We start from the raw sequence: 144,179 nt of genomic DNA on the forward strand, positions 1-144,179 counted from the left end.
ATATATTAGGGCGAACTGAAATGTTCCCTGGCTGTACTTTCTCAGGATTCAATCCAGCTGTTGGCATATAGGTGCCTGTGCTGTCAAGATGTGTTTGAGTATCCAAGACATCCATGTGGGCTGGTACACGTGGCATAGGCACCCATAGGAGATTAATGCCTTATGTAGCTGCAGCTGGGGGCCACAAGTGTCAGATGGCACTGAACACCTAATCTGAACTGAGCTCTGTATCTCCACTGACCACAGTGGGCCCTTGGTGCCTAATTCACAGATAGACTTCCCTAAGTAAATTCCTAAGAGTACAAGGACACTCTGCAGCTGCTGGCAGCTCTGGGCTAGCTACCCTTATCTCCTTCACTAGCCATACCCTGAGATAGGGATGTCATCTGATAAACCCAGAAGGCACTTTCACTATACACAGTTCTGTCTGTAGAGTACAAGATCTTTACCTTTGAACAAATGAGGCAAAAATAACTGAATATAGACCAGAACTTTTATTCTTTACTGGTTTTACATTGTTCAGGGTTGCTGGCAGTGGTGAAGAGCATTCATTCATATTGAATAATTATTTAATACTGTGTAATCATGCTAAGATATTGCAGTAATTTCCCAGGCAGTAATCTCTAACCACAGAGATTGATAAATTGACTAACATCCATTGATTTGTTTGTGACAGTATTTAAAAAGTAGAAGTTATCAAAGCACTGTCTTGAGCAACATGATTTCACTGACTATATATCTCATCTATCTTGCTAGGTTGATTACCCTCTATATTATTAAGTCTGAAACGTGGTTTCTTCCAACAAGGAGTTATTATAAACCCAGTTTTTCCATTACACTGTTATTTCTGTCTGGTTTTTTGCACATCTACTGCTAACAGCTGAAAAGTCAGTGTTTGCAACATGGTGTTATGTGAAGTGCCAAATACAGGAGATGAGGTACCCCAAAATGCTGACTGATTAGTGACAGACACCCTTCATATACTGCTAACATGCTTGAGAAATCAACCTCACAAGGACACCCATTGGAACATTTTCTTCATACTGCAAAGACCCTCTGTGTAGGGCCTGTACCAATGGGGCCCTGAAGCCATGGCAGACTAACTCCAATCACCCAAAAGTAAGGTCCAGGCTAAGCATTTGAATAGCCTTCATCTACTGCCAGAGAGGGAGAGGAAGACATTTCAAAGACATTCACTTCCTCCTTGGCTAGAGAGGGAACTTAACCTCTAACTAAGGCTGCCTACCTCACTTTTAGACAGCTGAAGTGAGTTCCTCCAAAGTCCAAAATCTGTAGGAGTATTACTCTGGAACCTTTTGCTCTGTACTTAGAAAATTGCTGTGTCTGCTATGATTTTAAGTAAAGGTCTTTTGTCAGTAAAATTGAGCCTTGAATAATAAGCTTGACATTTAAAATTGCCTTAATGAATGGAGAGACCTGGAAAGACCAATTCAAGTTCTATGTCTTTCTATCTGTGCACTGAGTAACTAATGCTGCTTTGGTTACTAATTTCTGCATGGTATAGCAGGTTACTCAGCCTATTATATTACTCATTTCATCTAGACCAGAATGTAAGATTGACAAGTACCACTGTGCATAATAATATCAATCACTGCCACTCATTTCTGCAGTTGCCTTAATTGTGCTTCATTACTTGTACCTGTCTCTTGCATTCCAGGACTTTAAATAAAATGATCTCAGTGTTAAAGGTGCTAGTGGAGAGGCTGGTTTGGACTTTGGCACCTCTGAGGACTGTTTGACAGTGAAAAGTTTGCCAAAAGGCAGAAAGCTTACAATTCTTTCTTCTACCTGATATTAACTTTTCTCTAATTGTGATTTAAACACTTATTTTCCATTTCAATGAATTATATGTAATGGACTGTATTTTGATCATCAGCTTTGATTTTAGAGTGAAGTTTGAAGCTCCTAAAAGGACCTTGATTTTCAATCATGTGAACCTTTGGCTTTTTTATGATAGCACCAAGAACCTTGATTTTCCATTTTGAGTTACCTTTTGCAAATTCAGGGTTACTGTTTTAAGTAGGAAAACATAACAGAAATACCAAAAAATGGGTGATTATTACCAACTGTGCAATAAGTTTCATTATGTTTACAAAGCATTTTAGGAGTCATCGAAACAATCAAATTTTGAAATGCAGATTTTGGCCAGTACCCTTCAGAGCTGACAAATCACTTGATATCTTATTTCCTAAGTAAACACCTTGACACCTTGACAAAAATTGCTGGATTTGACAAATGTGCCAGCTCTCAACCTCCGAAAAATCAATTCTTTTCATTCAGTCGAACTAAAACTCCAGAAACATTGGCTGCTAAATGTACTAATCTTAAGTTTAGGAGCAAAAGGCACACTTCTTGCTTCCCAAGCTATTTTTTCAGTCAATCAGATTAATGAGCTATTTTGGCTTAGAAAGTACTTTCTGTACAAGTTTTCCTTTGACCTTGAATATTGGTTGGCTCTGACAAGCAACACAAGTCAGAATTTAAATATATAGACTTGGAATTTCAAGGTTTGTTTTTATATTTGTCCCCTTTATCTTGTGCCAAAAAGTCTTTTATTATAGAATTATTTCTTTGCCCCTTTTCAATTAATATGTAAAATTCAACCTATGGCAGAAAATTGTCTCCCTTTTGATAGGTACGTTTGCAATATTTTTTGTGCACTTCCTCCTCTCATCCCAGTTCTACTGAATTTGAACTGCATAAATGTGCAGTTATGATCAACAACAAAAGTAATTCAGTTTTACAACTGCCTCGCTGAGAAATCTGATTATCTCAAAACAAAAGAAACAGGGGGCTTGTATTTACAAACTGTATCTTGTCAAGATCAGAGAATAGAGTTGCGATGTTAAGATGATAAAGGCAGCCTATGATACAATATCATATTCAAGGCTTAAGATTTGCTTTAATGAGATGAGGAAGTGTTATGGTGTAACCTCAGCCAGCAGCCAAGCCACATGCAGCCTCTTGCTCACACCCCTGCTGGTGAGACTGAGGAGAAAATTGGAATGGTAAAAGACAAAAAAACTTGTGTGTTGAGGTAAAGACAGTTTAAAAGAGAAAGCAAAAGCCCCCCACACAAGCAAAGCAAAACAAGGAATTAATTCACTGCTTCGCGTGGGTAGGCAGGTGCTCAGGTGTCCTCGGGAGAGCAGGGACCCATCACGTGTAGCAGTGACTTGGGAAGACAAAAGCCATCACTCCAAATGTCCCTTCCTCCTTCTTGCCCCCAGCTGATAGACACAGCATGATGTCAGATGGTCTGAAATGTTCTTTGGTCAGCTGGGGTCACCTGTCCTGTCTGTGTCTCCTCTCAACCTCACAAGGACCTCAGCTCCCTCCTCAGCATGGCAGTACCAAAGCAGAAAAGGCCTTGGCTCTCTGTAAGCCCTGCTCTGCAATAATAAAATTATCTTGACATTATCGGCACTCTGTTCAGTGCAAATCCAAAGCAGATCCACTGTCAAGGAAGTTAACTCTACCCCAGCACAGGAAGAAACTCACCACCTATGACTCCAAAAAGTATCTTACACAGAAAGACATATGGCCTATAATTGAGCTTTCTTATTTTGATGTGTAAGTCTGAGACCTCCATCAGACACTGATTCTTTTAAACACATCTTTTTCTCTCCTTGTTAGTGCTAATAGCTGATGGGAACGCCACCTTTTCAATGCCAGTGTCAGCTTTTGGTGGGAGAGCTTTATTCTCCTTTGATGATGGGTCATCCTCAGAGAGCTGCCTGTCTCAAAGCCTGTAGATAGGCACTGCTTCTGCAACTCTGAGAGCTGAGCACTCCATTAGATGACATTCCCTTGCGTACCTGAGGTCATGGCTGGTGGGTCTATTTGGCACAGAACAGCCTGGAGGAGAGGGCAGATGTGGCAGTGTCCTTGCCCTTAGGTATGAAGAGACTCTGCTGTCTCCTGAGTGAACAGAAATTGAAAGGGTTGATGTGATTTGGAAGATTTTGAGAGACTTTGAGAGGGCTGGGAGGTAAAAGCAGGCTGCTCTCTTCTCTTGAGATTTCCTTTTCCCACTGCCTGTAACCCATCCAGCAATAAAAGTGACAATGCAGAACAATCAATCAGAAGCAACTGCTCAAGGATTAGACTTGGATCAGAAAAGTCAAGAAGAATTTGTCAGATTTTTGGGGTCGGAGGCTCTGTGCCATGTGCAAATCAGATCCTCTATCTAGCTTCATGTCAAATTTCTCAAGCTGGTCCTCAGATACCAAGGTCACCAGAATCAGCATCTGCTTTTTAAAATGTGGACATTAATCCCAACTGTTTCACAATGAGATCACAGTATGCAATTGAGATGTGGTGGAAGAGACATTAATATTAAAAGATTCGGAGATGATTTAGTGATTTGTCTGCTGTTACTCAGAGTGCACTGCTTAAGTGAACCTAAAGTTTCAGCTGACTTGTGGAATTTTCATCGTGATGTGAATGAAGAGGTCACAGAAATGTTTTGCCAGACATTTCAATAAGCATATCCCTTGGAAACACATGGAAGCACAAGGAATTGATTCATTGACTCAGTGAATTAAATAATTTTTTAAGATTTAAACTGGCAGCTGCTAAGCAATTAAAGGATATGCCAATTTCCAAGTGCTGCTATAAAAAATATAGCCAACATCTTTAAAAACGTGTACCATTACAGCATACTTTATGACAGGTTTCAGTCTCTTACACTTCATGAATTATTTGCAAGTTTGACAGTGTAGGAGGGCTTTGATCAAACCAGTCCAGAGCTTCAACATTTCCCCAAAATTGCAGACATGAAGTCCTGAAGAAAAATACAATAACTTTCCTCCCTGCTTTGGGCTACACTGAGGGGAGTGTAATTGCTCTTCCCATATAATTTTGCATTTGTAATACTGGAGCTTTTTTTTTTTAATCACCAAGGAGCCAGTATCACAAAGGGAGACTAAGCTGTTTGTAGGCATCCCCTTTGTACAGGCTGATTAAGAGCCAGACACTGTTTGCCAAAGTCAGAGTGAACCCTCCCTCTGAGTCTCATGTCCCACCCTGGCACATGAGCACAAGCCCCAGCACGGCGTGGGGGTGGCAAGTGCCTCACCAGAGACACTCCTGCATTTTTTTTGTTATCAGAGACTTTGGTCATGGGGATGAACTTACCAAACTCAACACATCCTAATAATATCTTGACATGATCCTGCATCTGTCTGCCTGTTAGGTTCAAAATATGTTTTTGCTATTAATTTTCAAAATGTTGTTTCAGTAATTGTGTCTCTTGCCTTCTTTCCCTTGACATTTCTTTGGTGAAATAAAAGGGTCTGTGGCTGTCTGTTTGAAGAAAACCCCTCCCCTGCTTCTGAAGACAAGCAGACTGTACTTAAGGTATAACTTTCCTGTGTTAAACCCTACTTAGAGGAAGCTTATGATTCACAAGACACGTATAAATGCTACCTACCTACTGTTCACCACCTCTTGCTATTACACAATCTCTCAAATCTGATAAACACTTCTAGAGCTTTGTCATATTCTCTTTGTTCAGGTACGTGAACAGTCTTCTGTAGGATAACACATAATTGATATAGTTTGACTTTCGCTGTATTGCAGATTTATTTCCCCTGGAGCAAGTCTTCCATTTGGGAAAATGGGCTTAGGTCAGTACAAACTACTCTCTAGTGAGGCTAAGAGGGGAAAAAAAAAACTAACTTGGAAATAACATTCATCATCATCATCAAGATCTTGATGCAAATAATAAAAAAAAATTACCTAAAATGTTATCTCTAGGCCAGCTACAGGGACTGCTGCAGAGAAAACACTTTAATGGCAGAAAGGCAGCAAGCTGCCAGAGAAGGAAATGATTCCATTGGTAGACTGCTTCTGCCCTGTGAGGACTGCACCAGAGATATTCCGTTTGGGAGTGCCATGGGAAATTTCTCCTCATGGATGGGAAGAGGCAAGTTAAAACTGAAGATGCTTTAGTTGTCCAGCATGTAGATAACTGTGTTTTTGATGCCAGCTAGATGCAACAGTGGGAGATCTTGCAGATCTCCACCTAACTATTAAGGAGTAGCTGCACAGTGGTCTGCCTTTTCCCATGGCTGTCTTTGCTGAAATGCTCCCAGAAAGCCCAAAAAATCAGTGTCAGGTTGTGATTTAGGAAATGAGGAAAAGAAATCATGCAGAGTTGACACACAGAGGAAGCTTTTGAAAATGTAGGTTCTACATTAAGAAACGCTAGAAATGGAAGGTGGTATTCAAAGTGGAAAAAGTTTTATGGGAAGTAAATAAACAACTGTGAGACAGCAAAGAGCTGTAGCATCTGAAAAGCATGTCTGAAAAGCATGTCCTCTGGTAGAAAGGCATGAAAAGCAACATCTTCAGCTGAGTGGCTGATAGCTCAGGAGAGAAACAGTGAAGGTTTTTCTGAGGAAAATAATTCTTGTTAGAGCAAGGGGCATAGGCATGTGACTACACACACACACAGACACACACAGAGGTAACTGTATCAAGGGGTGCATGCTTCCCTGAAATACTAGAAGTGTAAAAGCTGAAATTATGGAACAGGTATGTTTGCTTTTACATTTGTAAGTCGACATAGTAGACACCTCAGAACCAGAAAGGAAAACAATATTTATTGGGATATTGTAACAATTAGAAAAAAAAATTATTATTAAAAAAAAAAAAAAAGAAAGGAAGGAGTGGCTGCCCAGCTCTAACAGTGTATCTGTATATTAAAGAAGACATGCAGTCTAATCAGGAAATTAGTTTAAATGATCGACTCCAAATGCAGTTGCCATGCATAAAAGCTCCAGATCTAAATACCAAAAATGTAGTTTTATGACTATACTTTAGCCTGGGATGGATAGATAGAATGAGTACAATGATGATAAATGCAGGAAACCCAATACGAATGAGATACATGAGCTTCTTTATATAAATGAAGTATGTGCAGTATGATTTTATATCGTATATATATCTCTCTCTATATAGCATATATACAATATATTGATATATATATATTTTTATATATAAATATATATATATATATGTGCACCAATAATAATATATTGGTATATATTAAAATATATTGGTATATCTTGTACATATATATACCACAGAGAAGACAGAGAAAAGGCAGGTGGAACAGATGCTCTAGACTGAAAATGGAGCTAGACACAGGCCTGGGGTTAAAATCCTACTGTCAAAGCCACAATGGTCAATTAAAAAAACCCTAAAGCAAAAATATAAATATAAATATTAGATTTGAAAGGAAACAAATGAAAGGGTGGAGTGTTTACAGGTGACATAAGAATTGTCTAACAATACCACAGATTTGAACAAATGCATGATCACTCAATAGCAGGAAGACCAACAAAAAAACCCACTGTCAAACTGCTGTGGTTCAAGACTGAGGTAAGGCCATCTTTAAAAAACTATCATGGTATCTAAGGCAATCTGGTTCACATACTTTGGTTTCCAGAAGGCTTTCAGGAACAACAAAGCAACACTAAAGACTCTTCAAAGATAATAAGTTGCCAAGGATCAAAGAACACATTTGCTCATGGATTAATAACTCATTTAAAACTAGGGAGAAATGAAGACATGGATACAGAGGCATTCAAAGACTTTTGAATCTTTGTGGGAGTTATTAAATCTCTTACTGGAGGTGGGATGGTATCAGACAAGTATTTTGAGGAAGTTCATAGCTGTACTTTTATGTAATAGCGTTTCCTTCTAGAGTGACATGCGATAAATGAAACAAATGACTCTTAGTTGCATAAAAGAAGCAGCATGTCAGGACCTCACAGGATTTCATTCAGTTTCTTCTTTTCCTGTCAAGTCTTTCAGCAAAAGTGATTCTGCACTGTGAAGACTGGTGTTTCTATTTTTTTCTTCTAATGTAATTGGCTAAAAAAAGAATATTTCCATAGAATCCACAGAATCATAGAATCATTTAGGTTGGAAAAGACCTTTAAGATCATCAAGTCCAACCATAAAACTAACACTGCCAAGTGTCCCTTGTCCAGCATGTCCCTAAGTGCCACATCTACACATTTTTTAAATACCTCCAGGGATGGTGATACCACTGCTTCCCTGGGCAGTCTATTCCAGAGCTCAACAACCCTTTTCATGAAGGAATTTTCCCTACTGTCCAATCAAAACCTCCCCTGGTACAACTTGAGGTCATTTCCTCTCATCCTGTCACTTGTTACCTGGGATAAGAGGCTGACCCCCACCTGGCTGCACCCTCCTGTCAGGCAGTTGCACAGAGTGATGAGGTCCCCCTGAGCCTCCTTTTCTCCAGGCTGAACACCCCCAGCTCCCTCAGCTGCCCCTCCCAGCCCTTGTGCTCCAGCCCCTTGCCCAGCTCCGTTGCTCTTCCCTGGACACGCTCCAGCCCCTCAATGTCTCTCTTGCAGTGAGGGGCCCAGAGCTGAGCACAGCATTGGAGCTGTGGCCTCAGCAGTGCTGGGCACAGGGGGACGGTCACTGCCCTGCTCCTGCTGGCCACACCCTGCCTGATCCAGGCCAGGATGCCACTGCCCTTCTGGGCCACCTGGCACACCCTGGATCATGTTCAGCTGCTGTTTGCCTGCACCCCCAGGTCCTTTTCCACCAGGCAGCTTCCAGCCACTGCCCCCAGCCTGCAGCACTGCCCAGGGCTGTTGTGACTTCACGCAGGACCTGGCACTTGGCCTTGGTGAACATCATTCCCTGTGCTGAGCCTTCCTGCCTTCCAGCAAATCAACACTCCTGCCAAATGTGATGACATCTGCAAACTGACAGAGGGGGCTCTTGATTCAGGTCATCAATGAAGAAGTTTAACAGAGCTGTCTGTGAAACTGACCCCTGGGGAATGCCACTAGTGATCAGCCCCCCAGCCCCCAGCTGGATGTAACTCCCTTCAGCACCACTCTCTGGATCTCCCTTCAGCACCACTCTCTGGATTTGGCCATCCAGGTAGTTTTTTACCCAGTGACTAAGTAGTAGAAGTCACTTTGCAGTAGAAGTTTGTAAAGGAGGGCTTTCCTTTCACAAACCCATGCTCTCTGGTGCTGATCCTCTTGTTGTCCTGAATGTGACATGTGATGGCACTCAGGACAATCTGTTCCATGACCTTCCACAGCACCAAGGCCAGGCTGATGGGCTTGTAGTTCCCTAGATCCTCCTTATGATCATCCACGTTGATGGGTGTCACATTCACCACCTGGGACCTCCCTGGTTAGCTGGGACTGCTGATAAATTATTTGGCTTCTATTTAGGCTCCTGAAGGTTAATACAGTAATTCTAAAAGTTGACCTGTCCAGATGTCTCAATAAGAAGTGTGCATTGATAAATCCCATATCTCATGATGGAGAAGAGCCCTGCAGGGGGGCCTCTGGAACTGTAGGACTCCATCACCTCTGCAGCTCCTTTCAAGATGGATCTTTGCGCTGCAAACTTCTCTGGTGACCTGTACCCCTCTGAATGAAGGGTTATGATGCCTCTCAAAACTCATGTTGAGCTCCCAGAATCTGTCCAGTGTGTTTGTGTACCTGGGATGTAGATGAGCATCCTGCTGTCAAGGCTCCTCTCAGGTGGGTGCTGTCCTGGGCAGGGCCAGCCATGCCCCAGGCACTATGGGGACATGGTGCAGAGGCCCCCAGTGCTGAGGGCTGACTGAACATTTCCTGATGCTGCAGGGCCCACAGGACAAGCTCTCATGCATGAGCCTAGGCTGTCCTTCAGCTGCAGGAGGGAAGCCACTGATTTGGATATTTGAGATCCATTGGGCTGAAAATGACCATTTGGTTCTCTTCCATGGTTTGCAACAGGGGTTTCAAACTCTGCTTTGGGTCCAGAAAGCCTGAGGGCAGGTGACCAGATTTATCTCCTCAGTGCTGAGAAGAATGCTACAGGAGGCAGAGAAGCTGAGGCTTCATTGACTTCCTCACTGTGAGCTACAATCAATGTAAACCAATCACCTGCCATTGCAAATTTTAAGAATTATTTTAAAAATCCCAGATACATGTTTTGTTATTGATATAAATCCCTGAAAAAATACAGTAGGTTGTGATGAAAACTTTCAAAATGTGTTCTCTTATTTTGTGCAGCCTACATCACGGAGCTAAAAATGATACTTACGTTTCAGTGTTGCTGTGGTTACTGATACTATTCTTCTGAGTCTTCAGAGGAAATGAATTGATTGTGTTAAGGAGGCTGTATACAGGAGCTAACCTTGGACCTTCACAATGGTTTTATTTATATTGGTTTAATTTCAAACTTCCATGGCCTAATCTACTCTTAGCCAAAGTAGCTGTTGTTAATTTTTCTGGTTTTGTACCAACAAGTTAAAACTCTTACAGACAAGGCTGAAAGTTTGGGCCTGAACTCCCAGACAACAGAATTTATTTTTCATTTACTACTGCTTCCCAAAGCACTTCGTGAGATAAATATTTTGTTGAATATTCAGGTAGACTTTCCCTTTTAATTTGACGAATTCCATATTCTTAGGAATGGAGAAAATACTTTTTTCTCTTGTAGTAGGGATGATGTGACAACCAAAAATAATTGTTCTTTGAAGCATTTTCCATACCGTTTCTCCCAAACTTACACTGATTCTATGTGCTATTTGCTGTGAATCACAGCACCACAGGATGCCTCACATTGGGAGGGAGCTCAGGGGGTCTCTGTTCCAATCTCCTTCTCACAGCAGGATGGCTCTAAGATCAGACTAGGCTGCTCAGGGCTTCATCCAGTTGAGTCTTGAAAACCGCTTAGGATGAAGTGTTGGTTCCTGCCCCAAAACATTTGTGATTTTCACATACAGGAGAGACAGAGGCAGAAGAGGAGCCAAGTCACAGAAAGGGTAAGGACCCTATGGAGGGCTGGTGACAGAGCCAGGAGCAAAGGCCTGATCTCTGGTACTCAAGTCAAGAGAAGCCAACAAACTGTTTCACCAACACTGCTTTGATGTAGCTCCCAATTTCTCCAGAAGCCACGCCGCCAAGCAGCCCTTCACTGTAGGCAGGTCTCTCTCTCCCTGAGAATTCAGTCATGTGATGGTTAAGAAGACAATCTCATAGCTCTGGTGCCAAAACCACTCAGGCACATTTAGCTTGTGGCTGTGCTGGGAGAAGATGAGAACATTAAAGCAGACAAGATTCTGCATTAATCTTGCTACCTGGTTGTGCTGGATGAAAAGTGGATTATGGCTATTAGCATGTGATGGTGGAGCAATGCCCCAGAGGAGGGAAGATAAGAGGTGCTGCTGCTTGATGATAATGCCTCTCAGCAACAAACTGCAAGTGCTTTGAGTATGAGGATGATTTAAAATCAGGAGCCATGCAGGACTGGCCGTGTTCTCAGTACATTTGTGCTGTGAGCACGCTGTGCTGATGACAGTCATCTTCAGCTAACACATCAGCTGCATCCAGAGCCTGCTCATGGCAGCTTACAGCATGTCTTGTCCTACAGTCTCACTTACTAATGAGAGCATTTGTTTCTCCTCTGGAGAAGGTGAAAGCATATGCAGTGGTTTACAGCTAACACAATATCGTAGGGACAGCTTAACTTTATCGAAACTCAGTTTGTCTTAAATCAATGGGGTATTTGTTTGAATTCACACACACAATGCTTGTATTGTTTTCACTGACTCTGTTTTGAAATCGCTCTGGCTAAATCAGGGCATCCCCTGGTGTGATATAATGAGGTCCCTCCACAGATGAGTTACACTGATATAAAGAAGCTATACAGGAATGGCCAATGCAGCACAAAACTGTTTGTAAATAAGCCTTAAGGCACAGCAGATTTAGATAGCCTGCTCAGGCATTTGCACTAGTTTAATTAATTTGCTTTGTTAATTGAATTCCATTAAATTACAGAAAGTTTTGGTTTTAGACAAAGCCTCAGGCCCCAATCTTCTGTTTGGACCTGTCAGTAGCACTGGGTGAACTGCTTTTGGTGAATGCTTCATTTGCAATGGCATAATGTTGGTTATCACCAGGCTATTAGTGAGTATGACCCAATTTGCAAAATGGTTTCCCCAAAAAGCAGTTTTGTGGCTGATGATGAGGTGGTTTCCTATTTACAGTCTCTGAGCTCCTCTGGGTAAGACTCAAGTTCACTTTGAATCATCTGTCCAAGGGAATGTGAACTGATAGCTCCTCAGCTGAGCAAAAAGGTTTTTTTTTTCCTCCGTCTTGAGAGCTGTGTGTCCTGCTAGGTCATTTCTTGTAGGGTTAGTTCACAGAGAAGCTTGGAGTATCTTGGTTGTGGCTGGTCCTACTCTAAGGAAAATTAGAAAGAAAGAATGGGAAAGCAAGAGGAACATTTTGGCTGACGTAAGGAAACACAGCCTTGTTGGTGCCCCATCTGGGAACTGTGTAAGGTGACTGTGCCTTGTCTGGAGGAAAAGCTGTGGGCTGCACTGGCTCCTCCTTAGACACGAGGTGACATTTTAATCTGGAGTGGAAGAGAATTAAAAGGGGTTTTTTCTTGAAACTACTGTGAAGATCTGATGCTGAGATTGAACCCTATATGTTCTAACTCATTGTGTTTCTATCTCTGCTTGTGCCGCGTTAAAAACAAACAAGCAAACCTTGGCATTTTGGACAAGAGAGTAAGTCATTCCAACTGGCATAGTGGTATAGAGCATAACACTTGTTTCTGTGAACTGCATGGTCCTAGAAATGCAAGACAGGACCTTCACATCACATAAAAGCATACAAATGTAATGTAACTTGATGAAGATTTCTGTGAATGGTAAGTATTTTATCAGAGTGATTAGTATGAGCAAAAAGAGATAACCCAATGAGTAAACAGCAGCATTTTCTTGGAAATGACTCCCTAATTCCTGCTTCAGATTTCACTGGCAGTGACGCTTGCATCTTTTCTGAGGGTCTAGAAATTATCTGTGCCTCATGGGAGTAGCAATTTGAGTGACTAACCCTTGTGTTTTCCTCCTCGGGTGTGCACCCTGCCTCAGGGACGCTTTCCTAGGGCAGCACATCTCTAGGGATGCCACGTGGCAGTGGCACGGCCACTTGCCATTGAAAAGGAGATGTGGTAAATCCCAGAAAACACAGCCCCTCCAAACAGTCAGGTTCGAGCAGAAGGGAGCTGAGGGCCTTAATTTGGGCAGGGCTGTGGTACCTCTCAGCTTGCTCATTTGGTGCAAAGTGGGAAATGCCTGGCAAGAATAACCACTTTGATAACCAAGTTTCATGTGCTTGCAGCTCTGAGATGCTGTCAGGATGATGTGGAACCCTTTCCTTACCCTGGAGCCTGGCACTCTGTGAGGAAGGAGAGGCCTTCATTTCACCAGCCGAGGGGAGATGGGATAAGACACCAGGAGGTGAGTACCAGGTGGAAATGTTGGGCATTTCCTGGGTCGAGGGCCGGACTGCACACAGGGCTGAGCTCTGCACCCTCCAAGGGGTTAGTGCTCTGCCAGCTTTGGGAGCGATTGTGCTCATGCAGGCGCATCTGGGCGAGGAAATACACCTGGAAATTTGGCTCATCTGGTGTGACTTGCCACTCTGGTGTGCCTTTTTTTGTTTCGTCGTGACTTGCCACTCTGCAAGCAAGAACGCGTGCCTGGCCGCATCCATTCGGGACTGAGCGGGGCAGCCCGGCATCGCCGGGCCTGCCGGGGCATTCCTGCCGTGCTGCCTGTGACCGACACGGGTGGGATTCGGGATTCGGGATTCGGGTATCTCAGGGATTCGGGCCCGCAGAGGGCTCCTCCTGCGGCCGCGGGCGCTGCCCCCGCAGCACAGCGCCGGTCCCCTGGGCACAGGCGGGGCATCTTCCAGGGAAGATGCTGAGCTGGGCTCCGGCAGTGAGGGATCTGCGCCTTTAGGACGGCACCGTCTAGCGGGCTGTGGGAGAACTGCTGAGAGCAGCTTGAGAGACTGCTTCGCTCGGGTTAGAGAGGGGGAACCTCTGAGACACTGAGCTCCTGTCCCTGAAGAGGTGTTAGGCAGGATGTGGAATAGCAGTTCCAGGGCCAGAGGATAGAAGAGACAAAAGTTACTCACTGAAAAAACCCCAAACTTGGAAAGCCTTGAACCACCTAATGTTATTTTGAAGTTGTCTCTGCTTTGAGTAGACACTGGACTACATGACCAGCAGAGGTGTAAATTATTTTGTGATTCTAATTTTGCTCTATGTCTGCATTTTAAAACTGAATTCTCCTTTGATGACGTATGGCCTTTTGGGAATCGTATTACTGGCATTAGCTTCGTAAAAGTGACCAGCTACTTCTCTAAAGTACTGACACATCTGTCTGCAGCACGGCACATTTCAAGTGTTACTGGGGTCATCTCCTTTCCTTGGAATTGCAGACATTTTCTGACAGCTTTGGAAAAGAAAGACGATACCGCAGGGTACAGCTGTCAAATTAGGGCTTTGAACATTGACTGCGTTCTTGAAACCACATTTTAAGAAGTAGAAAAACATATTTGCTGATCATGAAGCTAGCCCAACATGGAACAGAAATGAAACAGCTTTAATTTGAGGGAGAAGGACACAGTGGATATTTCCTGGCTCTGCAGAGTTCGTAGCAGTAGTATTACTCTATGCAGGCAAGAAGAGGTGCAGATTTCTGGAAAGCCAACAAGTGCATGTTCCAGGAACACTTACAGGGAGTAATAGTTGAATTTCTGAAAAAACAGGTGCAAGGTCAGTTAGTGCCTTCTGTTAGCCCAAGCAATAGGTAGAGGGAAGGCTTAGTTAATTTTTGAGATCAGTGAACTTGAAAGATGAAAGTGCAGGTGACATTGTTTGTTTCCCCTGCCTGCTGAAGAAGTGGTCCTGCCAGAGATTTTGTTCCCTGGGGTTTGGGGTTACCCATGACTATTTGAGGGTGCCGTGACTGAGCAGTGATCAGTGCAGGCACATGAGAGTGGATGGCAGCAGGGCTGGGCTGTGTTGCACAGGCCACTGTGCCTTGCTCAGTGCCACGCTCCTCCCCTGTGCACACAGTGGGAATGGGATTTACCACTTCCACACATTTCACAGCAGAATTTGGAATAGCTGCCTATACTTAAGTTCATAGAGGCATCAGGAAGAGAAACTGTTGTGATTATTCTGCATAACCAAGGCACGAGAGGCTGGGAGAGGGAAAGGACCCATGTCTGGAGCTGTTACACAGCCATGGCACGCCCACTCACTAAAAGCTCATTTGTCCTTCAGTAGGTTCCACATGATTAATGCTTAGAAAGAAAGGGGTGAGTTCCACAGAGATCTGTGTGATGTGGGGCATGTCAGATGCCCAGATTTGAAGCCACACCAAGTATCAAGGCAGAACCACTATGGACTTCTAGCCCTGCTGGCTCTGCCTGATCTCCAGTGGCTGGATTTTCTCTGAGGTGTCATATGCCCCTGTGTGCCCCCCAGGGCAGAGCAGCGCCTGCAAAGAGGGTCGGGGAAGGAGCTGGTGTGAGACTGGAGCCTGGTGCCCAGTGCCAATGGCAGAGCTGGACCTGTTGGACGCATGGGCCGTGGTCCTGTGTCCCTGGTGAGCTGCCTGACTGAAAACTGGAGAAGAAACAAAAGAACTGAATTTTAAAAAAGAAATTCCCTCAGAAGCAATATGAAGAAAAGGATTTGTGCTCGCTTGTGCCTTCTAATATAACCATAAAACTGAGCAATTTTGCGTATGTATACTTCTATTCTACAGACACCTGCTGAATATTTATTATAGTAATGTCTCTTGTGCCTTTCTGTCTCTTCATAAACATCTCAATACCAGTGTTTTGAGCATTCGTTGCTTGAAACTGAAACAAATAGTTTCTGAAACTGCTTATTGCACACAAATTCCCCACATCTTCAGCAGAAAAGGTGATTAAGGGACAACTTCAACTCTAGAATATGATAATGATTCCCTGCCTTTGGGAATGAGCCATAATTAATTACCTGCCTTAGAGTGATTTGATTCTTGCTGGTGGGTTTCAGACAAGCCAGCTCCCAGGTGCACTTCTCATTTTCCTCGTAGGAGGAATAGCATCTGTGTAGTTGAACTCAGTATTCCACAGCTGGAAGCCCTGGATCTCTAATGGTCTGTAAGTGCCTGTAAGCAAGTGCCTGCGAGTTAAGAGCAAGGACTTAGCATGTTGGCATGTAGGCAAGGGAAGAAACCAAGGAGTGATGGTGAGTCAGTAGTGATGTGGCACCCAGAACTGCCCCTAGCCCTGGAGGTGAGGCTGCCCCAGAGCAGAGCAGGACAATCCCCTCCCTTGCCCAGCTGGCCATGCTGTGCATGATGCCCCCAGGACAGGGCTGGCCCTCCTGGCTACCAGGGCAGTACTGGCTTGTGTTCAATTTGCCATCAACTGCGACCCCCAGGTGCCTTTCCACAGTGCTTCTCTGCAGCCTCTCATTCCCCAGTCTATACACACAACCAGAGTTGCCCCATCCCAGGTGAAGAGTTCAGCACCTGGCCTTGTTAAATGTCATATGGTTGGTGATTGCCCATCTGTCTTTTTTTTCTTTTTTGGAAGTAAGAACTTGGCAAAAAGGTCAATTTTTCCCCCTTAAAAGAAGCACTTGTCCTTGGTGGAAAAATAACTGCCTGCTCACTCCTTTGCTTGAGCTTCACAGTTTTGTGAACATGCCTCAGTAAGTCCTTCTCAGTCAGATCTGTGGGATGGGGGATGCTGGTGAAGACACCCAGGCCATGGAGCATGTGCTTAGAGCTGAAACTGAACTGGATACCTGCCCTGAGTTCCTGCTGATTCCCAGGGAGGCAGCACCTGAATTCTGGGGCTGATCTGGCCATGGGAGCACACTCTACTCTAGTACTCGCTGGCAGAACTCCTTCAGGGTGCTTGTCCTGATCACTCTGAGTGGTGACCTGCATTATCATGGGGTCTGTAGTTAGAAAAAATCACCATCTATCTTGGCCAAATTTCTGTCTTCTCAGAATGCAGTTCCTTTGGGCTTGTACTGCTTTTGCCCATCTTTTCTTTTTAACACGGGAACGTGAGAGGAGGATTGGTGTAGCAGATAAGGCCAGTGCATCCACACCAGGACTATGACTACTTTTGGCTGCCTCTTCAGACAAACTGTTTCTTGGCTGAATTTTCTCAGGATGTGAGGTTTATGGGATCAGGCCATGGTGCTCTCCCTCTGTGCTTCTCCCACTAGTAATTTTGGATTCAGTTGCAACACCACTGGACAGGAAAGTAGGTATATCAGATAACCAAATAATCCAAAATGTCAGCACATATTTAGTGAAATTAGTTGGAGAAGCTTGGCTTCTCATGCAGGCAAAAAAGGAGGTCCTGTCTTACAAGACACCAGAGAACCCAGCCCAGGGTGCTGGGATTGAGAGGGAAATGCTGGATGCTGGGACATCCTGGTTCTGCTGCTCACACAGCTGTGAGAGTCAGTGTGAGTCAGTTCAGCAGTGGGAAGACACAACCAGACCACCTCCAGTCCCCTGCCAGCAGGGCACTGCTTTGAGCAGCAAGTCCTGGTCTCTGCTGCCACTTGTGAATGGCTGCTTTGGGCAGTAGGGGTTTGGAGGAAGGTCTGGCCCCACTGCTTGAATAGGGGTGGTCAATGTGATGCCTTAGGTTTTAGCTTTTATATTTTTCAGATTCTGTACTGCTTTAGTGTGTATTTCTGAGCTTCATATTTAGGGATGGTGAGCTCTCTTCAAAGAGGAGCTTGACAAAACTATTTCTTCTCTAGCTGGGTACCAAGGACAGCTGATCCGAATCTCAGGTCCAAGAGCACAAACAATGGTGGAATGAAGGAAGAAAAACAAGAATGGGACTTCATAACCTAAAGCTATAATTGGATAATTAGCTCTTATAGGCTAATGGACCAGAACTTATAAAAGTGTGAGACCTCGTGACCGGTCGTCCATTTTTGTGACCATTTTGGGTTCATCTTGGGTGTAGCCCTGTATGGGCTCTTGTACTGCCCAAGGTGTATCCACTGAGGCCTTTTAATAAATACCTACTTGCCTTTAATAAACACCTACTTTATTCTTTAACCCTGTCTAGCCCCTGTTTTAGGTCAGCCTTCTCAAGGCACCAAATGACTGGGCCAGCAATGCCCTCAGCATGGAGTGGAAGAGATTGCTGGACCCTAACTGGGGGACTGGATGGTGCAGCCTTGGCCCAAACACTCCTCTGCTGGTGTGGTTTGTGGTAATACTTGGGCACATGTGTTGGCTGTACGCATTTTTTTCAGAAGAGGCAGGGAGGCAAGTGGGGACAGAGTGTCCTTCTGTGTGCCAGAGGGGATCATCATCCAGCGGGACTCGGCATGCGCCATTGCAGAAAGGGGAAGAGAGCACCAAGCTGTTAATCCTATCACTCTGCTCAGAAAAATGCAATAGTGTTTAAATATGGTGTTCACCTTCTTTTCCCCCAAGCCAGGTGCAGAACTGAGAGAGAAGGGTGCAGTCTGTACTGACAAGGGCAGTCCTCTCTAAGAAAGAGTTTTGTTCATCCATCCGTCTGCTTAGTATCCATGCAACAGTGAAATGGAGCAGCTCTTGCATATTTATACCCTTGTCCAGCCTGCAGCATTATGAGAGCCAAATGACATGATCACAGGGACATTTGCCCATTTAGAAACACTCCAGCAACCATAGCAGGATAAATGCGCGCTGAATGTTATAATTCAATTTTTGTTAATCAGCGGTGGAGCTGCCCTTCTGTACATGAAGTGGTTCACATGCCATATTGAAGCAGAAAGCACAAGGCCAGGCTTAAGACAGGATAGCCTTTGGCAGGGTGAGAGCGGCTGTGAACAGCTTATTGACAGCATGGAGATAGCCAGGGATAATCTCAGGGCTTCTGAACCCATCCCACGAAGAGACAGATTTAAATGACTTCTATGGATAGTTCCCAGACACAGGAAAGTGTGGACCTGCTGAAATATATGCCACTATAGCCACCACTGTGTAAAAGAACGCTGTGGCTCACTGGATTTTTCATGCTGCAGCAGGATGGGTGTAACACACTTTTCTATGTGTCCAAGATACACGCCCATATACATGTTCAAAAGAGATTATGGTGGATAGAGACAAAGCAAACACCACGTGCAGAGGCAGAAATGGCACATTTTTTGGAAATCACCTCTGGAATAATGTATTTAAGAAGGGGAAAAATGCTGCGCAACTGCAGCCAGAGAGAGGAGTGAGAAAATGTGAGAGGAGCAGCCCTGCTGACACCCAGGCCAGTTCAGAAGGAGAGACAGAACATGCCCCAGCTCCAGAGCAGAGATTCCCCTGCTCACTCCAGTCCCCATGAGCACATTTTCTCAAAGCTTGAACTAAGATTGAGGACATATCTTACTGGGGACTAAGTGCATTCAGTTTGTTGTGACTAGTGCTTCAGTTGCTGGTTGCCTGACATAAAGTATGGATGGGTCTGGGCAGGAGTAGCTGGAGGTTTTGAGCAGGTGGGCATCCTTACAGGCACCAGGTCTTTTTTTTGGATCAAGCTTTACATTTTGTTCCTTTTCCAGCTCTCGTTGTTTAGTTAATTTGGGTTATTGTTCTTAAAAGGCACTAAAATTCACCCCTCTGTCAGCATTTATGTTTTTACCCTAAGTCCTCAGCTCCATGATCTGCTGAAATTCCCTCTTCTGTTTCGGCCTCCAATGTTCTGCAAAATTTCTGCCCTTTGCCTCAACATTGAAATACTGGTTTTCTTCATTAACCTTCATTAACCTTTTGCTATGGAGCAAAAAATTAGTGACATTGTTGCTGCTTGGATTGTTTCACAGACCTTATTCTTTCTCTTTACATCTTCTAGCTATCTGTGCCGGGTAAAATTGTTCTGCCAGAATGATTTTTCTCTTAAGCTAGAGCTGAGTCAAATGCTGTTGATTTACGGGTTCAGTAATTGCCCTAGCAGTTGGTACCAATTCATCCATCACTGCAGGCTCAGGTTTGAACCTCAGCATTAGGTTGGTGTCTCGGTGCCTCCTGCATGAGAACTGCTCTTGTATTCAGTACCTGCTTTCTTGATTAAAACCCCCCCCTCTGGTCCTTGCTCAGCTTTTTCTTCTTCCAAACTGAACACCTGCACTGTGTTAGGGGGAGCAACAGTGCCTCTGCAGTCCTCTGCAGTGGGAGCTGCTGTTCTCCCACAGCTTCTTCCTCCAGGGCTGCTGACACCGGGACAAGGTTTGACAGCGCTGCAGTGGGGTTGGGATCACTCCCAGCCATTCCCAGGTCCCACCACTCCTGTGCAGCAATATCCACACACGGTCCCAGCAGCCACCATGCAGCTCTGGCTTGTGCCAGGCTCTGACTGCAGTCAAACCTGCTACTGCATCTCCTCAGCAGCAGCTCTGTGCCAGCGGTGACGGGGACACGAGGAGGGTCAGGGGTCCAGAGCTTTGCTGAGGAGAGGTCAGAGGGGAGAGAAGAACCTGGTGGCTGCACGTGAGCCAGCCTGGGATCAGACCACCTCCCTCCCTCCCTTGCCCAGGCGTTAATATCCACCTTGGAATCTTGGAGGGCTGCAAACCACTGCCTGGACAGCTGTTCCAAAGACTCAGTCATCCTCTGGCAAACCAAAGCTTCAGATCCATGCCACTTAGTCTCTCTTGCCACTCACAGGCACTTGTTGCCAAGCTGGATCCTGGTCTCAAGTGTCTGCTTTATTAGTTCTTGCAAGCCATCTCTCACATCCTGCCTGGGCTTGCTGGTTGGGGATGAGGACCTCTGCTGCAGAGGCACGTATGTTTCTGCCTCAATTCTTTAGTAATTCCATCTCTTATTTAAAATCCATCTTTCCTTTCTCTAGACCTGCAATTTTCTCTCCAAGCCTTCCCTTCATCTTTTTTAGTAGTCAATGTAGCTTCAACTTTCCACAAAGCCCATTGCCAACGACCTCAATAAGTCCTGACTTTAGCGCTCTCCTGGCACTGTAAATGTTTCTTCTGCTTCCTCTGGAGCACTTTTCACCCAAGCAGTTCACCAGCTGCTGCGGCTAGGCTCATATTGCATGACTCAGATCCCAAACTTTCCTGTGACTGTCTTCTCCCTGGGAGCAGCCTTGTTTGTACCTGGTCAGTGGTGCTTAGCACAGGAGCTCCAGGGAGAAATGAGCCTCCTCTGGGGTTTGCATGTGCAAGGAGGTGCTGCAAGCAGGACACACAGACCTGTGCGGACCAAAGCTTGAACACGATGAGCCCAGATGAACACAGGGAGCTACCAACCCCCACCGAGCACCCAGCCCCTTTGCTGCTGCACAGCCACCACCTCAGAGGAAGAGCTGGGCTCTGTAGCCCCAGGGCACATCCTCCATGGTGCCAAGTTTCCTTATTTCACCTCCTTTTTTGCTTCTTGAATGTTTTATTCCTTCTTGTGGTAGGGCTTTTCTCACAAACCCTTTAGCTGGTAGTGATGCCATCTCAGCTGCCCTGGGTGCCTGTGGTGTCACCTTTGTGGCCTTTCCTGGCTCTGCTCTGCAGATGTCCCAAGGCTTCCTGGTAGCTCTAATAGCCACAGCAGCACAAGCCACAGCCCCGCAGCCACAAGGGCTGTATCAGAGCTGGGCTCAGGGACCTTGGGTGCAGAGAGTTGGCACCCAAGGGGTTAAGATGATGACAACTGGGATTGCAGAGGTTTACATCCCCAGCTGTTGCTGGAGACACTGCAGCAGCTGCAGTGGAGGGAGCTCTGGCCCCCTGCTCGGCTCCTATAAACAAATGAGTGCTGCTAGTATCAGGTCTTCAGGACCACAACATCTCATTCCTGAGTCCAGCACCATCAGTTTTGGGATAAGGTGGTGTGGTCCACCATGCAAGTTATAACACTGAGCAGACACCTACACCGGTGTGCACTAGCAATGACATTAAGATTTTTCCCTCCTCCACAGAACAGAAAGGTTTCCTCTGAGCAAAAGAACTGGCAGTAATTGCGATGTATCAGCAGGATGTTTGAGCAGCAGTGATTATAGGAGTGCAGTAAATAACAGGACTGAGCTGCAGTGGTGCAGAGAGAACTGGAAGTTGTGCATTTTGTCTGTGTATGCAGGCTGGGACATCACTTTTGTAGCTGCAAATCAAGTCTAGCTGTATGATTTACCTTCTCCTCCTCCTGTCTCCCTTCATTAAGGGAAATCAATCATCCCACTGCTCTGTGATTTATGGCTTTATGTTTTGGTGGGAATCTGTTACAAAGCAAAAAGGGGAAGTTTTGATGTATTAGTAAAACCAAACTTGTCTGCCTAGGGTGAGATTGGAAGAATTTAGTTTCCTCTTGGGTGAATTCTGATGGATTATAAAAAGTTCCATCCTCCCCTCTTCTTTTCTCCTCCTCCTCAACTCACACCTGATTAGAAAGAAAGGCCTTGAAATAGGTGATGGGCTAGGCTCAGGCATTTCCAGTCTGTCAGTCTGTTCTGGCACACCTTGACCTACATCCTGCAATTACCTTTAAAGTGACATTATAGTGCTCTGTGGCAACTCTGCATGAAGCCATGGATGGATGGATGGATGGATGAAATAAGTTTAAGAACTCAGCCCCATCCCAGACTTCCCTGATGACCTCCAACAGCTGAGTATGGCCAGCATCAGCCGTGGCCAAGTGAGTGTTCAATGCCTCCAAGGATGGAGATGTCATCATCCAGCTGTCTGAGCAACAGTACAAGGTGTGGCCAGTCTTTATCTTCACCAGGTTCATCCAAAAGAAAAAAGGTTCATCCAAGGAAAATCTGACCAATGCAGGAGCTGTTGTGCTGGGGGGAAATGGAAAAGGAGTTTCCCATTGAAGTGAAGGCCAAGCTCACAGCCTGTGGAGAACTGCAGTCCAAACACGCTGGATTACCCCACACCCCAGGTGTTCTCCGCTCGAAATATCGACATAGAGTTTTATTCTTGTGTTGGAGGAACAGGCTGAGGGGCAGGTATGGCTCTGCTATGGCACTGCTGTCTCTTTAGAAATGGAGCCATCAGCTCTTCCCATCACATCCCTTAAACCGTGCTGACTGACCCTAGGCAACCCCCAAGATTTTCCTTCATGTACCTCATCGTTTTCCTGGGCCCTGGTTTATAGAGCCTCCTAACTGTTCCACAGGGGCACCTGGGGAGGAGAGCGAGGGGATTTGCCTGCCACCTCAAGCAGGGACCTGCCTCTATTCCCCCCTGTCTCTCAGGTCCCCTCCTGCCTGCCGGGAAGAGGATAGGAGGTACAGCTGGCTTATAGTCTCCCTCCAAGTGCCTGGGATGCTCCACAGGGGACACAGTGTCCATATCCAGTAGCACTGTGTGTGGTCAGACCAATCTACAGTTCTGTGAATGTGGAAAATTCTACGCTTTGCCTCCTGCTAAAAAGACAGAAGAGCCAAGTTTCATCCAAACCTTGTCTCCTCAGGTGCAGCTCATGCCCCAGCCACCGCAGCACAAGGTTTTACTTTATTTTCTCTTATATAACTCAGGAAGAAATAAAAGAAAATTTCTCAGTACCTGAGGAAGAGGAGCAGGTGAATTAAACATGAGGCATTTGTAAATTCAGCAGAGCATAACAACAGCTGGACCCTGTCTGTCCAGGCAGAGCACCCTACCCATGTGAAGCATGTTGAGAGCAGGAGGAAAAGCACTGGGATGAAGCTGAGAATAGTGATGAGACTGCTGTCTCAGAGGACCAGGGAGAGGCATACAGTGAGCCAAGGACATGTGTAAGCAGGGTCAAGAGGTCTGCAGTCCCTGGGCAAGCGGTGACTGTCCAACACTTTCCCCTCACACAGTAACACAGGCGCTGAGCTGTTGAACAGTGAGGATCTTCCTCCCTGCAGCCTTATTCAGCCTCACTGATCAGCCAAGCTGCCACAGCCCCCAGCTCAGCTCATGCTTCACTCCAGAATTCTGGCAGGTTCATTGGGGGTACTTGGTCTTCATGCTGTGCTCCTTAGGCTTGTCTCCAGTTCTCCACTGCACTTCCGAGCTTTGTACCCACGTGCGGAGTGGCCAGTGCCCAGCCCCGGGCACGCGGGTGGTGGGAGGCACGTGCAGACCTGGCTGCTGAGATCCATCTCTGGTCCCAGGACTCACAGGTACCCTCTGGCAGAACAACCACCACTTCTAATACCTTCTGCCAGCATGGGATCTGCTGTACCTGCCAGCCAAACTCAGAAAAAAGGCATCTCTAGGCTCCTTAGGAAAAGCAGGGGAGCTGCCAGTTTGTCACTGAAAGCACCTTAAAAGAAACAGGTTTGAAAAGCTGCCAGTATCGACTTCATAAAACTGCATGACTGAGAAAGGAAGAATGCTGAGCTTGAAGCAAAACCACAGCATTATCGTGTTCTCTTTTAATACATGTCTGTGTTACTCTATTGAAGCACTTGCTTGATTTATCACGTAGGGTTTAAATTTTTCTAAACCTTGTATTTAAGCTTCATTCTTTTCCTCCTTTTCTTTCTTTTTTTTTAAGCCAAAAGAAGACATTGGAAAAGTAAAATTCCCCTGTGGAGTTTCCAGTTTCAGTGTTTGAACCTCTAAATCCTGCCAAGAACCACGGATACTGGCATTACAATGCATCATATTAAATAAGCTGTTTGCATCAAGGGATTCTGAAAACAGAGTAGCAGATGTTACTAGATATGTTTTGCCTGTTTCTTTATCAAAAAACAAGTGTAAAGCCTGGGTCTGTAACATAAACTACGCTATCTAGGAGACCATTGTCTCTGTTCACATTAAGCTGGCAATTGCCTTATCTCATTAATGCCATTTCATCACAGTACCAGATTTTAAGACTAGGAAAATATTCTAAACTATCATGCTAAAGTCTGTATCACTATTCCAAGCAGCACATGTAGTAGCCAATGAGCATTTCAGCTGAATGACCTGTAATTTTAATGTAAATTATATTACTCAAATCATTCTTAAACAATCCTTTTGTCCATGTGGCTAGAGTCAAGGAGGAAGAATTCTTCCTACAGGGTTTTCAAGCGAAGTTATTTAGTCCTGGTGATATATTAAAGCAAGTACTTCCAAAAAGTCTCAGGCCCTTCAGAGGAAAGAGATGAAGTAGTTCGCTATCTTTTCTTCTGATCTTGTTAGAAACTGCCACTTTATTTTACCACCAAAAGCAATACTGTGGGGAATGATTTGTGCGGCAACATGTTGTGGTTTAACCTCAGGCAGCAACCAAGTCCCACAAAACCACTCACTCACTCCCCCCATGTTGGATTGGAGAGAGAATTGGAAGAGCAAAAGTGAGAAAGGTTGTGGATTGAGATAAAGACATTTTAATAGTAAAGGAGAAACCACACAAGCAAGGCAAAGCAAGGCCTTCATTCCCCACTCCCCATGGTCAGGCAGGTGTTCAGCATCTCCAGGGCTCCATCACAGGTAACAGTGACTTGAGGAGACAAATGCCATCACTGTGAATGTCCCCCCTTCCCTCTTCTTCCCCAAGATTTTATATGCTGAGTATGTATGGTATGGGATATCCATCAGGTATGCTGGCCCCAGCTGTGTCCCCTCCTGCCTCCTTGTGCACCCCCAGCGTCCTCATTGGTGGGGTGAGGTGAGCGACAGAAAACACCTTGACTTTATTTTAAACTCTGCTCAACAGTAAACCTGTGCTATCAACACTGCTTGCAGTACAAATGCAAAACAAAGCCCCACACCAGCTATGAAAAAAAATAACTCTATCCCAGCCAGAATCAGCACATTCTCCATCCATACCATTTATGTCATGTTCATGTCCCACACTATCCAATACACCCTTAGTAACAACCCGCCTGCCTTCCCATCCTTTGGTACACAGATCTCATTTCCCTGGTCTGTGGACCACCCCTGCAAACTGCATGTAAAATATGCACAAATGCCCACTGTGCTAATTTATTGGGCTCCGTCTATTTCGGTGGTCACTCAAGACAGGAGGATGATGTGTTGCATTGAGTTAATTGGGCACCAAAGTCAGCTCAGGCCGGGTCACTGCTGCACTTGCACTGCTCCTTGCAAGGCTTTCCTGCACTGGTCCAGAGGTTTCCTGCTGATGATAAGCAGCACAGCTCTACAATAAGCAATGAAAGCAAAAAGCAGCCACCAAGGAGTGCTAGGCTCTAATTTACAGCCTGGCAAGCAAGCCCGTGGCAAGCACCCTGTCAATTAATAGCTGAACAGCAAGAACAGTCATAAATTGAGTCTAGCACATTCCAAACAAACCTGCCATTATCTTGAACCCTTTGAGCCCCATGTTTGGAGCCAAAAAGGATTGTTATGGTTTGAACCTAGCTGGCAGCTAAGCATCACACAGTCGCTCACTCGCTCCCTCCATGTCAGGATGGCAGAGAGAACTGGAAGAATAAAAGTGAAGAAAACTCCTGAGTTCATACAAGGGCAGTTTAGTAGGTAAAGCAAAAATTAATTCCATCCCACACAAAACTAGCACACAAAAAATACAGATTAGCTGACTGAAATAACAATTTCTTGAAATGGGGTCATTGTAGGTGCCAGCCCTTAAAAGGTTTTCAGCTCAGCAGAAATACAACTAGAAGAAACTAGCTGCTTGTAAGGCCCATATCATTCAAAATGAGTGAATGAATTGTGACTAGAATGACATATGCAGCAGCTATAGTTTTACCAAGAAAAAGATTAAAGTGATTTTGCTTGTTAGAAAAATGTTTGGCTTGAATTCACGGCATTTCTGTAGAGTTACAATGCTTGGGCTTACTCAGAAGGATTGCTTTGGGTAGCAACCAAGTGGAAGCTTTAAGCTGTAAAGCAATGCTGCTATAATGTCGAGAAGTGCTGAAGATGGTATGATATATGTGAGAGACATACACGTGAGGTTAACCTGTAAAATTCAGATGCTATAGTGCCAAAACAAAAACTAGAACAGGGAAGGCTTGGGGGGAAAAAAAGTCTGAAGGTGAAATTTTATGTGTAGAAAGTATATATCTATATCTATGTTTTGATGTGTTTCTAAATCTTGCTATGCCATCTTAGAAACTTAGAGAGTACCAGCATGTCATGACAGATCATGAGCTAAAGTTGGTTTCGTGGATATGTTTTAGCCTTGATGGAGAGCAGCTGCTTTCACTTAGAAATGCAGGGATATTAACTCATGTCTGTGTTCATGTTCTGTCGTGGGAACATAAGGCCTCCTAAAGGGAAACACCCTCTGCTTTCTTGAACAACCCACCTCTTTCTCCATGCACCATAGACATCTCAAATATTCCCAGTCCTTACCAGTCAGGAGTGGGGCTCAAAACCCACAGTTCTCAGGCCCCTGTTACTCCCACCAGCCTTTGAGAGGGTTGAGGAGTCACTATTGTCAGCTGTCCAGCTTCTTTCCTTTCCCTTCACTGTTGGTTATTCCAGTCAAAGTTTTATACCTAAGTATCACTGAGGATCTGTTCCCAAATACCCAGATGTGTCTTGAAAAGGAACCTTAGAGTCTGATGTTCAAAACATTGAAACATGCAGCCGGATAACACTTCATTTTCCTCATAAAAAAAAATTAAAATCCTACTTAATTCAATGTCAGTATAGACTTCAAAAGCATTATGCTTTAAATCATGATATTGCACTTCTGGAAAATCAGATCTTTTTTATTTCTCTCCAAGGTGGTAGATTTCATCCCTCTCTTTCCCTTATTTTCTTATTTTATTTTATGTCTTCTTATTTCAGAGACCCTTAGTCCTGTTGCATTTTCTGACAAGGGGAGTGAATATTCTGGTGAAGTAATGCTGCCTGATGTCTGGACCAAAGCTTAAGCCCAACCAAACCTTTGCATTTGGCATTCATGAAGTTCCTGATCTAGGTACTATTTTAATCCCAGTGCTGCTTTCATTTTGTCATTGAGAGAGAAAGAATCATTAGGAATCATTAGGACTCTCAGGAATCTGGAAAAACATCCACTGTAAAGCATTTTGCAAGGCACAGCATTTGTTTTAAATAAAAGGAAATCCTGGCATGGCAATACTATGATTAAAATGCCATGAAGAGGCTTTAATCAACATCAAAGATGTCATGGCTATCTCTTGCTTTAATGACCATTGATTAATTATCATATGGTGCTTATGCTGAATGTTTTTTTGACAAATTAGAAATTCTGCCTCAGGCCACCAGACACTGCACTCCCAAGTGCTGCAGACAATGGATATATGCTAAACAATGACAGGATTTGGTTCAAAATGCTGAAAGCAAGCCAAAGCACCTGCAGATGCCTCCTCTGTCTAGGAGCATCCTCTGCAGAAGGAAAGCAGAGGTTTTCAGTTGCCCTACAGCACAGCTGAACAGGGAGGTTGTGCAAGAATTACGTGGTGGGCAGAGAAAACACATTTTAATTCTAGAGTCTCTTGCCTCCTTTGGTTAAGGTTAGAAGATGAAGTTAAACAAATCTGCATCTGTTGTGTGGCATCTTGCTTTTGGGAGACTGAAAGTGCACACAGGTAATGAAGTAGTTCATGTATTTGTGTGCCTTAAGGCCCCTCTCAAGAAGTAGAAAAGAAGAGCTCAAACAGAAAGACTTTGGTGCCATTTCTGAAAGATCCTGTGGAGTCTGTGATGAAAACCTTTCAGAGCTTGTTCAGAAGTCTATTTAATTGTCTCTCCTGATATTCTCTCCTGATTCCTCACAGATATTGTGCTTTACAACACTACCTAAAGTCTTGCAAAGTTTTCCAAATGAAATCAGCAAAATGCATATGCCAAATTGAGATATTAATCTGATAAATTGCGAGTGCAACTTATATACGCATCCAGAGACCTAAGAGCTATGCTTGGTCCTTAGCCATATAGATTTGTCCTCACTACCATGAAACTTAGAGAAGTCTCAAATTCTAATTCTGCAAACCATTTTTTAGCCATGTGACTATCAATGCAAGTTCTGTTTTCTTACCACGCAGTTATAATGGGCAATAAACCTTTAACCTTTCATTTTCAATAGACAGAGTTCAAGCTGTAGTTCTGTTCTTCCAAGTATTTCAGTAAAGGTTATTATCTCAGTGTGGCATGCTCCCCTGGCTGCACCTCCTCAGTAATCTTTCTCTCTTAAGAAAGAGAAATAAGGTCTTAAGTACTTCATGTATCTAAGGACTCTGTTAATTCATTTTGGCATATTAAGAATACATCAGGAGGAAAGGGAAACTCTTTTACCCCTCTGTTATAATCTGAATTATTCGGTCTCTGCATTTACCACTGACCAATGTTCCTTTTCCTTCCCTTAGGGTGTTTTTGGTTTCTCCATGTAGATATTTTTTTGATGGCAAAATGCAATACCTTTTCAAAGAGCAGATCATTTTGAGAGCACACAGATTATGTTTAAGTTACTATACTTGGGTACATGTTTATTTTGGAATTGGGATTTACAGCATAGCTAATATTTCTCCATGTTTGGTCTTAAGTGACTGCACAAATCTAAGTGACTGCATGCCACTTTGCCCTGAAGGACAAAGTAAGTAGTACAATAAGTAGTTGTTCCTGAGGCTGCCCAGCTCTGATCTTTCTAGCTGGTGTTAGTCAGAGCTACACAGCTGGTCCATAGGTAGCTTGGGACGTGCTTAGCACCCCATGGTTCCAGACAGAGAAAGGGCAACAATTTGTGAGCCTAAAAGCTCTGTGAGTTTTTCTGCAGGGGGGCATTAGCCAGCACAGACATGCATAGTGCTGCCTCCCTCCTGCAGGATGCCAAAAGCAAGTGGACCCCTGCTGCCAAGGGCAGCAAGCAACTTAGCAGCTACTCAACATGGACCAAGACTTCCCCCATATGAAAACTTCAGAAGTTTCATACTTATTCACCTTATTCAAATATCATCAGTGTTTCTGTGAGTACTGCTGAAAACACTTCAGTCTAATGGACAGTCACAGGGCAACAGGGTCAGAACCCCTTTGTCCCAAGTAAAAATTACAGTCCAGCACCCCCTTCTTCTCTGTCTGAGTAACCCAATCACCTCAATTAATTTGATGTGTCTCTGTGAAGGTTATTTGTCACTTAGAGCAATTTATCCTCAGGTGCTTACTGTCTACTCCAGTAATTTTCTGTTAATTACTTGTTTACTTATATAATGATGCTAATAAAGGGACTGTGGAGGGATCTCATTTAGTTTCCTAAATAAAAGCCATCTGCTTGGCTATATTTACCCTTACTAACTCCTGTTTTCATAGCTATAGAGTTGTTAAAGACTTTGGCTGTTGCTACCCTAACCTTTTTTATTTAAATCCATATGTTTAACAAGGTAACAAAGATGTACTGAGCACTCCTGGTGCCTTGGTTTTAGCTCAAGGAATCACAGAACGGTTTGGGTTAGTAGGGACCTAAAATACAATTTATTTCCAACTCTCCTGCCATGGGCAGGGATGCCTTCCCCTAGACTGATTGCTCAGTCACATCCTGCCTGGCCTTGAACACTTACTTTCAGAGATGGGCATCCACACCTTCTCCAGGCAATCTGTGCTAGTGCCTCACCGCTTACACAGTAAATAATTTCCTTCTAATATCTAATACAAACCTACACTATTCAGAGTAGAGCAATCACCCTTCCTCCTAACATGTCTTTGCAAAAAGAACCCCTTCATCTCTCCTGTAAGCCCCATTTGAGTACTGGAAGGCTGCTTGAAGGTAGGAGCCTTTTCTTCTCCAGGTGAACAGCCTCAGTTCTCTCAGCCTTTTCTCATTGGAGAGAGCTCTGTTTCTCTGATCTTTTTTTGTGTCCATCCCCTGGATTTGCTCCAACAAGTCCATGTTTTCCTTATGCTGGTGATCCCAGAGATGGATTCAATACTCCAGGTGGGATCTCCAGAGAGCAGAGCAGAGGGAGAGTATCAGCTTCCTCACCCTGCTGGCCATGTATCTGTTGAAGCAGACCAGGAAACATTTGACTTTCTGGGCTGTGAGTGCATATTGCTGGCTCACATTGAGCTTCACATCAACCAATGCCCCCAAGTCCTTCTCCACAGGGAGAAGCTATTCTTTACATCCATGCTTGTACCCATCAGGTTAGATCAGTGTTTTCTTCCAGAACTCCTGTGTATCAAAAGAGACCTCTGCAGCTGTGAGAAACCAAGAAAAAAGACCAATGCTTTCAATATCCTCCTTTTCTACCACATTTACTTAGTTTGTAGTATTTATGCTTAAATATTGGTCTATTGCTTTTTTATAATTTTGTGTTTATTCCCTGAAAGACCATGCCCTTCTCCTCTCAGGGAACCACTGCTGTTTGGTTGTTGCTTTTTGATGAGATTAATCCAGGCAGTTGGTGACCTTTCCTATACCCCCTATTGATTCTCTGGAACAGCTCAGCCTGACAAGGGGAAAAGATCTACTTTGTTTTAGGGTGCCCAGTACGTGTTTGTTTACCTGGTTATGCAATGCACTTATAGACTGGCTGGCTGATTGATTTATTGCTGCTCTGTACTGCTGCTGGCATCCTTCTGGGAACCAGGACTGGAAAAGGCCTTTCTGCAACTGAGAGTTTATGCCAGTGTCCACGCATTAACAAACTGCATGGAAGGCATTTCAGTCAAAACCACTCCTTGTAACCCATGACTGTTCATTTGCCTGGGGTTTTGGATGGCAAATCTAGGCTTATACATGCTGTCAGACTGCCTGGTGGCACTGCAGTGAGGTACTGCTGAGGCGGGCTTGTGTCAAAATCAGTATACATGAAATAGGGAACAAGAATTGTACAACACAGTAAAAGAGCTGCTCTAACTTCTGTCACCACCATGTAACAGCCTCTAAAAGAGTAAAGTAGTTATGGGACAAAACCATGTCTTCCTTCAGAAATAACAATTCTGTGATTGTTCTGTGAAGACCTAGGAAAGAAATTGTTGGATAACTAGCAGAGTGGGGATCTATGGCTGAAGTATGACCACAAAGTGTGAATGAAAGGGAGAGACTGATGTTGCCCTGGCAAACCAAGAAGAAACCACTTCCCGTGGTCCAGAAGCCCCAACATGTTTTTTACCTCTGTAGCTAACTTGAGACATCTGATCCATGTGTTGTTGGCGGCGTTAGGTTGGATATAAGGGAAGGGTTTTTCCCCAGAGGGTGGTTAGGCAGGCTCTCCAGGGAAGTGCACACAGCACTAAGCCTGCTGGAGTTCGAGAAGCATTTGGACATCACTCTCAGGAGCAGGGTGTGGGTCCCTTCCAGCTCAGGATATTCTGTGACTCTGTGTGAGGAGCAGGAGTCCTCTGACAAAGGAGAGAGAGGATGGGGTCTGGCTGGCCACAGGGCAATAGGCCAGTTAAATGCTGCTCTACATCATGGTCTGCCACATTCCCTGGCCCTTGGAGGCAGACCATAGCCACTGAAAGAGCTGAGATCCATATGAAAAGAAGGAAGAGAAAGGTGGGGAAAAGTTAGATTTTGGATCTGGGAAGTAGGTAGTATCAATCTTAGAGATGCTTATGCTCCTCTCTTAGGTTAGATAATTATCTCATACTTTAAAGCAACAAGCTATCAGTTGATCACTAAAGAAATAGTAAACTTTCTTCTAGTGACTCAGCCAGCACAATACTCTGAAATGTACATTCTCTGACCCACATCTCTTATCTCTCTGCAAAGCTCTGGATGGTGTGATGGAGGTACCACGCTACTCCTCTTGAGGTAATTAATCACAGTGGGGTTACAGGGTGTCTGGGGTGACTGATCCTCAAAATCATTGTTGGAGAGATAGATAGTATGACCTCCTTAATATTTGGGAACAAGAGCCTTGAAACACACTAGTGAAAACTTTCCTCTGCCTTTTAGTACTAACCAGGAAAAGAGAAGAACGTGAGCAGCAGAACTATATACTGCTGGAAGGGCCTGGAGGAAGCTGGAGTCACGCTGAAGTCTGTGAAAGAAGATGGTTTAAGATTTTGGTCTTTCAGTGCCTGGTCACAACAGGCAGCAGAGAGGTCCTGGCGGCGGGACGCGCGCCAGGGGGCACCGGTCGGCTGCGACTTCCCGAGTGCCTGTGCAGAGCCACTTCCAGTCTTTCAACACTGGGTGGCACCAGGAATACAAGGAATCAGGGCCACGGCTCCAGACTCGCAAAGGGAGTTGCCACCCTGGGAGAGTGAGGCGCTATCAGTTTGTTTATGGTCTTTACGCAGTGGATGAAAGAAAAACATTATTCTAGAAGGAAACCTCAGGTAATTGTAGGATTAGGAGCAGGTGAGGATATAAGATAGGAAAAACTTTCTGTAAAGTTTGATTACTTCTACTGTGAAACTATTTCAGATAAAAAAAGAAATCCCACCCGCGGTTAAATGTTTCTTAAAATATTGTTGTCATAAGCAAACCCTCTCCTCAAGCACGGGAAAAAAAAAAAGATACAGAAATGAAGTGGATCAGTAGAGCCAGTCCCAGGTTCTGTGCTGGTGTTGTCCATGTCTCAGAGATTGCTGGAGTCAGGAATGGCCCTTGTGGCTCCCCACGTTTTTGGCCACGTTGTGCTGTGCACCAGCCAGCAAGGCAGGACATCAGGGAGAGGCAGACACCCTCCCTCAGTAACTTGTTCTTTCTCACACCTTGTCTAACATGGAATGCTAATGGCATCCCTTTGGCAGATAAAGACAAGTTCTTAATACTTTGCATCCTTTTTTTTTTTTTTTTTAATGGGGTTGCTTAGAGGCAGAAGTTTCTAGTGCTCATTATTGATTTCTAATTGCTGACTGATAAATTCCAGGAGTGTAGTAACACAGAGCAGAAAGTCGTGGAGGAGCTGCCACCTTACAGAGTGTTTTGCATGCCTTCCATTTGTGACCAATGCCACTGAATGCAGTTATCCAATAAGATGCCCTACTGTCAGCATTTCATTAAAATATGCTGCAGAGAGTAGTTCAGTAAACTACTTAGCATGCCAAATGCATGGTGTGTGCCAACACATTTATCGTATAATGTTCTTAAGAGCTGCAAGCCTCTGTTCATTGGGAGTAATCAATTCTATTTTCATATGCAGTGGACCTTGAACCTTGCACTCACACTGCAACAATTTAATTTTTCCAAGGGACGACCAGGGTAAGTAGATGCAGTACCTCTACCAGGAACATTGGCAATAAGCTTTATTGATATTCTGAGCTAAAAGAGCCCCGCAGATCTTTGCACACTGTAGGGAGGATCTAAAAATACATAATAAAAGCTTGATTAGTACAGCATGCAACAAGGCGAAGAGCATGTGCTGCTGAACAGAAATAAAGTCTTGACAATGTAAAAGCAACAAAGCCAAATAAAGTAATTCAGCAGCCAGAGTATTAAGCTCAGCCTTACTGCAGTATGAGAAAAAGGACAGTTAAGCTTGTCGTGGAGCTGAAAGGATCTACCTCTGTGATGGGTAATTAAAAGTTCAAGGACTGCTTCAGTCCCCTCATCAGTCATTGGGTTGCCTTATTAGACATTGTCAATTTCTGGGATGTGCAAATCCTGTGTGTAAAAAAGCACTGGTTTTCACACACTCAGTGACCTTTCTCATCTCTTGTATCCCTTCTTTCCCTTCTGTCTGATTACCCTAAAGTGCTTACAGACACAATGTTCCCAGGGAATTACTTGGTGTGCAGCTCTGCCACAGCTGAATAGGGTCTCTCTTCTGATGCTGAGAGGTAGGCAGCACTTTGTTAAGGCTCGATTTGTGTATGTGTTCCGCAACCCTCCACAGCCTCTCTTGGTGGGAAACCCATCTCCTGAATCCTGGGGTTTTCATCTTTCCCCAGTAAAAGGTGCTGCCAAATAGTAAAACCCCAAGGCCAGCAGAGGCAACAGCATATTCCTCAGCCTGTGTCCCTAAACCTTCCCATACCTGGAAATGGGCTCCAGTGCCCTATTGTCCATATCTCTTTCTAGGCAGACAGAAAATATCTGTGATATCACATATCTCTTTAAATCCTAAAATGCTACTCTGGCTCTATAGCAACACTAATAGATATCATCTAGGGTTTTTTTATAGCTAGGAGGCTCACAGAGGCCCTACTGCAGTGTTTTGCTGCAACAGTTAAACAATTCAAACCTAGAAATGAGACCAAGCTAAAATATGATCTATTATACCTCTGCTGAGCATCCTGGCCTGGATCAGGCAGGGTGTGGCCAGCAGGAGCAGGGCAGTGACCGTCCCCCTGTGCCCAGCACTGCTGAGGCCACAGCTCCAATGCTGTGCTCAGCTCTGGGCCCCTCACTGCAAGAGAGACATTGAGGGGCTGGAGCGTGTCCAGGGAAGGGCAACGGAGCTGGGCAAGGGGCTGGAGCACAAGGGCTGGGAGGGGCAGCTGAGGGAGCTGGGGGTGTTCAGCCTGGAGAGAAGGAGGCTCAGGGGGACCTCATCACACTCTACAACTGCCTGAGAGGAGGGTGCAGCCAGGTGGGGGTCGGTCTCTTCTCCCGGGTAATAAGTGACAAGAGAAGGGAAAACAGCCTCAAGTTGCATCAGGGGAGGTTTTAACTGGATATTAGGCGAAAATTTCTGCACAGAAAGGTGCGCCAAGGGTTGGAACAGGCTGCCAAAGAAATGGTTGAGTCACCATCCCTGGAGGCATTTAAAAGATGTGGCACTGAGGGACATGTTTTTGTGGGACTTGGCTGGGTGAATGGTTGGACTAGATGATGCTAAAGGTCTTTTTCGACCTATTCTATTCTATTCTATTCTATTCTATTCTATTCTATTCTATTCTATTCTATTCTATTCTATTCTATTCTATTCTATTCTATTCTATTCTATTCCATTCCATTCCATTCCATTCCAGTCTATTCTATTCTATCCTATTCTATCCTATCCATCTGACCATGCTGCTGGGACTTTATTTCAGATCCCAGTGAAATCTACAAAGAGATGTATTTACATGATTTACAAGCTTGAAATTCAGACTCCATATTAGGCTTCCAAAAGCAGATGTGGAAGCCCAGTTCTAAGCATCAAAACCCCAACAAAATAGGACATGGTGGACACACTAATACATGCAGAGACTGTGCAGAGACTTTCAAAATATGCTCATTAAATCAGACAAGGGTTTCTCCCCCAAATGGGTGTCTCCTCAGGACAGGGGAGACACCCATTGTGGAAGGGAAAGATTTCGGGAGGAATTAAAGGTAAGAAAGGAAGAAGCACAGGAATAAATTCATTTAAAGTGTGCACAGAAGGAGTCAGGAAACCTGTAAATACATCTAGGGTTATAAATGATAACTGAAGCAAAGAGCGTTTTAAGATGTGAAATCCACTTGCTCTGCCAAGCAGAGCTGAAGACAAATAAAGACTTATGATCTGTGTGAGACCGTTTGCTGCATGTTTGTCCTTGCCAGCACTGCTGTTTTTCCAGTGAGGAAGGTGGAGTTTTTTGCTTCTGTGGAAAAGATAGTGGCCAGGAGTGATACCTGGAAAGCAGCTCCTGTGCTGCTGTATAGTGCTGATATATATAAAATGAAAGGCCCTCTAAATTATAATCAAGCCTCAGACCTTAATTATCTGGAGGAGAATATTTGAGTGGTCAGCTCCTATTGCAGTCTTAGTCACAGCAGTAGCATAATGAAGAAATTCTTCTCCTTCTGCATTATGTAAATATTTTTATGGGCTGTGTCAGCTCTTCTGTGAGTGAGAGCTTGTTTTAATCACTTGAGAGAGGATCTGACTGACATAGATGCAGATCTGCTGAATATAGGAATGTGTAGTCTGGTAGAGTTGCTTTTCAGAGTGAAGTTTTCAGACTTTCCATTTCTTTCCAGCTGCTCTTTTGTTTCATACCTTTGATACAGCACGTGACAAAGAGTCAATGCTTGAAGGGAAGGCTGTATCAGGCTAAGAACTGATTTGAAGGGATGAGTTCACATGTATTACAGGACCACAAGGAGACTTTGGTCATACATTTCCAGTGTATGTGGCAGTTTTTAACCGGGAAATTGAAGCAGCCATATTTAACTGGTACATTTTTACTGTTACTCATACAACATTTGGCCATGGGTTGATAATAATCATGTTATTTACTGGTGTATTTATGACACTGTTAAACATGCAGTTCCCATGTCTTTAGTACAGAACTTCCTTCCTTCCTTCCTTCCTTCCTTCCTTCCTTCCTTCCTTCCTTCCTTCCTTCCTTCCTTCCTTCCTTCCTTCCTTCCTTCCTTCCTTCCTTCCTTCCTTCCTTCCTTCCTTCCTTCCTTCCTTCCTTCCTTCCTTCCTTCCTTCCTTCCTTCCTTCCTTCCTTCCTTCCTTCCTTCCTTCCTTCCTTCCTTCCTTCCTTCCTTCCTTCCTTCCTTCCTTCCTTCCTTCCTTCCTTCCTTCCTTCCTTCCTTCCTTCCTTCCTTCCTTCCTTCCTTCCTTCCTTCCTTCCTTCCTTCCTTCCTTCCTTCCTTCCTTCCTTCCTTCCTTCCTTCCTTCCTTCCTTCCTTCCTTCCTTCCTTCCTTCCTTCCTTCCTTCCTTCCTTCCTTCCTTCCTTCCTTCCTTCCTTCCTTCCTTCCTTCCTTCCTTCCTTCCTTCCTTCCTTCCTTCCTTCCTTCCTTCCTTCCTTCCTTCCTTCCTTCCTTCCTTCCTTCCTTCCTTCCTTCCTTCCTTCCTTCCTTCCTTCCTTCCTTCCTTCCTTCCTTCCTTCCTTCCTTCCTTCCTTCCTTCCTTCCTTCCTTCCTTCCTTCCTTCCTTCCTTCCTTCCTTCCTTCCTTCCTTCCTTCCTTCCTTCCTTCCTTCCTTCCTTCCTTCCTTCCTTTTCTTCACACTTGCAGAAACACTGATCCTACGTCTAGGAGCTTATTTGACTTTTTACCCTACAGCTTCTCTGCTTTGTAGGACTTGAAAACATATACAAAATCTGCTAAAAAGAAGAAGAAAGGGACCATGTTTTGTGCAGTGCAATTTTGTGTCACACCCTGTTCTCCTGCTGCTTTTTTAATTACTTCTTCTTCTATCCAGCAAGGAGGATAATGAGAGGAACTTACTTTCTGTTTGTTTTGTTGTTGTTGTTTAGGTTGGTTTTTTTGGGTTGGTTTTTTTGGTTTTTTTTTGTTGTTGTTTGTTTGTTGGTTTGGTTTTTTTGTTTTCTTTCTTTTTTGGAGGGCTTTTTGTTGGTTTGTTTTGGGTTTTTTTTCTCAGATTGTGCCTATCACCAGTGCAGGAAAAAGTTTGCTATTTTTTTCTTCTTGTTTTTTTAGAACTTACCAATTTCAGAGGCTCTGACTTTTTTCCCAGTGGGCCAACTAGACTTTTCATGGCCTGGGCAAGAGAGACATGAGAGAAGAACACAACTGGCCCTGGTTGTGTTTCTGGCTGGATCAGAGCAGAGGCATGTGGTGGGAGTGGGAAGTTTCTGAACCTCTGTGGCTGCTCTGGTCCAGCCAGCCAGCCCTATATGACGTTTGTTCTCCACCTAGCAAAGTTCTAACAGCTTGCACTGAATTTACTTAGTGGCAGATGCCCTAGGGACACAGACATGGCATTTATCAGGTGCCAGGTAGCAAACTCTGCTACCTTAGCCAGTAGAGTGAAGAGCCACTGCTGTATCAGGAAAACATTATTGTATACAAAGCACCTATTTATAGTCTTATCTCTGTCTACAGTGAATCAGCGTGGAATGCTCAGGCTTCTACCCAAACTGCAAATTCAAAATGTTGTTTGGGTTGAGCACACCACAGGGCAGGAAAGCTGTCCTGAGCAAGCTCCTAATCCAATATAACTGCAACTACCCCCGGTGAAGCTCCAGGTGATAAAGATTCCTCCTGAGCACATCCATCAGTCTCTGTGCAGCCTGATGTGGCTGCCCTTGTCCGAGCATTGGCTGTTCTCTTTTCTTTGGTTTCTCTCCCCAGTATCACAGGTTGGAGGCTATGGTGTTTCTCCAGGAGCTGAGTTTTGCCCTCCTACTGACAGATGCTGCCTGTGCCCTTCTCTGACCAAAACCTCCTTCCTACCTGTTTTGTATGCCAGTTCAATCACCAGTGTTCATGGCACTAAATTCTGTCTAGCCATCCATCACAAGACATTGAGGGCATCCATTATGATATGATTCATTTGAGCAATCTATGTTCATTATTAATCTTCCCTCACTGCAGGCTAAAGTAACCGTGGCTTCTAAGGTCTCTCTTCTTTTCAAAGCTGTCTTTACTTTTGTTGCATCTTATGCTGTATCTGCTTGCTTTCTTGCTTCTTAGTGCTTTACAGGGTGTTGTCCCTCTTCATAACTTCTGAACCACTGTGCCACTCATCCTGAAAATATTTATTGGGGATTAACATACAGACAATCACTGGTGTGGTTGCAGCTTCTCAAAGTCTGCTTTGAAACATAGCTCATCCTTCACCAGGATGAATGTGTTAAACACCCAAATCCTGATCTTCTTTCCGAAGTTCTTGCTCTCCTGTCCCCCAAAAAAGAGGAATTTGGAACCTTAACAGAGCAGAGGCAGGTTGTGTTTTTTCAGCCTTTTTAGTGCTTTTTAATCTAACAAAGTGCTCTTGTTAATCTAAATAAATTCCACCTGTTTTCCCCACTGACTATCCAGACTGCTGGGTGCACAGCGCTGTTGAATACGTGTACCCCTGCAGGGGTAACTAAAATGTCAGTAACTGTGTTACTTCTTTTGGCTATTGAGAGCTGCACTGTCCCCTCCCTGCCATGCAGAATCAGTGCTGTGGCATTTTTATCCTCCTAGGAGCAGAAGGAACATCAGCTCGCTTTGCCTCCATCCCACTGACAGAAGATACATTTTACTTTTTAGAGAGGAGGTGCAAGTTGCAACAACAGAACTGAAAGCGAAGGAGCCGAGAATAAAAGGCAAGCACCTCTCAGGAGAAAAGGCAGAGGGAATACGCAGAAAACTTCTGCTTGGCTGATCTGATGCTCCTCTCCCCAGCAGTGCCCTTTCTAATCACAGCACATTGTGCACGCTTGCACTGCTTTTCTCACCGGCAATTTCATTTCGGCTGTGAAATTAGCCAGGAGAGGCAGGGTGGGTAAAGGAACAGCAATCAGATTGCTCGGTAAATCTTGACTCTGCCACAAACTCACTGCTCACCTCCTGTTTGCTTCCTTTCTCATCTTTGTCATCTTTGCTTCTGGGGTCTAGATGCTTGTTTAGGCATCTGAGGTTCCTATCCTTAGGATTGCCACTGCGAGGTCCAGCACAGCCGTGCCCGGGCGCTCTGTGTCTTATTCAGATCAGCACAGTCCCCATCCACCACCCTTGCACACCAAATCTTCACAGGGAATTTGGGAGGTCATCTAGTCCATCCCTCACCCCAGCCAAATTGTTCTTCAGTCTTTTGAACTGCACGTAATGTAACTTGGAGGAAAGCTGGTGTGGATTAGACATGGTGAATGCTATCCCCTGAAAGTGGTTAACAAGTAATTAGGGTATAATCCACATGACAGGGTCAAATAAACAGAAGAGAATGTTTGGTTCCTGCTGCTGTTGTAGATCAAGTTGTAGATTTAGACATACAGACTTAGGCCACTCTCATGTTGTAGTTGTGAAAACCAAGAATGAGCACAGCAGCTAAAGCTTTTCAGATACAGCAATTTCAATCTCATAAAAATGGAAAAAATTATTGTAGCTTCAATATGACTCAGCATTTAGTGGTTTTCTTTCCCTTTTCAGCTGATTAAATGTCCTCTCCTATTAAAAACCTCTTGATAAGTAAATGAGACCTTCTAGCAGCTCATAAGAATGTGTGTTTGGTGTTGGCACCTGCCTCCAAAAGAGAGGGTAACTCAGGCTCTTCCTTGGGGCAGATGAGAGTGAAATAACACTGAAGGATTGCTGCTTAGAAATATCTATATGTATATCTATATCTATATATATATATATACACACACACACATATATGTATTTGTGTGTGTGTGTGTGTAGGGTTTATTTTAGAACAATTTAGTTGCAATGGAAAGGAGGCATATAGCCATTTTGGTGATTATCTATACTAATATGGCAATATGAAAGAAAAAATATTTTGCTTAAGAACGTACATAAGGAAAAGGAAGAAAGAGAAAGGAGGGATAAGAGTAGAAAGATACCACCGCCTGTGGATCCAGTGATGAGACCTGATTGTTGCAATTTCAATTTCCTTTGGTTGAGACGCTGGTCCCAGTCTTGATCTGTTGGGAGTGGGGGAAGTCTGGGAAACACAAAGTTAGGGGTTAATATATGCTCAGGCAAGGTGGGAATGATAAGGTACCTCCCCTGGTGAGGGTGAGTGGGCAGTTTAACACTGCTGGAATGCTGTGGGTCAGGCTCAGTTGTCTGGTGGGAGACACTAGAAATGAGTCTGGGGTCATTTTGGGGATCTTTGGTGGTTTATGACACTTTCTAAGGCATGACAGCTTTCTCTCATGTCAGTGTAGTTGAGCCAGTTGTGCTCCATCAGAAGGGATGAACACTGTCAGGGTCTGCATGTGAATGTCCCAATACCTTCCCAGGGGCACGGGGGGAAGTTTAAGAACTGACCCAGTTGTGTAACTGTAATTTTGTGCCATTTGCATGACAAAACCACTATCCAGCCTCTGAAGGATCTGTTTCTCACTGGCCTCTTCCCTTATCAGGTTCAAAACCCAGCTTGTAGCCTCCTGTGGTGGCTGCTCCCCCACTCTGTCCTATTCAGACCAGAGGTTTTGCCACCACACTCAAAAAACTCCCCTTCTCCCCTTAGGTTTGGATTTTGGGGAGGTGCAAACCTGGCCTCAGCAAAGCACCTGCTGCCTCCCACATGGCCCAGTGTTTGAGTCATTAACCATTAAGACTTTGTCTCTCACAGATGGTAAATAGGATTGCAACCCTGAATATATAAATAAAATACTGCAGATAGCATGCAGCAAGTAAGTAGCATGGCACTGTAAGTAGGTTAAAATACTGTGTTATACTATCAGGTGAGTTCTTAGAAGACAATCAGGAGAGCTGTCATAACCTGGGTGAGGTAATCACTGAGTGATAAATGCAGAAAGACAGAAATATATCACATGTACAGCTGTAAAATCTATAAGCAACTTTCTTCCATTTAATGTGCTCTGGCCTGAGCTCCAGCAATGCCCTGTTTACAGTAGGCAGGCTGTGTGCACTGCAGCCTCAGCTTGGGAAGGTTCCCCTTGTCTTCCATGGATGACATCCCTCATTCAAAATGCACTAAGCTCACAGTAATCTCCCCTTCTCCTAGTGCCTGCTTCCTCGCATATTAAAATCCTCAGCTGGTTCAGTTGGCAAGGAGAGCACGTCTTCCAGATGACAATATCTGTGGTATGGACACAGCCTCGAGAATGCTGAAATCAACCCAAGTGCCAGAGCTGCTCTTTAAAATATTAAATACACAAATATTCTACAAATAGTATTCTAGCTGTGAATAATAACCAAGTAGTGCCTGGCAGAGGCAGGCAATTTACACCCTCCCTTTCCATATGAGCTGTTTTGCTGTGACTTCCAGATGCCAAATAAATTATTAATCAAATCAGAAAAATACTCTGAAGCCTTCCTTCCTGGGAGGAAGGGTGATGCTAGTCGCCAGATGAATTTGGCATGTAAATCACATTTCCATGAAATAACTGATCAACATTTTCACCACCATTTTGTTGTGTTCAGGGCTTTACTTGCCTAACTCAGAATATGTTGCAGGTGTGCACTAATTCCTTCTTTTTCAGTGGCACCACTGATGATGTACGTTTGCCCTGTCATTGGCACGGTGACACATGTAGCCACAATCTACAGTGCAGATGGCAGGACTCCACAGGGTGATGACAAGGCTTTAGAAATCACAGGAGAAAAACCCTGTGGATCTTTGTGGTTTGGGTTGTTTTTTTAATTTGTTTGTAGTTTTTGAGTGTTTTTTTGATTTGAGCTGTGATTAATGGCTGTGTCAGACACCACAAATGGAAGGATGCGGTTGTGAACACTGCTGCATTGACTTCAGGACAAAGTCATAGAGAGAAGGAGAAATTTCTGCTATTTTTATGACTGAAAAAATCAAATGCTTTCCCTACTGATTCCCTGCTGCTTTCTTTTAAAACATATTTAGAGCAATCTTTTAAGTGTACAATTCTACCCTGAATATTTTATGGCAATAGAGATACCTCTCTGCAACCAGAATGCACAAAGGCAACCCACAAATACATTCACATACAACATATCTTGAGAAGCATAGTACTATTTAATCACTCCTCTGCATGTCTCCAGTTCCCAGTATATCAGAATCATCTCTTGGCATCTGGCTTAGTGATAATAAATCAGGCTCAGCTGCTATGGTCCAGAGCCAGGAGGAATGTTTGGTACACACCTAGCTGCTAACCCATCCTCTAGTAATCCAAGTGTGTATGTATTCAGAGTGTCTCATTTCCTAATGAATTGAGTCGTTGGAAGTCAGACAGATGCAATCCCAGCAAAGCAGTACCAATTAATTTTCTTTTCCCTTTCTCCAATCAGAGCTTGATATAGTGCCTCTGTCTGCAGTGTGACCATCACCTTGTTTTGTTAGGTATTGTATAAAAACAAAGGGCTCTGTCTCAAACAAATAAACCACATATAAACTGGGAGGTAACACACGGTAGAGTGAAATGGCAATATCAGGCTGTCAGAAAGGATTCTTGGTGTGCAGTTTCCCTCCCACTGTCAAGATTTCTGTGACAAAAGATAAATTTTCCAATTTGCTCCTTGCACCATAAATATAAACAGCTGGTGATGATGAAGGAAATCCAGAGACCTGTAAAATAAATGACACTGCATAAGACCCTGCATAAAGAGCATAAGCTGGCAGAAGCTTGTGACGTGTTTCTGACTCCCCTCTTCAAACAGAAAAATGTCTTCCTAATTAATGGCTGGTGGTATCAAGATAGCACAAGACTTTTACCTTTTCAAACTCAGTTCTGCCCAGAAGGCTGTGATGCATAAGAGTGTATATCCAGACCAACGCAGACATTTTCAGTGAATGAAGACACCAAATCTGTCTCGTACAAGCACATCTGCTGGTTTAATCATTACTCCCAGGAAGTAGCCAAGCAGAACTGGTTCCTAGAAATGGAAGAAATATGAGAAACAAGGCAACATAAATCAGTAGAATACAAATGAAAATGGAAAGTTTGGGTTTCTCTTTATCTTTCTTCTATTTTTTTCCTTCACACACTTTATTTCAGGGAAGTGTGAAAGAGAAAGTTTCATCAGCCACACAGAAGTTCTGTCTGTTTCTTGCAAAGGCACTGGGGGTCACAGCAGCAGGAGGAAGCTCCCCTTCATGGGAGTTGAACACAGGGAAGGCTCCTCATCCTGCACTATTGTCTGCTGTACCCTGTTTACTATGGGCATATAATCATGTTCTGTATAATCCCCAATGACCTTTCAAGAGACACTGTCCTTTGTCATAGAAGATATAAAGGGCATCCATTTTTCATGTGATCCAAAGCACAAAAAACATAATTCAAAATGGGTCATGAGACACCCATTTGTGAAATCAATGCAAGCATGCCATTTTAATTTTTGCTTGTTTAGGTGGTTAATTTGTCTATGCTATATGGTACACAGGCATGATAAACAATGGCTTCTCATTCTTGCAATGTTATTTTCTGTCAATGACGTGTTCTAAGGGGTCTATAAATAGGCATCTATGACACATAAATGTTCTTCCAGAAATAGAGGGAGAGACTTCCTGAACAGAAACTTCTTGGCATTTCGATTTCAGGGAATACAGTACTCAAGTTGATCCTTGAACCTGATTGAGAACAATAAAGGAAAAAAAAAAGGGCCAAATTCAACTGTTAGGCACCTCAAAGGCCATGGAAGTGAGTCTCAAGACTTGATGTGAGCTTGAAGAGGCTCTAGTTTTGCACTGACCTTGCTGACAAATGAGCAAGATAAAAGTTGCAAGGTGCAAGATTGGTATTTTGTTATGACTTTTAATTGGTAAATATTGTGTAGAAGAGCAGCATAATAGTGAGAAAATACTTCTTGTAAATCTTCACACAAACAAAGAATAGCAGTCTGCTAGAAGCCACAAAGAAAATATATAGCAGCATTTTTCAGAACATCTTGGAAGAATTTAACTACAAATGCAGTAATGCAGTACTCAGGGATGATTTCAGTAGGATGACTTAGGGTCTCTTAAACCTCAGTTATCACCTTCCCCTCTCCACTGGCACCTCTTGCATGTATGAGCTTCCTCTGGACAGGGCACATGGGCAGCCCTGCTCCATTTCACTGGCTCTCAGTGCACAAGATAAACGGGCTTTGACCCAGTGGTGCTAATGGAAAAACTCTCATTTCAAGGTGATTTTTGCCATGGAGTTCTCCTCAAAGAGGCAGTGAAATGGTATCTGTGATTGCCTCTCTGCTCTGATCATCCTGTTGTGCCAAATTCCAATAAGACATAGACAGGAGCCCTTGGAAGTCTCCATATGCAAGCTCTACGAGGAAATGCAGTTCTGAGTGCTCCACAGACTTCCTTACTTGCCTACAGGTTTTAAGCAGAACTGATTCAGATCTGAACTGAAAGCTCTTCCTGTGCCTATTAATCACCTTCCTCACACAGTGTTTTTGCAGCTGCAACCATGCACATTCCTTGGGCACCAATCCACCTTTCTGCACCTCCCAAAGTCATGTCATAATCAGCACTGGTTTTTCATCCTAGGTGGTAGGACAAATCTTCCAGGGCAGCTATAATTATTCTGACACTTCACTGCACTCTCTCTCAGTCAGTTAACTAGGGATTTAAAATACATTGATATTTTAGTGATATTCAGATCAACCAACTTTCTGACCAAGACTTCATTGATATCTTGTCATAGAAAATAGAACCAGAAGAAGCCACAGTGATCATCTCTTCTGATCCACACAGAAGTCTCAGGATCAAGGCCTGAGTCCAGAAAGAACAATATGTCCTGTACAAACTTATCCTGTGTTTGCAGAGATGGATAACTTAACTTGCAAGCCTTGGGAAGCTGCTCCAATGTTACTCAGGAGAGTGCCTAAGATGAGATAATTTTGTGTGAAGAAATCCTTTTGAATTTGTAATTACTATGTAATTTGAAATGTCTTTAAAAATAAGATAAAAGGGAAGCATTCATATGCATGGGGAGTAGTGTATAGAGAATGCAGGTTTCCTTTTATGTCCCTATTACTCTGTTTGATCCTCTTCAGTTTCCATAATTGCCTTCCATGTGATTATCTTCAGCACAATACATTTTCAATTCAGTGCAGACTAAAATTGTATTGTAATACTGAGGCTGCTTTGTCTTCAGTACCTCTTTAATAAATTCATAGTCAGCAGCGGCATTATTTGGTAAATAATATAAAACCATGACAGGTTTGCTTAAAGCAGGAAAAACCTCAGGATGACTGAGGTGTAAGAAACAGCTCTGAATGAGCAATTCAAATGGAGGAGGCATTTAAATAATCAACTTCCTTTTGATAGGATTTTCCTGCTGCAGTGGAAGAAAGGAAAAATGAATAACTAAAACTCTCTTTCTTGCCTGAGCTGTCTCTGACTGCATGAAATAATGGGCTTCAGTTCAGGAAAGGCACTCAGACTATCCTCATAGCTGAAGAAGATCTTTATAAAGGAAGAGGAGAAGGGGGTAAAGGGGCCTTAGGCTCTGGGGACAGGAGGGTGGGGTGTGAGCTTTTATACCTGCACTGATGATCTAAACAAGGACGCTAAGTGCACACCCCAGAAACTTGTAAATGACACCAAGTTGGGTGGGAGTGTTGATCTGCTGGAGGGCAGGAAGGGTCTGCAGAGTGATCTGGACAGGCTGGATCACAGGGCCAGGGCCAATTGCATGATGTTCACCAAGGCCAAGTGCCAGGTCCTGCACTGGGGTCACAACAGCCCCGGGCAGTGCTGCAGGCTGGGGGCAGTGACTGGAAGCTGCCTGGTGGAAAAGGACCTGGGGGTGCTGGCAAAGAGCAGCTGAACATGATGCAGGGTGTGCCAGGTGGCCCAGAAGGGCAGTGGCATCCTGGCCTGGATCAGGCAGGGTGTGGCCAGCAGGAGCAGGGCAGTGACCGTCCCCCTGTGCCCAGCACTGCTGAGGCCACAGCTCCAATGCTGTGCTCAGCTCTGGGCCCCTCACTGCAAGAGAGACATTGAGGGGCTGGAGCGTGTCCAGGGAAGGGCAACGGAGCTGGGCAAGGGGCTGGAGCACAAGGGCTGGGAGGGGCAGCTGAGGGAGCTGGGGGTGTTCAGCCTGGAGAGAAGGAGGCTCAGGGGGGACCTCATCACTCTCTGCAACTGCCTGAGAGGAGGGTGCAGCCAGGTGGGGGTCAGCCTCCTCTCCCAGGTAACAAGTGACAGGAGAAGGGGAAACAGGTTGCACCAGTGGAGGTTTTGATGAGATATTAGGGAAAAATTCTTCATGGAAAGGGTTGTGAGGCTTTGAAGCAGACTGTGCAAAGAAGCGGTGGAGTCACCATCCCAGGAGGTATTTAAAAGACACGTAGATGTGGCACTTGGGACTTGGTTTTGTGGTGGACCTGATAGTGCTGGGTTAATGGTTGGACTCAATAATTTTGAAGGTCTTTTTCAACCTAAACAATTCTGTGACTCTCTGGCACCACAGGACCTTCACCACCTTTGAGGCACCCGTGCCAACTATGCTACACAGCATCTGCTATGCTGCTTCCAGCCTACCCACAGGTAATGAATGTTTTCCAGCACCAGGACTGGGATGAGGGCTGGAGGTTTTTCAGAAAGGACACTCAAATAGGTGGAAATAAAAAGGAAGGGAAAGGTAGGTAGATGTCTCAGCTGCAGTGTGAACATGCTTCACCAAACTTACCCAGTGCAGCTGATAATTAAAGGCAGCAGCAGCCGTGTCCAGTGCTGCCCGCCTAGTCAGTGACAATGCCCATGGGATTTAGTCACACATCTGCTGCAGGAGGCCACATGCATCCCACCGTGTTCACTTACACAAATAGGAGAGAGCCATCCCCTTTAAATACAAAGTGTGTCAAACTGTATGACACCTATCCAAAAATAGGATAAGCTCAAAAACTGTCTTTTGAATTGTCTTCTGCTTGACTGGGAACTGGGGGAAGAGCAGTCGGCTGTGAAGCACACCTCTTTTGTTGCAGAGACCTACAGAAAGGCCACTCCATGACCCATTTATACAAATCAAGCCATATGGCAATACTCAGCATTTTCTCCTAACACTGTTAATTGAGAATTGACCACTCACTGGGTACCACTTAAAAAAATAATCCTCATCTCTTATAAATGACAAACAGGACTATTTATATCTTCAGCTTACTGTTGCTGCATAATTCAATTTCATCCTAATCCATTGCATTTGGGAATTTGCTTAAAAAATAATGAAGAAGAAGAAGTATCTTAAGGCACATGGTGGGGAATAAGACTAAGAAACCATGCTAGAAAGTATTGATGAGAAATGCAGACCGTGTCTTAGCAGGCAAATGTCTAGCAGTATATGACCGAATGGTGATCCTGGTTCTCGAACACTGCATTTGGAGCAGTCATTACAGGAAAGCAAACACATGCACACAAACATATGCAACATACACACACACTACAAAAATACCCTCTGAAAATCAGCCTGGTCTGAAGGAATGGGAGTTAAAAGCCCTCCCTTTAAGAGCCCAGTAGAAGAGAAAACACAGGAACTGACTAAGCTTGCCAAATCTTAATAGTGCTTTTCTGGCCCTACATCTCTGGTCTCTGACTGTGACAGAATACTTTTTCAAGAGCATTTCCAAATTCTTCCACAACTTCAAAGAGGATGTTCTGGGCAAAAATGGACAGAACTCTACCTTGTTTTCTGTAAAATCTGGAAGGGGCAAGTATTTTTGGGTGACTTCCAGGGGTGTGACATATTTAGCTCAGTCCTGCCCAGGAGACCTTTATATGGTTATGTCTGAATTCTTCCCCAAAAAGGAAAAGAAGAAACAGGACCAGGATCTAAAGACATGGAAAGGATGGTACAACATAGCTGTGGACAAAAAGGGTTTGGTCAGGTTGGGTATGAGGAAAAGGCAGAGGGGCAAGGTGGGTCTCTGTGCCGGTGAGCAGTGATGGCAGAACAGGAGACGGAGAAGCCTGGTGGATGAAGGGAGGGCAGTGCATGTAGCTTTTCTGGATTTGGTATAGCTTTTGATACTGTCCCCCACAGCACCCTTCTGGACAAGCTGTCCAGCTGTGGGCTGAGTGGGTTCATGGTGTGCTGGGTGAAGAACTGTCTGAAGGACAGAGCTCAAAGTGTTCCAGTGAACGGGGCTACATCTGGCTGGCCACTGGTCAGCAGCGTTGCTCCTTCAGGGCTCAGTTCTGGAGTGAGTTCTGTTCAATATATTTGTTAATATTTGTTAATGATCTGATAATACCAAACAGGGAGGCACTGCTGGCTCTCTTGGGGGACAGGAGGCCCTGCAGAGGCACCTAGATAGATTGGAGCATTGGGTTATGATTAATGGGATGAAATTTAACAAGTTCCTTCACCTAGGACAGAGTAGTACCAGACACATGTATAAGTGGGAGAGGAGTGGTGGTGGAGCCCTTTGGAGAGGGGCCTGGGGGTGCTGGAGGGCAGCAGCTCAGTGAGAGCCAGCAGGGAGCCCTGGCAGCCAGGAGGGCAAAGCCCATCCTGGGGCACAGCCCAGCCTGGGCTGCACCAGGCACAGCATGTCCAGCCCTGGGACAGCTCCAGAAGATGGGATTGTCCCCCTGGGGTCAGCACTGCTGCAGCCTCCCCTCCAGGACCGTGTGCAGCTCCGTGCCCACGATTTCAGAAGGATGGGAAAGCACCTGAATGCCTCTGGAGGGGGACAACAAAGCAGGGGAAAGGGCTGCAAGGAATGGCCTGTCAGGAGCAGCTCGCCTGGGGCTTGTCTAGCTGGAGAAAAGGGCTCTGAGAGGAAACCTCATTGCTCTGCAGAGCTCCCTGAGAAGGGAACTTGGAGAGGGAGGGCCTGAGCTCCCCTCCCTGGTGTACAGTGGTGGGGTGTTTGTGAATGGCTCAAAGCTGCACCAGAAGAGCATTAGGAAGTATGTCTTTACCAAGTGCATGCTCAAACGCTAGAGCAGGCTTCCTGGAGAGGTGGTGAGCGCTCCAAACCTGTCAGTGTTTAAGAGGCATTTGGATAATGCCCTTAACAGCCTGCTTTAACCTTGCTCAGCCCTGAGGTGGTCAGGCAGTTGGGCTGGGTGATCATTGTGGGTCCCTTCCAAGTGAAGCAGTCTATCCTGTCCTGCTGTGCTGGGGTGACAGTGTGGGATGCTGTAGTGGAGATACGTAGTGCAGTGGAGATGAACACCTTCAGTGCCTGTGCCTGAGCTCAGGGTGGGCCTTTGTCACTGGTGTGGGCTTGGACAGCACCCACTTTTCACAGGAGAGATGTGAGAGTAGAGGAATCCCCCGTTCTAGGAGAGGGGTGGAGTGCTAGTAGTCCATGTGACCTATGAGGAGGTGGTGTGCACGAAGCTGTGCACACTGTGGGATTAGAGCTTTGGGGGATTAGATATAAAGTCTATTTTGAATTTTGTAGGTGGTTATTAATATTTCATAGCCATCTAGCGCTGTGGTTTCTCTGTCATATTACTGATATTGATCCTGCATGTGCAGTTCACTGATTGCCTGTTAATTATACGTCATTAAAAATAATCTCAAAATTGCTTTGATCCTGATTTGTTTAAAACCCCTTGAGCTAAGCACTTTTTCCCCTGTGACAGAGGACATAGTAGCTCTTACAGGAGAAGAAAGAGCACAGGCTGCCTCACCTCTCTCACAGGACTAGGCAGGAGCAGCAAAGCTGGGCTCCCTGAGCCACAGGCAATCCTCAAGCAGCATGAAGGCAGGTCCCAGGCTGGGGGGATGTTTCACAGCTTGGGGTGAGGCTGCAAGAGGGAGAGAGCCATCATGTCTTGTCAAGGATGGATGAGACCAGCATATGCCTGCATCTCCCTCCCAGGAACTTCTCTAGGGGATGCCCTGGAGGACCATGGTCTGGGCCTTGCAAGTCTTGCATTCTTGCATGCATACAGAAATTTATGTCTCAAACCCACAGCCCACAACAGTCTTAATTTGTACTACAGCAGCATAGACTTGTTGGGGAAATGTTTCTTTCACTCTGTGCCTTGTGCTCAGCTCTACAAGAGAAATATTGACCTTTGCAGCCCCATTGGTCCAGGTGGGCTCTGCTCCTCCTCCTGTGATGGAAGATGTGATTGAGAAGATGCTTTGCATTCACACGCATTATCAGATGCGGTCCATTCAGGTCAGCCAGGGGTTTTAAATCTCCTTGTTGGACCCATAGGCAGCCCTCTTTTCCACTTTGCAACCATGGTGAGCTTAATTCCTTTCTCATGAGGAAGAGGCACCCATGAGGTGCTCAAACTGGCTTCTTGGTAGATTTTAGTCAGAGCATGAAGTAAACCAGAGCATGCTGAGGTAAAAAGATAGGTGCTATCCCAGGGGTTGTGCTTACAGCCCACTTTGCAGACATTCATCACTAAAGGCATTGCCAGACAAGTTGTCTCCTTTCTTTGGCAGAAATTAGTGAATGTGATTAGCAATTCTTCTCATGCTGTGCCTGAAAGAGGCATTTCACCAACCTCTACCCTGTGCAGACAGGGCTTGACTGAAGAGTTCACTGGTGAGCTGACAAGGTTCATCCTGTGCACCTACTACAAGCAGCTGCAAGGATCACCATGAAGTGAGCAGTCATTTAAAAAGCAGGTAAGAAACATCATTTCCCCTTCTTCCTGAAGGTTCCTGAGTCCTCGGGCTGGGAGCACTATACATATAAATGGTACCTATTAAGATAATTTTGTAAGCTCGAGGCTTTTCCTGCTGTCTTTCCTTACTTTTGAGCCATGAGAGGGAGTAGAACTTGATGTGGCTGTGCCTATGTCACCTTGTACAAGATGCTGGGTGGAGAAGCATCTGCCCAAATTTCCAGGTTGGTACTGGTAGTTTCAGGTCAGGGCCCTCTTGGCCAGCCCCCATACTCTATCCCATAAAGTGCATGTGGCTCTCAGGTATTTTCCCACCCTTCAGCAGGTACAGACAGGGCATGCACTGTCACAAGTATCCTCCTGGTTGCAAACATGTGAAGGACATAGACACTTCCACAAAGGGCTGCAGAGTGCAGCCTTCTAAATCTTCCTTCATCAGACAGGAAGAAGAATTTAGCTTTAATGTGATAACTGCAAATAGTCCAGATTTTAGGCTTTGAGCTTATAAAATTATCTTGATAGATACCATTTATGAGAGAGCACAATTTTCAGTAGTGCCATAATAAATTTGGAAAGACGCTGCCCCTCTCCTTCATGACACCTTCAGAGAAGCAACAAGAGCACAGTTTAGCTGTAGCCACCAAGCAGAAGCTGCTGCTGCTACTTCATCCTGGGGGAGTGACAAGAAGGACCACCTTGGACACAATCTACCTCTGAAGAAAATGTATTTGTTTAAATATTCAGGATGTGATTGAGTTGTCTATGCCTATCTAGTGTCATTTTGATCTTTTGTGCAGAAATGTCTTTCTGGATCCCACACATAAAATTAAATGAAGGAGCCATGCACACTGTGTGTTGGATGCTCACCATTCATGCACCTGGGTCACACAGGACAGCTGCAGCATCTCCAGCTTGGGTCAACACCTGCATCTGCACCTGTTCCTCCTTATGGGCAGTCATCTGAAAATCCCTGGGGAAAGGGAGGAGAACTGAGGGGGAAGAGAGATAATAATAGCTGAATAATCTATTCAATGAGATTCATGGAATTTGGGGGCTAATAAATTCTATGAATAATATTTTCATTATTTTTCCAACTCCAGTGCTAACAGAAGTTATGAATAGTGATTGAAGCAAACCCTTGAATTATATGACAATGCTATTGAACTTTGGAAGCATATATTTCATAAAGTGAGGGGACTCTAGTTCTGCCCGTCATCAGCTTGATGTAGATGTTCTTGAAACTGGTGAAATGTGTATTTGACACTTTGGCCTTTCCTCACAGAAAGTCTGTGCTCAGATTACCTGCCAGTAAGAATCAATCAATAATTCACATGCTGTTTCTCCCAGAAAATTGTTAGCAATTGCTTTCTTTCAGCACTTCAGAGATTACATCCCTGGAGATGGCAGATCTCTCAATTCTACAGTCCCCTCTCACTGCAGGGCAGCATGCCCTCGTCTCCAGAGGGGAAACTCGTTCCTCAGGGGAGCTGCAGCCTGCCACTGTTCCTCAGCAGCATGTGCTGACAGCCCCTGATGTCGTGTCAGCTCTGCCTGCAGCAGCTGCAGATGCATCATAGGGGGATGCTGTCAAGGCTCTTCCCACATCTCATCTTTCTCAATATCTCCTCACCACTGGAGGTGACTACTGAATGTGGTCTCTAGACACAAGGGCAAAAGGAGGATTAATTTGTCCCTGTGAAGCTTGGCCAGGAAATACAAGCTGCTGTGATATGCAGAAGTCAGAGGCTTTCAGTTTCTACGGTGTTTCTGCTGCTGTTCCCCCATCCTTGGCAGGCAGAGGCACTGCCTTCAGTGCAGAAGTACTTCTGATAACATCAGAACAATCCAAGACTTTATTGTTTGGGTAGATTTTAGCCCTTATTTATGATGTTCTCTTACCTTTGTCTTAACAGAGGAGCTGGAGAGTCAGTGGATGTTTCCTATCCAGCCTGAGAAGTTGTGGCTGAGCAATAACATCTGTTCCATTACCAGCTTGAGCAGATTTAATAATTCCAAACAACATGGCTCCTACTGCACCTCCTGCCATACCACGAATAAGGTTCATTTCTGAAGGTAAAAGATAACATGCCTTCCTGGTATCAGTTCACTGACACCAGATGTACCCTTTGACATCAGTGATGAAAGATCACAATAAAGAAACACAGCCAATAATTTCCCCCCTCCAAAATTCATAATCTGACTGATAACTGAGCTTGCTGCAAGGCACTGACTGTCATTCATCAGCTCAATGTTGGATTCATCAGTTCCTGGAGGGCCTCTACTCGGTCAGGAATGAACATGGTTCGTACACATATTTAATTCTAACTTTGAAAGTAGAGAGGAATTTAACAGAACATTAAAGAGTGATGAATAAATTATAAAGTCATTAATGAGGCTGATGCTTATATCTAAAGGAAAAAGTCCCAGAGGGTTCTGGGAGCTCCAAAATTACTAATAAGTTATTAATTTTGGAGTTGATAGTAGATAAAAATTTAAACATGCTAAGTATGAGTATGTACTGTGATTTCTGCTGCAGAAGACAAAGTCTTTCAGCTTGTTATACTATGGGATGCCATTTATAGGGCCAGAGAAGTAATTACTCTTCTTTAGTATGTCTCCAGGAAAGATTGAGCTTGGATAACTCCTAAGCATTGGACTACATGAGGATATTGATAAACTTTGAGAGATTCCAACTGTGAGCAAAGGAAATGATAAAAAGTCTCTGATAAAAAGAGTAGGGGACAAATCCTCTTTAGAAAGATGAAAAGAACTAGATAAGAACAGAAAAGAAAGCTGGTGAGAAATTATATGACAGAAGAAAAAGAATTGTAGCAAACAAGTCAAAGGTCATAAGAAAAAAAGAAATTTTCACCAAATAAATGCGCAAAATGGCCATAATTTTTTCATAAAGTACAAAACCACAAAGTGATGAATCAAAACAAAGCCACCAAAGACAAAGGACATTTTCTGAATCTTTATGTGTTCTGTTTCCCAAGCTGTGTTGTGAGGCTCCCTGCCTTTTCTTCCTGACCTAGGGCCATAATTGGAAAATACTTCCAGGACATTTTCTGAATCTTTATGTGTTTTGTTTCCCAAGCTGTGTTGTGAGGATCCCTGCCTTTTCTTCCTGACCTAGGGCCATAATTGGAAAATACTTCCATAAGCAAGTACCTTCATACTTATGAGGTTTTCAAATCAGTTCAAAAATTTTGTGCACATGAATGACCCAATTCATCCTCTCAGGCCTGACAGAGCCACTTTGCCCTTCACTGCCAGCATGCTGGCAAAACCAGCCCTGTCCCAGCATCACTCTGGCACACAATGCCAACATGAGCACACAGAGCAGAACTGGGATAAAATCACACATGTCCAGTGATACCTGGGAGGCTGCTGCTGAAGAGAGGCATTTGTATAGAAAAGAGGGTGTTGAAGGAAAAGGAGCATAGATGGACACCAGTCTGCCTAATTGAAAGAAAAGGTAGTAACTTAAGTTAGAGGCCAGGATTGGCAGCACTCTGTGAACTGCCTTACACAGCACACCCTCACATGTAGGGTAAAAAAGAATAAATTGTAATCTGCCTTTATCCTTCTAAGCCCCTGAGTGTACTGTGGGCCCTTTTATTTTGAGTGAGGGTTGGCGTCCACATAACAAAAACGACAAAAAATCCTTGCAAATGGAGCATGGATGTGGGATTTTACTTCCAGAATGAAAACATGAATTAAATCTGGTTGATTTCCACAGGAACTTTCATGGACACAGATTCACAAATAGTGTGGTTTATTGGAGCAACAGATTATAGATTCTTTTAGATTGTCATTGGTAAATTCAATAGACCTGCAAAATACAAAATGTACAGCACTATGTACATCTGTTCCCAGGTATACTCTGACACAGTTTGAGGTGCAAATCTTACCAAAAGAGGTGCTTCTGCTTTGGGGAGAAGATATAAACAAGCCTCTTGACTTGTTTGCAAGGTGATCATAGTTTCATCCTCTACCATGAAGGATTTCAAGTGCCAGTTTATACATTTGTAAGAGGATGTGAGACTGTAGCCAAATATTCTGTTCCTACCATCATAAATGGGGTCTGTGTGCAGGGCAGCCAATTTATATGTAAATGAAGAATATAGAGAGTAAGAAAGAGAGAGATTACAGAGATTTGTGCAGGGATGGAACAGGACCCTGATGCCTTAGCATAACTCCCTCTCCCACTTGGCTGATTGCACAGTGGTAGGGTTCATCCAGCCTCTGCCCAATAACCTATCCCCCCTCAGCATGTTGTCATGCCCATGGAAATCCCTTGGCCATCCATGTCGTGGCACAGCTCAGAGAAATCCCTCACTAAACATGCCATGGCATAGCTCATGACTCTAGGTCTCTCCTCTACAGAAGTCACAGGACCATGGGGTAGCTCAGACTGGGAGTGACCTCAAGAGGCCCCTGATTTGGCCTTCTGCTTACAGCAGATCAACTCTGTGATCCTCCAGTTGGGTCTAGAGCACCTCCAAAGACTGCATAATCTGCACATCTGACTGTCCTCACAGGGAAGATTTTTCTCCTTATAGCCAAGCTGAAACTCTGCTCTTTCTGCTTCTCTTTGTTTCTTACCCTCCCTCATGCATGGCTCCTCTCCATCCCCTCCAGGAGCTCTCCACAGGCATTGGGGGCTGCTGTTAGGTGCCCCCAAAGCTTTTGCTGCTCCAGGCTTAACAAGCCCAGGCTCCCCAGCAGCCTGGGGCGCTCACCTGAGTCATTCATTTATCGATGTCCTTTTTCCATAGGGGGGGCACTAAGCTGGGTGCAGTGATGAGATGAGTGCCGAGTAGGTGGAAGCAATGACTGCCCTTGCTCCTCTTTCTGTCCCTGTTTGTGTGCCCAGGCCACTGCTGGCCACTGTGGCTGCTGGGCTGTGCTGCTGGCCCATGCCCCTCTCACTGCCCACCAGGACCTTCAGGGCCTTTCTCACAGCCCTGCTCCTTGGGCAGTTTTCCGTCTGTGTGGTTCCAAAGGATCCTTGGATCCATAAAGGACTTTGCATTTGCCATTGCTTAATTTTTTTGTGGTCCTAGTCAACATTCTTCCAGGTCCCTTGGAGTGGCAATGGTGGCTCAATTTGAAGGCATTGCACACTGGGTGAAAAAGGTCTCTGTTCCCTCCTCTCAACCTCTGGTAAAGATTCTAAACAGATCCTTGGGACAGGTCCTGGTGCTGACTGCTTTGGTATTTCCCTTGTTGCCAAAATCCAGGTAAAGATGAGCCACCCTCTAAACCCAAAGATCTATCCAGACTACAAACCACCTGAGTTTTTCCCATTTCTACTGTAGCATCCCATCTTGAATACAAGAGTATGATGGAAAAATCCTTGGATGCCTTGCTAAACTCAATGAAAATAACATCTGCTACTCTGCTATCGACCTGCAACAGAGGTGGAAGATCAGGCTGGCCAGGCATGACTGACCCTTGGTAAGTCCATGATTGCTACCAGTCCCTTTTTTCTCCTTCCTGCACCCAGAAATGTGCTCTGAGAGACTTGCTGCATAACATTTCCAGGGACCAAAGAGAATCTGACTGGCCTGTGCTTCCTTGGTCGTCCTCTGACCTTATCTGCAGGTGATGTTTTGAAGAGGTTTTAGAACAAATGAGAAGGAAGACCTTATTTAGGCCTCCAAATCTACACCTAGTGTTAAAAAACATTTCTCAAGTTATCTTTATTCATCATCATACCCAAAGATATTTCACACCCATTTAACGGTGCCGAAGAGTTTGCTCAGTTTTTATCACAATTTTATGATATCACAATGAATTCCAGTTTATGTGAAAAAGCATTTCATCTTCCAGCTCCATCAGGTGTTGTGAGAGATGATGAGGGTGTTTGGTACACCACCGTGTAAAGTTCCCCATATAAAATCTGTTAATCTGGGAAATTATAGCAAAAACCCATTTATCTGTTCGATGCAAGCCCATATTTTTAGACAGATGATAAGGTTGTTCTTAAGAAGCTGTCAGCCTGAGGTTTCTAACATCTTCTTTGTGGGTAGATTTATTATAGCCCTTTAATCACAGACAGAGAACATCAAAAGGCTTACAGAAGTTCATGAGTCTCCATGCCCAAACTGCAAGGCATCTGAGACTAATTTACAACTTCACACTGAAAAAACAAAATGCAAATATCAAGTGTAGCTCCTCATACACAGCTAGAAAGAAAATAAAAACCCAGTAAAATCATGCAATTTATTCTGGAACAAATTATCTTGGAATTCCTGGAGAGCATATTGAAATACATGTGACTCCACACACAAGTCCTCTGAAACCCAAATGAAAGAACGTTCACTGGCATTACAGGACTGGCCAGGATGTTGTGAACACTGTAAGCAATGTTATAAACACTGCAATGCCATCCCTTTTACACATCAATCTGTCATAAAAGGGAACATCTCTATCCATCCTGTGGAAGCCAAAGAGAGATGAAGGCCTTCCCTATACCTCAGCGTTCAGACTTTGAACTGCAGCCAGCAGCTGCAAGTAAATACTTTATTAAACACTTTATTAGTACTTTATTAAAATGCATGTTTCTCAACTGAGACCCACAAGAGGGTGAGGAGAAAAGATTGAAATTAGGATGATTAAACTGAGAAAAAGTGCTGTACTTGTGACACCATAAAAATTACAGTGGCAGTTAACTTATCTGAAGATACTAATACATTATTAGCATCCTGAAAAAAAGAATTTAAGGTAGAGGTTGATACTGCAGTGTATTTCTTACAATAATTTTTAGTATTTATTAGATCCAGTCTGTAAACTACTTGGAAAAAAATTACTATTAATTTCATCTTTTTGCTTCCATCTAACTGAACATGGATTCAGATAGTTGATTTTACAGTATATTTAAATTTTTGTAGGTAAGATATGAGTAATAAAATAAGGCTATGCATCATCTTTGCCAAACAGCAACAAGAGTTTGTACCCAAAAGTCTGTGTGATTAATTTAAGAAATAGCTTTTCAGAAAAAAATCAAATACTGCTAGTCACTCCATGAGCTATTATGGCTCCACTATGCTGCTACTTAGTCATATTTATCTCTACTCTACCTCATACTTTTTATATGTATTACCTGTGTGTAAAAAGATCAAAAATTAGTTTGTGGTAGTTGTATTCTTTTTAGGTGAGTGAGTAGTTTTGGATTAAAACTGAAAAAGTGACTATCCAATCAGTTTTCTCTTGTGCTGAGGGAACCAAAGAAAGGCTCATGTAAAATGAAAAAAAATCTACTGAAGAGTTAGTTTGTCTTATAAAAATGAACCAAGCTCTCTCTACTGTTACTATTTTCTCTTGTTCAGCAGGCTGTTATTTTCTGAAATAACATTCATTCGTGAGACAGGAGGGAATTTCTTCTGCTTGCTTTCATCCTGAAAATGCTGGCTGCCTAGTCTAAGCCATACAGCCATTTCCTAAGGGAGGCTTTGCTTGGAACCTCAGAATGGTTTGTCATTTAGACAGGCATCTCTCTTTTCTCTGATGGAAGCCCTGGTCAGCTCAGTAGAACTGCACACTTAGCTTTTAGACACCTTGAATTGCATTTGTGAGGGTGTAAGAAACTCTTCTTATTCACAGGAAGCTTAATTCATAAGAAGCGTGAAGTGTCATTAATAAAATGTTACAATGACACAGTAACAAATATATTCTGTGGCTGAGAACTTACAAATGCTTCTGAAGGGGCATAGCCTAATCCCTGGGAGCAGTTTTACACATGCCAGGACAACTAACTCCATGAGCAGAGGTATGAGTGAAAGGGTATGCTGGGGTATTTGAGGTACATGCAGTCAACAGCAGGAAATTTTTTAGCACTTGCCTTTTGCAAGGTCAGAGACATCTTGCTATGACAAACTGGTTTAAAAGTAGAAAACTTAGTTTTATAGTGTCAAGACCAGGAAATGCAAGTTGGAAAAGAAAGGATGAATGCGAGTTTGAGTTTTATACACAAGATATTCTCTTCCAGTTAACCAAATGGCAGAGTATGTCACAATGTGATTAATAGCTAAATATAATATGCTGCTGCATAAACAACCACTGTAAATATAGCTATCTTCACAGCAGGGGAAGCCTGAGCACATCTAACAGCAGGCTAGCTGACAGCCAGAGAGATTACAGTATTTCATTTTCAGGCACAAGTCTCAGTCAGAGTGGCTGTGGTCAGCAAGAAACTGTTTCTAATATGTTTGGCTGGACCTTGAAGTTAATCTGTTGACTGCTGCCAGATTTACAGGGCAGGCTTTAGTGGTCCATTGATTTTAATAGACTCTTAATCAACATGGGAAATTAACTCGTGAGGCCACCAGGAACAGAGAAACAGAATAGAGGCTGCACTGGTTTGATGTAGGCAGCAGGGATTGGAGAGAGGGATCTCAGTTATATGTAAAATATTACTATTTTCTTTCCATATCCTCTGAGCATACAGCAAGCATAAAACCAAAATATCATATAGGTGCCTGCAGTGGCAATGTTCAGCCCCCCTGCCCACATCAGAAATAAAACTTTCTTCATAGATTTATGTTGGCTAAAAATTGCATGTTAAAAACCGGAGTTACATACCACTGTGTTAAAAATATAAAAGTAGAACACAGAAGAAAGCCAGTTCAAGTTTGTCTGCTCAGACTGCTCTGTTTTTCTGCTGCACAGGAGGAATACAGCTGGCCAACTCCTCCAAAGTTAAGCACATCCTTTACACCAGTCTCCAGGCTTTGTCCTGAGCTAATTCCTTCCTCAGAGGAAATCATGCTGCCTATCTTCAACACCCCATCTCCAGGTAAATGTACTTTTCCCTGAGAGCTGGTTAGGTAAGATCCCCAGATGCTTGAGCCCCTTTGGCTTTTGAATAGAATCAGAGAGTTTTTTAGATTGGAAATCACTTCTAAGATCCCTTAAGTCCAGCCTTTCCCCCACCACTGCCAAGTTCACCACTAAACCCTCTCCCCAAATGCCACATCTACATGTCTTTTTAACACCTCTGAAGAGGAATAAGAAAACTTGGACTTGTGGAGCTAGTGCACTGTGTCTCCACAGTAAACTCTGACAGCAAGGAAATAAAGGTAAACCCAGGCATGTGGCTAATTTCAACTCCTCGTCACGTTCACAACTGTGTCAGTGTAACAGATGCTATTCCTGTAGAAGAAGATCAACTTTGTAGTGCTAGAACATTGTCCAGAGGGGCAATATAGTATAATTGCAAATGACAAATAGTTGCAGCATTGTAAAAGCCATATGCACTTTGTTTCTTGTATGCATATTGGTTTTCATGTTCCAGAAAGATAAATTTAGCCTGGCACATGTCCAGGTTATAATACACCTAGGAGAAGTGAGGAATGTAGAAATGATCAGACCAGAGATGACTGGAAAAATTTGGCTTGTTTGAAACAGGAAAGTAAAGACTGAGAAGAGAAACAGTTTAGATTTATATATAACATCAGGGGGTAGTTGTCTACCAAGAAAGAAGCTGCAGGGCAGTTCTAGCAGAAGAATAAATGAGTACAGCCATGAATAGATTTCAGAAAAAAACCTGAACTGTTTGCACTAATAAGAATTATGTCCTAGCAACAGTTTTTCAACAGAAACAATGTGAGCAAAAACAAAAGCTACTTTTAAGATGCAATTCAGTATTTTAGGAAAAGGATTATATAATGTGTTGGTATGTGACATCAAAGGATGGAGCCTGATAAATCTGAAAGTTCCTTCCCATCCTGCATTTCCTGTAGCCAGCATGCTGTGATGCTGGTTTGACAGTGCAAAAAGGTTACAGGTGGTTTTCATAATCCTTCTTAGACAGAGCCAGGTTACATGATGCAAAGAACAGAGACGATGAGTCCTCCAGGAGCAAGATGTCCTTGGGAAAGCTGGAGGAACTGCTAAGTTATTTTTTTCAGTTAAAGACAGGTCTCCCAAGTATCCATGTTTTTGAAAGCTGATACATGATGAGATCAAATCCAGTAGTTATAAATTGCAGTGAACAGTGTTCAACTGGAGACAGAAGCAAAGACAGTAATTTTGGGAAGCTGGTGAACAAAACACAATATGCACTTAGACCAAGGAAGCCTTATTTTTAAGAGGCCAATGGACAAAAGTAAAAAGTTGAACATGTGGGGTCATAAAACTTCCCAGTATCCTTAGTACAGTTTGCAAAACCCCTGGCTTCATTACATTTGAAAGCTTATGGGAACTAGCTCTACCCTAGATCCTAGCTCCTGTGGATTGCCACTGTTGGATGGGTAGAAAAAGGAGGCAAAAATGCTCTGTTAAAGATTTTTGGCCCTTCATTTTTTAATAGCGACCAGGACTCAAAAACCTGTATAAAACTGAGAACAGGGAAAATGTTCTCAAAACTATGAAGAGTCCTGTTTTCTCTGAAAGGCTTTACACTTTCCTGCACAATACTCTTTTTCCACAGGAATTCCAAGGAACTCTGCAAGTGCAGAACCAGTGAATGAAATGAATGAATGAGTAGTCAGGATAAAATGTTGAGAATGGATGGTAGCTCCTCAGACAGACAGACAGATTTACTCTGGCCAGTGTTTCCCATAGCCAGGGTGTGGCAGGCTCCCAAGCCACCTGCTGTCACCTGGGAGCAGGGTTTGACACAACACCGCTGACAGCAGCTCTGATAAACAGCCCTTGGGGCTTCTACAGCTGAACCAAACTGTGACACTTTGAAGCTTTCAGTTTACAAAACAAACTTGTGTAAGTGTTTAATTCATCAAAAACCACAGTGGGCTAGAGCAGCTGCTTTACAACCCTAAGGGACCCTGGAGCAGACCTTTCGGCAGCTCTGCATCCCGGCACTCACGAACCAGCAGTCCATCTTCTGTGGCATCTAAGTGGAAGTGACAGTCTGTCATGACCTAGAGGACAGCCAGCCACCCCTCCCAGTCACAGAGGAAATGAAGAACATCCTTCTTGAATATGAGTGCTTCAGAAATGCAAAAGCCCTTGAGATTCAGGGTGTTATTTATAAGACTCCAGTGGATGAGTGGCCCAGAGACTTCAGCTGGGAAGTGGGGATGAGACAAGAGCTCTGCTTCTCCTGGAACAGCGGCTCCTGACCTTGGAGAGGGCCAAGGGCTGGGCTCAGCACAGGGCTGAGCACCTTCTAAGCTGTTTCAGACTGGGGTTAGGGTGACCAGCTGGTACAGCCAGGGGAAATCCCTATGCTTTCTGCTGGCCAGATGTAAGGCATTTGGTTGGATCCTGCACTTAATACTTTGCCTAATTCTTTCCAGGTGTTCTGGTCCCTTTGTACCGTGGGGCCAGTCTGGGCTGATGAGGCAGCTTGGGGGCCTGACAAGAAAATCTCAGGATTATAAAAGTCAATGACAAAGAGGATTTTCACAGAGCCACAGGTTCAGTGCATACCAGATTTCAGAGTACTCTTCTGCAGAGAGCAGAGTATAAACATGTGTTTGTATATATGTAGACTCTGCTGTCTGAAGGATGCATCCAGAAGCCCTGTGTTTACTGTCCTGTGTTGTGAGGGTCAGGAGGAGTTGGGTGCTTTTTCTGACCAGCAAGAGGACAGACAGAATGGACAGACAGATCCTGGTATTGCCATGGCAGTGCTCATTTCAGTCCCAATGACACTGGAAACTTCCCACAGCTTCGTAATAAAAACTACTATGTGGGTAAGATAAATATCTTTTATTAGACAGATCAATATAGTTTTTTCCAAGCCTGAGTAGCTCATTTAATAAAAGGATGCAACCTCTAGCCTCAAGTCTTATGATACTTTCAACAGGCCTTATAAACATTTGATGCAATGTACAAATTGAATCTGTGGGGTCTTTAACCTTGGACAGCCTGGAGTATGGACTTACCCACAGCTATTCTTCCACTCTAGAGTGGTCTTAGGAAATTAAATAAAGCTTAAAAAAAGTTCATTTGGTCTTCACAAGGTAGTAAAGTATGTAGAAGATAGTATAAGAGCATAAATAATAAAAACTGTGGCCAGGTGTAAAGGATGACAGACACAAATAACAGACAGCATATTGTAGAGCGCCAGTCAAATTATGTATGAGTTGGATGTGATGGGTCTATCCCTAATAGGAGAAATAACAGTGGTTCAAATATCACCAGTAACAGCACTCCCTAGAATCATAACATAATCTTAGGAAGGTCCAATTTTCACTTTAAATTCAACACAAGATATATTCTTCAGCAATCCCTGCATTTATCCCGGGTCTATTCCCGACTGATAAGAAACTCAGATAATTTTTTCTGTAAAGTGCGAGATCTCTTAAGAAACATAAGAGTGACATAGCTGAAGCTCTGATTTTTGTCTGCAATTCTACATGACGTTTATCACAAAGAACAGCTCTGATCAGGTACTGCATTCATTTGGGGTCTCTAGATTTTGAGTCCTAGAAGAGACTAGATTTTCTAGTTTGTTTACTAATCTTTGGTATAATCATTTTTGATGACTGTCGCTATTCCACAGTAGTTTGTTTTCCTTTTGCAACTTTTGTACACGAGGAAGAAAGAATATTTTGTAAATACCAGTAAACTTCAAAGTCATAATTGGCGGAAAGGAAAGAGCAATGGCTTTTAAATATTTTTTAAAGGTTTGAATTTCAAGTTGATAGCATCACTTCAAATTAATGAGACAAAGAGGTGGAAAACATGCAAATACACTAGAAGAAAGGCTGGCACTATTGACAATTAACTAACGATTATTAATTACCCTGATACTCATTGTAATAATGATAATTATGATTTACTTATTTTGCTTCATTGTGGAGGCTGTTAACTTTGATTTCCTGGGTTCTTACTTGCAATTTCCATTAATTACTGTCCACCTTTTCTCTAGTTATTCTATTGAAACTAAACCAAAATTAACAGTCTTTAAATTCTGCTGTGGAACTCTTTTTCAATTGACTTTCAAACAAATTGGAATTGGAGCATTTCTGCCCATCATCACACCTCTCAAAATCTGAGTTTTGTTGAAAGAAACCTATTCTTCCTTTCTATACCTTGACTTGCAGACATTCTTTTCCCCTTTGCTGACTCCAGAACTGACTTATTTTCCAGCCCAGATCCTTACCTTTGTGCATGGCTCCACTCAGTCTCATCTTCTCTTGAGTCCAGCCATCTAAGCCACCTGATTTCCTGGTCCTTTCTGCTGAGGGCCATTTGCTGCCACTTCACCCATGCCCCTCTGCTCGATCCCCAGCTCCTTGCACAAGTAACCTTCCCCATTAAGTCCTCCTAATAAAGCCAATGAAGGCCACCCAGCTGGAGATCTAGCCCATCATCACAAATTCTGGGCAATCTCCATAATGCAGATGTAGGGAGAATAAGCTTGACATTATTCGCTTGATACAATAGATAAAACTATTTTCTTTCTAAAATCTAGCATTGCCTACCTCTTATGAAGCTCATACCCATCCCAACCTACATTTTTGCTGGACAATTAATACCATGCATGAATTTCCAGATTTTTTCTGTTACCAGAAACATTCCCTCAGAGTCCTTATATTGCTAATACTGATAAAGCCTGGGAAAGCTTCAGTGATCCCTGTTACAGTGACTCCAGACTTTTGAAGTCTGTTGAGTCCATTTTAGGGAATTTTTAAACTGTAGTTTAAAACAAAAATCTACATCTTCCAGAAGCTGAAGGAAATCTATGATTAATACTAATATCTCACTAGATCTGTAATTTTTGCTTCCTCCTCCTCCAGCAAGGGCTGAATTAAGTTGTCTCAGTCTTCTTGTCGTTGCCTGGCTGGTGCAAAGGCTTCACTGCAGCTCAGCTCCCCGTGAACCTTGGCAATTGCAATGAAGCACCCAGTGCCACCCCGACCACTGGGAGACAAAGGTAAATTATTCTGTGAAACTCCTTTTGGAAGGCTGACTTGACCTGGCTGGCTGCTTCCCACCAGTGCAGCTGTGGATGGCGAGCCTGTGCACAGAGGTGAGGCAGCAGAGCAGACAGTGGCTGAGATGCAAACTGCTTTGTGAGAAACAAGGCTTCAAGCTCGCAGATCAGAAGAGAGCAGAGCCATGGGCCAAGTACCAGGTTCCCTTTTGGCCCCACTGCTGGGCAGTTGGACTGAGTCAGCCTGGGAGGGCTCTCCAGGGCCAACGTGCCAGCAAAGCTCCCTTGCAGAGCTCCTCTGCATTGATTTTAGTCACTTACTCAGATTTTCCTTGTTCTTTACTGTCAGATCAGCTGTCCACGTCTTCAGTGTCCTTCCACAGGGAGGCCCAAGGACAAAACCTGTGATAATGCAAGCACATAAATACACTTGCATACCACATGGTGACTTAAGCAGAAAACAAGTTTTTTCAGGCCTTGTGTAGATGAAAAGAGCAATTATTGATGCAACAATACTGTGGCAGTGTTTGCAGAAGCTTTTGCATCCAACTGCTACTTCACCATTGGAAACAATCCACAAACCCCAATTTGTACCTACTTGCAATCAGAGGTCCTTTCATCTGTTCTTACCTAAAGCAAAAAATGAAGAATTGAAAAAAAAAAAAAAAAAGCTTTTTGCCAGTATCATATCTCTGAGCCTTCAGGTTGCCTTCTTCACCATGTCCCTAAAGTGCCTGGGGGTGCAGGAGCATTCTGCAAATACCGGGAAATTCTGAGGGGCATTGCCTTACCCTGCCTAACAGCAGACACACAGTGAGAGGTGGATATGCAGCAGAGAGAGACAGGAATATGAAACACATTCCTGGATGTCCATTTGGCTGATCTAGCCACTCAAACCACATTCCCAAAATGTAGGTGCAGAGCTGGGCGGTTGGGAAGGGACTCAGGAGCTGGAATAGCTGAGAATAAGGTGGAGCACCACAAAATCATAATGAGTATCACGGGAATGTAGGTCTGACACAAACAAGGGCATTTCTTCCTTCAGTGCCTTCTAGATCCTCCATGACATAGATCCAGGAAATTTGTACTTGTGGAAGAAACCCTGATGGTAATTTTTCACCCCCTAAAAAAGGTGATTTAATCAGAGCAAACATCACCTTTTTTGAGGAAAAACATCACCTTTCAGCCCACTGAGACAACCAAGGTGCTGACTTTGCCTTCAAAGCTCAGGAAAACAAGTATGTCAGATGCCTGTACTCCAGAGCCTCTGGTTCACTATGCAGAGGAGCGCTTGGATGCTGAGATGTTGCTGAAAGAGTTGGTGCTGGGAGACAGCCTGACCTTTTGCAAAGTAATGAAAAGAGGCTGAGAGATGTTCCTGTTAGATATGGGGATAATAACTGTCCCATGGCACGCCCAGAAGGAGCTGAACTTATAGGTCAGATGGATCATTGTTAGAGAGGACTCATGGCAAGGAAGAGGTTCTCAGGTTTGTTAGAAGGAGAGAAATGACAATTATTCATCAAACATTAAGAACTTTGGGGAACAGGAGAGGAACAGCTGTGTTGTGTTATCTGGAGAAATTCAGAAAAGAAGTGAAAAAAGGGAGGTGAAATATTAATATAAGGTGGATGTGCAGAGAAAGCTTTCTCTTGCGGGAATGGGAGTGAAGAATTTGCTAATACTTTCCAGTGCAGTTCATCTGTTTTTCTTGTTATTCTCCCTGAAAATCAAAATCTACCAGATGGGTATGATTAACCAAATCCCTTGAGGAGATAGGTTTTAATTTCCTTCCTTAGCTTCTCTTCACCCCCCCCTAAGGAGGGGATGGGACCAAAACAAATTCACAGAACCATTCATCAAGAGCCCAGGGGAAGTCAAATCCCTGTGGAAAGGTTTCAGTGGCAGAAGGACCAATACATGCTACACGCCAGCGGCAGCCCATTGTCTGGACTTCCTGCATGTTAATTCTCCTGCCCAATATTTTATGTTGCAAATGTCTCAATGGGAGAGTGGCATCCTCGTGGTGCAATATGATATGAACATGCCATAAATAGCAGCAAGACAATGTTTGAAAGCAATTGAGGGCTACTGTATATGACCCAGTCAGTGCATTTAGGATGATTTGAAATAGTCTAGTTTGGCTCCCACAGATATGAATAAGGGTTTGTCTATTTAAATTCCCAGGAAAGCTCATCTGAATTTACTTCTGAATGGAGTAGCATAACCCCCTGCATGCAGGATTATAGCTGCCTTTGATGATTCAATTTAGTTCGCTCCCAAAGGAGCAGTGGATCAAAAACTCTCATTAAGGACAGGTTGTCTGTTCAAGATTAACAGGGATCTTCATTTCATGTTCCTGTGGAGCTGTGGCACCCAGGGGGGACTGGGCAGCAGGTGTCAAGTCTCATCCCTTGGTTTTTGTATCTTGTGGTCTCTGAGTGAAAGGACAGATCTTGGGTTTGGATGACTTTGCTGGCATATAGTGCTTCTTCTAGGGCAGCTTGAGTTGCACAAAAAATAGGTTTTGGGGAAACTCAAATGTGTTCTCTGGTGGTTACATGTCCACCATGTTTCCTTTGATATGGGCAAGGAAAGGATATCCCCCTAACTCAGGTAGCTGGTAGCAGAAGTGTGTTGTCCCCTGGTGAGACATTTAGTGCTGAGCAGCTGCCCTGGGCCTATTCTACCTGTCCCTGTACATGCTGAAAAGTCCCAAACACAGGATGACTGTGGAAGGAGGGAGATCCCTGTGAAATGTGAGGAATTCTCACATTTCTGAAGTTATTCTTTGAAACATAAATATAACTGTTGAGCTGCCTGTACAGTGGAGGCATTGATCTTTGTTAATTAATTCATTAATTCATACTGTAATGAATTTAGAAATTATTAATTTATGTATTGTAAGTAGGTGTTTTATCTGTGGGAAATTATGACAGGCACTGAATTGATCTGACCTTTACCAGTGGGAATATGTTCCTGCAGCTGCTCACGCTGGGAGGAGCTCCAGCAATGTCATTGATTTTTAGTCTGTAACAACACCCCACTTGCCCTCTTACACCAAACACCTGCCCCACTAATGTGGAATCGTTCACGTCTCAGCTGCTTCATTAATCACACTGATGTTTGGGTATTTTGCATTTCTAATCAAACCCTTACCTGCCATATCAATACCCAGCTGATTGATTATGTTTACAGACCTAGTGAATGCTTTGCAAGAATACTGATAAACTTTTCACTTAAAAAGCAAGACTACATTATCTGGATTTAAAGAAAAGATAAAAATACAGATTCTCAGTATTAGAAATTAACAGAACACCAACCACTTAATTTCATGGAGTTATCTCTGTGCTGAGTCTCATAATTTCTGTTTGACTTAAGCAAACTTCAGAAAGGCATTTGGACACATGGGGAGATGCAGAACAAACCATTTTCTTCTATATTTTGCTTCAATAGTTTATAACCTCCCTAAAATATATTTGCACCTACTTTCTCATGTAAATTTGTCTAGCCTTGCTTTGAATCATTATTTCTTGTCATGCCATTGTCCATAATTAAAAAGTGAATTAAAGAACACTTCTATTCCCACTTAATATTCCTTTTGAGGTCACCTTAGACTTTTCTTTCCTGAGCTAAAGTGATGGTGCTCTTTACACTTCTCATGGAATTGTATTTCCTCTAGTTTTCACAATTTTTAGGGTATTTTTGCACTCTTAGCAGCATTTCATTATTTTTTTAATATAAGTATGCCAGAATGTAACATTATCCAAGACCTATTCTAGCCAATTTTGTACATAAAGGTAAAAGCCATCTTTCCACCCTTAATCATTACTTCCCTCTTTACACTGTCAAGAATGTTTTTAACCCTTTCTATCACAAAATGCTGAGCAGTTTATGCATTCTGACTTCCTCAAATGCTTTCTAGAATTACTTTCCAGACCCCCATCTGGGTGCCAAAAGCAAATTCTTCTTTGGCCAAAGCAAATATTGCAGGCTGTATTCAGACACACAAGACACAAACGCTGCCTACATGCATATCAGGCTTTCTAGGTAAGTATAAATTTAGCCATGTCCATTCACAGCCAGCGCAGGAATGGAGAGATATGAGCATTGCATTCAGTTTCTTGCTCATATGGACTCTTCTTGATTTCAAAAATCCTAAGAACTTGTATGGATTCTACTATCTATAAACCCGACTCTGTTGCAAGGTCTTCTTTATTTATGCAGAAAATTCACCTGGATACATTCAGACTGGTGTCTGAAGAAGAAAAGGAAGTCACTGATGCGTAAAAAATAGCTCTTACATGAAATACTCTGTAACTTTCCCCATCCTTGGCATGGAGAGCACTCAAGTCCCTGTGTTACTGGCTAGCCAGTGGGAGGCCACCTGCCAGTCCTTCAGATTAATTTATTCTGTGCTTTGTAAAGGAGTGAGGGATTTGCTAGTCCAATATCTAAGGTTTTAGCAGAGGATTTGGCACTTGCTTGTTACAGGGAGAGAGTTGAGGTCTAGTCCCTGCTCTGAGGGCCATACACACATTAGACTGGAAGGGATTTGTTAAAGTGATAAACCACTTCTTAGGTCAGGAAATCCAGAAAACTTAACAAGCCAAAGGTTTACCCCAAACTGATCCCTGGACTGTGCTTAGATTAACTCATGACAACAAAGTTTCTGCTCCGTGCAGTATTCACTCAATTTAAATGAGTGACAATCAAAATGTTTTGAAATGGAGCTTTATCTAGGGTTGAATTATTTACCATAAATACTTTGCATTAAGTTTTGATGAAGTTTTCATAAGGTCTCATTGATTTTGGCACATCCATTTCATTGTCTGTCTACAGGACCATGGCAAGTAAGTCTATTGTATGAGCTATAGAACAATTTTTCTGGTAGTAATTCAGTTACACAGTGTATCACTTTTCTCCACTGTAGTCCTACTTTTCCCAAATGCTTTATCTCCAGCAGCAGCCTCAAAGATTTTTTTCTCTGTGCACTGGGTGTAGTTAATTATGACCTCTAACAAGCCTGCTGAATTACACCAATCAAGAAATACATTTACTGGGGCTTTCCACGGATGCAGCTATATTGGTGTACTGAATATATACCCTCAAAAAACCCTACAGGCTTCCTAACTGCTCTGTGCTAGTGATTAGACAAGATTAACATTTCATGGGAACTGTGTCAGCACGAATGTGAATGTGGTAAAATTGAGCACAGTGATAATACTTTGTGGTGAACAAGTTTTCAATCAATGATTCAAAATTATAGCATGTTATCTTCCCGCAGCTAAAATTGCAGAGGCTGCAGATAAAATGTTGACTTTATTTTCCATATTTGACTGGAGATTATGTATTTTCCCGTACTGACGGCTCAGAATTCTCATTTAAGATTAGTCCTATTCACATCACTTTCGCAGCAAACACTGAGAAAAGTATTTAAAAGTATACTCCAAGTCAAGTTTTGTATCTCCAGCCACAGGCAAAGGACACTGCTTTCCACTCTGCCCACTGCTACTGTTTTGGGGCGGTGGTAGGGATGAGCAGTGCAGAGGAGTGGTGGTGGTTATCAGGGGATAACACACCTGTGCCTGGTTGTGAAAAGGATGGCAGAATCAGGTCCCCAGTAAAGACTCTATCAACCTTTATCAACCAGTCACGTCCTGACCTCTTCCCGCAAATCCTGGTCTCAATGCCATGGTGTTCCTGAGCTTTCCTGACTTCTTGTGATCCTCTCTTCAAGCAGCAATGCCCTTTGTGCTGTGAAGCACAGGACGCCAGATGGATGAGATTGCCTCCTTCACAGGGAAGATGACGTGGGGTAAGTGATGAGGCCTCTGCTATTCTGTCCTGTGTTCAGGGGGTTCCTGCCAGACAGCAGAGGGGAAAATGGGCCATGGAAAACAGGGGTACTCAGAATAATCACTTTTGTCAAAAGACAAAAGAACAAACTTTGCCAAAACCTCACAGGTGTGGGGTTTTGGCAAAGTTTGTTGAAACTCTGGTACTGAGCAGCGTCTTGTTGCAAACCTCTAGGGCGAGGTGGGGATGTCCCCAACTTTTTAAGGATTGATTAAGTCCTCTCCTACCTCACAGCAAAGGTTCAAAGGTTGCCATTTTGTTGCAAATAGATGCTCCTTAAAATAAGGCAATGAGTTTCTATTACTGACAGCTACATGCCCAAACATTGGAATCAGATGCACAGAACAACTAACAGCATGGTCTCTGTGCTCCCCACAGCACGGCAAACAGAATCTGCCAAGAGTGGCAAGAATTTCCACAGATGATCTTCCCAGTCTTACAGGGTCCTTGAAGACTGATGGAGAGGAAGGGAGGGAGGGAGGGAGAGAGAGAGAGAGTGTTCTCACAGCTGCTGTCAGGTAAACTTTTTAATCAGAAAACTCCAGCTATTCTTCATGTTAAGGCGCTCTTGTCTCCAGCTGGCAGCTCACGAGGGAGTCCCAACAACGTCTGACAATGTTTAGAGTCTCAAACAGCCGGATGCCCCGTGCACACTGGAGGGAAACAACTCGAAGGCAAAGCAATTATTGCAGAAAGGGGCACAGGAAGAGGCTGAAAACTCAGGAATACACGTGCTTAGCACTGATGGAGACACACCACAACACATGGCCCCCAATACCAGCTGGAGCAGCACAGCAGGAGCCTGGTCTCAGGCTCAGCTCTGGAGCACTACACAGGTCTGTCCTGGCACTGTTCTTCTTCAATACCCTTACCAATGCTCTGCAGGAGGGGACAGAAGGCTTGCTTGTTAGTTTTCTGGATGACATCAAACTGGGGAGACAGTTGTTATGCTGAGACCTTGTCTGGCTGGAGGAATGGGCAGACAGAGCCCTCATGGAGTTCTACAAGGACGAATGTAAAATCCTACATGGGATGGTGGGAACCTGTGCAACAAGATGGATAGTTTGGGTGGGCAGCAAATGGAACATGGGCCAGCAGTAGGTCCTGACAGCAACAATAGCCCAGGGCTGAATGAACAGGAACAGAGATCAGGGGGAGTTTTCAATTCCCTACTTGGCCCTCATTACACAATATCTAGACATTGCAGTTTTGTCCCCTCCCACTAAAAAGTGGACACTGATAAACTGGAGTGAGCTCAGGGCAGATGCTGGGGCTGAAGCATGCGTCCTGTGAGGAAATGTTGGAGAGCTCCCACGAGGGCAGTGGTCTTGTTTAACTGGAACAAAGAGGCTTTAGGTGGCCTAGCAGCAGCCCAAAGTGCCTGTAGGAAAGTCACCGAGGATGCCTTCAAAGGCACTAGGCAGGAAGAAAGACACAGAAGGCATAAAAGTTGAGATGTAAGAGTTTCAACCTGGGCACAAGGAGATATTTTGTCTATCAGGACAATTGGTCAGAGGACAGAGAGGCTTTGCAGTCTCTGGCTTTTGAAGCTTTCAAGACTGAACTGTGTGAACCACTCAACAGCCTGGTCTGAACGCAGAGCTGACCTCCTTCTCCATTGGTTTTTCTCCCCTCAAGAGAGCAGTGCTTACCTTGCCAAGAGAAGAGATGGGGAAGGGGCTGAGAAATTAACAACCTTTGCAGTTCCAAGTCCAGCATGTGAAGATCTTGCTATGAGAGAATGAGATCCTCAGTCATATGACATGGAGCAAAAATATGCAGTTTCTTCCATAAGAACCGCCCTTTCTGGAGACATCTGATATAATTTGGTACTATTTGTTTTGTCTCTGGTGGCAAGGCATCAGCTGAAGACATGATTTCTATGACACGTATCAGATAGCAGAACCTCATCTAAATCAGATGTGGCTCAGCTTTTAAAGCTGACATGGCTGAAAGCAACCCACAGGAGTTCAGCAGTACATCCATCTTCCTTCTGCCTGCAAAAAGACCTGATAACCTGGGAACTCCCTCCTTGCTTTTGCCAGAAACGCCTTGCTCAAATGATTTTAGAGACCTGCCAGAGAGTGTAGCTGAAAAAAGCTTGATGCTCATTTTGTATGAATAGAGACGACTGAAATAATATCAAGAGTAGCAGAGGCTGCTATTTCTGAAGTGAGCACCGAGGATAGTTCAGGTTCCCTAAGGAAAGTGGCGATGCTGGAAGATATGAGGATGGAGGTGTCACGTGTCCCCAGCTCTCCTTTCACAAGCAGTGATTGCTGCCACTCACAGCTGCAGCATCTGCTGCTGGAGAGGCTGGAAGCACCTACAAAACCTTAAGGCCCTTTCACAATGGAACTTAATGGGAAATACCTCCTGGTGCTCACCTCAGCTGGCTCCCCAGGAAAGTGAGGCACTGCTCTGCAGCTCTGTGTGCAGGTGAGGGAAACTGCTGTCCTCAGCCTCCCTGCCACCCTCAGGTATGTTTGTAATCAGCAGCTCCAGGAAGCAGGTTGATGGCCACAATCTGGAGACTTGCTGTGCCTTCACTAATGTCACAAAGGTTCCAGATACAGCTATAAAGAATAAATAAAATCCATAAATAAACAATCTTTGAAAGAAATGAGGCATTTTAACTGATGTGTGGGGATCTATTTTTTGTTTCTTATCTGCCTTTGAACATTGGCTACAGTTCTGCTTTTCACCCCACCTGGGCAGGAATATTTATAAAAACTGAAAAATACCTTGCTTTCATTTTTTGAATCTAGCCATAAGTTCAGATAAAACATACCTGCTACAGGATGCAGTGTCCTCCGTCATGGCAGAGGATTGCCATGAAAGGGTAAAGTGAAACATAACTTCTGAAAATGCAATGCATTGCACTCAGGAGTTGACAGGACTGCTACTGGAAATAAATTAGGCTTTTGGCACATGACAAGAACATGGGTTCTTGTCTCTGAGGCTCAGGATGTTTCCTCCCTGTTGGGTCAGACTCCATTTCTCCGTGATGCTTGTACTGCAATGTGCTGATTACAGTGACCTTCTTCAGGATTTATTACAGCTCTAGATGGCACAAGGAAAGCTAAATAATAATGATAGATTCATGCCCCTAGGGAGCATCCAGTGTAAGAAAAGCACATAAAAAGAGATGGCAAGGCACAAAAGATGTAGGAAGAAGAAGATATCCGGAGAAGAAGATGCTTGCATCCAGCTTTATATGTGCTGTCTCTGCCTCTTGTTGCTGTCAGAATCAGGGACAGCATCTCTGATGATGAGTTGGTAGAAGCCAAAGTGATGTAGCCCCAAGCCAGAGGTCTGAGCTCCTGCTCCCAGGGCACATGGCAACATGCAGATGTGTCAGTGTTCCTGGCGGAGAGGCAGGCTGAGTATTGTCACAGATGGACGAGTGTCTGTTGCTGGTGTGACAGATGAGCAATGGATCTAATTATATAACTGGAAGAGAAGAGTCATCTTGCACTCTTCTGTGATCTAGGGAAGTCATTGCAAAGCTGCTGTGTAGTACAAGCAGTGGTGTAACATTAGCTGCTCTACAGCACTGCAATACATCACACGTGTACCCATTTCATGGCCACCCTAATATATGTCACTGCCTTTGCTTGCCAGTCCATCACTTCAAAAAGGGACAGGAGGTGTAAAAAGCCTCAGTCACAGAACTGCACTGGGAGGGGAAGTTTCACAACTCATGCAGGGAGCAGTGAACTATAGCAAGGGCTTATAGTCACTTTCCATTGACTGCTCAGCTGCTATTCATAAAAGAGTGTGGAAAAACAATTCCAGCTGACTGCATGTCCTAATCCATTTGTGTTCCTGTAATCATTCTGTTTTATCTTGATTATAACCAGAACACGTAGAGCAATGAGACAGGCAGAAAGGAAGAGGTATAGCTAAACAATAGTAAACTATATGATATATACTGAGGCACATGAAAAATTACATGACTGGTGACAATCAACATGATTTCATTACGAGCAGGGTGCCTGACAAATTTGATGTTCTTCTACAATGGCATTACAGCATTGGTGGATGAGGGAAGAGTGACAGACATAATCTAGTGCTAGGTATTTGCCAACATCCTGCACAATATTCTTGTTTCTAATCTGCAGAGACATGGATTTGACAGATGGGCCAGTGGTGGACAGGAATTAAGTGGACACTGAAATTGCTGCAGTCAACAACCCAATGTCCAAGTGCTGAGCAGCATGAATGGCACTCCTCAGGGATTGGTGTTGTGACTGGGGCTGTTTAACAGCTTTGCCAGAGACAGGGACAGTGGCATAGAGTGCACCCTCAGCAAGTTTGCCAGTGACACCAAGCTGTGTAGTCTGACTGACACACTGGAGGGAGGGGATGCCATCCAGAGAGACCTTGACAGGCTTGAGAGGCGGAAATTCACAAAACACAATACGCAGTGGAGTGATGGGCATGCAGAAGTATGCACTCCCCTGGTTCTCACTGTGTATGAAAAAGCTGCTAATGAAATTGAATTATCCAATACAGTCAGCTAACTGTGCTACCCTTGGGCTGCAGAGGCGTTTGAGGTTTTGCAAACCTACAGTTTTTTCTTTTATAAAAAATGGCTACATGGAACTGGCAGAAAAACAGATTATATTTTAATCCTCCTAAAAAGTGCTTTAAAGAAACTGTTTAGAGATATTAAAAGAGAGAATTTTTACTGATGCCTTCTCTAGCTTAGCTAACACACTTCCTGCAGCAGCAGTAGCGCATCTACATGCTGTAGGACATATGGCACAGCATTGCATTGTTAGTCAGTGCTTAATGATCTTCTGACCTGAATGACTTTTATATTTCCACCTGAATTCCCCAAACATAACCCTGCTTTTTGGTGCTGGGTGTATGCAGATCATACAAGAGGTATGTGAGGGAGCAGTTGAGTAAAGGTAACGATGGGGCTGCACAGATCAAAAGCAGGCTCCATTATGGAAGGGTGCCTAGGGTGCTGGGAATGTGTCTGACCACCCTAGACGTGGTACACATTTCAGGGCTACACAGAGCTTACACCAAATCAGTGCAGTCACCCATTATCACATTGCTGAGTCCAAGAAAGCAAGAAACCCATTGCTGCAGACTTCTTGAGGCTCTTACTGCTGCTCTGTTGCTTGAACTGTCTGTACAGTTCATACAGTTCATATTTTCATATGTCAAATGTCTCAGCAGGGTAAAACAGAGGCAGGAACATGGCCTGTTTGTGGAGTGTATAAGATATCTGTCATGGGTCACATTTTCATTTTTTCCCAGATCTCACGCTACTTTCTTCCTCTTCATCTCTGATAACAGTTTTTAGAAGGTTGAAGCCCTAGGACTGCTGGTGTGATCAGGAAGGAATCATGTCTCACTAGTGATTTTTATTTGAGTTGTTAATAATTACTACCAGCAGCATCTCCTCAATTCTGCTGGCCTTTTGTGCCCTGCAGAAAGACTTTTGAGAAAAAGGCTTGGTAAAAGTTTTGAAAACAGGGCTCCAGGCAAAATTGAATGTACAAATAGGCTTCTAAAATCTTCATCTATGTTTTATGCATTGTCACGACTCTCAAATTCTTAATCTTGGGCTAGTACAGTTCCTTATGTGCTAGATACCTCACAAATGCATTAAAAAAATCCCCAGATGTTCTGTCTTGATATATTTGCCACCCAGGCACAGAGATTTTCCTTCTTCATTTTTGTATCACTTTAATAAAGAATTTTAAGGAATGAGTAAGGGATACACCTTTGAAATTGGTGCACAGACTGGAATAATGCTCACGTGACCAGTGCAAGTCTGGTGGTACCTACATACCTCAGCAGACAACTGCCTTGGTTTAAAGCTATTCATTTCTAATAGACTTTCTCTGACTGTATTTGCTACAAATCTTGCCCTTGAAATGAATCTAACTTGTGCATGATGGCTGGGATTTAAAAGGAGCCTGCGTGTATTATTTTCCAAAATCCCATTACATTTTAATAACATTTCTACTTCTAACAGACTGTGGTCTCTTGAAAGGCTCAGTTTGAATTCCCAGTTTCCCACTAAGTCAGTGCTATCACTAAATCAACTCCATGGTGATTCCTTCCAGAAAGCTGAGTGTTAATGTTCATTTTTGTTAGCGGCTCCTCTCCTGCACTTCAGTGGTTTAGGACTTTCCTCTTGCTTGACTTGTTTTTGTGCTTCATGTTTTTTTATCATCCTTGCTAAGGATATCTCTGAATATAGAGTGACACTCATACCTGACACCATGAACAGGAAAATTGATGAGTCACAGAGCTCCAATTTCTCACCTGCATCAGCAATGGAGAAATATCCAGCCAGGAATAACCACGTACCTTATAGCCAGCTTTTCCCATTCCTATCACCCTGAGTTACAGGTATTTTCTAAACTGCACATTTGTAAATGTACAAAAAACAAACAAACAAACTAAAAAAGCTTCAAGACATAAATTATAAAGGGATAGTCAAGACACACTATCAGCCATCACTAGAGCTGTCCCTCTACCTGGCCTCTTTCAATCAGCCTGAATCCCTATTTCCCTTTGGTCACCACCCCTAGGATGGGATGGAGGAGGATGCTGCAAAATCGGATAAAGTTATTGTATCTCACAAGCTCTTCAGGGAGTAATATCACCAAGGTAAAAAATCTTATACCTCCTTTACATTCCCCTGATCTCTCTGCCAGGTTTCCAGGAAAGCTGTTTTCAGATGTTTTGAGCCAACAGCCTATGCATAGTCAGCCTGCAATGTATTTCTCACAGGCTGTCCAGCACTACCTTGCCAGACTTGCAGTGAAAGCCCAGTTTGGGATTAGGGGGAGCTGGAGATGCTGCTGTGCTTGTCACCAAGGCTTCTGGTGGCCTCATGCCAACAAATTCACCGGTAATTTAATGCCTGGGAGATAGAGGGTGGGATTAAGTGGCACCTATTGCAGAAAGGGAGTGAGGTTGGACTTCGCAGCACATAGGACAGCAGATCTGTCCATCTCTTTGGAAGCACATTGTACCTGTGAGAATTTAGCTGGGGTTAAAATCCTCTCTAGATATATAGTCATCAACCTCATCCAGGGAATCCCTTTTCTCTCTAAAATTTAATTGTCTTTAACAGTTATCCCTATCTAACTGCATAGAGCATTTGCATTCCTGCGTTTAAATGATAGATAAAATGTATGGGCATCTGGTGAATGTACATACAGATATATGCCTGCTGAATAAATTCAGAAATCCCTCAGAGGCATTGTCACAGTGGCAGACACTGGTTTCCTCAGAAACACTCTTCTGAGCACTTCTCACTAGGATGTTCAACTTGGGATCCCTGGCTCAGGGCTCTCTGCTCAGCATTGTGTGACCTCTCTCTGTGTTGACCATTGACAAAAGCTCTGTTCACTTTTCACCAACATTTCTTTTGCACCAAGTGCCTTGCAAGATGTGGGGAACAATTCAGAGCCCTTGCCCTCTGTTGGACTGTAAGGACAGCTTTGGAAGGATGTGCAACCTGGTCCCAGGGGCTACTGTTTTGGCCATTAGCTTTCACAGGCTGTGCTAGGGCAGGACACTGTGACACCTGCACACATGAGGCCACCTCTGTGAGGGCAAGCCTCACTGCCAGAGGAACATGGTTTGTGTCATTTCACAAGTAATGTATTGCAGATTTTGAACCTACAGTGTCATGGCCCCTGTGTCCAGAACCCTTTCTGGGCTCAAGGAGCGCCCCTGACTCCTGAGGACTGGCGTGGCAATGATGTCCTTCTGCTTTTGCTGCTTGAGCCCACATGTCAGGGCATGAAGGTCCTTGTCCAAGCTGATGCTGTCCCAAGGGACTGACTGGTGAGGTGGCCTTCTGCACATCCAGGCAAAGGGGGGGCTGGAGCCAGCCAGGCTCCAATGGGCAGCTGTGCAGAAACCCTCCTCCTTCACCCTCTCAATTCACCAAACTGCAGACTCTGGCTCCACACCACGCTCCCTCCCACCACTGAAGAAATTATTACCACAGCTCTATGCTATCAAATTGAATTAGTATATTTCACATCTAGGACATCACGCTTGGAGGTGAGGAGGTCAGTAAGTGACTCACTCACAAGGACTCATCCATCGTGTCCCACCTTCCCACCTCCCACCTTCTCCTGAGGGACTGAGGGAGAGCCCATAGTGCCAGACTGGGAGGCTGGGGACAGTCACCTCCAGGGAAGCCAACAGCCATCTCATATTGACACAAGAATGGACCAGGCACTCTTTACTCCAATTAAGGACATAAGTAGGGCTCTACACTTCCAGCCTACTACTTCCAGACAGTTTGCTGGCTGATTGACTCTCAGGGCTGAGAGCAGACCCAGGATGGCAAATTCTGATTGGAGCCATCTTCAGTGTGTACTAAAGAGTGTCAAAATGGTGAAGGGTGACCAGAGTCATGTTTGTAGCAAGCAAAGCCAGAAATATCACTTCAGTGCAGAGTTGTTAGAAACCACAGTCGTTTCTGTCTTGTGGTAAGTTGTGTGTGGTGTGCTCTCAGTGTGCAATGAGCTGCACTGATTTGTCAGTGGTCTTCCTGCTCTTCTCCCTTCCTGTGACATCTTCCTGCAGCGAGGGAAGACTCTCCAGGTATATGTTTTAAAGGGTTCTTTGCACTTCTGCACTTGTGTTCAGTCCTGCAGTGGGGATAATAAAAAGTGGATGGAAAATTAACATGATTGTATATGTCTCATTAAGAACAAACAGCAAGATGTAAAAGCCAGCTTTTACACACAGATTTAACTCGGATCCTATGGAGCTGAAAGAAGTTGAAAGACTAACCCAGAACTAGAAAGTAAAATCTACCATATTTTATTTGATTCTTCTTCTGGACTGGATAAGCTTCCTCTTCAAAAAAAATCAAAAATCTAACATGCTGCTTCTTTTTGGACGATGATCTCTGCATTCACTGGGTTGATCATGCCAGAATTACTTGCAAATTTTCCAAACATACCTGAAACTGGGTAAAACTTGCTGAAAAATATGAATTATGTTTTTAATATGAAATTTAAGGGGGAAGAAGAGAAACAAGAATTTAAACATAGGAAAAATACATGTTGGCTTCTAAAAAAATGCTAAAGTATAATATTTAGGAGAAATTGCGGGGTTTTTTTCCCCTGCAGATAATATCTCTGAGGCAGGAGTTGTTGATCAGCTCCTGCAAGCTTTCATGGCTGTGATGATAAGGGAATGGTATAACAGCCAGGTTCTTTTGAGTCTCATCTGTAACACTGTCATCATCTCTAGCTCTCTGCTTTCCTCTTTGTGGTTTTCCTGCCACCTTGCTTTAAAACACAAGCTCTAAACTGGAGTTGTTTGGTTCCTGTCAGACATTGTTCCCAAAGAAAAATGCTTTACTTTTTTAGCTTTTATTTCAAGCAGCTGTATTCTTTAAAGTTTATCCTTTTTACCATCAGCCATGGTTGCAGACAGCCAGGTGATTGTCAACAATTTCCTACAGCACGGATTCATCTCTCAGTGTCTTCTTTTTCTCCATCAAAAAGTATTTGTAAGTAAAAAATGTCGACCAGTTCTATTGTGCTCTCTGAAACATAACAAAACAGTGGTTATGAAGCCTTATAATGAGCTGTCATGTCTTCCTTTCTTCAGCTTTTGACCATAGCTGAGCTCACTGATTAGGATGCAGGATTTGTGCTGTTGGATGAATATAGAAAAATATCAGAATTCCTGATGCCACAAGCAATTACAGTGGGACAAAAAGTGAAAGAAAGAGTGAGGAAAAATATTTAGGGTATTAAATGTAGCTGTCTTTGGAAGAAGCCCCTCAAAATACTTACTGCAAGAGAACTGTGATGCTATTTCACTGGCAGTGGCATTTCAGATCAAATCAACTCCAGAGTATTATTTAAACCTGAGTCAGTAGTTCCCCTTCACTGCGTTTGGGTCACCTTACAGAAAAGCTTTCAAGTGTACAAACAAGCTTCCTTCTGGATGAAACAGAACCAGGAGATATTTCTCATGAATTCACCAATGGTGGGTGTGCATCCTTGGGGCCAGACCAGATCTTGTCTGAGGGAAACTGCCTTGAAATGGGAGAAACATGGGTTTCTCAGCATTCTTGGGTCTGTGCTCAGCATCAATGCTTCTGCACAGACCCAAGGCATTGCAGACACAGCCTATGATTAAAGGAAGGTGGCAGAGTACTTCCTGAAGTCAGCCAACACTGTTATGGTCAGAAATCAGATACCTACACTGAGCTATTCTATTCTATTCTATTCTATTCTATTCTATTCTATTCTATTCTATTCTATTCTATTCTATTCTATTCTATTCTATTCTATTCTATTCTATTCTATTCTATTCTTTTTCTGTTCTATTCTGCAGTGGCCCATCACCATCCCTGCAAAACCTCACTGTCTTCCAGGAGCACATTAGTCAATATGAGTAAAGTTTGTCAACATTTACACAGGGCATAATCAAGAGCTCATTGTTCCCCAGCTCTCCAGAATTGAACAAGAAGCTGCAACAGTGAAATTCTCTTATTGATTCAACAGATCAAAATGTATCTGCATCAGTAGCTCAGGATAATTGGAGCACATTATAACAAAACAACTGATTGGTAGTGTAATGCTGTTCAGAATATAAATACAAAATCCTTTCATGCATTTAATATTTCCGTTAATCACTAGCTTGGCGCCATCTTCAATTTTGCTGAACAGCCTTCAAGCTGGGAAGCCTGAAGCTCTATAAATCTGTTCTTGTATTTACAGACCCTCTTAGACTGCCTGACAATGTGAACTTTGAATCAGACTGAAAATCAGTGTGAGGTGATGCTTACATTGGTATTCTTCTTCCCTGTCCTCTGTTATGGCATTGCTTCATATTTGTTTCCTTAGCAGAGAAACAGAAGGTCTTGACAAATGTAGAACTGCAGCCTTTTCCCTCCACAATGTACTAGTATGGCCTCATTTCCAGACTTAGCTTGGTTGCATCATGAAGATTTCTAGTGCAGGGAGCCCCACATTTCTCCAGGCAGAAAACTCAGAAGACAAGGTGGGAAAAGCTGCTTCTCTGTCCCAAATTTCCCAGATCTCAGCAGCTATTAACTACTAAAAGGAAACCATCTATTTTCTTTTTGCAGTACCTGTTCTCCAAGAAGACATACTTTTAAGACACAGGACAAAAATAAAATGTGGCAATAAGATACTCTTAGTTTGATATTTTGTAGTTAGGCACACTTGTACCATTGGAAGAACAGATGTTGACAGCAGGTCAGATAGACACATGCAGCGTATAAAATGTGGTGTGCAACCAACAGATACCAGCAAGGCTAATAGGATTGAAAATGCAAATATGCAGCCCCTCAAGTACCAGCATAGCTCTCCTGAGTGTTACAAGTGCTTAAGTCTTGCTGAAGGTAATTAGAGTTGAAGGTCCTCTGAATTTTTCAGAAGATCTAAAACATTTATCTCTGGACTAGATTACTTTTTTGCTAAGGGGAACTGGTCCTCTTTTCGGTTCTTGGTAACTCCCCTGATTTTGTCACAGATTTCCTCCCTTCTCACCTTAATCTCTTGAAGACGGGTTTGCACATTCTGCCAAATCAGTGAGCAAGATCAGAAGAATGACAGATCAGACCATATGTCAAAAATCTGTCCAATAGTCACTACTATAAAAATACACCTATAGCTTTTTGGATGATGCTTCATAATCTTTCCTTCAGGGTTGCAATTTAGTTTTTGACAGGAGCCATCGCATATTACATCTTAAAATCCCACTCATGTATTCACAGATACAGTGAGATTCCAAATTATATCAGTCCATTGAATTAATAACTAACATAAGTGTCTGTTGACATTGTTGGAATGTGTTGTAAATTCCTTCAATATCAGAAACATCATGAATAAACACAGCAAACACAGCTCTAACCCTAGGAAAGTGCTGAAAATTCTGTGAAAGCAAATTGATTTTGTCTCTTCTCTGGAATGGGTCCCTAGTGCACCCATTAGAGCAGAAGTAAGCCTTGCCAAATATGCACTAAATGCCTCAAAGAGCCATCCATGATGTCCAGTCCAGCTTCCTCTGGTACTTGTTGGCACAGCAATTGTGATCAAACTAGGCAATTTAACTCAGATTATACACAGCATGGAATAAGATCCTATATTTATACAGATTTACTTGTTTGTAGAAGTGGTCCTGAGGTGAATACAGAAATTTCTATATGGAAGTTGGAGAGCACTGTGTTAAGAAATTATGTTTCTCTGATTTGAGGAGTCTTATTTTTGCTTTCTGCACAGATCACTGGTCTCTTGACAGTCTTCTTGCACCCATACTCAAAATTCTTACCTGTTTTTGGACCAATTTGCTACCAATTGTACAATCACAAAGTGCCTATGTATGTCAGAGGAACCCTCCATATTACCTCTTCTTTTTGTGGGAAGCACCACAGCTTTTACCCATGAGAAAGTCAGCACATGTCTCTGTTCTCCTCAGTATGTGACAATAATGCAAATTGAGACTTTGCTCATAAACAGAGAAGAAAGCTGTTTTGATGTTGTACAGAGTTCATTTATGTCACCTACAAATGGGCAAAGATGTGTCATCTGTGCTCCCTTATGTTGTTCAGATGAGACACAAAGTCTCTTTTTTGCTACTGTTGCTTGTTTTTACCCTAGTAATATGAAAAAAATGTCAAGGTGAGGCTGGCCTTGATTGTTTGAAATCTTTTAAGCTCTCAGGGGTGAATTAGCACTGCTTGCCTGTCCTGCAACTCCCATGGTTTGTGTTTTCCATGTCTAGTCAGGCTGTGGTCCCAGTCCCACAGCGAGCTGCCTGTGAGCAGATGACTGCTCCTGTGTGCAATGCAGGTGGGGAAAGAGCCTGAGTGTTGTCTGCTTCCTATCACACCCCAGAGATTTGATGAGTTCCTGTTCCCTTGTCTAGAAGAAAACAATGACACGGTGACTGCCAATGTGGTGGCTGTATCTTATCTACAAATATTCACCAGTTCTGTAAAAGAAAGCATTCAAACAAGCAGCTTTTCCAGGAATCCATCCCAGAGCAGCAAAACTGCTTCCAGGACCAGCTCTGGTAAGAGCAAGTAAAAGCTTCATTAGCTAAATCCATGGCAAAGAAAAGGTCTCCAAATGTGTTATATCAGCATCTGATGATGTTGGCCATGATAATATGTCATTTTGCATTTCCTGTTAGAAAAGGCGTTGAAGGTGCACCTCTGAATGCATCTGAAAATGAAAAAATTTTATTGAATGATACCAACCATAAGCACCTGGCATTTCAAATTGAAGTGAAACAGAGGAAATGCAAGTTGTTGAAAAAGACTTCTCTCTCAATAGAGTTAGTGATTACAGTTGAATGTGTGTCAACAAGGGTAAAACAAAAGACTGTCTTAAATGAACTAATAAAGATTTAATTCTGTCTGAATCAGGTTTCATTTCATGGAGTATTATTTGTTATAAATTGTTTTGATTTTGCTTTGTTTCCAGCCATCAGAGTCATTCACAAAGCAGAGGGCAAACAAATTTTGATCTGGGCAGAAAACAAAACAAACCAACCAACAACAACGACAAAAAGTAAACAGACGCAAAATCTCTGTAGTATTTCACATATCACAGATTAACAGGCTGTACTATCCATTTTGCCTTTTAGCACCTCTTCAGCTGTGTCAACACTTACAGATGCAAGGTTCCTTGTCCATGAAATTCATGTCCATGAATTCCCTCAAGCTCCAGGTTAGCCAAATGCAGACCCACAGTTTCAGTCAGGTGGGCAGGCAGCTGGAGCAGCAGGGTCCCAGTCGGAGCCAGCTCTGTTCTGTTGCCAGCTCCAGGTAAGCAGTTACAAAGCTGTGTCAGACAACTGGTGATAATGACTTTTCATTCTGCGTCAGGTGCTTACCATCTGGCCTCTTGCCTTTGTGAGGTCCAACTCAGAAGAGAAAAGCAAAAACAACAGCTCTGTGAAGGAGGAGACTGTGGCCAAAATTTAGTGGAACATTTCTGAGCACGCCTAAATTGAAGAGCACAGCTTATCCCAGTAGGTTCAAGGAAGGATAAGCTTGCTCCCTTCACTGAATTGCACTTTTGTGTTCTGCAGAAAAAAAATTAAGTATTTTGTGCTTCAGAAGCTTATGGTATAGAAGGATGATGATGTATATTAAAGAAACATAATTCTGCTTACAAGGAAGAGAAATGGTAAGAAAATCTCTTGCTCCAGTGTGAGTTCTTCAATCTGTAAAAATTTTGGAAGAAAGGGATGACCTGTTTCCAGAGTGAAGTTTTAGTGAAATTCTCCTCCAATATTTTGACACTTTGTTATTTGCATTTCTCCTGTCTTTTAAAAAGCCCCACAACTCTGTGTACTGAAGCAAGCTAGCAGCAAACTTTGCACAGCTTTTGGCAGCTTGTATTCCAGATGGCCTGGACAAAACCATAAGATATTATATAAAAGACCCAATTCTAGGAGTCAGTGCATGGAAGATATTTCAGGTGATGGCGTGAAGTTTTTTACCAAGGCATGTGTAATGCCTCTCTGGGCTGATATCCTCAGTTGCTAAACTCTTGGTGGGTTTAAGCCACGCTCATCAATTTTACTGTCATACTCAGAGGAGCTGTCTTGCTCTCCTAATACATGCTGCTAACCAGATGGCCTCAGAAAACACAACCATATGAAGTCTGATCCCTCTTTATTCTTATACTCTTCATGCTTTGGACTTTACTGGGTTTACAACAAAACAAGGCATAATCAAGTAGCAGGAGAGTAGAAGTTGTTTCAGTCCTCAATTTTGCCCTTGATGTCTGTGATTGAGAAAAGACAATGGTGGCTCTAATACACAGCTTTAAAAGCCTGTTTGAATGGGAGTACAGCTGTGCCAAATAATATTTTCAATTATTACAAGGTTTTGTGTATTATTATAGCATGAGAACCCATAATGGAGGCTTCTGAGGATCAGAGAACATAAAGGTATTGTTAAGCTTTTCATATAAATGACTGTAATGTGATCCTTTTGAAGGGACTTCTGCGTGGTTAAAGCCATCTAGTCATTGCCATGCCCTTTGTAGAAGAAAATTATTCTTTTTCTTATCTTCCTTTTGTGAGGGATTGTCTATATCTGGGTAGGGAGGGGTTATGAAAATAAGTGTATGGCTTTTCTCCCTTTAATTCCCAAGCACTTCTTTACACTAAGATCCTATTCAAAAAGACAATTTGTTCACTACTTAGAGCACAAACCCAATGTCAGGCCAAGGTACAGCTGGGTCTCAGGACTGAGAGCAGCCCTTCATTGGGATGAATCATGGTATTTGCTATCTTGCAATTAATTGGACAGGGCACATGCTTGCCTGCAATTTGTCAAACAGCCTTGACAGATAAGTGTATAGTCAGAGGGGATGGCAATCAACAACTGGAAGTTCTGCCCTACCTCAGTCCATCATTCCACAGCCTCTAAGTCCAAGAGGCAGGTTCTGGCGATTTGCAAGTGGATGTCACCTACAGACATGAAACTAATCAGGCTTAGGAAATACTCCTAGGGTTTGCTTTTTTTTCCTCACCTTGGAGAATCTGAGAAATATTTAAAAATGAAAATGCGACTTGACACCTTGCAGAGGGAAATAGGCCCTGCTTGGGTTTTTTTTCCTGCTGATCCTCGATGTGTGCAGTGATTCATGCACAGGCAGTGTCAAGAGCCCTTCCACGGATGTCTGCTCCTACAGCAAACAAACTTGCAATGCCATTGGCACCCAGCATACCATCTTCTTATCCTACTATAACAAAAATCCAATTGGGGCAGTGTTGGTCTTGTCCCTACAAGATTTGTTGTGGAGTAACCTCAATTGCACCAATGACTCCTGATTTATGCCAGCGAATGTGAGTGTGGAATGAGGCCCTTTTGCTCTAATTTAGCATCCTTCCTGCTGTGGTGTTTTACCCATCCTGGGCCCTATGTGCAATCATCAAGTGTCCTGCTGGTGCTGTAGCAAGCAGTTTGGGTGGAAATTCAATCTCTCCCACAAGACCTATGCTGAAGGCTGCCGAAATGAGCCTGAACTCTTGTAGATCAACTCACCAGCTCTTTCTGAGGGGATGCTGTGGTGCAGGCTAATATAATGCAGCCACTGGAAATGGCTGTCCTCAAGGTACCTGGAATTTATCTTCAGAGCATGGCATTTAGGAGGAGCAGCTCACATATATTTCCTTCAGTCTCGTGTGTGTATTCAGCCATTATTTAGGATTTCTTTGTGAAAAGATCTGCATCTGTCCTGCGAAACCATGTTCACTTTTGGGCATGCTTGAATTGTGAAGCGTCTATACCTCACATCCATTTTGTTGAACATCTTTCTGCTTTTATAGCACAAACATTAGAAAGCCTCAGCTGCCTGCTTCCCCACTGGGGAAAGTGAGGACACCTCTGAGCATTTGCCATTTCAGTCGAATCCAATCTACATAAGGATCTTCATCCCCTGTCACAGGGCAGCGAATTCTCTAGAGACACTCCTGCAGGACTACAGAGCCACGCTTTGTGCAGTGAGAAGTGTGTGGGCAGCCTCAGGGGAGAAACATCCACCACAAATCTCAAGTGCAGAGCTGGGGCTTGGTCCCCTCTCAGACTTGCACCAGGGTAGCTCTCTAAGAAATTACGGAAGATAATTGCAAAGTGGGCCCGTCCTTCTTGCCTCACTGCTGCCCACTGAAATCACTGAGCTGTACGTACAGAGGCCAGTGAAAGGACAGACACAGCCCCTAACAACATTTTTCCCTGCACTCTCACTTTCCTACCAGGGTCTGACCTCGACCATGACGTTACAAAACGTGTCCAGCCTTGGGCAGCTCTCCCTCTCCGGAGAACCTGGATGCCCAGGGACCGAGCTGTGTCCCAGGGGCCAGCTGGTGCAGCAGAGCTTGTGTCCATGCAGCTGACATCTCATACCACCACCCATGATGGCCACGTCCAAACTCTGTGCCCAGAGCCCTCCCTGCTCCATGCTAACCCGAGGCTGTGCCTACGGGCAGACCCCATGGGGAATATGGGACATGGGCTCACCATCACCTCAGCTGGCAGAGAGCTGTGAGGGAATGTCCACTGCCAAGATGGATCACGTGCAGAAACACAGCCAACAGAGAAATAGTCTGAGCTCCAGCTGTTTTTCATTCTCTGTGGATTTGTAAAGGTAAATAGAGTTCAATACTGAGTCAAAGTCGATTTTCAAGGGGGTTAGACAAAGTGGAAATTCTCAGTTAGCACTGCCAACCTACATTTATTCAGCTAACAAACACTGCTCCTGAAAAAACTGTCAGATAGGCCTGTCATCTGAATCGAAGTAAATAAAGAGGCTGCCAAATTTGCCTAAAAAAATCCCAATAATTGCCTATGTATTTTTTATTTTTGTCAGGTGATGGTGAAACAGGAAAAATGAGAAACAGGGTATTGAAAGACAGCAACAGAGAGACACTAAGATAGTTAGCAAAAACTATAATTAATGTCAGTGCTGAAGAATAACCTATTTGAAAGAAAATACATATTTTAATTTACAGGATGATTTGATCTCAGTACCATTATGAAGAAGCTCTCACCTGCTACTAATATTATTCTACATTTTAAGGATTGTTAATGATATGAAAGCATAAAAGAAAATGAGAGAATCAGATCACCTAATGTTGTGGTTTAACCCCAGCTGTTAGCTAAGCACCACACAGTTCCTTGCTCATTGTCCACCCAGTGGGATGACAGGAAGAGAACTGGAAGGGTAAAAGTAAGAAAACTCATTGGCTGAGATAAGAACATTTTAATAATTGTAATAAAAGGAATGGCAGTAGTAATAATAATAATAATAATAATTACTATTATTAGTAGTACTATTATTGTTATTACTATTATTATTATTACTACTACTATTATGTATTGAAAAGAAAACTAACAAAGAGAAATACATCCAAAAAAAGACCATGCAAATGAAAAGAGATTCTCATCACCAACTGACCATTGCCCTGCCAGTCCCTGAGAAGCAGCTGCCCCCTGGCCAACCTTGCCCCCGAACTTTATTGCTGAGCATGACACCACGTGGTCTGGGACGTCCCTTTGGTCAGTTGGAGTCAATTGTCCTGGCTGTGCCCTATCCCAACTCCTTGCACACCCCCAGCCCACTCACTGGTAGGGTGGGGCAAGGAACAGAAAAGGCTTTGGCTCTGGGTAAGCCCTGCTCAGCAATAACAAACCATCTCTGTGTTATCAGCACTGTGTCCAGCATAAATCCAAAACACATCTCCATACCAGATACTGTGAAGAAATTTTACTCTATCCCAGCCATAACCAGCACACTTAAATACAACTAGCACAGAAAATAGAAGGCTACATTGAGACTTTAATGAGCAGAGGAGCTTTGATCAGCGTGTGGTGGTGACTGCTGGAACACAGCAGCACATCTGTCAACAGCAGATGCAGGGCCACCAAAAGCAAATGCTGAACACCCTTGATCTTCAGCTCTACTTTTAGGGAACTTACTTTTCCCAGGATATGTATTTCTTACACATCCTTGCCCAGGTATATATTCTCAAAGTCAAGCCCAGACTATTTCTCATAGGAAAATACAAAAAACAGAGATGAATCACAGGATAACAACGACATTTGAGTGGGTCTTCTGAGATCTCTGCACCTTTTAGTGACAACAGCAATGCTCCTGGGGCCTGGGAGAGCATGGCTTGTAAGGTAACTTTTTGCTTCTACACTGAGACTGTCTTTGGGGCATTGGCTTCAGGGAGATGGAGGTCCTGAAGAGAGGGAATGAGCATGTGAGGGTAAAACCTGCTCAGCTAACACTACCAATGCCGGGAAAAGAATACATATAGAGAACGAGTATGGGATAAATCAGAAAAGTACTTCCACTGGTGGACTCGAGGAAAGGAGTATTTTTTGGCAGGTGCCGCATAGTTATTCCTAGTACTAATGGCATCTGTTGTGATGTCTTGAGAAACAGAGGATGGCTCCAAGTGCTGGCTTTCTGGCACAACTTAGCTACTGCTTGCTCTGCTTACTCCAGACTGAGTACAGCAGAGCACAGACCCTTTCCACCTACCCACATCTGTTTGATCCTTTTATTGGTAATCAAATATCTGCCTGATAATCCTGCTCTGGTGTCTTGGCCTAGAAAACGAAACATTTGTTCTCCAATAGATGTGAGAAATGGGGACTCTGGCAAAGAGATCTGAGCAGGCTCTGGGAGCACTGCTCCAGCTTTCTGCCCCTGCAGCAGTCACTGCTGCATGGGGTCTGCTCTCAGGGTCAGGGACTTCATAAGTCTTGGCTTCTCTAATAATGAGAAATAAAATATTTACCACTTATAAATTTTAATTTAAAAATATTTTTTAAAGAAGTGGAATTCTAGTTCTTCAGCCACCATCAGCAAGGGGACAAGTCATTGCATGCTTTACTCTGCTTTTCTTACAATGAGCTACTGTCAGCTCCTCAAAATATTTATATAGATGAATTTCTTAGCATTCTCCTTTCTTTCCAGGTTATTACAAGTTTCTCTTTGGGAGAGAAAAAACAACACTGAAGTGGAAGTGTTTCTTGTGAAGTGCTGAGATGCCTAAATTGACAGAAGATTGGAGAAAAGTACCTGAAGGACTACAGGAAAGAGTCACTGTAGCATATAATTGATTACCCAGAGGATGAGGAGCCAACATCTCTGAAGAACCAAGCAGTGTCTGGATCTGGTAAAACACTGCACAAACTGAGTTCTGGAAGATTTTCTTCACTGAAGTCCAAGCACCTTGTGCTCGTCAGGGATGTTCATCTTAGCTGCTTCCTGCCTGCTCTAATGTTTTGGAGATGGTGTTCCTTACAGGAATGCCCTCACTGACAGAGGAGCAAGGTACTTGTTCTTTTCACAGTAGGGCTTGTTCCTGTTGCTGTTTAGTAAAGTGTCCTCAATGGAAGATCAGCATCCCTGCTGATTCAGTGTGCCTGGTCACCAGCTGCCCACCAGAGCTGTCAGCTAAAAATTCTGTAGATACTGGGAGGAAAAGCAATCATCCAAGCTGCTCCAATGGTAGCATGAACTCTTCACAACAACAATCCACAAACCAAACCAGACTACTTACTATAGTGTTTTGAATTTAGTCTGTGCTAGTGAATTCCTTAAAATACAGGACTTACCCTCTAGGGGTGCCCACCTTTTCCATTGACTGCAGAAGAGTTCAGCAAAACTAGTTTTGACCTAACATTTAGATAGCTGAAGTTCAGCAAAATTAATTTCACCCTCAATGATTGCTGGGTAATTCCAGTCAAAACTTTCCCATCATATTTCCCCAAAGTTTTTCCTTCAGAAGACATTTATCAGACAAGAATCTGGCATTACTTATTTGCGTTGTGCTGCTGGACAATAAAGTCTGTTGCTTTATTTTTTATTGCAGTTCAGTCACTGTCTTCCCACTTCAAGTTTGCCTGCATCATCACATAAATGTCAAAGGTGAATCTCAGAGGGGCTGTCCAGATGATGATCAGGCAGGAGTCTGTGATAGGGTATCAATATGCCACTGCAAACAGCGTCCTTTTCTCTGCTGTACTGCTATGAAATACTCTGTTCTTAGATATCCATGAACTATGGTCTCAGATATTCCACTGCTTTGTTTCTTGTTTTTTTTGTTGTTGTTCAGTGGTGCCTGTTTCATGCTGTAGCCACTTTCTGTGAAATGCAATAATCCAGACATTCATTCAAACTCTCACAGGGTGTGGTAGGCTATTCTCACACCTTACCTAGCACAGAGACTGTGGTGTCTTTCCATCAGGCTCTAAGTACCATGTATCATCCCTTTCTGTAGCATCTGTCTGACTCAGTCTCATACTAATAGACTGCCAGGTGTATTTCTTTTTGTATTATTGTAATGAAGATTTCCAGTGTGCCTGGGAAATGACTTAATCTTACCCTAAATTCTGAACTGATAGAAAAGGCCTTTAGAGCTTATCAATCCATTTAATTCATATCTCCTGAACAACTCCTGGTTATTCCTTCACCTTTCCCTACACAGACTCATTCCTGTGTCCTCCTGAATGCTTTGTGAAACTGAAGTAATTTCAATAAGCTCAGAGGTTTAACAAATACAAGGCATGACAGTCCCCAGCTTTGCCAGGAAGCTGGCCAGCACTCGGTCATTAGGAGCTCTGCTAGCAGAAAGATCTGGTCTTGTTTTAGCATGCAAGGAAATATCAGAAAGTGAGAGACAAGCTAACGGACAGTTGATACAATAGAAGCTTGTTTGGGGTCATGTATTCTTTTCTGGGCACTTGACATTTGCTGATACTATTTTGTTCATTAAATTGACCTGGAGTAGGTTTTAGTAGCACCTTGTCACTCAAATATGCTAAATTCTGTTTTTGAGGGAAAAGAAGAAAAAATTTGCTCAGCCCACCTCAGTCCTTAATAGTTATCTTCTTGTGTTAAACCTTCCTCAGATCACCTTGGCCTACAAAACTGGCAAGAATGGGTTGATGAGTAAATTCAGGATGTGCAGCAAAGAGGGGGAGTGAGGTCCCTGGGGATTTGAGAGGAGCTTGCCATCCAACTTGCTACTCAGACAGTTTGGGCGTTTTCTTTTTACCTGCAATTGTTCTGTTTCTTGTCTGCCTAAAATAAATTATAAATAGTTCAAAAGAGCAACTCCATTGCTTTTGAAATAGAACAGACTGTTCTGAATAAATAACAGATATTACAGAAACGTCCTGGTCTGGGAAAAATTCTGTCAGCAAAGCTGTCTTAACTACAACCCTCTTCAAAATATAGAGCCAAGCACTGAACTGTTATCCATACACTCAACTGGCCAAATTCCCTGTGGAAAAAAAGTTGAATTCAGCTCTGCTGGAGCAATTGGAGCTACTGTTTTACATCTGCCCAGCACCATTGGCAGTAGACAGCTGGGGCAGGGACCTGAACACATCTGTGGTCATTCAAACACATGCATACAATCCTCCCTTCTCTGGCTCCCCATGGGTACAAGTCTGCATTCTTGTTTAAAGGAGACAACAGTAATCAGGTCTTGTGTATGGCAAAATAAACAACTTAGGAACCAACCTGAGTCACCAGCTAGCTTAACTTGGTGTTGCCTGGAAACTGACTGAGGAAGCACTCTATCTGCTCACCCAGATCATTGATAAAGATATTAATCAAGGCTGGCCCAAATACCTCAGAGCCCTGGGGAGCATCACTAGTGACCTGCCCCCAACTGTATGTAACTCAATTCCCCATCACTCTCTGTGCCTTCCCATCCATCCATCCATCCATCCATCCATCCATCCATCCATCCATCCATCCATCCTTCCAGTTTTATCAGTTTTATGCCCAGTGAAGAGTACAAGAGTATGCCCTTCCAAGCCATGCTGTGGGAAATGGTGTCAAAGGCTTTGCTAAAGTCCAGGCAGACAGCATACAGGAACATTCCTCATCCCAGGGCTGGGGATCCTAAGACTTCTCCCAGCTGCTTACAGAATACTTGGTCTGCTTCTTCATCCTGGTTGGGTGTTTTATAACAGACTCCCATCTGCATATCTGCCCTGTTGGGCTTCCCCCTGATTCTTACCCCAAAATGATTGCTTGTTTTTTTTTCAACAACTCTAGTGTCAGTCTCTTCTAGAATGTATTTTAAAATGGAGATTGTAAGGTATGGATTCAACCTGTCAAATAATGTACAGATCAAGAGATGATAGCTGAATACACATCACAGTCTGCCCATGTTACTGTCAGAACTCAAAACTTCAAGCACCTGTGGCTTCCCCAGTGACTGGAACATGGGACCATGGATTCATGGGGGTCTGTAGCAGTGGTTTAAGAAGATACTAACCTCCAGGTAACTCTTATTCCCTCCCTCCCTGCCTTCTCATTTCCCCACAGTGGAATACAACTGCCTTCACACATCAAGTGTGTGCCCTTCTAGCCTGTTTTACTAAAACTAGCTCTTGAAGCTTAAATTACAGGACCATCATCTCAAGACCTGCAAACTGGGTCACAGATGGGAGGAGGGAACAGATGAGAGACATTTTTACATGACTACACCTACAAAAGCCTGTCAGACTGCAGTATTGCATGTTAGCATCACCGAGTGCAGTACCATTGAATTTTTGGACAGCAGGATGAATTTGTACCTCCAGTGACTATTAAGCAAGCTAATTTAAATACTTCTCACTATCCTTACCCAAAAGCATTTCCTTGTAGCGGAAATAATTGACCAAAGACACTTCATTCCATCTATTCAGATTATCCTTGTGCACAGAATACAAGTTTCCACTGATTGAGAGTTGACACTTTGACTAATATAATACTTTTCCCTGATTCCCACAAATTAGGTGTGTGCTTTGAAACTATGGTAATTTTCTTACTCTCCTGAAAAATGCTTTCCTTGGAAATGAGGTGTTTGAGAAATAATGTGATGCACATCAGAGCAAATTCTCCCACTTTTTGATGATTTCGGTATGTCTGGAAATTTAGTATAATCAGGGTAGATGTAGTTAACACTTCTACCTGCCAAATGTTACTTTGGCTGGAATCTGAGCTGGAAACTTACTCAGGTTTCACAACCCCCAGATTTGTCTGAATCTAAGCAGATTCCTAATGACACACTGTGATCCATGGGAGTTTTTAGCCCGCTCTCTCTCTCTCCTTACATCTGTGCAGCCAAACACAAAGTCGGGGCTCAAGTGGGCACCCAGCATCCTGCACCCAGCTGGTGGCCTGTCCATAGCAGATTTCTCTGAGGGAGGGCAGGTGGGAGCATGGAGGACACAGCCAGGGAAAGTGTTATCAACCAAGCAGTGCAGGTGGTGCTCAGGGCTCCACCTGAGCTTCTGGAGCCCCTCTGCTTGTCACTTCAGCCTCGGTGGCACCAGTCTGAAGTTGGGATGGGCTGGGATGGGTTGGGTCCCCCGGTCCATCTGCCCAAGGCTGGTGGCCTCACGTGGAAGCTGGTCCTCACAGTCTCCCCCTCAAGCTCAGGGTGCTTTCATCCTCTGCCAAGAGTGTCAGAAACTCCTTGGAGAGCCCAGCAGGGGAAGCAGAGCCATGCCAGCCAACACAAGTGGCAGTCTGACATGGGGCTGGCGTGGAGCCGTGAGAGGTGGGAGGCACCTCTCCTGAGAAAAAGACAGAAAACTGCTGTTGCTATGATAATAGTCTGGGAATTAGTTACTGTTGACTTATTTGTTGGTCTAATTAATTTATTGTCTTTAATAAACTGTTGCTTATTAGCCATTTAATTAATGTTTGTGAGTGGAAAGAGTAACTCATTAAGTGTAAGGCTTAGCACGCTTTCCCAGGTTTCTGGCTTAGGTTTGGAGAGCAGTTTTTTTAATAATCTGCTTATATTTAAATCTGATCTTTGCCTCTTTGAATCAGAGAGGAGCCAGGACTTCTCAGCGAGTAGTTAGCCTTTCTCCATGCATCCTTAATGAGCAAAATCTGCTCACAGCCAAGAGCCACAGGGCTCACCCTGGGGCGAGAAAAAGTCCCACCTGCTCCCATCTTACCTATCAGGCTCTTCCTCAGGGAACTAAGGAGCAGCAGAGAGCTGGCAGGTGGCAGCAGTCTGACGGCATCCCACTGCTCTGTGTCACAGCAGGGCTGTGAGGGAGGATGATGGAGAGACAATTCCAAAGAAGTGAACTGGCATCTTCTCTGCCTCGACAGAGAACTGCTCTGCTCAGAGAAATCTCTCCTGGCTCAGTCACCCAGGGCTCCTTTTACCTCCTCTGTTGCTTCAGTTTTTCACAGGCAGTGCACCAGCCCTGCATTTTCACTCCATCTCTCCAATTCTTCCCATGTGCCCTGCAATGCTGCTTCCTGCCACAGTTGGGAACTTACCAGTTTAGCTTTGGCTCATCAGGGGGATATCAATGGGTCCTTCACTTTCAGTCAGAGCAAGGAGGAAGTTTAGCCCATCAGCTCTTCAATAGCACCTTCAAGTAGCTGTTTCCACTGTCTGGCAATCCAGTTTCCTGAGAAATCTGGATTGCCAGTGCTGCAAGTCCAATTAGAATCTCTCAGTACATGACCAGAATGGCCTGCTCATATGATCAAAGACATACTGATGTGTGGGTGTGGGATGGAAGAGATATACCTCCATGGATCTGAAAGTGTGGCCGTGGGATTGAAGAGAGATATACCTCCATGGATCTGAAAGTTTAGTGGTGAATTCAGCCTCCCCCTCTCTCTTGTAACACACTGGGGCAGGTCCTGTGTCCAGAGCTCACAGATACTGGATGGCTCCTCGAGCACAGCAGTTCTGTGCCCTGACACAGGGCATCACCAAGTCCTTGGTGGGGCTTCCTGCCCTTCTCAGGCCTCCCAGCACTCCTGCATGCACACTCATTCCATGCTTATATTTTTTGCCCCAAATATTCTGATTAAGGAAAAGCTAGACTGGTGTTTTCTGTGGTTAGTCACCTGTGAGAAGTTATTTTGTCCAAATCTCTGAGATTCCCACTGATTTTCTTCCAGTGGGGTTGATGTTGAATGTGGAAGAGAACAAAAGCTGGCATGCCCTCCTGCAAAAGTTACCAGCCCCTCTCTGCTCTGCACTACATGGCTAGGGACCACAAAGTGGTTCATCAGCCACTGAGGATCTGCCCCTATTGCAAGAGGTCTCTGCCCATGGTTCTGCATCACAGCACATCTCCACACTGCACTGCTGTTCAGCAATCCATATTGTGATTTTTTCTCACTCTACAGATGTTTGCAGCACAGCATTCTGCCTTGCTAAGGATAAATTGTGTTTTCAGGTCATTGTTTTTTCAGGCACCAAAATGTTTTTATGCACATAACACATAAATTAAACATTATTGATGCTATTACTATGATTGCATGTTCCAGTTCCCAGGCTTATTTTAATGATGTACAATATAAAAAGACATGTTGGCATAATAGTGAGAAATATGCTGCTCTCCATGGCATTTCATTTTATACATTGACACAAGAAGTCTATGATGATGACTAATTTCACGATAAGATCATGTCACTTGTTGCCTGTCATAAATGAAATGTCATACCCAGTCAGCTATTCTACATTCTTGAATTCCTTCTAATTACTGTCCTTACACAACCGACTGTGACTGAGATACCCTGTAGCCAGCAAGACTGTCTTTACCTTTGTCCTTTAATACATGTCAAATCTATGGAGCACAGGCTGAGACTTGACCTTAAATGAATACAAATTCTGGTTTGGCTGTCAGTTGCCACCATTCTTTTAATGTATGAAACTCTGTGTATTGGGGAGCTTTGTGCACGCAGCCTGTTCTCTCCTATCTGGTTCATTTCATTGTGCCCTGTAATGACAGAGCTTTCAATTTAGTCCAGGCATTTTTTTCCAGTTGATTTACTATAGTTTCATTTCTACACAGAGATGATTGAATAAAGTAACATAAATCTCCAAATGATTAGAAAATGTGATCGTTTATTACATGGACAATCAGTTTATTTAAAAACATAATTAGTTTGTACCTCAGGAAACCTTTCCCGGTTGTGATAAACTATAAATAATTACTGCCTCTCTCTCAGTGAAATTAAAAGCCACACAATTCTACTACTAGGAGTGTGTGATTTGTTGGAGAAAAAGGTTTCTATTTTACCCTCTGTATTTTCAGCAGATTGATTTTTCTTTCTTCTCATCCCTTAAGAGAGAGAGAAATAGAACAGACAGATAAGATAGCATAAGTAGAATTACCAGTGATGGTGGGAATCTACTTCACAGTTGTCCTCCTAATCAAATAGGAGACAAAATCTTTTGTGATGATAGCAGGTGTTAATGCTCTGCCAGAAGCAGACTGACCACCCTTCCTGATCCTACAAGCTGCATCCTAAAAGCTTCCCTGGCTAAGAGCCACAAGACATATTTAACACTTTGAAGATCTGGGATAGGAGGAACAGTTCACATGTGAGAGCTGGCAATGTGCACTTTAGAAGGAGAAGAGTTTTTTCTGTGTGGATGGATGTGTGCTGATGAGTTGCAGGGGAACTCAGTGTCATTGGGCTCAGGATTCTCTGATAAGTTACACCTCCTGGCATATTCCAAAAGCCAGGGATCTGCACAGAATTATATAATAGTTGGGTTGGAAGGCACTACTCCTCTAGTCCAACCCCCCCACAATGAGCAGGAGCATCTTCAGCTAGGTCAAGTTACTCAGAGCCCTGTCCAGCCTGACCATCCATCAAGGGATGGGGCATCTACAGCCCCTCTGGGCATCCTGTTGTTTTTAGAGCTGCATGGCATGAGGCCCCAATGCAGCTCAGGAACACACACTGGTAACTGAGTCCCTGTTCCCACAGGTCTGCTAATGGCTAATGGAGATGTATGGATGAATTTGTGGAGCCTGACCCCAGATGGGATAAATTCAATACCAGTTAGCTGGAACAACAGTTCCACATGCTGGTTCTGTCACCTGCTTTGTCCGCACCCTTCCCTGTGTGAGAACTTGCTTCTCTGGAAGGCTGTTCCCAAGCCTGTCACAAAGATGCCATCTCCTTGGCTTGTTGCTGTGGTTCACTCATTTGTGAAATGAGTGTAACAATTACTTACTTGACAAGGAAGTCAGAGGCATTCATGCATTCATGCCTCTAAAGCCTTTCAGGATCCTCACCAAAGAGCAATGTCAGGCATCATTATTCACACAAACTGTTGTGAGCCAGATATCTAATTCTAAAGGAATTTCATGCTTTGTCTTGCTGCAGTGGCAATGAGAGTGAAATTCACTTTCCAGACATAATAATATGGAGGTTCTGAATTCGCCAACCAATTTATCTGTGTGCAAATAATAAGCTTCTCTTGATGGTCACCCATTTGTTGGAAGATACTGTCAGAGCTACGCTATATGTGGCAGATGAGCAGCACAGGTAATATATTTACACTGATGAAGACATGACTAATTTGTATTTGTTTCTGGCACCTCCATTCAGCTCTTAAATACTGTGGATTCTGTTACCAGCAGAGCCATTTCCTTATCAGAAATAATCAGTCATTCACTGCAGTCTGCTCTCACCCTGGGCATTTATTTTATTCTTAATTACCACGCTGTCAGCTTCATCCCTGTAGGGTAAATTGCTTTGTCTGTCAATACACTTATAAAACACTGAAATATTAAACTCCTGATAAGCAAAGTCATGTGTACAAGAAGAAGAAGAAAGCGAGGAGTAAGAGAGGGAAGGCAAGAGCCCAGACTAGCAAGCTCTCCAGCCTTTCAGCCATCTCTGGGAGCTAATGTTCAGTGCTTGCCCAATAAGCAGTGAGGAGGAGGAGGGCAGAAGAGCAAAATGAGGCACAGCAAAGAAGACTTGTTCAGTTGATGTGAAATATTCAAGACCTGAGCCCAGGCCCGCTGAATCAACTAAAAGGCTTCTCTGGAATCCCATAAGTTTTGATTAAGCTCTTGGTTTCCTAGAAAAGCAGCTTTTTATCAGCTCTTACAGCTGGTCTGATTCAGGAACAAGGAGGTCAAGTGACTTTCCAGAGATGACATGGTGATGGAGTATCTCATTTCAGGTTAAACCTAAAACTATTCTCTTTGTCATATCTATCCACCTACCTATGCATTTATAAAACATCCATCATTGTGGTTTCTCAAAATTTATACAGTTACTTAAGCAGTCTGAAAAGCTATTCTCCAGCACAGACTCATACTTGCTGACTGGAGAGGGAGCTATTCTTTTTCATTCCCCTCCTGTCTCTAAGGCACTGAAAGAAAAGCAAACTTTTTTTTGCCATTGCTATGGAGAAGAGAATTATACTATCCAGGTTGTTAACTACTAGCTGTGCAAGACAAACATTGCCAATCAAGATATGCCTTATTTAAAAATAAGTTGCTTTTCAAAATAGAAATGCTAAATAGCAGCAAAGCACCTCCCTCTTTTTGCTGGTAGATTGGACCTCTTGCATCTTATTTTCTATTTGTCCCTGGCTGAAGTCAGTAAAATAAAGGAATGTGTTGTTTGTCTGTCCAAGTATGTTCTTTATTTGCAGCCACCTCAAATAACATTTTATATGTCTCCTGCTCCTAGATGTTGTGTCTCAAACCTGTATAATCAGCTTTGACAAGGAAAAGATATCTTGTCTAGTCTCTTGCAATATCTAGCATTATAACCTGACATAACCTTGCAGATTCCTATTCTGTGGAAGGGCAATCCATATCTCGAAAAACTTATTAGAAATCAGCATGCCAAAAGGTTAGGGAAAACAGATAATAACTAAAATACAGAAGATTACATGTGAAACTCAAATAGCTCTGTGCAGAACCAGCTTGAGAAGAAAATTGTATGGTGGAGGTGGAAATCAGGAGGAATTTTTCTTCTAAAATATGACAACCCACCTACAATCATTCACCACCTTATTATTAAAAAGATAATAGAGATAAAGCACAGAATACATGCTCTGTAGTCATTTGACTGCAGTCAGATCAAGAACCAAAAATAGATTACTGCCCTTTAGCTCTGTTGTATGTTTTAGTAAGCTACATGCTCTGAATGTGACTAAGTGGGTTGTCATTTAATTAATTCCAACTTTTTCTGTATATTTTCACATCTCTTCTTCTGCTTGAATATCCTGATTTTGTCCTGGATGTACCTAAGGGATCTAATTTATGTAAACTACCCAATTATCCTTCAATGCTGTCTGTCCCATTTGCAATTTATAAATGAATATGAGTCCAGGGTGTGTAATTATCTGAATAAGCACAAAATGAAATTGAGGAAGACCCACAATATTTCTTTGATTATTATCATATCATAGAATCATATCCTAGCATGATTTAGGTTTGAAGGGATCTCAAAGACCCCCTTGTTCCAGCTCCCCTGCCATGGGCAGGAGCACCTTTCACTAGACCAAGTTGCTCAGAGCCCCATCCAACCCAGCCGTGAACACTTCCAGGGATGGGTCATCCACAGCTTCTCTGGGCAACCTGTTCCAGTGTGTCACCATGCTCACAAGTTAACTTTGCTACAAGCAAAACCATACAAAACTAGAATATAACCTTGCTCTTCCTGCCTCAGTCATGCATTGATTTCAAAGGCACGCTCCATGGATTTAAGGACACTGGTACCCTTTTCAAGCTTATGCTTTGTAATGGTCATAAACAGAGGCTTTCAACAAGTGGGGCATCACACTATAGAGCTTTAGAGTGAAGTGAAAAGGCAGGTCTCATCATTGGAATGTCAGGATATTTATGCTGTTCATGTCAGAAAAAGGGATACTGGAGAGCAAGGAAATTTGTGGATCAGCAAAGGCGTAAAACTTTAGATTGAGCTATCTCAGGACATTTTTAGATGACCCAATCATCATCACAGCTGATGTGAAACAAAACAAGCTCCTCATGTACATCCAGGAAAAGCCACTACTCTGGTGACTCATGCTCCAGTGCTGCTAGACAGTCCTAATCCTCTCATGTCCTCAACAAGCAGTACAAATAACACTTGACTAATGAGTGTCTCAGAAGGCTGGGGCCAGGCTGTGGAACTGTGCAAAACAGGCTTTGTCTTCTAAGGCTGAACCCGAGGTCTGTGGGTTGTACTCCATCTCTGACTGACAAGGAGTTTTACAGTAAGACATTAAGATACTGCAGCAAGTCATGTATCAGGTCATCTGTTTTTCCTCCCCATCTTCTTCTAGTTTGAGGTACAGGGGTTGACAATCAACTCTGAAACCCTCCAGAATGTGCATCATTAATTATGGTAATTCTGGCACTAACAAAAATGTCCTGGTTAGTTCTTGGTCTCAAAAACATCCTTTGATGAGAAGTTCCACAGCTGCCCTATTGGTTCTATGAATTATTTCCTTTAAGTGATCTTGAGACTCCCACCTTTTGATTTTATTGAAAGTTCCATTTTTTCCAACCTATTCTTTCTATAGCAATAATTACCCCATTATCTTTTTCCTTTCTTTTTGACCTCTTCTTCACCTCCTTATAAGGATTTTAATAATGTCCATATAAATAATTCAGATTGCTTATTTTCAGGCTATTGAATATCTGGGAAATGTTAACCTCTACTCAGAGATTACCACCTTTTTTTGTCTTTAAGCTTTACTGGAAAATGCTTAGTTTGCACTAGTTCTCAGGTGTGATTAATGTCACATCTGTCTAAAGGGTCCCCTGTTGTAGTGGCCTTCTAGGATGGAGAAACTGTATCAGTGAGCAAAAGAAGAGCTACAGGTGCTGTCAACCTGGTCTTCCATAAGGCCATTCAACATTTTTACCCTAAAGTTGTGGGTTTGATGGATGGACTATTAGGTGGCTAAGGAATTGCTGGGATGACCACAGCCAAAGAGTTACAGTCCATGGATTAATGTCCAAGAGGACACCAGTAACAAGTGGTGTCCCTCAAGGATCCTTTATGGCCCTAGTACTCCTAAATGTCTTCATCTCTGAGGTAGACAGTGGGATTGATTGAACCCTAAGGAAGCCTGCAGATGACACCAAATTGAGTGGTGCAGTTGTATGCTAAAGAGAGGAGATATCACCCTGAGAGATCTTGATAGGCCTGAGGAGTGAGTCCATGCAGATCTTATGAAATTCCACAAAGCCAAGTGCAAGGTCCTGCCCATGGGTCAGGGCAGTCCCCAATATCAATACAAATTAGAGGATGAATGGATTGAGAGCCCTGCCAAGAAGGATTTGCAGGTGCTGGAGGATGAGAGGCTGGCCATGAGCTGTCAATGTGCTCTCACAGCCCTGCAGCCAAATGTGTCCTGGGCTGCATCCAGTGGCGGGCAGCAGGGCCAGGAGGGGATTCTGCCCCTCTGCTCTGCTCAGACCCCACCTGCAGGGCTGCATCAGCTCTGGGGTCCCAGCACAGGGAGGGCAGGGACCTGTTGGAGTGAGTACAGAGGAAGGCCACAAAGATGATCAGAGAGATGGAGCACTTTTCCTGTGAAGAAGGGCTCAGACAGTCGGGATTGTTCTCTTCGATCCCCATACTGAATTAGCTTTGTCCCTCCCCTGTGCTCCCTCAAAGATACCTGGGATGGGCAGCTAAAAAAACCCTGTAGGTCTCCCAGTTGATCAGAGCTTATTTCATTTTGTGATGGCCAACCTGGGTGAAACATCTCAGAAGAGACTGGCTGCAGCACAAGCCAGATCCTGTCACCTGCAGCACTGGTGTCCAAAAGAGTTCATAAAGGACCCTGCTGCAAACCTGTTGTAGAGGCATAAAAAAGCTTCAGCTAAACAGATCAGAGGAGCCCAGCAGCTTTGATCTGGGACTGCACAAACCACCATCACTGCAGATGGGTAGCTAGGAAGAGATGGCACAGATGGGGTGGTGAACATTGCGTGGATTGTTTTGGTGACCTTCAATTGCGTGATAAGTGATGGGATGGTTGCAGCTTCTGATGGCTAAAAGCCACCACGGTTGGTAGCTTCCCAAAACAGTTTTAGGTTGTCAAAAATGATGTGTCAAAATTCATGAAACTATGGAAATTCACAAAAACTTTTCCAAATATATGATGGAAAGACAGGGTGGATTAAAAAAAAAAACCAAAGAGGAATACATGCCAGATAAATGGAACTTTTTTAATGAGGATATCCAAGGACTGAGGAGAGCTACATCCTGTATCTCAGAGATACCACACTGGAGCTGGCCATGGAGCTCCTTCAACTTATCTTTGTGACGAGGCAGCAGAGGCAGCAGTTACAGGCAGAAAATTATGATTCTGGCAGCAGCAGATAGCACTGTTTGCATTTACAAAGAATGTCCTGATTCTTACCCTCAACTTGTCTGTTGTAGTTTTATTTTTTTCCTAAGTGTTGTGTATTTCATAAATACATATATTAATGGATGTGCTTATGACTCATGTTTATAAACATTCAATGCTACGCCACACTATATAGATGAATGATCGGAAGATATGACACCAAACATAGCATTTATGTGTTCTGCTGCTTGTTTTCCTGTTCACAGAGGATTATTTATTTTCTCTCTCCCTCTCAAGTTCAAAGTATGCTACTCGAATAGCCCAGGAAAGAAGAGACATGTCACTGAATATGTGCTTTGTTCAGCTTTGTGAGTATCTGATTTCTCTCTGCCACAATTCATGTTAGCTAAGCCAAAAAAACACCTATCGTACCTTGACAGTGGGACCATCTGGAGTTCATTCTTGTAATTGTTTTCAAACACAGACAGTCCTCCTCTGGCAAATATGCATTTTTAAGCATCACAGGGCACGTTTATCAGTTTATCGGGAAACAAATGTTCAGTTTCATATAATTCTGAAAAAGATATTTTCAACATCAAAACTAATAATCCCAATACAGAGAAAGCGGGAATGTGTGTGTGTGTAGTATGGATATATTATCCCAGAGTGGCCCACCTGCAAGCTCAGAATTAGAGATGACAGTCAGGGACAATTGATTTTCCCCTCTGGTTGCTTGGAGAATGCCTTTTTCATTGAAATTCTTTTGTCAATTCTTTGCAGGAATTGCATCTGGGAAATTAAAGACATTCAAAGTTGAAAGGAATTGCAGTGCAAATGCATTAGCATCAAGACTTATTTGCATCTAGATACATATTCTGATTGCATCTTTTGTAGGTGAGTAGAGAGCACAGTGTTTGTGTGTTTTATGGGGATGCACCATGAGCTGATATTGCTCAGACAAAATCTGGAAATTGATGGACCTAGTATAATCATATGTTTTTCTGTTGGACACTCAAGAAATGTAGGTTTGCTGGGTCTGATTTCCAAAAGTAACCAAGCAGCTTAGAAGGCCATGATGAAAAGTGCATTAAAAAACAGATTTGCAAAGGAACTGAAATAACTAGGGAGGTTTACACAGCCTGGAGACAAGTTTAGGACCCCCACCCCTACTACTGCTTTTCAATACCTTGCCCAGTTGTCTTTTTAGTTGATCTGCAGTAGGTGACTATCTGTATATTTAGATGCTTGGAGATCTTTGAAAATCTGTCCCTACATGCAGAAAACATCATCAAGACTTCAGCACACTGGGATGATAAAATATTTATTTTCTCCCTAAGAGATTTTGATAATTACCTGTCCTCTGTCATCCTTATTTACTAGTTAATGAAGCAGTGCTCCTAGGAACTGAAGAGGCAGCATTCATTTCTCTCAGTGTTAGACATTTCTGTTGTGTGTTTCATTAGCACAGTTTTTCCCTATTCTGATGGAAAGTAAAAAGCACTACCAGTGCATGATTTATTTGACCTGTGTTAGGCAGCTACATAAATATGAGGAGAATCATGCTTAGAGATGCTTCTTTCTCTCCAGTTCTCTATCAACAAAATCAGGAGAAGAGGCTCAGGTGTATACGTCTAGATTAAATATACAACATCAGGAGAAATACAGTCAGCAGATCCTGGGAAATTACTGTTCTTACTTCCAACTGCTTGGCAATAGAACACTGAATCCTGTCCAAGATGGATGGGGAGATGAGAAGGATCCAGGAAGGTGCTACCAAGATGGTCAGTGGTCAAGGTCCTAAAGTGGACAAACTCCAAGGAGATACTGTGGAGATGACTATATTTAGAGTGGAGAAGATTAAGGACAGACACCATGACACTGACAACTACTCCAAATGCAGTTGTAAAGATGGCAGTACGAATCTCATCTCTCTAGTGGCTGATGGGGTAAGAGGGGACAACAGCCACAAACTGAAGTGGGGAAAGTTCAGACTGGATTTCAGCAAAACAGTTCTCAGCAGAGGGATTGTTTAGCAGAAGAACAAGGTGTCCAGAGGTGTGAAAAAATCCATTTTGGGAGGTGCTCAGCACTCAGTTCAATAAGGCCCTGGCTGAGCTGGCTTGGTGACAAGTTAGTCCCCCGTTGGTGGAAGGTTGGCTTAGAGACCTCCAGGTCATGTCACCAGCATGTCTTTAGCTGACAAAATCCCACCCTTTTTAAGTCTGAGAAACTGAATGCTGAAAACTGAAGTCTGACTTTGGTGGTGTTTGCAATTTTTCTGAAACGTTTACACTGCCCATCTCCAGGTCTTTTCTCATTCTTGATGAGCACACATGATCATTTGCATTTTAAAATCCCCTGGCACCCAGGGGAATATTCTTCCTTTAACCTATTGATGACACAAGACTGATGTGAAGAAATTAAGCAGATATTCAACAAGAAATTGAAACTAAGGATTTTTTTCTCACAATAACCAGAAATTCAGGGGGGGGTTCTTACCATAGGGACACTTTGACCCATCCCCACCAGAACTTTATAAATCTGACTGGCATTTTTGTTTAATTTTTTTATTCTAGTATGCAGAGGCAGCATAATGCATTTTTGGACAGCAGGAACTGCCCAATGGAAACTTGTTAAAACACAAAACTATTTTCCTTTATTTCTTAAAAAATTTTAAATTGCGGGTTTGTTTTTTTAACTAACACTAGGAGGTGAAGTAGTTCTTATTTATTCACTCACTTGTGTTGTAGATCTCTAGGGATTTTACCATATGTCCCCAAGCTTACAGAGATAGGCATGTGTCATCTTGGGCTGAGAGTGATAAGCAATGTATGGGAGAAAGCTTAAAAGCTCATTTACAAGGTAATGGAAATTTCTCCGCTTCCTGAAATATAATAACCAAATATTTTAATCTTGTTACTATTGACTTGGTAATGAATAACCTGCACCCTTCTTGTTATGTATAACTTGCTCCATTCTAGTTATGTATTAGTGTTTTCTTAGAACCCCTTGTGTTATACACATGCATGCACACATAAAAGCCTACTACAAAAATTTCTGTGGAGATTGCCACTAGTCAAAATGCATTAGAGCTACCACCAGAGAATTGTGAAAACCAGATTCCTTTTTCCACTGATCAAGAAATAAAATGTCTTCAAACACTGACAATATATTTGCAAGGATTGTAGGCTTTGTTACAAATGCTTAGATAAATATAAAACTCTGGAACCTTTCACTTGGCTATTATGAGCAGTTATGCAAAGTCTGACTTCTTCTAAGTCAGTAATTGAAATGAGGTGTGTGTGTAGAAGCTGGATAGAAATGTCACACTGAAAAGAAGATGAACAACTAAAATGGAAGCTTCCTCAGATGCTAAATATTTTATTTCTACTCATGAGGATAACTTTAGTGTACATCATTTAAAATTGTTCTTTCTCTGAGGTCATGGTAATTTTGGAAGCACATAAGCTCAGAAGATTTCTGCTCATGTCTTTATGAAAGAGAAATATCAAAGCAAAACAAGCCAAAATAAGCCCAAACAAGCCAAAACAGCAAAGGCGGGGTCGAGAACAGAGAGTGGGGTGAAATCACAATGGAAGGGAAAGACTAAGCACAAATGTTTACACCACTGTTTCCTGTTTCTTCCACTCCTTGGCTCTATTTTCCACAATTTTATTCATTCACTCAGGCTAAACAAATGGGATCAGAAATTGATTCACTGTGAGTCTCTAGGGTCTACAGCCCCACCCCAGTGAATGCAACTTTGTGCAGCAGCCTGGCAGACACACGTTGAAGAAGAAGGTGAACAGCCTTCCCTTCCACAAGTCACACTGGTCCCCATGACCTTACTTGGGCCATGCTTTGGGAAATATGAGTGGATACCTACAGGTCTGTGTACTTTGTGGACATGTGAAAGGCTACAGTCTTACTGAGTGGTAAAAAATAAGGACCTTTGAATACAGGGCACAAACTACCAAAGAATATTTTAGCTTGAGAGATGAATTTATAATGCAAATATCTTGAGACTACAACTACAAGCAGAAAGAGAAACAAGTTTCCAAAAGGCCATTTGCAGCTTGTTTCTACTAAAATAAGGAGAGTGGAGAAATCTTTCTAATGCTGCCATTCTGTCCCTCTGGTGAAAAGATGTACTGAGTCTCAGGTCTATTAATTTGTCATCCAACATCCCTGTCTACTTTAGCTTTGGGTGGGCTGAATTATGACCAGCAGAGCCACAGTTTTGGACCACCACACTCACAAGGAAAAGTACTGTTTTCCATTCTCAGGAGTTCAATGACAGTTTATGTAGGAAACCAGAACCACACAACTTTAGGGATGGACACTTTTTCTGGGTTTGTTTTGCTGCTGTGTTATGACAGCGCAGCACCACGGCTGAGACAGAGATTCAAAATATGTCTGGGAAAACACCTTCTAGGAGCCAGGACTCACAACCTGGTGTATGGGTAAATATCCAGGTGTATGTGGCACAATGAAATATGGATGTGGGCTTTAGCTATGGCACCTGAACTAGTCTTTCTTCTCCGGAGCAAACTGCTGGAGCAAACTGTCCCTGATGGGAGCAGAGGTCTGTTCTTTGGAGAAAAAGGCCACAGTCCCCAGTCCTCAGCATGGTGCTGCCGAGCCAGTGGGGATGACTCCCTCTCACCATGCTAGGAAGGAAGGCAGGCATAAATCCTGGCTTCACTCAAATCACTGGGAGGCTGAAGGGTGGGATTTGTAGTTGACCCGGGTACATCCAGAATTCCACACCATCTAATTTTCAAATACTTGTGATTTACAAAGGTGAATCTCAGCTCTGCTATAAATAGAAACAGGACACACAGGTAAAATAGAAATCAGAGAAGTTGTGTTCAACTGCACCAGTTCTGAATTTTGCTTTTGGATTTTCCTAGTTCCAAAAACATATTGACTACAGAGTTTGTGCATTTCAACTTTAATTCGGTAGATACTAATATGTAGCATGAATTAATCCATTAGACAATTATAACTTTACTTCTGTAAAACACAATATGTGTGTATGTGAGAGAGTATATGAGCATGTGCCCCCACCAGCCAGATACTGATACTATGGCCTGGCTGCTGTAAAAATCAATTTGTATGCAATGATCATCTCATATCTTCTAATTTCATGAAAATTCTGGGACAGTGGATTCATATTGATTTCTTCATGCTATTTTAGACTTCATTCTTAGGAATTGATTTCAGCAGTCATTTAGAAATACATATCAGTAAAACTGAGTAAAAGCTACACAAGCAGATCTTCTTCAACACAGATTAGCCCTAATACTTCTCATTGATTAAGTATGACAGATATGCAGTTCGACTGTTTGTCATCATGCAAGGGAGAAAAGTATGAGGGCCTTTATGAATTACAAGAAATGAGAAAAGACCATGAATTATTGGACTACTGGATGATTAATACATTAAGTTTCGCACAGAATCAAATGAAATTATGGAAAGCTTCATTTAGTATAACTCTGATAGTGGTGTTACAGCTGAAAAATGCATACTGCAGCATGCTGTGGTAGATATGGCCAGCACAATGACCAGCCATGAGCAAGTCTTCTCTGTATCAAGGATGCCTCCTGAATCTGTACTCTGTTGTTTATGTGGGACACTAAAAATGAAGAAATGTCAGGTATTCAGAATGAATAAGAAGAGGAACTTAAGATAATGTGAGCAATACCCTTTTTGATAAAAAGTACTGCAACACAGTGCCATTGCTTGCCCAAGTTCGTCAGGATGATCCCTCTGGATTTCCAAAGGGATTTAGAATTAAATGTTAGAATCTGAAGCCCAAAGATTGCAGCTCTGATCTAAAAAACAAAATTGAGAGGTTAGGTTTTTTTAATGCCAATAAGGAGATCAAAGGGTCTCCTTAGCACATTTTAGTGAGTTTCTTAAAAGGAGGCACTTTTAGGGTGTTTCAGACTACACTAGAGAAAAGTAAACAATACTGGTTTAAGTCTGTAGGACAATATGAACACCTAGGGAGAGCCTAACTGTATTTCTTTATGTAAAATAACACAAAAACCCCACAAACATCAAATCCCCTTGGGGGATGCAGGAATCATTAAGTGATATTCAGTGTGTCATGAAGGAGGTCAGACTAGAAAATCATAATGGCTTCACCTGACCTTATTAGTCTCCAAAATCTATGAGAAGCTCATGGCTAAGAAGAAGGTTAAGATACACAGATGGCTGCAAGTGAAACTTACCCTCTGACCTTCAGCTCTGTGTGAGCCATGCATCAGGGTTATGGCAAAAATTCATCATAGTACGAGACTAAAAGATTTGTGTGGTACAAGATTAAACCAGTAGAAAAGCCATAAATTGCCTCCCTCTAGAACAGAAACTGGTTGTTTGGGGTTTTTTTGTTTATTTGTCTGTTTGTGCCAGGTCTGTTAGTAAATATATTGCAGCAGATGGAAGAACTATTCCCTTCTTCCTTAGACCCTGTTTCATTACTGGGAGCACTGGAGTCCAATACCATCTGCCCAGAGGCAACACTTCACTCAGCTCCTGAGTGAAATGTCACCTCACATCAGCTCACAGATCAACATCAGCTGAAAGAAAACTCCCTCTCTGATAAGATGCTCCTACATTCCCCCAAGTGTTCATGCCTTATCTTTCCTGAGAATGTTATTAGTGGTGCAAAAAGCATTGTATTCAAAAGAGTGACAAACTAGCTTCCACACTACCCAATCCTCCTCCTCGTAGCTGTTCCTGTCAGTCTTGTATTCTGCAAGAGCTTAGCAATGAATCAAGAGCTCGTGGTGCCAGGTACTGTACAAGCACAGAGTGTAAAGGTGTCTCCAAGGCATTCAGAACCAGCAAGAACAGCCAACAGAGGATGTAAAAAAGTACTGATAAATAGGAAGAAGAGCTGATTGTGTCCGTGGCCAGGTGGTTTGAGCACCCCAGTTGTCTGTGTGGAGTTATTGTGGGTGTGGGGGGAAAGAAGAGGTTATGAAGGCTTAAGAGAGGGATGCTGGAGGCACACTAAAGCACCACCACTCTCCCAAATGCAAAGGAAAGCAGGCCCAAGTGTGTGAAAACACACACTTGAAAGGTATCCAGGTTAGGAGTGTTTGTAACAGGTGAGGGTCTGGTAGCAACTGAGACAGGTCTCAGAACTGATCTTTCAACACAAGGGTGAAAGTAGTCCATTAAAGAAGTCAGAAAGCAATAAGTGGGTTGGGTTGCTGTAGTATCAGAAAGGCACCTGTCAAGGATTTTAAAAAGAGAATTACATAGTCAGTAATAGGAGCATCGCCTCCTTTTTAACTCCTTGGTGACTGGGTGCTGACAGGCCAAGACAGTATTTGGCAGAGTACAGAAAAAGGAAGGTTGATTGTGGAGAAAAAAAGATGGGAATTATCCAAAGGAGTTTCAGTTACCTGGAAACCTTCAAGCAACTACCAAAATATTGCTGCATCCAAAAATTTATTATTTTCTATTGATCTGTTAATAAATCCTGGTGTTCCTGTTTCTTCTATTTATAGTTTTTCTGGCAGCAAAAAAAAGGCACATAATTTATCTTGAAGAGTCTTGTATCACAGACACAGTCTGAACCCTCACCTGTTACTCTAAGTCATAAATTTTTTGAGAGGGAGAAATTGTGGCTGCTTGTTCAGGATCCTTCTCCTGAGGAGAAGTACTCTGTCCCTTCTCAGAGAGGTGAACCACAGCAAACAGTATATTTGTGAGCAAAAGTGCTGGGGTAATTCTTGCCATGGATCAGAGGGCTTGCTCTGCCTCCCAGGCTGGCTAAGAGCAGCTGAAAATCTGACTTGTTCTCTTTTGTGATTTCATACAATTCTCTTAGGATCAAATCTTTTGCATTCAGCATAGCTTCTTAGTGTCTCTGGCATTGTTCCCTGGTTTGCTCCTCACTTTATTTTAGATCCAGTTTACCAATGGATTTTGACTTTTTGAAGTTTTTCATAGCAAAATGTCTTCTTTCTTCTGGGCTGTCTTTTAAATGTCTCTTTTTGAAATTGGCTCCTAAATTTTAATTAAAGGAACCTCTTGACTGGCCCATAAATTAAAATGTTCTGAATTCTTTTTTTTTCTTTCTGTCCATTTCAAGGCATCAAGCCAAACAAGGAACATTGAAAACTTTCCAGATATATCCTTTTCTCTTTTGTCTTTCTTCTGTGCATAAGTTCCTCCTCCAAGAGACAGAGATACAGCTATCAGTGTTCTTGCCACAGTCCTGTGACATCCCATTGGAAGTAGTCTCTCCAGAACGAGTGACCTCATGGCAGGGCAGTGACATCAATGAGAGCACATCAGAACATTAACTGAGTGGCAACCTGGGCTTTGCTGTCCTGCTGGACAAGGACAGCAGCGGGCATGCAATGTCATATGCTTTTATCAGCTAAGTTGAAGCTGTGTTAAACAGTTGATCTCCTTCATAGGAGATTAGAAATTAGGATAAATCATTTTCTGATCTTTAAAATACTTATCAGAACCCAGATTTAAAAGAAAAAATAACAAATAGCAACAATACCATCTCACATCCTCTTTCCACCCCTCTTTTTTGGGCCTCTTTAGCTGTGACATTCTTCAAGGGGTGTCACCTTTGTATCCTTTCTTGCCTCTGTTCTGTAGCTGCCCTGTGGCTCCCCCTGATGATTGTGCAACAACCAGAGAAGCCTGAGCTGTGGCTACACCACCAGGAGCTGGGCTCTTGGATGCAGGGGGCTGACCCTGGGGCTGTGTGAGGGGGTGGCTGCCAGGGCTGTAGATAGAGGTTTCCATCTTCAGTTTGTGGGAGTAAACCTCCATCTGCAGTGTGTGGCTGAATCAAAGCCTGAATCTTCCATGTGGAAGAGCAATACTCTGCATGCATTTCAGCAAATATCAATTTACATCCTGACATAAGGAGGCCAGTGGGATCTGCTAAGGAAATAAGTTTCAAACATCCTCCACCCAGTTTTGCATCACACCCAAACCATTATTTGCTCTCCTTGCTGTCATTCTCTGTTTCTGAAGTTAGAATTTGACATTCTAACACAGAATGTCAGATCTCCTACTGGCACAAAGAATTTCAGTGATGCTGCAATGGAAACCAGTCTGGCCCAGTTGTAGAGTGTGAACATGGCTGAGCAGTCAGTGCCAACTGAGAAAACACTAATGGTTTTGGACCTGAGCCACAACTGAGGCCAGGGAAGAACCTGAAGAGAAGGAGAAGAATGTCCACATTGAGCAGCTGGCACCATAGTGATTGACTGTGTTGGGCCCCACCAGATTTACAGGGACACGTGAGGCTGAGACAAGATTGTCTCTGGACCTTGATCTCCAAGCCATGAAGGCTGGCATGCCACCAGAGACCCTGCCAGAATTTCGTCTTCTGCCAACCCCACAAAAGCAGACCTAGATTGGATAGGGTTTAAAACCTTTGGGAAACGTTGAGGTGTTTGGTCCTAAACTTTTTGGAGTGACAACGATGAAGGTGCTTATTGAGGTCAAGACAGCGTGGCACAATGTGATTTTAATTTTTGAGAAGCTTGAGAAACAGAACATAATAAATTACATACATAATTTGTATCTACTGAAGGAGGCCAGGTCCCTGCAGCATCACAATGCCTGTACAGAACATGAGTGAAATAGAGCTGCATACTTTCAGTTTGGGAACTTCCATGCTTTCCAATTCCCTGCTTTTTCCATACCTTCACAATATCCCTCCTATGGCAGTGCAGCACTGGGGAGCCTGCTGTCTGCCCTACCTCTCGTGCTGGCTCCTGCCCAGCACAAATGCTTGTGTGGCAGGGGCAGAGTCCTCAGATTGTTTTATTGTGCAGCTTGTTTCCCCACTCAGCAGCTGTAGCTGCTTAGGACTTGAGGAGGAAGGCCTTTGTCCCCCCTTGGAGCAGCTGGTGTGCCAGGATGTGCCAGTGGGAGCTCTATGGCTGTTGGAAAGATGTCCAACAAGATTCATTGAGGTCCACAAGCAAGGATGAGTCACACCTAACCACCTAACCTCACCATCAGACCTTGCCATTAATTCCCTCCTTACCAACCTCAGTGTGACATTATAACTCAGCAAGCTGGAAATGCTACCTTAAAAAAAAGTTTTGAGCCCATCAGTCACTGCTCTGCCTGAAGGTCAGCAGATGTTAACAGAATTGTGTCCAGCATCCCTTTTCTCCATGCAGCATCCATCCTATCCACAACTCTCAGTGATATTTACGACAGTGTTCCCAAGAACTGTACAGCTATTTCTACATCCCTGTATGAGGAACCCTTTTTTCCTTCAGGAGACTCTTCCTTACCAGGGTCTGTCTAAGACTTGGTGGAACCAAAGAAAGAACTGACAGCAGTGTTTATACCAACACAGTAATGTGAATTGAAAAGAATAATTTGAATTGCTGTAAAATAAAATATAGTAATAAAATGCTCTGAATGTGTACATACTCATACATATTTGGACGCATATATAGACACGTATATAAAACCACAGAATTGTTGAGGTTGGAAGGGACACTTGGAGTTCATCTGTTCCAGCCCCACTGCTCACAATAAGGTTGCTCAGGACATTGTCCATCCAGTTTTTTAATATCTCCAAAGATGGAGGCTCCACCATCTCTCTGGGAAACCAGTTCATGTGCTCAACTACCCTCACAATAAAAAACCCAAAACTTCAAACAAATTTTCTTGTATTCCATTTGTGCCCACTGCCTTTTCACCTGTGTCTGAGCCCTGAGAAATGTCTGTGTCATCTTTATTGCCTCCCATCAGACGTTTTTCACTTAAAGGTAAGATATTCTTGAGCTTTCTCTTTTCCATGACGAACTCCCCAAACTCTCTCAGACCCTACTTGCATCAATCCCTTACTAATTTTTGTGGTGCTTTCCTGAAGTCCCCCCAGCACGTCCTGGTGTCTCTTGGTGTAGAAAGCCCAGCACTGAGCCCAGCACTGCAGCTGTGCCTCCTCACCAGAGCTGAGTAGAGAAGAAGGATCACCTACCTTGACTTGGTGGTGATGTTCCTCCAGATGCAGTCCAGCCATATAGTTTATCAAAGAGTTCTCCCAGTTTTGTGTTATCTGCAAATTTGCTGCAGTTTTGCTCTGTCCCATTGTACAGACCATTACTGAAGATATTTGACCGTGTTGGCCACAGTATCAGTCCATGGGGTACAGGGCTGGTCTCCAACTGGACTTCATGCTGCTGACTGCAAATCTCTGAGCCCAGCAATTCAGCCAGTTTTCAGTGCCCTTCACTGCTCGTTTATCTAGTCCATGCTTCATCAGCTTGTCAATGAGGATGTTATGGGAGAGAGTGTCAAAAGTCCCAGTACAGCAAAAATAAACATCTAGTGCTCTCTCTTCATCCATTGAGCAAGTCATCTCCCTGGAGATATCAGGTCAGTCATGCCTGATTTCCCCTTTTCCCCTTTGTATATCCATGCCATCTAGTCCTAATCACCTTATTGTCCTATATATATATATATAGATAAATATATAAATATATAAATATACAAACACACACATGCACACACACATACACGTATATAAATATTCACATATATATAAAACATTAAAATCCAAATTATTCCATACATATATATGGTTCAAATAATCCAAAAGTTCCTAGGCCTTAGGCATATTTGCAGAAAATTCTTTAACAAAATTTACTTACCCTTATATGTATTTAAAAACCCAAAACCCAACAAGAAATCAAACCAGCTAATAGGGGTTTAGCATGAGCAAAAAATAGGCCAGCCAATGAATCTCCATAAATATAAAGAATGCTACCATCCCAAACAGCATATTCTAGCTGTCCCATCTAAAGAGGATACCACACATGAAGTGTGGGCTGCATTCAAAGGTCAGTGCCAGCTGAAGGATTCAGACCCAAGAGATGTGGGCTCTGCAGGATGGGCTTTACTCTGACACCTTTACACTGGCAACATCTTTGCACAAGCAGCAGGCCTCCAGTCTGAGCTGCTATTTGAAATGCTATTAGTCTTTTCTTGGAGTATATTTGCCTTGGTTGCAAGATGATTTCCCTAGGTGGTACCAGAAGATGATGGCAACATGCCTTTGCTTCAGTATATAAACTTGTGCACTGATTTATATTTGTGCATCTCTTTCAAAATTGGAAGGGTTATACAACTGCAAATTAGACTCAGATTTTAGTGTTCTGAGGTTCAATCAGAAGATATTGTCATTCTTAATGTTGCAGATCCCCAAATGCTTGAAAGGTTCCTTGACTTTTCAGGGCCCCCAAAACCTACTCGTGCAGTCAGGGCACTGACATACGTGTCTCCAGACAACCCTACTGTATTCTGATTTTGATTTTGCTTTCCAAAATACAGTGATAATCATTTTATGGTAATAATCTAAATTAAGTCAATTAGGCTAAAATTAAAGGAGTACTTTAAATGACAGGAGAAAATTATTTACCTTATTCTACTGCCTGAGGACTCCTAAATGCCCAAGTAAGTAAATACATTTAAATGCAGCTGACCGTATTTGCAACAAGTGCAGACGTGAAGAATGCTGATGGGTGCATAAATAATTTCATTTCCATTCAGTCATTCCAAGAGAAGTGAAATGCTGCAAGTGAACGATTTCTACTTTGCAGACTTAGACTTAGCCAAAAACCAACAGAGAAATGAATTGCCCTTTACCAGCCCCCCATTCTGCCTGTGAGGGTGCAGGAGCAGAGCAGAGTTCTGCTCAGCACTTGCACTATGGGGCCCTACAAATCTGATTGCACATGGGGAAACTACTCAGGGGACAGGCTTTGTATCCGTTAGCCTGGCTGGTTTGCTTGGACTTCGGTTCTGAGTTAAATCTGTGCCAAAGGGAAGTTTTGACGGTAACAGCTCAACTGCCTATGTCCTTTGGAAAGCTTTATTACTGGCAAAAATGTGGAAATCGGAGCCAGAACTCCCATCTAGCTCCAGAGAATTCAGCATGAAAAAGGTACTTTGCCAAACATCTCGGCAAAAGCCAAAACTGTTTTTTCTGTCAGTAAACACTTTAGGACTGGGCCCAGGATGTCTGCAGCATTTTAATCAAGAAATTTGAATATAACTCAGGTGGTCAAGAGAGGAAAAGGTACTTGCTGCTTCTATCCTGTCACTCCACACATGAACTTGCAGGGATGGCGATGGATCCTCCTTTCCAGAGCATCTCATGGCAGAGCTGTGTTTTAAATGGAAGGAGAAGTTTTTTCCCTTCATTTTCTCACCAACACCTGCATCTCACCTGAAAAATTGTCAGTGGGAAATAGAATCATGGAATCATAGCATAATTTTAAGTAGGAAAGGACCTCTAAGATCATTGAGTCCAACCACTAACCTGGCATGACCATGTTTATCACTAAACCGTGTTCCTAAATGCAACATCTACACACCCTTTAATATCTTCAGGGATGGCCACTCCATCACTTCTCTGGCAGCCTGTTTCAGTGCTTCACAATCTGTTCAGGTATGAAATTTTCCCTGATATCCAATCTAAACCTCCCCTGGCACAGCCTGAGGCCATTTCCTCTTATCCTATTGCTGGTTACCTGGTGAAGAGGCCAACACCCACCTGGCTACACCCTCCATTCAGGCAGTTGTAGAGAGCAATAACATTCCCCCTGAACTTCCTTTCCTTCCAATTCCCTCACCCACTCATCATTCCCTAGACGCTTTGCCATCTTTGTTCCTCTGCTTTGGACAAGCTCCAGCAGCACTCAGAAATAGTCTGAGAGGTGCTGTTTTCTCCAAGAGGAAGCAGGTCGTTCTGGTAACAGCTGAGTTTGAAAGGAGTGCCATTTCCAGAGGTATTTGTTTAGCACTGGTGAGGCTATACTTGTGTCCAGTTCCTGGCCACGCACTTAAAGATGATTAGGGAGAGGCAGAGCATTCCTAGATTTCAGGAACACTCTGATAATAATAATGAAAAATGACAAGCATGAAGCTTTTGAGCCTGCATATCCTTGTATGCTGTGTAAAGAAAGGCATAAATATAACCAAAATGGATGGCATTTTGCAACCCTCATCACCACAGAGACAACTGGCAATTGAGGAAAAATGTGTCTATAAACAGAAAAATGTAGACATTTGTGTGCCATATAATGCTAGCAAAGCAAGTAAATAAAATTTGCTATTGCAGTGTATAAAAAGTGAAGGTTTGAATCACTGTTATTAGAGCTGATGCACATTCCTTTTAGTCATTTTTGTTTTAAGAAGATACCAATCATGACTGTGTGCTTTAGTTACTGAATGTTAAGGAGAAAAATAAGTTCCCTGCAATCTCTGAAACACACAGTGACAACTACAGAAAATGTGTTTTTAGCTAGGGCAATGCTTTTCAAGGTGGGGATGGATCTAATCTAATCTATAACACAGCAATAAGGACCTGGATATCCCAATTGAAGGAACCCCCCAAAAACCTCGGTGATAATCCAAGCACAGTTTGGGATGTACATATGTAGAACAAGACCTGAAGGGACATTGCTATGAACGGACAGGACTTCAAAACCCACATCCTCAAAGGTCTTTTCATGGGCTCAAAGTCTCCTTTGCATATCACCAGAGTTCTCACAATCCCCACTCCTCTAAACCCATAGGCAGCAAAGATTTGGAGAAGGCTCACACAAACAGGCCTGAACCCTGACAATGCTCCGGAGGTCTCCATCCATAGAACTTTTCAAGACCCAGCTTTATGATGTCCTGGGCATCTTAGTCCAAGCTCAAGATGACCCTGCTGTGAGCAGGAGGCTGGACCAGAGATGTCCTTGCAACCTGAATTACTCTGTGATTCTTGGCTACATGGGGTGTGGGAGGCCTGAGCATCAAACTGGGCACTGCAGCATGTTCAGTAATAACAGACTAAATACCACAACCTCTCCTTGGGGTTGTTACACTCTAGGCTCTTCACTATCTTGGTAGTACCTTTATGGAGCCCCTCAAATATCTCCCAAACCATCTAGAAAAGGGATCACTCAAGTCTGCACACAGAGGAACTGAGGTTTGTCTTTGTCACAGTGCATGAAAACCAACAAAGAAATCCAAAACAAAAGACAGGAGTAAACTGTAAAGGATCAGAGTGCCCAGAGTGCCCCAAAAACAGTGGGTGTTGTGTTTAGCTCTGTTCAGCCTGATTTGAACATCTTCAACTACCTGGCAGTATAGGTAGGAAATACCTTATTCACTTATGTGAAGGAGTCTGAACTGGGAGGTCAGATGGCCGTAATAATAAATATATAAGAGAAGCATTATTAAGCATTCTAGCAGGATTTCAGGAGGTTAGGAATACAAAGAGGAATTAAGGTGAGATTTGGTCTGGAAAAACAAAAGCTAAACACTGAAATCCTGAGCTAAATAAAAGCATAGCAGTTGTTGAGGGGGGGCTCAGTTTCTGGTGAAAGTAGCAGATGAACTAAGAGTATTTGAGTGAGATCAGGACAATAGGACCACCTGAAATCTTTCCAACCTGTATATTCCTGTGATCCCTTTTCCCCCCTTCCCATTATTTCTTCTTCCTGCCTTCTGTCTCCAGCTGCTCTGTGTTGGAACAAAAAGGAAGAATGATGCCTTAGCCAGCTAACATTGCACCTTCTGCAAATCTGTTGAGAGCCCAGGACCCAGAGATGAAGTGAAAAGCAGTGGCTAAGTAGTTCAACACTTGAACTTGGCATGACGTACAAGTAAAAGAGGGTGCAAACCCTCTATTTCTCCAACAGCAAAATTATAGAAACAGCAGGAGGGCAGAAAGTTGCCTTACATTATGACTCTCTTCCCTGCCCTTTTGTGTTTGTTTGCCCTCTTTGTCTTGAAGGAAGAATTACAGCAAAATCAACATATTTTAGTTAGCTTTGAACTTTTCTCTGAAAAACTAGCAATTTCTAGCCTCAGTGATGTAAAGAAAGACTGCCAAATAAGAACATTGCTCCTTACAAAATTTCCTTGAGCTGAAGGTAAAAAATGAAAATTGTTTGTAAAACAGATCCATAAAGCATCAAAGGAATTAATCTTTTTATTCTTTCCTGCATCTGTAATAAAGGATTTACAGTACTTCAGAAGTGTTTGAGGACTGAGCCTCCTGCTCTCAAACCCGAGCTTTGTCTCATTGTTTAAGGCAGGACAAAGACAGCGCTGTGTTTGTAACTCACCTCTTTATTCCATTAAATACAAAATCCCAATCCCCGCAGGTAGTCTCTTGCACGTCCAAAAACATCTGCTACCAGGCAAAGGGGGGCAATGAAAAGGCAGATGGAACTTTCAAACTTTTGGTAAAGGTAAAAAAAGCATCCAGGAAGTTTCAAGTGTACAGTACATTCGGGTGTGAAAGAAGAGCCATTTTCATGTGTGTGAGGAAACAGTGTGAAGGAAAGGAGCTATGAAATTGTGGAAGCTGTCAGGCCTGAAACAAGCACCAGCACAGTCATGCCAGAATGCTTGATCTGTTTGTCTGTGTTTGTCTGTCCTCTCCCCAGCCAGGGAAAGTACCCCCCTTCTCCCATTCCCCTTGCAGCCCAGCCCTTACAGCAGGGTCAGGACAGCAGGTCTGGGTGTCTGCACGGCTCCAGCTGCCATCAGCAAACATGGGGCTGCCTGGCACATCCCCCAGGCCACCCATCATGGGATTTGCACATCTCACCATCCCTTTCATAGAATTATGGAATCACAGAATCATTTGGGTTGCAACAAACCTTCAATGGTCATAGAACCATGGAATGCCTTCGGCTGCAAGAGATCCTTAAGTCATCTAGCTCCAACCTCCCTGCTATGGGTAGGGCCATTTTTCACTAGATCAGGTTGCTCAGAGCCCCATTCAACCTGATCCTTCCCGATTCTTGGCCCTCCTTTTGCTGCTTGTGTCTCTCTTCCCAGATTCCAGCCTTGCCCTAGTTACACAACCCTTCTCTAAAACCCATTCCCCACTTGGGGACAGCTCTGCCACATCAATAACCAGGCTTGGCATTTTTGACTCATTTCCCTGGACATTCTTGGCCCCAGATGGTGTTGCTGACATGGTCAGGTGTTGGCCCTGTTGGTCTTGCCCAGCCCTCTGCACAGAGCCCCCCAATGCCGATGATCTGCAGTGTTTGGGTGTTTCTCACACACCCAGTCTTTGTGAGACCTGGACATCCCATCTCGGCTCTGACACTGCTGTCACCTTCTTGCTCTGGTTTTAGCTGAGTCTGGCAGCTTGTCTTGTCACATCCACGAGCTACAATTAACCCTTAGCATGACTTTTGTGTGTGCTTAATGAATTGCCTTTCCATCTATGAATGTCAGGGGCAGCTGCTGAAAAAAATCTGTGGAACTTTACTTAGGGAGCAACCTCGGAAGTCTGGCCAAAGAAATTAAGCCACAAATTCAGAGAAGAAAAAGTTTCAATACAAAGACTTGTCTCTGAAAATGTACTGAATGAAAGGTTTTCCCCTGGTGCATACTGCCTTGAAAAGCCTGGGTATTTTTAACCTTGCAAATAGGCAAATAGGGTGATGAGGGTTCAGTGAAAAATTATTTTGGCTTATTTTCCACCTCTTTATCTTCTATTGAATCTGAGCATCAAAAAGTAATAATAGAACATGTGAAATTTATGAAGTTAAATATGTTTGTGCCTGCATTTTTCATAGAGAAGGATCCAAGTAGAGAGTCTGCAAATGGCATAACAGAGGTGTCTGAAAAAAGCTGTGTTCCTGTGAATGCCAGAAGACCACAGTGTCCAGCTCGTGAAAAATGTGTAGACTACCAGCTTGGACACCCTGGATGTCACTGAAATCAGGAAGACTCAGCTAAGGGGATTCCTCTGCAGCTCATTTCTGCAACCACTCTCATTTTATGTGCCTTTGTTTTTTGCTATGACAGATACTAAATGCAGTCACTGGAAATCCTGACTGTTTAGTCTTTAGAAGCTACAAGGGACTATGACCTTGAGACTAGATCTGGACAAATGCAATCTGAATGGCTGTGACTAAGAAAATCAAAAGAAATGAATTTGCAAAATTATTTTTCCTCAGGTATTCCAAATGTAACATCCTCATGAATAAGCCTAAAAAACTCCCTAGGTCCCCAGGCAGAATATTAAAACAAAAAAAGGTAACAGAGAAAATATAAAATAAAATTGAGTATTTCACTGAAAGAAAGACAAGTAATTTGGTTAAACACAATATGTTATTCACCTACATTAATTTCAGTGAAGAAAGAAAGGAAGAAAAAAAAGTCACTTGGATTTGACCCAAAACACTGGTAAAGGGATAGTTTGAATAACACACTGTATGGGAAAACACATTAGAGAGGACCAACTCTGCAGTACAAGTCTGGCCAGAAAGTGATGCTCAGACCATGCTCTAGGCTAGAGACCAGATATCAAACCTACTTTTACAGTTCAATCAATCTTTTAACCCAATTTTATCCAGAAGCACCAAGTCTTGACACAGACCATAGGAAGAACTAATTTTAGGGATTAAATAACACACCCATAGTAGGTGCCCATAATATATCCCTAGGTGTCCAGAAGCTGTATTAGTGGAACCTTTCTATTTCTAAAGAAAGTATTGCAAAGCATGGAGAATGAAAAGGGTGAATAACATAGCACTTTTCAGCGTATCAGAAAGAGGGTTTTTTAAGCTAAAAGTATATTAGTTTCCTTAAATACTTTCACAATTATCAGATTGCTATAATGCATAATGCTCAGCCGAAATCCCAGTTTAATTACCGCTTTTATGTTTAAATTTGATTCTTTATCCATAAAATACTGTGAGGCTTCCTGACTGTATTTAATATCCTCACTCCGATGCTCTGCATGTACCCTGAGCAACGCTCACATGAAGCAATGCTGAGTTACACTTTCCAAGTGCCACCTCATTTCATGCAAAGGAAATTGGATTCCTTTTTTAATTTAATCTCGGTTCTATTTAATTAAAGTCTTAAGAATTGTTTTGTTTTTGAAAAAATTGTTTAATAGAGGCTTTTGGATAAATCATTCACTATGAGTTTGAATTTTATACAAAATATTCTAGGCTATGAATAAATTTCTAAGTGCTGGCAGCACCAAAATGCTAAAGAGCTGGGTGACAGGGATGACAAAGAGCTTCCTTATTTCTGCCTTAGAAGAGCTGTAAAAGGAAAGAGTTTGTGATTCTTCTCTGGTATCTTTGCTATTCATCTTGTGTGCACGGGTTTGGGGAGAAAGACTAATGGAAGAATCGTTTATGCTTCTTATTCCTCTTCCACATTTTTTTTTTCATTTGCACTATTCCTGAATAATTTTCTCTCCTTTAGACTAGTTAAATAAGAGCATTTGATCTAGGAAGCCAGCGGAGGACACTGTGATGCTGAGAAGCTTTATGGAAATGATTCCTGACTGCAGGCATCTCTGAATCAGAAGCATTCAACTTGAGAGACTGAGAGCAGCAAGATCTGCAGAGCGCTCCAGCTCTGAGAATCTGCTCCATTAGCACCCATTTCTAAAGCATCACAATGGAGCAGCCAGCCACTCTGGGGATGCTAGCTGGGTGTCAAACACCTCAGCAGGCATTTTCAAGCTGTGATAACTGATCACTCAATAAGCCTGCTTTCAAGAACTCCTGCTCTGCAGGTTGAAACATCTGGGGGAAAAAAATGCAGAGGATCAGTGGGGAAACTCACAGGGAAGGAGGGAGTGGAGAAGAGAGACAAGATATTTCTCATCAAAAACATTTCACAAAATTAAACCCGAAGGCATAATGCGCATGGTGCGTTCCTCCTTGAAGAGAAGAGCACTGACACACAGAGAGGTGGGAAAGTACGAAGAGGATTACAAAATTGGATTCACTAGGCTAAAAAAGAGACACAGACTTAAGTCACTGAGGAGTACAGTCAGGTCTGGAAGAAGTAAATGCAGACAGCTCCCTGCTTTGGAGACAGAATTTGGCTTCCAGGGCAATGCTTACATCCATTCTGAATGGAAAAAGCATCCTAATCATCCTGTATCTGAGGAATTGGAAGGAATATCAAATCAGGACTTGAACTCCAGGACACATTCTGCATATCCTATTTGCAGCTCATGCATATTCTACTCAGTCTCTGGATGCTTCCAGTGGGGGTTTTGCTGCTAACAACCCTTCTCAAACTGTTCTCTGCTTTTTCAGTCTTTGTTTTCGGTATTATTTGGTTTTCACCTCACTACTTTACTTGGTGATATATGAATGTTCTAGAAGTCCACTCAGGAGTATTGTATACTTGGTCTCCTTGACCAGCAGCCTGGCTTCCCATTTTCTGAATGCCTCCTCCAGCTCCTGCCTGCCTTGAGGGACAGCCCCTGCTCATGGGTGCTAGGCACAGACCAGACATGCTCTTTTGGCTGCAGCTATCTGGAACGAGCCCTCTGCTCACCTTACAGCAGGATAACTGCATGCACAGCCACTTCATCAGCTCATCCTGTCAGAAGGATGTGTTTTATAAATGAGCACAGCAGTGTTTAAGGTAAATCAGGTTATTTTGGCAGAAACCACTTCAGGAGCAGTGAAACAAGAAGACAACAACCCCCCGTTAGGAGGCTGGGGAAGGCAATCGGGGCAGCAGAGGGTTGGCTAAGGAAGGTCATGTCTTCTACCCTGTGTAACTTGCAACTGCTCCTTACATTTGACCTTAAACACATGAATAAAATACACATAGGTCACTGCATGTCCAGTATTTTAAAATATATTTATCTTGTTTCTTTGCTTGACTTGATTCCAATAAGTAAAAAGCAAAAAGTATTTATTTTTTTCTCTTTTTAATACATGTTTTAGACTGTAATATTTTTGAGAGAACAAACTTTCTAGTTTGGCCTTGAAGAAGCCTTCATGCAGTGCCACTCCTTACTGTGCCAGGACCTGTAGGCAATACTGTGCTACAAAAAATAAACACAATTACCATCTTGAAATTTCTTAGTTGCACTGAAGCATTCTTCAGCACTCTAACAGTTTGTTTCAGTTTTAAGAGATTTTCCATACAGCATGTTCCAAGCAGCAGAATTGGATATGGAAAAATCTGTCTAAAGGACCTGCTGAGCCCAAACTCTGTTTAAAATTGAACAATCACACAAGTGAGATTCACATTACAGTGCTCTTTAACTGGGACAAATTGTATGGTCCCTGGAAGAGCTTCCACAGCATGAGAAGCTTGCATTGCAGCTTAGCAATTAAGTTTACCCCCATGCAAGCCATCAAAGCCTTGTTAGATTGAGTAGCCAGGGTCAGAATTGGAAAACAAGCAGAATGAAAGACATTTATTAAATTATGAACCCCTTTGGAAGAAAAAAAGAGAAAGCCTATTCTAAACATAATGTCATCCAGTTAGAAAACATTATAAATAAATAAAGCAGCAGCATCAGCTTCCTAGGAAGTTCACTTACTTACCAACACAATCCCTTCAAAATCCAATTTTGCTTTTTGTTTTTAATGTTATCATTACCTAAGCTTGAAATGAATACATTTTTTATTCTTCTGACATCACACTTGGAGTTCTTCCTTTGAGAATCTTCTACAGTTACCAGAGCATGCCCTGAAAAAGCATTGCCAACCACAATGATAAATATAAAATCCTTTAATTTCTAGGATGCATTCTATTTTTCTTGAAACTAAATTTTCTTTCAAACGGTGTAAATGCAGCTGTTTTAGTGACTTTCTTGCCATCATTTGCTTGTTTATGATACTCTGTTTCACCACCTTGCTGTATATTTTAGCTGTAATTTTTTGCTAGGCCTTTGATTTTATTGGGCTAATGGTCTGTGGAGAACCATGCACTAATGGTAACATTAAAATATTCACAAATACTGACACAAAACCTTACAAAAACAAACTTTATGGCTAGGTGTGGCCTTCAAATATGTTTTGTATTAATTCACCAATACTGAATACCTCTGACATTTCTAACCCTTTGCCACTGTAATTGAACGGCCAACACACTCAAAATCTTTGGAAAAAATCTTTCCACACACCCTCAGTGCATACACAATGCACAGAGGGTGACAAAATAAACCCATTTCCTCATGAAAATAATTCAAAAATGTTGTTTCATCAACATTCAAGCATTTGGAAAGTGAATTTGGTTGTGTGAGGTTTTTTTTTTTTTAATAAAAAACTATTTTTCCTTATTTTTTAATTCCAGATGTTTTGCAGAACACGAAACTGTGAGCTCCCAGTAGTTGGAGCTCAGTTCTCTGGAATGGTTTCTAGACCACAGTTCCAGAGGGTTTGCTCAATGACCAGAATTCATTCCCTCCACTTACAACATATAATAAACAGTATGCAAGACAAATGAAATGCTCCTGCACTGCCACAGCTGGGATGGATTCCACTCCCTCAGCATGCCAGCCCTTGTGAGCACCCCAGTGGGGAGTTCCAAATCACCACAGCTGGGTGGAAGGGCATTCCCCACAGCTGAAGGGACGGCTGGCAGGGAGGGAGAGGCTTGCCCTGCTCTCCCCCAGGATCACCAGAACCATCATGTTCCATGTTCCCAGAGCAGGACAGGAAAACTCTGTCCCTCCGTGCCTGGCAGAGCTTGGGCACAGCCTGCAGAGCGCTCTTGCACTTGAACAACCTCACTGCAGGCCCAGGCTTCTGGTCAATCCTTCTGACCATGGGGGTCAAAAAATGGAGAAAATGTAGACTGTGATAAAAATTAAAAATTAGTGGAACCAGTACTGGTGTCACTGGTGATTAACTGCAGTCAAAATAGTGAATGAACCTACTAATTGCTTCTCTTTCCAGGACATAATTTTAAACACAGCACTAACCAAAGCCCTGGACCAGGCAAGTGGGTGATAAATGTGTATAATATATATAATATACATACAGACTAGAAACACACAGCAATATTTTTTACACTCAATTTTTCAATTATGTGTTTACATTGCCTATTTCTGATCTTTGCTCATACTCTGACCAGTCCAATTTATTTCCATTTCAGCTCATAAAGAAGTTCTTTAGCCTGTGGTAAAATATAGTGCAAAAAATATCAGTCTACTAAATGTGGAAAAACAAATTCCTTCCCAACAATCTGGCACATAGGGATTCAAAAACCCACCCAGCTCCTTAGAACCAGTCTGGTTAATAAAGGGCAACAAGACATGTTTCGAGAGGGTCAGATGACTGTCACATTTCCAGCCATATGTTATCTTTCCTTGTGGAAAAGACTATGGCTTCTGTTAAACTTTTTTATGCACTTGCAGGGTAGAAGGGAAAATCAAGGGTCTGTGAATGAAGATTTGTTGTCAAATTTTAACATAGTTTCAATTCAAGGTTTCCAGGGGGCAAAAATATGCCAGATGGATGCCAAGTGAGTATTTCTTCTAGGCACGTTGCAAGAATCAGCACCACAAAGTAATTTGTGGAAGAGCTTTTCATCCTTTTCTGAGGCTCCCAGAAAAGAGGCCGAAAATGTGTTCTGTAGTGTTGCAAGCCACACTCAATTTCCTGTGTGGTCTTCCCACACCTCCATCTCAAACCCTACTGCTCTTATCTTTTCATGGAACTGTAGGGACTGCTGTCAGATATTCCCCTTTCAAATGCAAGATTTTGATAATTCAATGTGCATTTCTAAGAAAGCGTTGTCCTTTCAGGTTGCAGGATAGAAACAGGGCTTAGTGATCATTTCCCTGCTACCCAATCTGCTCTGAGAAGATGTCCCTTGTGGCATCTCCTACATTCTGAGCATTCTCAGGGATTTCATGGCCCGTGGGGCACAGTTCTTTGCCGTGACTCCCACAACTTTGCCATCCTGTCTCCTGTTAAAGCTTCTTAGCTATTTTCTTCGTTTTTTTCCTCACTCACTGAGCACTACTTCTGGTATTAAAAGTGCTTGCAGCTGCTCTTTTCATGTTTGTGTTCCTATTCTTCACTGGTCTGCTGCAATCTCCTCTGTGCTGCCAGTATGTAGGTCAGCATCACTTTTGCTCGAGCCGCTGTTAGCGAGTGATCTGGGCCTGAGTGCAAGTTCTGCTGATGAACTGGTTGTCTCCTTTGCCAAAAATTATTCTGCCTCTTATTAATTCTTCTTTTAACATTCTGTATATGCAATGTTCAGCAAAACTGTGATCTGCAGTAATAAAAGCTTCATCTGCTTGCCCTTGTTCTTGGCACCTCCTAGCAAATTTGGCCTTTTCATGTATTATATTCTGCTTGTCTGTGACATCGACTTCAAAAGTCTCTTTTTTTTCCTTTTTTTTTCATCTTTTTTTCTTTCTTCAGTGTGAGACACAGACAAGCAACAGCAGCAGGAGTAGCCAGGGCAAATACTGAGGAATCTACATGGTATTCTTATACCTTTCTGAATGAACTCCTGAACTTTTTAGCTTCAGCGGTAGCTAAGTTGCCAAAATCAATATTCTGCTTGTTTCTTTGTCTGCCCAGGAACCTGAAGGAAAACCATCTGAAAGAGTGGCACTACAGCAGAAAGATAAAGCAGTAACGAGCTGAGAGGCGATGGCATGGTAATGGGTGGTTGCTTCTAATGATCTCTTTGTGCAGCAGTTTCAATATTCACCCAGAGCAGATGTGGTAGATGACCAAGAGAGTTAGACAGCTGTGTGACATTGAGCCCTGTTTCAGCCCCTGCTGACACATTCCCTTTTCACCAACACCTTTTGCCTTTTCTCCATCTTCTTCCCTTGCAGCTACAAAGGGCAGTCACCTAAATGTGCATGTCGTTGTATAAGTTTTCCATGGCTTCAAACTCCAGCAGGTTTTTTTTACTACTGTAAGCATTGCTATTTTTAGCTGCATATTAACTACTAAGAAATGCTGAAACTTTTTCTTTTTCCATTTTTTTTTGTTTATTTGTTTGTTTTGGTTTTTGTGGGGATTTTTTTGTTTTCTGTTTTGGGAAGAAAATGCCTCCCATTTCATTAGAACCACAGGAAAAGAAAGCAAAGTGTGACTGTCAGCTGTTAATAATCAGCTGTGTGGTATCTTTCAGTTAAGTGTCAGAAACATTAAGAAATTAGGCCTTACAATGTAGCTGCAAGAAAGGATGTTTTGGTAAGAATGCTTGCTTCTTGTACTGCCAGTGTGATAGCATCATAATTTTTTATGATAAATAATAGTACCAGCAATCATCATTATCAGAAACACAATAAATCAAAACTGACTTATCTAAAAATGGGATTTACCGCAGGATATGTAATTTCAAGACTGCAGCCTTTACTGAAGAGGATTGTTTAGATTTTTCTGCAAAATCCTCAGGTTTACAGTATTTTGCACAACCTTGTGCTTGGTAAGAATATGTTTAGCCCTCCATCAACCATTGTGTCTTTCCTTTCTATTCATTTTTCATGTTGTCTGTATGAAGTGATAGCAATTTCTGCGTGTCTCTCAGTGATGAGAAGCAATGATCAGTCAAAGACAGAGCATCACATTCTGTGTTTCACTGTCTGGAGCAAGGAGACAGCCCAAGAAGCATGAACACATAAAAAACCTATGTGGTGGGCTTGTTTCTGGTTGTTTTTTGGGTTTTTTTCTCTCTCTTTTGTGTACTATATGGCTCTCAGGGTGATTTCCATGTATATTTAGCATAAAAAGTGTGGTAGTCTGTTTCTTCTAACATCATGAAATTCAAAGAGATAAGGCTGGAACACTCCAGAGCCTGACATTAAATAAACATGGCCCCTGGATAAATAGTTAGTACTTCAGAAAATGAGGCCACCTACTTAAGTGCTAAGTGGGGGTTTACGTGTCTCTCTCTATAAACAGCCAGGCTTGAACATTTTAACCCAGTGCACAAATCCTCAGATAATTAAACTGGACAGCGTTTCTGTGCTTCACTGGTACAAGAAAAAGGGCAACTGAAAACCCTAGGAGTGATTTGCCATGGGAACAATATGAGATATGTCTTCAGATAACCAGTTTGTCTTCAAAGATGCTAGGGAGAAAGTCAAGATTTTTTGAGACTTCTGAAGTGCATCTTAGGTTTCAGGTGGAAGGATGTATGAAGATCTAAAATTTCAAGCCAAATGTTCTCTAAACATGTAGCTTTGGATGAAGCAAAGCTATTTATTTTGATCAAATTAAAATTTATTGATTTCAATTTTTATTGCAGTATGTGTATAAAATAGAATACAATAACAACATTTTAGGCCGTTTGGAAATCAGGAAATTAATTTGAAAACTACTTGTTTCTGCAGAGAATTTTTGCATTATTGAATCAGGACTTTCATTGGAAAATGTCCCTTAAAAATTGCTTTGACCATGACCACGTGAGATCCAACCCCAAAGCAGGAAACTGAATATACAAGACCATGTGTTGTACCATGAGTGTGGTACCTTCCACTGTGCTACTGAGAGGACACACACAAAACTACAGTCATGATCCAGCAATGAACTAGCAAGGACTTTAACCCTGCCACTGTAGTTGGAAGCAATTAGGAGCAGCCCAGACAGAGAAACTTCTGCTACTTGAAACCAAGCACAAAAATAACTTGAAGAGTTAAGCTGCAAATTAAAACTGATAGTAGTTGTATAGGTCTGAAATTAATTATTGCACAACTTTTCCTGTAACATAATCCAAAGTATATTTTAATTGGATTCTAATGTTTTCTTTTTTAAGGAGACAGCTGGAGTTCCATCTGGCCTCATTTCTCACAACACAATCTATTTTGTGCTATAATACCTCCAATATGGTAATTACTATTGTTGGTTATAAAAAAACGTAAAGTTTCAGTCTGGACAATTTCATCTGGCCTTGCAATAAAGCTGACTCCACTTTCAGTTGCTGTTGCTCAGCATATTAAAAATTTTGTGCCACCGAAACCAGCAATAAATAGCCAGACAAAAATATATAATTGTCTGGTATTTGAGCATACCCCTTAAAAACAGATGATTCAAATGCAAAAAAGCATTCATTTAAAATAGGAAGAAATTGTATTGAAATCTGCTATTGGCTTTCTTAGTGGTAAAATCCAAATTCACTGCTTATGATATTGTTTTCCAAAAGGAACAGCTGCATTTAGATCATGAGGAAGACAAAGTATTGAACAAAAGAATACTGAGTATGTTACCATGCCTCCAGCCTGGCACACCAGCTCCAGAGCAATGTCCTCCCCCGCAGCCAGGCTACTAAAGGTATTTAGGACCACTGCTGGTCTGACAGGCAGAAGGCATCCAACCTCAGGAAATCATCAGTCTGAAGGACAGAAGGAAGTTTAATGCCCTGGAAGTTATTTCCTCTCTCTGTTTAATCTACAAAGACTGCACGGTTGCTCCCACAGCACGCTGAAGGGCTCGGAGACAAAGTCACATCCATTAGGCCTAGCTGGACAGACAAATTGGATGTAATAGGAGTGTTTGAGACCTCTTGTGCTGAGATAGATAATGCTGATGACAGACTAAAGGCACAAAGGGGCTGAAGTGATCTGGACCAGCAGGACATGCAGGTAGGGACAGCAACAAAACATATTTTAAGCATCACTTGCAAGCTGGAGTAGTTCCCAGTGCAAAACATATACATGTGCCATGTGACCACAGGGAAACTGGTCCTTTTGCTGTTTTAATAATCAAACACAGAGAATAGCTTTTTCAAAGTGCAGCTGTGCCGTGAATTCATGTTCTGTACCTAGAGGATGAAGGCTACAGAAAACGTCAGAGTGTTTCCTCCATGCCCCTCTCAAACCATCTCCAACATCAGGCATATGGGGCAAATCAGGGAGTAAAGCTGCAGGGAGCAGAACTCACTATGAGACTTCCACTTGTGCTTCACTGGGGCAGCATCTTTCAGTGAGACTGCAGCTAGTCTGTAGGGAAGAGTGGGCAGTGCCAACCCCTTCCTGCTGCAACAGGAGTCAGGATCTCTCCAGCTCCCTCTGATCCAGCTTGGCTAGTTGTCAATTGCCCATTTCTGTAGCAAAAGGATCCATAGATAAATGCTCACATAACCTTTCTTTCACATAATATTTGCAAGGGTATGTCTGGAGAGCTGAGCACAGGAGCTTAACTTGTGTACTGTGCTTTAAGAGGTCTGCAGATGGATGAGCAGTGAAATTCGCTGTTTTCCTCATCCCTTTGGTGGCTTCATTTGAGAAAATAAAAATGAGACTGTCTATATCCTACTAATGTCCACAAAATTACATTCCCAGATATTACTGTCTCTACAATTTCAGCAACCACGATGGCTTTAAAAGAAAAGCCAGCTTGATATTTAGATTTATTAATTTTCCTGCCTAAGGCAGTTTGGGGCTAAGTGTATATATTTTCAGGCTTTATGTGTTGAATGTTTTGTGAGTGCTTTGGGATTATTTTTTTATTAATTTTAGAAATAAGTCAGTTTCCACTTAGAAAAAAAACAAACAGAATTTGATGCATAGGCCATAGGGAGGAAGAAGGAGGGAAGGAGGGAAGGAGGGAGGGAGGGAGGGAGGGAGGGAGGAGGGAAGGAGGGAAGGAGGGAGGGAGGGAAGGAGGGAGGGAGGGAGGGAGGGAGGGAGGGAGGAAGGAAGGAAGGAAGGAAGGAAGGAAGGAAGGAAGGAAGGAAGGAAGGAAGGAAGGAAGGAAGGAAGGAAGGAAGGAAGGAAGGAAGGAAGGAAGGAAGGAAGGAAGGAAGGAAGGAAGGAAGGAAGGAAGGAAGGAAGGAAGGAAGGAAGGAAGGAAGGAAGGAAGGAAGGAAGGAAGGAAGGAAGGAAGGAAGGAAGGAAGGAAGGAAGGAAGGAAGGAAGGAAGGAAGGAAGGAAGGAAGGAAGGAAGGAAGGAAGGAAGGAAGGAAGGAAGGAAGTTTGTGATTCATGGGATTCTCCTCTCATTTACAGGAGTTTCACATTCATGTTAATGTTTGATTTCAGTGGCTGAACACTGCTATGAAAGGAGAAGTGTTCAAAACCCAGGAGACCAGTGTTTCCAATCAGAGCAACTGGAACTTGAGCCCAGAGTGCAAACATTAATGAAGATATGTTTGCAGAGCAGCTACAGACCCAGATAGACTCTCAATGAAAAGTAAATCAGAGTCAGTGTATTTAACAAATTTATGCTCTTTCCTGATGCCATTTGGACTAAGTTCTTGTACTGAGTTAAGAGATTAAGGGACAGATTCAGGGGGCTGTGAAGTGCTGTAGTAGAGTGCTTTCAGCAAATAGTTGAGTTTCTGAGCAAATAATCCACGGTGGAGCACTGCCTCACTGCAGTCCTCACCTCAGGGGCTAATACACTCTAGTCTGTAATTACCTAGAGCTGTCTATCTGGTTTGGAAGCATTCTGTTGGAGAGGAAAACATTTAATCCTGCTTACTATCCTGTTGGTCAGGTCATCATGTGGGCACATGGTGCAATTCGGCAGGCAGCATTTTGCCTTTCTGGGAACCTGTCTGTGCTTTGTATTAAAGGTCCATTAATGAAATACATGAGGGTTTAGTTTCAGCAGGGACTATTTTCCTGGGTGAAGGGTGCTGGTGTTTCTAGAAACCAGAACACACTGTCCTTCTCTTCCCTGGAATGAGTAACTAGGTCATTTGAAGCAAACGGGTTATTTTCCGTCGTGCCAGATGAAGAGGAAATTCATTTCAAGAACATAATGGTTTTAAACTGACAGTAGGCTTAGATAGACATTAGGAAGAAATTCTTCACTGTGAGGGTGCTGAGGCACTGGCACAGGCTGCCCAGAGAAGCTTGGAAGCCCCATCCCTGGCAGTGTCCAAGACCAGGTTGAATGGAGCAACGTGGTCTAGTGGGAGTCGTCCCTGCCCGTGACAGGGAGGTTGGAACTGGATGGCCTTTAAGGTCCATTCCAGCCCAAGATATCCTATGATTCTATGATAACAAAGGAGCCCTTCTGTGTTAGACTCAAAGGTCCACACAGCTCACTATCCTGGGCACTACACTGACCAGGGGCAAAGAAAAGATGTAAGAAATAAGGCTGATACAGAGTGAGATGACTTTGGTCTGACCCTCCTGAGCCAAGACTTCCTGACGGCATAGAATGGAATTTCAGTAATTTCAAATGAAGTTTTATTGCTATTATTTGGAATTAAAATTTAATTCAGATTTTAAACCTGTACATCTGTAGATGACTGATTTCTTTCCACTTGGTAAAATACCTGAGGGAAAAGGGAAAACAGGCTAGCTATACTTTTTGTTGTCATCTAATTAAGCTCTGCAAATATTTTCCCCCCCTTTTAATTATGTTTTGTGTCATTATTAACTACCAGCTTTGGACATGGGATTTCTAAACTGCAGATTCCTTACAGCACTCAGAGATTTAGCTGCTCACACAGCTTGAATTTGAATTAGGGCGATGCACTTTCCTTCTGGTTTTGGGGCCTGATCAGAATTGTGATCAGTGCCAGAAAATAATCAGGTCCCTGAATACTTCCCCAGGGAGAATGCACCCCATGGATGTCCCAAGGGAGCATACCACCTGGGTGATTATCCAGACAGCCCCCTGGAAACAGCTGAGGGTGAACCTTAGGGTCAAATGTCAGAAGATCAGCCTACAAGCAAACCTGAGAGCAGCAGCAGCTTCCTGAGAGAAACTCCTTCAATCTAAGCCTGTGAGTCTTCTCCCACAGCAATCAGAACCCCAGGAAGAGGCAGAAGGGATTGCTCCTTTACCATGTTGCTCATCAGAGCGTATTTCTTTTTTTTGCCAACTGAGCTGGCAGCTCTCTCTGTTAATGGAACTGGGAGAATTACAAACTCAGAGACCCCCTATGTCAAAAGCAGCATTTTCCTTTTTCTTTTTGTTAGCATGGTTTGTTCCTCTTTGCTTCTACCCTCTTCCCTGTCCCTTCCTCCTACTTGTTTTAGCAGTGTTTATTTACAGAGTGCACAACCATGACCTCTCACCTGCAACCAGATACTCGGGCTCCTTTTTACCAAGCTTCTTGTTACAAACCCCCAGAAGTCTTCACCTCAAAACCCACGTTTCCTTTACAGTCTTTGTTCCTTTGGAGGTCCAGGGACTATTTCTAGGGGGTCTGGGAAAAGAGCTAAGGAAAAGCAGCCTATAACCAGCTCACTCAGTGTCCTTGAACAGGGCCTTCATGTTTCCAGGAGAATTGTTCATTTCTCCACAAGTCAAAAAGGTTGGCATTACTGGTTTACTCTACAGCCATGAGATATGAAATGTTAAGAAGAAATAAAAATTGTGTAATCACTCCTTGATGACAGAGAAACAGCAGCAGACCCTGCAGCCTAAAGGAAGAACCAGTCACACAGGTGAGATCAACACCCAGGCTCCCAGGGAGGAGCTGCCTCCCACTAGTCACCGAGGATTCTGAGGAAGCCCAGGTATTTTTCAGACCTGAAAAAGACCCTTATCTCTCCTTTGGGAGAAGACAATCACACCATGAGGTCCTGCCAGCAGGGTTTTCATTCAGCCTCTGCCATGACAGGGAGCAGAGGTCTGTTCTCAGCCCTGACACACCATGGAGTTTATCAAGCCTTAGCACAGTAAGCTCTTCTCCAGCCCCTGCTCCCTTCCTCACTTCTTCCTCCTTTGCTTCCTCTGTTCCTTTCTTCTGGCTACTACATTTTATTCCCCCTCACTCTTGTTGGCAGATAATTTGTCTCCTGCACTTTCCTAGGCATTTCAAAGATGTCTTAGCATTAAAGGTGTGATTTGTAAGAGCAAACTGTCAATTCTTTATCAAAAAAGCAAATTAGTCAGGATTTTAAAGCTGTTCAATAAACAAACAGCTCGATGCAATTTGGCAGGTTTCAGGGGAAACTTGACCTTGCTGAGCTATCACATTCACATTCAGGATATTCCTCTTAAGTATGAAGAGTGTGTAGACCTTCAAAAAAAAAAAAAGAGAATGTAATGGGGTAAATGAAAGAGAAGTTATTTTCTCTTTCTTCATATAGCATGCTATTTCAGCTTTAGCTAACTTGCCACATATCTGTGACTGATTTCTGTGGGGCTCTTGATCATTTCACTGAGGTGAAATGATTTTCCTAGCCATCACAGCTGTATATTGCATGCAAAATTCACAATGTACTAAGATTATAAAACAGAGATAGAGATAGATCTTGGATTTGAGTCTGTGGGCTATAAAAAATTATGACAAATAATCCATGTTTACTGGGTGTGTTGTTTTTTCTTTAAATTCTCTGTCATCTTCTCCTTCAGAAGTCAAAGAAACAAGGATTAGACAGAATTAAAACTTGGAGAAAAATAGGATTCCAATTTATTACAATATCCAGGCTATACTGTTCAAGAATACTTTAAAGATCCCAGTCAACATTTATTAAAACTGTAGAAAGCTTTTGAGCAAAACATTTTCAAACTTGTTTTTGACTGAGTTTTCCTTCCAAACATAGAGCAGAAAATTCACGTACAATTGTTGCTATCAGTTTCCTTGCACTTTTAGAAAAACAAATACCAGGCTGTTTCTAATTGCCAGAGGGATGAATTAGTCATTTGCAGTAGAAAAAGGAATAAAGAAGCCTTTAAATTATTAAATAAATGAATGTCACCCAAATCTTGCTAGGTTGAATGAGAGAATTTAACAATATCCAATAACTGAGAGAGTCATATCTCACATTTACCATGGAGAAATAATAACACCTCTGTCTTTAAGTTTGCAGCTGCTGCAATACCCATGGTAAATCTGATTTTGATTTTCTTTGCAATACAAAGAAATAGGGAGGAATGCTCTTGTAACTTGACATTTCTGGTGTTGTAGACATGCTCTGTGACTTCAGGAGTCATATGGCACTTGACCAGGTATCCTGCTTCTCATGTGGTGGCAAATCTTTTATTGGAGACTGAATGTAGTGTATGGGGATCCCAGAAGTGTGAGGGACAAACCTGCAAATCCCTTTGCATTATGTTCAGACCACTTATTTCTTGTGACCTTGATGCAATTTCCAAAATGCTTTTGTACAATCATACTGTCCTGCAGCTCTATTTCCCTGTGCTGGCTCCCAACAACTGGATGAAGATCAGCTGAGTTTTTCTGCATAGACTGGCTTCAGAGATAAACCTGAACCATATCAGGAAATGAAGCTGTTTCCATTCCTAGATACACACCTCTCACATAAACAAGCTCAAAAATTCTAAGGTCAAAACAAACCACAGGTCTTTGTAGGTTAAGAAATGAACTTAGTGTTTTGCTGTAGGGTTAACCCACTCATCATTTTGGGCTTTGCTGACTTTAGGGTTGATGGAGAATGGGAGTAGAAACATCTTTGGGAGTTGAGGATCACTTTTTTTTTAAACAGAGTATTGATATTAAGCTGTAAAAGAGGAGAAAAGGCTCCCCTGCTCTAGGAAACACTGGCTATCCAAGAGTCACTGATAGAGTTGTACCAGGGAAGGAGCATCTTTAAAACAGAATCCCTAATTCTGACTTGAATCACCTCATTTTCAGATGTGTTTCCAGCCTGTAGGAAGTTGATCCTGAGGCTGTGTTTTCCCCATCCAGCTCGTTCAAAACCTCACATCTTGCTTTAGTGAGAAAGCAGTCTGAGAAACTAGCCCAGCATAGATTTTTCTAAAGAACCTTCATGTTGTCTGAAAATTTTTTCAGTGGTTACTGCTGGACAAAAAGATTCACTGTAAATAAAACCACTGTAAGAGCTCGGGTCATGTTTGAAAGCAGCTGTGAAATGCCTTTCATGAATTGTTTTAGCACACCAACAAAGATATGTGGAAGTAATTGCCGAGTTGGTTTTTTTTTCTTGTGTTCCTGTCAATATTCCTGTATTTATTTCTAATTGGGCAGGAAGATTATTCACTTTTTTTGTATTCTGCCATAAAGACAGGAAACCTCTTTCAACTCTGTTTAAGGACTCAATTACCTGACATGACAGGAATGGTCATCCATGGCACATAATGGAACTTATTCTGTTTCTTCTATTTTGTCTCAGAAGCTGTTGCCATAGAAAGAAATACAATGCCATTGGCTCTGTACACATTACTTTGGAGGCAGCAAGACAGCAGAGTGAAGAGAGTTCTGAGGTCTTGAGGATGTTTATTTTGAAACCAATATATCTTCTACATCCACATTACTTGGATTTAATCCCACCAAGAAATCACCTGGAGTTAAATTTTTCAAGGTGTTTAACATCTAAAGCTCAGAAAGATTTTCTTAGTGTAATTTGTTTGATTCCAGTATAGTGATCTCATGCTCTACAGGTTTACATGACACTGAAAACGACCTGCATGCTTTTGAAAATGCACACGGTGCCTGTCTGCAGCTCTGGATTCCTACATACCTTGTAGAATATGTCCTTTATGCATCAATACCCAACAGGCATGGAAAGAATTGATAGACTATCAAATTTTCCTAAACAAAAGTTCACATAAAGATCCTGCCCTCCACAAAATCATGAGCTGGTGAGCCCATAGACAGTCCCAGCAATCTGATGGTGGCTCGATGGGATCAGAGGTGATTAACACCCTAGGGAGGAATTGCCCTTCTGGCCTTTATCAGGCAGACCCTCACCGCATTTCTACAATAAGAATTACTGAAGGTGAGAAAAAACACTCAAAATTATTTATTAATTTCACATTTCAGCAAAAAAAATTCCAAAAAATATTTTCTGATCCCTTCAAATCACTTGGACTAAGGAAACATTTTGAAGCAAGGAAAAAAAAAATAAAAGGAGGGGGCAGAAAAGTGTCACAGCCAGACTTCAGCTTTATTCATACATTGAAAGAATAAGAGGTTTACTAGTGACTGGATTTTTTGAGTCTTATTTCCAGTGCATTTTGGTGTGATGCTGCACTTGATAAATAATAAATTATGCTACTGCTGCTTGTGAGAGACCAGGCATCTCTGTCGTGCAGCAGGGTCTTTACCATGGTGTGCTCATAGGGAAAATCATACAGAGCTCGAAGGCCCCTCCAAGCTGCTCTGGAGCACTGACCCCTCAGCAATGTGGCTGCACCAGAGTTGGAATTCTGATGGACACCTCTGCATCACTCTGCTGCCATTGCACGTGGGTGCCTCTTGGTTGTTGTAGGATCCATTGAGCAGCACCTTCTCTGGCTGGTATCCTGCACCTGCTCCTGGCAGCAGCAACACGGCTGCTCTCAGGTGTGGGAATGCTGGCACAGCTGGAGAAGGGCAGGGAGGAGGAGCTGCTGCACCATGCTGCTCTCCACACAGCTCTTTAACATCCCATAGCCTGTCATTGTGAGAGGCAGGAGCTGAAGAGAGGGTACAGAGCACACTGGTGTTTCTCTTTAGCTGGAGTGAGCAGGTGGCTAGGGAAATAACAATGCAGAAGGAGGAGGTTTCAGTAAGAATCTCCCGAGCTGGTTTTCTAGCCAACAAAGCAAGCAGCAATTTGACAAGAAACTTAACTTGTGCCAGCTTATGTGATCAGCGGTTGGTATTCAGCACCTTGGGACTTAATTCCAGTAAACTTCAAATATGGTCTATACAAGAGGGGGGAAAAAAGACGAGGACAGATTCCTGTCCCTAGTGCAAGACAGAGCCATGACAAGAAAATCTGCTTTTGCATGATAAATTACACAGTGCTCGCAGCTGGCTGTACATATTGCAGCCAGGGCTGGTGTGACTCGAGGGAAGTACAAATGATATTGTTCTTTACAAGGATCTCATTCAAAGAATTAATTATGAGATGCAGGAAACTGAAGAAAGCAAGAGGAAATGGAGAGGAGGAATGAACAAAGCCTTTGACTTTGTATCTTATACCTTAGGCCTCCAGTGTGAAGGGAATCAGCTGTATAAATCTATGTGGGCCAGCCTTGGTAACCTTAAAGCTGTTTGCTTTGGAGGGGATCACTGCCCACTGCCTTGTTCTGCACCCAGTTTAGCCCACACTTAATTTTGATTCACCAGCATGCAATCTGCTTGAACAATCCAAGAAACTGAATTCAGAAAAAAATAATATTAACAAAAATTAGACATCCCACTCTCTCTCCAAGTCTACTGGCACTCTGTTTCCAACAGAGGGGCATTACCACTGGGCTGCATTTTAGAGCTCTGATTTTCTTCATCCTTTTTGGAATTCATTGCAGTCATGGGTTTCACAGATGAAAAATATACCACATAAAAAACATTCAATTTTTTTCTGGTTAGTGTTTTTTTTTTTTTTGCTTGTCTGCTGCCTGAGCAGTATTATTGTCTGCTTGCTAGATCCTGCATTATGCAATAAGACTTCTAGGGAGGCCCACTGAGATCAAAGTTACACTGGGACTGAAGGACAGTACCCTCTGTCTCTTGCCACTGGTTTCTTCCCATCTCAAAATGACCTTCTCACTTTGACTGGGGAGACGAGAGCTTGTGGAAAGTTGCACTGATGGAAAAATATCAGGAATATAAATTTCAGTTTATGGATTAAAATTAAGAAGGAAATAAAATTTTATCAAAAGTACAAATGCTGACTTACAAACCCAATGCTTGTACTAGTACATCGAGTCGCTAATCTTTTTTCCTATTTTACAATCTTGACATTAAGTGAAATTTCCACAGCCCCAATTCCTGTAATTATTTTCTCTTAATCCAGGAAAAGAAGACAGGTGAGAACTGAATCTGTGAGAACACAGTAACCTTTAAACACGTTATTGGTAGCAGGTATAGGCTGACTTGTGAAATTATGAAAACATATAGATGATACAGTTCTGGAAATAGTACTGTATTTGTGAACAGCTCTGGGATTTCATGGCATGATTAATTCTAGTGATTAGATTTTCTAATGCAAAACCTGCTGTTAGGAATGGCTGAGCAGTGCATATGTTTTGAAGCATAGCTACCAGTTTCTCCCATGACAATCAACACAAGAGATTAACATTTTAAATGTGTGATTTGTTATTTAAAGAAAAAGCAGGGGCATTATCCATTATTATTGAATTTGATGGTTTGTCACAGTTTAAAGATAAATGAGGAAAAAGTACAAATACAAGACAATAATACACAAACAAAGCTAACTGCAAATGAAACAGTTGAGCATTTCTTAAGGGCTGAGAGTTGCCAAATCTGCTCCCACCATTGTTGCAAGTATCATTTCAAGTATCTAAGGGTTTTGACCAAAAAGAAGCATGAGAAATTGATTAGAGAAAGCATCTGAAGAAATAGGAGGGTATTAAGCAAACAAGACTTTAGAAAAGAAATCAGGAAAAAAATCCCAATTATTGTATTTTCCCAACTGAAGAATCATTTCCCAGAGGAAAATCTGTAATCTCTCTTGGTGAAATGATTGAAAGTGAAGTTGAATAAAGTACAGGCAGTCTTATATAAGGACATAATTGGTCTTTCACACTGTATTTTTATTATTCTGTGCTACTGTTTCCATCATTTTGTGCTCTGAAATTACCGTCAATAGCAAGAGAAAATTCAACCTTCCAAAAAAGAGAGAATCCAGTGCAAGAATAAACAATTAGCTCTTTCCCTAAAGGTTTCTGTCTTCTACACTGTATTTATTTTTAATAGTTTAGTTACAGAAGCCCAGAGGCTGGAGTTCTCCATCTTTTACAAGCTAAGAATTGTGCACTCATTTAGAAACTGAGAAATTCCCAAAGGGACAATGACGACATGCTTCACCTTAATTTTAAACAGACTGTTCCCAGGCAGTGTGGTCTTCTGGTCATGGTGGGACACAGCAGACCACAGCTCTGGTCCCTGCCCTCCTATTTCCTAATCCCTGACTGCATTTGGATCAGCAAACCCCTGGTCATGATCCAGGGTGTGCCAGGTGTCCCAGAAGGGCAGTGTCATCCTGGCCTGGATCAGGCAGGGTGTGGCCAGCAGGAGCAGGGCAGTGACCGTCCCCCTGTGCCCAGCACTGCTGAGGCCACAGCTCCAATGCTGTGCTCAGCTCTGGGCCCCTCACTGCAAGAGAGACATTGAGGGGCTGGAGCGTGTCCAGGGAAGGGCAACGGAGCTGGGCAAGGGGCTGGAGCACAAGGGCTGGGAGGGGCAGCTGAGGGAGCTGGGGGTGTTCAGCCTGGAGAAAAGGAGGCTCAGGGGGGAACTCATCACTCCCTGCAACTGCCTGAGAGGAGGGTGCAGCCAGATGGGGGTCAGCCTCTTCTCTCAGGTAACAAGTGACAGGGACAAGAGGAAACAGCCTCAAGCTGTACTGGAGAAGGTTTAGGTTGGATACTAGAAAATATTTCTTGACTGAAAGTCTTGTTGTCAAGCCCTGGGAAGAGGCTGCCCAGGGAACTGGTGTAGTTAGCATCCCCAAAGGTACGAAAAAGATGTGTATATGTGGGAGTCAGACGTGGTTTAGTGATGGACTGGGCAGTGCTGGGTTAATGTTTAGCTTGATGATTTTAGAGGTCCTTTCCAGACTTAAAGATTCTGTGATCCTCTGCTTATTGTGAAGCAGGACACAAAATTGTTCAGATATTTGCATTTACCTGTGATTTAGTGGGAATAAAAGGAAACCTTTATTACTGTACAGGGGAGATGAGCCCATACACAGTGTTGAAAGCAGAGAAGTACTCAGAGAAGCTTTGCCAGTGTCTGCTGGCAGACCCATACAGATTTGCAGGTGTACCTTCCCCACCTCCCCACTGGAGAGGCTTCAGGTTCCCCTTTGGACACCAGAAGTAATTTCTTTGGTCATATTTGTGCAGAAGCACAGCTGGGCCACGCAAACCATCCCCTACAGCTGTGCATGTCCCCAGTCCAGCCCCAGGCAGGACACACAGCCTTTTGACACTGCTCTGGCTCATGACTGACTGCCACAGCCTACTCAGCATAAAGAGGGCAGCAGGTCCCTTCATCTTCAGTTTTAACCTCTTTCTCATCGTGCTGCCTGCTGTGTCCAAACATCCAGCACCGAGGGAGCCGCTCACAGCCGCTGTGTGCTCAGGAGGTGTGCCAAGCAGAGAGCACCTGGGGGACAGAGATCAGGTACACCTGCCTCTACTCCTGTCCATTTCTGCATCAGGGAAAGGAGAGCTCCCTCCTTAGCTGGCTGCTTCACCCAGTTTGCTCCAAGAATAGCCCCAGAAGTAGTTTTGGCTCTGTCTAATCTCCCCCCTTGTTACGGCAGCCTCTTATTAGCCTGCAGTTGGTCTAATAAGCACTCGGAGGTCTATAACACACCTAAGATAGCTTAGCTACCTTTGAAGGCATAAAAATCAGCAAGATGGCTTCTGTTGCAGTGTTGGAAACAAAAAGGTTTAATAAAAGGCAAAATAACAAACAGAGAAAAGCCGAGCTGGGTGTTAGAGGTTCTGCTCTTGGTAAAACACTTTACAAAAGCGATTAGTTTCTTTGTTCGCTTCTTTTTCTAGTAAATTGCCCAGGTGGGACTTTTTGGCTTCTGTCCAATTAGCTATCCTTAAGTTTGAGGTGAAGTCCCCTAGGCCTACGAGGTTGCTTTTTCACCTAATCAAGGAGAGAAACTTCTGGGCTTCTTTCCTTTTTGAGGGGACAAAGGCCAGTTTTGTCACTCCATCAAGAGGGGCACATTCCTGTACCCCTGTTCCTTAGCGGGGTTTAGTGGGATACCCCAATGCCCCTTGCCAGCAGCACAAACACCCCTTTACAGGAGCAGCACCTGGAGCCTTCAGGGCTGAGCACACACCCCAGCATCCTCCCCTGCCCCACCTGCCCAGCCCTGCAGAAAGGTGCAGGCACCAGCCCCTCTCCTGCCAGCGAGGGGGATGGATTTGCCTTCCCGTGCTGTGGCTACACATTCACCCAGCACTTTGCACACACAAACAGCCGGCCCACGGGCACAGATGGCTCATGATTCACTCTGGGCTCTGATCGCTGACTGCTGCTGCTGCTGCTGCCTCGCATGGACCCCGCAGCGCCGGGAAATCACCGCCGGCTGTTCTGCCACTCCACAGGGATTGTGCAGCCAAAGGCTCCAGCTGCCCTTCCTTGAGTGGCAGCTTGGAACAAGGAGACCAGTACAGGACAGTAGGACTTGGAACATCTCCTTACTTCTGGCAGCACCAAAAGAAAAAAGCCCAAGCTGTGAAGGGTTACACACTGGATCAGCAAGGCAGACTGCTGCAGCTCCTTCAGCCCTCCTGGTGCCTGTGGTCCTGCTGGCACTTGGTACATCCCACTGATCCAGGGACAGCCTGGTAGAAGAAGCCAGGTCAGCAGCTGGGACGCTGGCCCTTCTGCTCCTGGAAATGCTCAGCATAATTAATTCAGGGAGAGATGCAGCTGGATGATTTACCTATACCACAGCAGGTTGGAATTTGTGCCTTAGCATGTAGACGCTTTCCCCTGTTATTATTAACGACTCTAGGAGAAGGCTGCTTTCCTTAAACACCTATAAAACACTGCAAGTCCTGAGGCATCCTTCCAGACGGGATGCCCAGGTAAGATTTTGTGAGTGTGTTGTCATGGCCACCAGTGACATGTCTTAAAGATGCCTGTAGGGATGTTATCCTGACACTGACTTTTGAGAACAAACTTTAGGTAGCAAAAGGGGTACAAGCAA

This window comes from Fringilla coelebs (genome assembly GCF_963513975.1).
Source record: "Fringilla coelebs genome assembly, chromosome: 2".
Taxonomy (NCBI): Eukaryota; Metazoa; Chordata; class Aves; order Passeriformes; family Fringillidae; genus Fringilla; species Fringilla coelebs.